The 136242-nt window shown below is 49.4% G+C and overlaps 4 protein-coding genes across 10 annotated transcripts in view; 1 reads left to right on the top strand and 3 right to left on the bottom strand.

Annotated features, from left to right (window-relative positions):
* Positions 1–16298: 16298 nt before the first annotated feature.
* Positions 16299–55931, bottom strand: HOMER3 (homer scaffold protein 3). 2 transcript variants are annotated; one of them, XM_035120914.2, is made up of 11 exons: positions 55805–55931; positions 55235–55387; positions 34787–34946; positions 34016–34172; positions 33307–33438; positions 31785–31892; positions 30618–30739; positions 29803–29959; positions 21454–21561; positions 18509–18589; positions 16299–17292 (listed from the first exon to the last, which is right to left on the bottom strand). In XM_035120914.2, the coding sequence occupies exons 3-11, from the start codon at positions 34798–34800 to the stop codon at positions 17104–17106; spliced, it is 1068 nt and encodes a 355-aa protein (XP_034976805.1). In that variant the 5' UTR covers positions 34801–34946; positions 55235–55387; positions 55805–55931; the 3' UTR covers positions 16299–17103. The 2 variants fall into 2 exon arrangements, with proteins under 2 accessions (XP_034976805.1, XP_034976806.1); XM_035120915.2 differs by lacking the exon at positions 34787–34946.
* A 3095-nt stretch (positions 55932–59026) lies between these two features.
* On the bottom strand, positions 59027–90078 carry LOC118086114 (semaphorin-4D-like). The gene is made up of 15 exons (XM_060275239.1): positions 89783–90078; positions 87360–87531; positions 86036–86181; positions 84937–84996; positions 83619–83717; positions 76333–76432; positions 75416–75526; positions 71122–71267; positions 70695–70870; positions 68580–68736; positions 68225–68450; positions 67371–67486; positions 66366–66532; positions 64661–64809; positions 59027–59811 (listed from the first exon to the last, which is right to left on the bottom strand). The coding sequence occupies exons 2-15, from the start codon at positions 87475–87477 to the stop codon at positions 59027–59029; spliced, it is 2556 nt and encodes an 851-aa protein (XP_060131222.1). The 5' UTR covers positions 87478–87531; positions 89783–90078.
* A 1648-nt stretch (positions 90079–91726) lies between these two features.
* On the bottom strand, positions 91727–110902 carry SUGP2 (SURP and G-patch domain containing 2). 5 transcript variants are annotated; one of them, XM_060275423.1, is made up of 12 exons: positions 110792–110902; positions 110554–110629; positions 108345–108460; positions 104747–106177; positions 103668–103785; positions 102825–103273; positions 100409–100520; positions 98742–99142; positions 98554–98615; positions 96638–96792; positions 94821–94944; positions 91727–94604 (listed from the first exon to the last, which is right to left on the bottom strand). In XM_060275423.1, exons 3-11 carry the CDS (start codon positions 108451–108453, stop codon positions 94821–94823), a joined length of 2961 nt encoding a protein of 986 aa, XP_060131406.1. In that variant the 5' UTR covers positions 108454–108460; positions 110554–110629; positions 110792–110902; the 3' UTR covers positions 91727–94604. The 5 variants fall into 5 exon arrangements, with proteins under 5 accessions (XP_060131406.1, XP_060131407.1, XP_034975274.2 ...); XM_060275424.1 differs by having other exon boundaries at positions 91727–92052; XM_035119383.2 differs by having other exon boundaries at positions 96638–96780.
* A 12970-nt stretch (positions 110903–123872) lies between these two features.
* ARMC6 (armadillo repeat containing 6) overlaps positions 123873–136242 on the top strand; it is a 14250-nt gene continuing 1880 nt past the window's right edge. Inside the window, exons 1-8 of one of the 2 annotated variants that reach the window (XM_035120409.2) lie at positions 123873–124019; positions 126623–126768; positions 126902–126984; positions 127426–127996; positions 129394–129539; positions 130754–130885; positions 135307–135444; positions 136075–136242. The exon at positions 136075–136242 is cut by the window's right edge and continues 1879 nt beyond it. In XM_035120409.2, the coding sequence (XP_034976300.2) occupies positions 126648–126768; positions 126902–126984; positions 127426–127996; positions 129394–129539; positions 130754–130885; positions 135307–135444; positions 136075–136242 (1359 nt within the window). In that variant the 5' untranslated portion in view covers positions 123873–124019; positions 126623–126647. The other variant, XM_035120408.2, reaches the window with a different exon arrangement.

Here is a 136242-nt window from a genome sequence, read left to right as displayed (position 1 = left end):
CTCGTCCCATGACCAAAAAGCTGTCAGGAATAGGCCAAAATGAAAAATTGTGAGATAACAACTCCTCCTGCTGCAGAGTCTTTGCCCTGCGTGGTCGGAGGGCGCAAGGTTGGAAAGGGTGCTCTCTAACCTTAACAACTAAGACCAGTAACCCCCAAACTCTCTGTCAATAAATACAAATTCTGGCGAGTCCAACCTACCCAAAGTGCCTCTCTGTATGAGTCTCCGCTCTTTCTTGGATAGAGAGCAGGTGGTTCTTTGTCTTACACACATTTCTTTTCATGAGGGGAAAGGGTGAAGGAAATCAGGGTACAGTTGAAACATGCCTTCAGTTTTAATCCAGGGGGAGCAGACATGCAGATCATTTAATAAAAGTGAATTTTTAGAACTACAGATGAAACTCGGAAAATTAGAATATCGTCGAAAAGTGCATTTATTTCAGCAACGCAACTTAAAAGGCGAAACCAATATATGAGATATATGCATGACATGCAAAGCAAGATATGTCAAGCCTTTATTTGTTGTAACTGTTAATTATTTGTCGTTAGGCGGGTCAGTTATAAATGGAATGTAATTAATGAAATGTAATGGCGATGTTTATTTTTGTTTATTTTTGTATTGTAACTATTTGTTTTATTACTGTGGAATTTCCAAAAGAAAGCATTTGTAAAAAATTAAAAGAAAAATGAAAAACAATAAGTTGCATTACTGAAATAAATGCACTTTTCGAAGATGTTCTCATTTTCCAAGTTTCACCTGTATGATTTGGCCTTGGATAGTTTGGCATTCACAACAACAAACCAAAGAGCCAAGGTCATAGCCTTCATGCTCGCAATGCAGCCCTGTCTCGAAAGTCTCGAAAGGTGGCAGGGGAAGATGAATTCCTGGGAGTGGCAATTGCAGCTTCTCCCGAAGGCACCTTTCTGCATCCAACCTGGCATCCTCCAGGTGGCTATATGTCATTGTTGAGCACTGGAGCTGACGGAGGTTGTAGTCAAGCAACACCCAAAGGATGCCAGACGGAGGAAGACACGGAGATCCAGCTCTGAGGGTCTTATGATGGTTCCCTCACTGCAGGTAGTGAGGTTACAGGGAACCAGGCAGAGAGCCTTCTCGGTAGTGGCACCCGCCCTGTGGAACGCCCTCCCATCAGATGTCAAGGAGATAGAACTATATGACTTACAGAAAACATCTGAAGGCAGCCCTGTATAGGGGAAAAAAATTATGCTTGGTGTTTGATTGTGTTTTTATATATGTTGGAAGCCACTCAGAGTAGCTGAGGAAACTCGGTCAGATGGGCAGAGTGCTCCTAATACTACTACAGTGGTGCCTCACTAGATGAATGCCCTGCAAGACGAATTTTTCGCTTAACGAAGAGATTTTTCAAGCGGAGGTTGCCTCGCTAGACGAATTCGTTTTGTGAAAAATTCATCTAGGGACTCGCGGTTTCCCATAGGAATGCATTGAAATTCAATTAATGCGTTCCTACGGGCAAATAAAAAATTTCAACGCATTCCTATGGGATTCGCTAGACACATTTTTCTCAAAACGAATTGACTCGCAGAACGAATTTAATTCGTCTTGCGAGGCACCACTGTACTAATAATAATATGGCTGTCTTGCATGAGGAGGAACGCCATCCTAAATCTGGTAGAATCTGCCTTCTTGCTTCAAACTGCAGAGTAGGGCTGGGTGATACAGTATATCTCCCAAAACCGGTTCGAAGTCCATATTATGATATCAGTTTCATAGTTTATGACCTGGCAATATATTGTGAATCTTGATGTGTGCGCGCACTATGCAAAAATCACAATGTGGGGAAAACCATGAAGCCAGCCAGTGCCACTATATAGCTGCATCCCTATTTCAGACATTGTGGTATCTCAGTATAATGTGATGTTTAGCCAGTGATATGTCTCGATGTTGAAAACCGGATATTGTCTGGCCCTACTGCAGACCATGTGAGCTTTTCCTTAGCTCTGACAGAGTACAAGAATTTCCTTCCCCTCCAAAGGATCTGTGCTTTCTCCCTGAGCGTCTTTTTTTTCTTGCGGCAGCTTTAGTATTCAGCGCAGTTCTGAACTTTTCAAATCCGCGTGTGTCGCTCAGCCTCACCCTCACCTAGCAGACTGGTCCAACCCCTCCAGAGTAGCTGCGCAGCACCGACAATGAGAGGGGGGGGAACCCCATTTGCTGAAGAAGCAGGCAGATTGCCAGAGGAATATTGCTGTTCTGGTCTTGCCGTCAGCTGCTCCTCACCTGCCAAAACACCCCTCTGATCTCACATCATGCTTCTGCCTTGGCAGAGATTAAAGAGATGGGATGTTGGCAGGCAGCCTTCGTTTTCCTTATGACCTGCCGCTACCTTTCAAGGTGTTGCTTTTTTTGAAGCAGAGAGCCCCCCCTTCCACTCCCAAACCTCCCCTCTCAGCTATTCAAGAAAAGAGCAGAAGCGCAAAGACTTGTGGGGATTCTAGCATCTCCGATCTGACTTGACGGCTCATAGTGATGCTGTTTGATCGTGGTTTTTGAACAAACTTGCAGCTCCCTGTGTTCCCTGCATATCGCGCTCAAGTTTGAAGAGAGGGAGGCATATTCATGACTTTAATTTTTTTTTTACTCTTCCTAGGGGAGCTGAAACACCAACACCACCCATGCCAGAATAACTGTGAATTTTGAGACACAGGGAACTTCCTTCTCTGTCTAATCCGACCACTTGTCTATCTTCCTCAATACTGGCTACACTGACTGGCAGCAGCTTTCCAGGGTTTCTTTCAGACACGGTCTCACAGCCTGACCTAGATACACCATTGAGAATTGAACCTGGGCCTCTCTCCTCGCAAAGCACTGAGCCACAGCCCTTTCTTGAAATTTAAGGTGCTAGTCCTCATGGTTGTGAGCTGGTTTCAAGCAGGAAGCCTTGGGGAGCTGTTTTCTATCAGATCAGACTGCTGGCCCTTCTAACTCAATATTATCTACACTGACTGGCAGTGGCTCTCCAGGGTTTTGGAATGGGGTTCGTTTCCCCAGCCCTAGATGGAGAAACAGGTGTATTAGGGGAGGGGCAGTACAATGGTACCTCTACTTACAAATAACTCTACTTACGAATTTTTCTACTTACAAATGGAGCTCCGTCTGCCATCTTGGATGCGGTTTAGATTTTTTCTACTTACGATTTTTTAGATAGGGTTGCTTCGACTTACAATTTTTTTCTCCCAATGCATTCCTATGGGATTCGACTTACAATTTTTTTCGACTTACAAATGTGTGTTCGGAATGCATTAAATTTGTAAGTAGAGGTACCACTGTACCTCTGTCAGGGGAGACATTGTGCTCCTTGTGGGGCAGTTTGCCCACCTTTGGTCCCCACCCTGCACCCCGCTCTCACCTACACCTTCTAGAAGCTGTTCGACATGCGACAGCAGCCACAATCCCGAGAAATTGCTTTGGCCGACTAAACCAGGTGAGGGGAGCCTATGGGTCTCAAACCCTCGGCGAGTTAGGGATGTGCCTTGCATGTGAAGAGAGGCTCTGGTGGCTGAAGTGGATGAGACCAAGAGGGGGGTCCAATGGTCAAGAAGGCGGTTTCTACCTGTGCCATAGAGGGAAGTGAGGGGCAAATGGGGCTCGTCCACCTGGGAAGGGAGCCCATCTAGGAGAAGGGAAACTCTGATCCTGAAGCTCTGCTACCTGGCAGTATATCTTTGGGAGAAGAAAAGGCTCAGAAGCAAACTCTCCACAAATCCAGAGTCCCTAAGGCGGTTGGAAGGTGCCTTGCACTCCTCCTTCCAGCAACTCCTGCAGCCAAGCAGGTGCCAAACATCTATCTCTGCTTCCTTTGGACCCCCTCAATGAGGCCGAGAGACACACAGCCCAGGCCTGTATCCCGGAGAGGTCTCTTGGGTCCTGCAGCCATTTGAGTTCACCCCTGGCGGCACACGCTGTTGTCTCTTAAGAGAGACTGATGCCAGCAACCAGCCTGGCGGCTTGAACCCGGGACCTTCTGGGTGAGAAGCAGGTGCTCTGACTACAACGTCCCTTTCCCTAAATTGAGGCTGCGCCTTTGTGCCTCCGCTGCCGCTCACATGTTCTCGCTCTCCTGCTCTCCATCAGCTGAGGTTCTTTCTTGGAGGGCTTCCCTGATTCAGTTGCCATGGACACCGTTCCCAAGGTAGCAACTCCACTCCATCCACGCCTCTCTCAACTCTTCCCCTTCCATTGCCGGGGTGCGCCAGCCACAACCAGGAGAAGAAAAGAAACACACCCATTGCAACAAAAGGATTGCAGCAGCGAACGCTTTCCAAGGACTGACTTCACAGTGGGCAAACACTCAAGGTGCAACTGCTCCCACCCATTAAACCACCAGCCACTGGGGGCCTTGCTTATTACCTTGTTTGCTCATTTACTGCATTTTACCCCAACATTTTCCTCCAAGGAGCTCAAGGTGGCTGGCTTGGCTCTCTTCCTCCCCATTCATCCTCACAGCAACCCTGTGAGGTAGGACTAAGAATCGGAGGCAGCGAAGGGGCTGCAGTAATCTTCAGTAACATGGCTCCCTGAGCAAGGCCAAAATTGTTTGTCAGACGCAGGTCACCAATAAAGGAAGTAGATTATTATTATTATTTGAATTTATATACTGCCCTATACCCAGAGGTCTCAAGAGTGGTTCACCGAACAAAATCAAAATAGAAAACCACAAAAATATATAATCAAAATAAAGACAACAACCCAATAACCTCTCACCCCCGGCGCTCATCACTCACGGTGAAGTTGGAAATGAACATACAACTCAGCCTAGTGGTCTCACCCAACCCTTCCCAGCAGTCCTTGCCCCATGGAGCTATTGCCAGGAGTGAAGGTCCCTGCCCTCCACCCTCTCTAAGACTCCTCCTCTCCCAGATGTTTCCCAAGCAGTCTGTGTCTGTGCACCTCTGGCCCTTGTTCTGCCCTCCTCCTTATTCTGCTTGTTCTTTGAGAGAGCTTGTTGCAGCCAGAGAGGGAGACTCCCTGGTTCTTCTGCAGCCTCTTGACTCCCCTCCTCTGCTTCAGCCTGGAGTCTGAACTGCTCCCTGTCACCGACTCTTCCTGCTCACTAAATCCTGTTGCCCCTTCAGCATCCAACCCCTCCTCCCAACCCTCTCCCTCTTGCCTCTCCTCAGTGTCCCCCCCCCCTCCAACCCCCAGGCTCAGAGCCTTCCTCATTTGGGGGTTCCCCTCCTGGTGCCTCCCACACTCCCCTTTGCCCAGCCAGTCCGCGACAGGCTCACCAAATGGACCACCTCAATAATGGAGCGTCTTGGTTTTGGCATCCCCTCAGCTCGGCACCCCGTGGGGGGGGGGGAACTGCCTGCATTGCCCGAAATCTGACGCTGCCTGTTCTCATGGGGCAACTGAGGAGCTGGGCCGGGGGTGGTGCTTGCCAGCAGTCACACCAAAGCAGGGGGTCCGGAGCCGCCCCAAGGTCACAGTCCGAACAATGGAGGGCAAGGTGGGAGGCAAACCTGGCCACCGCCCCGCCCCCCCAAGGTTTGGTGTAAGACCAGGGCCTCCACTGATGAGGAATCCCCCCCCCCCAGCTGAGGCCTGAGACCCTGGTGCAGCTGGCAAATCCAAGCCCTTTCAAGATCTTGGCTCTGACTCCATTTGGCTTCCATTGCTGATCCTGGGCCAGGCAGTAAATCTCTTCCTCTACCCCCCACCTTCCGACCTCATTTTGCCTGCTTTGCATCGGCCTTCGTTGTCTTGCTCTACAAGCCTGCCAGAAATTTGCTGCAGAGGCCCTTCCCCACCCACTCGCTGCCTTCTCACCTTCCCCCAAACCTCAGGGCTTGGCATGGGCATAGGCAGGGGGGCAGGAGGGGGCAGTTGCCCCCCCTAGAAGCAGGGCCACTGGCCAGCCTGCCCCGCTGCCCGCCGCCGCCCGGTGCCATCTCCCTTCTCCCTTGCTGGCTGTGGGGCGGGCGGAGGGAAAGCCAGCAAAACGCTTTGCGCAGCTCTGGGGCTTTCCCTCCACCTGCCCCACAGCCAGCCGGCTAGAAGGGACGTCTCCCTTCTCCCCTGCTGGCTGTGGGGCGGGTGGAGGGAAAGCCAGCTTTCCCTCCACCCACCCCGGCGATCGCGGAGGGGGAGGAGGGGATCGGAGCAGCCCGATTTCGGGCTGATCCTGGCGCCCCCTCGCCCCTGAACGACCATGGCTTTCCTTGCCCCACTGTGGCCCCTCCCCCATGCCTTGGCCCCCACCCCTTGCCCCTCCCCCTAATTCTGATCCTGGCTACGCCCCTGGGGCTTGGTGATGCTTATTTATCAGCTTAGAAGCATTTTTCAGGTCGAAAAAGCCTCATAGGCAAGCTTGCAAATATCAGTGGGAAAGCTGGTGCTCTCTCTCTAAAAAAAAAGAAGACATGTCACTAAAGGGAAAAGGTACTGGGAGAGAGGAGGAGTGGAAAGAGCAAAAGTGACAGCGCCGCTTCTGCATGGCATAATTCTTCCTGCATGGGTGACAATATTGAGGAGAGGAGGAGTCGGAAGCGGCTGATCTTTTGGCTGAACCCTGCATTGCAGGGGGTTGGACCAAATCATAGAGTTGGAAGAGACCACAAGGTCCATCCAGTCCAACCCCCTGCCAAGCAGGAAACACCATCAAAGCATTCCTCAGATGATCCATGGTGAGAATCCCAGCTATTCCTCTCCTAGAGAATTTGATGGCTGTGTTGGGGGGGGGGCTGCCTAATGCCTGTTCCTTGCCTGTTCAACCACCCTTTCCAAAGCGATCAGTAGTTTTTGCCTGCCTGGTTCTCTTCCTATGTGTTGACCCAGAGAACGAGGGAGCGCCAGAAATGAGCTGAGCTGGCAAGAGATGGGCTGAGAGAGGCTTAGTCCCCAAAGCCGCAAGCTTCGTGCCCCCCCCCCCCAAGTCATATTTATGGCTTCTATGGGAACAGAGGAAAGGCTTTCTAGAATTGGTGTGAGCAATGTCAAGTGCAGGGGCCGAATGCCATCCCCCAAGCCCCTCTATCTGGCTCTCGAAACTGTCCTCAGGCCACCACCACCCCCTCTCCTTAGCCCACCCCCTCCACCAGCCCTCTTGTCACGCTGAACAGTTTTTCCCTGGCTTGAAATGTCTCCTTCAGCTCTGATCCCAACTCTCGCTCACCTCCTAGAAGGAGAACAAAGAGGAGCGCAGAAACGAGCCAAGCCTTTTTAAAAAGTCATAAATAAAATGTATTATTAAAAATTATTTATTTTAATAAATGAAAGACACCTGTTGCTCTTTCCACTTTTGCAGCCTCTGGAAGCGAAGTTCCTCCACCCTTGCTCTCTACATCATCAAATGTTTGGGGGTGTTTGTTCCCCCCCCCCAGGAAGCCAGGGCTGCTCTCCTTCCTAGTGGAATCGACAAGTGCATGTTCTAAATTGCAGGTTTCTTTATTACTGTATTTCTAAGGTTCTTCCTGTGCAGTTAGTGTGTAGGGCTGACAAGGCAGGAGGAAAGAAAATAAACCTGCCAGGCGCTGCCAATCCTCTCCCCAGAGGTGTGTGGGCTGCTCCGTCCTCTCAACCTTGGATGGAGGAGAAAATGCTACTATGCCGTTCAAAGAGGGAAGCAGCCTTTCCTCGCGCGAGGCTTTGCAAAGAGGCAAATGCTCCACTCCAGTGTGACAAACTGGTGGGAAGCCAGACATTTAATCAATTAACTGTTTAAAAAAAAAAAAAGTTGAGCCGTTTTATGTCTCTCATTTTCTGCTTTGGGCTTCATTCCTGCACGCATCTGTGGTTTCCACCGAGGAAATTAACCCCGCACAGATTAAGATTGTGCCCCTTGTTCAGGGCAGGAGCCTGGGGGGGGGGAGAGGTACAGGTATGTGTGATTGAGGCCTGGAACTAGTACACGTTAGCATCTAAAGACAGTGTTGTACAGTGGTTATAGAGTCTAGGACGAGGACCTGGGAGAGACCAGGGTTCAAATCCCGCCCCACTCGAAGCTGCCACTATGTAACCTAGAAGCCGGTCACTGTCTCTCTCTCAGCCTGACCTACACCACAGGGCTGTTGTTGTGGGGGCTGAATGAGGAGGAGGGAGATCCTTTTATCTGATTCCTGCCTCTGGATTACCTGGAAGGAAAGCGGAGAGAGGGGGGAGTAAATTAACATTTGCTGCCCCCTCCCACTCTGCATCTGCCTCCACTGCCCTCTCCCCCCACCCCAAGGCTTGGGGGGGGGTCCCTTCCAACTCTCCTCTCCTACTAAGAGCCTACTCTTCCACCCCCCAATTTAAGGAGAGGCATTCCATGCTGCATGCAAGAGATGGAGGAATGCCTCTCCTTGGAACAGGGAATAGAGAGCAGCTGCGTCCTTCCAGATATGATCAGCCCTCCACTCCCCCAGCAGCCAACAGGAGTCAGGGAGGACTGGAGTTGGGAAGGCCACAGGAATCCCCACCACCCCTGGGCTAGGCGCCACACCTCACCCCACAACCATTCCGCTGGGATGCCCCCTTTTGAAAGCTGCCCCCAGCATCCGCTGGCAGGGAGTCCCACAGGGGAGTGAGGGAGCTTTTCCATGCTTTCTCTTTCCCAATCCCCTCCCCAAGCTGAGCAAAAACTGAAGCCAGCGACAGACATGAGAGCAGGAGGCGAAAGCCTGCGAATTATGAAGATCCATCTGGGCTCCTCTCCTCTTTTTTGCCCTGGGAAAACGATGACCCCGCAGAGCTGGGGCATGGCAGCCTCTCTCTCTGCTCTCAAGGGATACACTCGGCTTTGGGGCTATGCAAGGAAGCCAGAAGCAGCAGCAGCTCTCTCTCTGCTTCTCTGCCCTTCCTACAGAAGCAAGATCCTCTCCCCTGGAGAATGTTTACGCTGCGAGGATGATGAGGGAGGGGCGTCCTCTCCCTGCGGACGTTGGTGTCCGAGGCTGAGGAGGATGAAGGTCACCCCTCTTGACTTCCTGGCAGCAGAGGCCTGAGGGGGGGGTGACTGCTGCTGCGTGCCCCGAGTGGATGAGGGGGGCCAAATGTCCTCTGTCCGTCCGCTTGAGCGAGGTTCCCTGGAGAAGATGTGCAAGAGGCATGACAGGCGCAAGTGACCTTGCTTGCAGGGGGGATGCGGATGCTGAAAAAGAGGCAGGAAAAGGTGTTGCTCTCCTTTTGCGCCAGGGTGCTGCTGCCTGCCACTGGGCTACGGTCCTTCCTCTGAAAATAAAGCCACGACTCTAGTCCTCGTGGAATTCTAGAGTTCGAAGGGGTTCCGATGGCCATCTATTCCAACCCCCTGCAATGCAGGAATCTCAACTGAAGCATCCATGAGACGCCCATTCAGCCTCTGCTTTAAAATCTCCAAGGAAGGAAGGAGAGTCACAGACTCATAGACCCTGCCGCGCTGCCAAGGGAGGCCTGGAGAGAGCCCCGTCGGTTGATAATGCCAAGGTTGCAGGTTCGACCTCCATATGGGACAGCGGCCTATTCCTGCATTGCAGGGGGTTGGACTAGATGACCCTCAGGGTCCCTTCCAATTCTACAATTTTATGAGGACTCAGTTTCAGCCATCTCCCGCCACCTGCCCCAACAACAACAAAAAACCCCATCTGAACTAGAGCTGTGTTGGCACCCGTGAGCGGTGGTGGGGAGGTGGGGGGCGCCCCCTTCCTTTCAATTGACAGCCCTGCTCTCTCAACCTTCTCTCTGGGCTCAGGGACAACTGGCAGGGAACCGTGAGGAAGGGACGCCAGCAGAAGGTAACACCTCCCAGCTGGAGCTCCAGTTGGCTTGCGGAGACTCGAATTCTGGCATTGCCCCCACCCTGACAGCTGCTAGATTGGATTAAATGCCCCGAGCGCCCACTTGGGGAAGAGAAGGCGCAGCTCCCCCCCCCCCGGTCCTCTTGGACGGATTCTTCACACCAAGGCTTCTTATTTAATTTGGGGGTGACCTCTACTGCTGAGACGTCCCCCCCTATCCAGCCACCAAGCTTCCTCCCACCTTGTCTTTGCAGGATCAGGACCCCATAGGCTTAGGCTGGGTGTGGAGGCGAGGCAATCCACGGGGGGTGGGGGGCCCCGGGTGAATCCTCCGGAGGGGCACCACGGAGCCTCTCTCAGCCTGTGTGTGTCTGTGTCTTTGAGCGGGGTGAAGTAAAGCCTAGTTTCGCCCCTGCCTCCTGCAAGGTGAGGAGAAGAACATACAAAGACCCTGCTGGATCAGGCCCATGGCCCATCGTCAGAAGTCCTGTCCTCACAGTGGCGAAGCCCGAAAGCAAGATCCGCGCACAAGAGGCAGGTTCGACGTCCATATGGGACAGCGGCCTATTCCTGCATTGCAGCGGGTTGGACTAGATGACCCGCAGGGTCCCTTCCCCTCCGGTGGTTTCCAGCAGCTGTTACTGCAAAGCAGGGGTCCCCAAACTAAGGCCCGGGGGCCGGATGCGGCCCAATCACCTTCTCAATCTGGCCCACGGACGGTCCAGGAATCAGCATTTTTTTATATGAGTAGAATGTGTCCTTTTATTTAAAATGCATCTCTGGCTTATTTGTGGGACATAGGAATTCGTTCATTTCCCCCCAAAAAATAAAGTCCGGCCCCACACAAGGTTTGAGGGACAGTGGACCGGCCCCCTGCTGAAAAAGTTTGCTGACCCGGACAAGGAGCAATGGATTCAAACTACAAGAAAGAAGATTCCACCTAAACATTAGGAAGAACTTCCTGACAGTAAGAGCTGTTCGGCAGTGGAATTTGCTACCAAGGAGTGTGGTGGAGTCTCCTTCTTTGGAGGTCTTTAAGCAGAGGCTTGACAGGCATATGTCAAGAATGCTTTGATGGTGTTTCCTGCTCGGCAGGGGGTTGGACTGGATGGCCCTTGTGGTCTCTTCTTCCAACTCTATGATTCTATGACCCCTGGTCCAAAGCAATTGCTGCTTCCAGCCCTAGAGGCAGAGTCACCCTGGCTAGTAGCCATCAGTAGAGTGAATCTGAAGCCTTTCAAATAGGTAGGTGGGGGGGGGGGATTCCGTAGTTTCGCAACGTGCTGGATTGGTGTCATGGACTGGTAGGGGGGGAGCAGAGGAGTGGTAGGAGGAACCAGCTGGGGAGCCCCCAAGGGAAGGAGACTCAGAGCCCGGAGGAGGGTGGGATGAAGATGAGTGGTCAGAGGAAGAAGACTGGGAAGAGGAGGGGTTGGAAGCTGAAACGGCGACAGGGTTTAGTGAGCGGGGAGAGCCTGTGGCAGAGAGATGCCCAAATGGGAAACCTGCAAAGAGGACGCGAGCACAAGAGCAACTCTCTCCCCTCCTGCGGTTTCCGGACACTGGGATTCAGAACCATTCGCTGCCTCCAACCGTAGAGGCACCCACTCTGAATTAAGGTGTCAGCCCAGCTGGCGTTTGCATAAGAAGTGCTTCACACACACCCAACTCTATGGGTCTGGCATCTCTATGCAGCAAGCAGCCTTTCTGGGGGGTCGGGGCTTGGGCCAAGGCCACCCGCTTTGGAGACGGCGGGTCTCTCTTTCTTCACTCCCCCCCCCCCAATCTCTAAACAGGAGTTTCGGATCTGACTGGCACCCATCCCCTTGCGGACGTGTCAATCCCTCGGCCTCTGCGGCTGCTGCCTGCCGGCTGCGCCTCTCTGTCAAACATTAAACCATCCGCTTTCTCAGCACATTCCTCCTCTTCCCCTCTTCCTCCGCTTGCTGCAGCTAGCAGGCTTGTCGCCCGACCCCCGAAGCCCCACACCTCATCCTTTGCACACACACCCCACACTTTGTCACTCAGACATGAAGGAGGGACGGGGGGAGGGGCAGCAAAAATGGAGAAATTTCTGGGGGAAGACTCCCATGGCAAAGCAGTGCTAGAGGCAATCGCTGTCATGAGCCCCCCCCCCCCCCCGGTGTGTGTATGTACAGATATATCCCACATTTTTCCTCCAAGGAGGTGAATGATATCCATAGTCCTCCTCTCCCCCCCACATGCCAAGGTTGCAGGTTTGATTCCCGTATGGGACGGCTGCATATTTCTGCATTGCACAGGGTTGGGCTAGATGATCCTCAGGGTCCCTTCCAACTCTACCATTCTATGTTACACTCACAATAACCCTGCGAGGTAGGCTAGGCTGAGAGCCAACTAAACATCAGGAAGAACTTTCTGACAGCGAGAGCTGTTTGGCTGTGGAACAGACTCCCACGAGAGGTGATGAGCTCTCCTTCCCTGGAGGTTTTTTAAGCAGAGGTTGGGTGGCCATCTGTCCTGGATGCTTTAGCTGAGATTCCTGCATTGCAGGGGGTTAGACTAGATGACCCTTGGGGGTCCCTTCCAAGTCTACGATTCTCAGACGTTGATGGACTCTCCTTCATTGGAGGTTTTCAAACGGAAAGTTGGATGGCCATCCATCCATCCGGGTTTATTTAGCTCCTCCGTTTCCCGGCAACTGGGATTCAGAAGCATGGCTGCCTCCAACCGTGGAGGCATAGCCTGGGAGACAGCCCTTCTCCCTCCACAGTAGAGTTGCGGAAAGTGAAAGCATCCAGAAATACCTTGCACCATTTCATGATCGAGCTTTGAAACGGATGCCGGCTGGAACCTGGTCGACGTGTGTGTTGAACAGCCCAGCAGTGGGTGGCTGCAAGATCAAGAGCAGTCTGGCTGATTTGGCTGACGCTGCCAGGCCCCCGTTCACAATTAAATTCCCAATTAAAGAGGAGGGAAAGAGAAAGGCAAGGGCACAGAAACACCCGGGTCGCGGTTCCACCATTGCTTTGTCTTATTAAACACCTCTAGTAAAAACCCGAAAACCATCAGGTCGCGCTTATACACAGCCTACAATCCACAGGTTTGCTTGAATACATTCTTTCTGCGACATGGGGACATTCTGAATTCATCACCAGGCTAAAACTCTTGTCTACTTAGTCTTAGAGAGACACAACAATAATCTGCTTTGGCTAAATACGGAGGGGGTTGTAGCCCCACTCTAAATAATTCCAGCTCAACCCCCAACCACCCACCCTCCCCTCCAGCATCACCTGTTTTCTAGAGCTTTCACTAGGCATTGCCCGAATCTGTCCAAGCTTTCGTCTTCATGCAACAAATAATCAGATTTTCAAAACCGATTAGGGCCATGTTTTCGTTTTGCTTGCGGGGGTGGTGGTGGTTTCAGAACTTCATGAAAAGCGCAGGTTTGTGGGAAATAGCCCTGTCGCTGTACAATAGGTATGGCGAGACAAATGGAGCTTCCAGTCTTAGAGGCAGCGTACCTGGATGCTCAGAGAAAACAAGCAAGCCTCAAGGGCCTGTATCTGAGCCCTCCCAGGAGCATGGTCTCTTTCTTGGGATCTTCAAAGTCAGGAGGACTAGAACCTTAAATGAGAGTGGAGTTTCCAAATCCGCCAAATTTCACATGGGGTGTGTGTGTATCAGTCTGTCTGGTGCAGGCAACTGGGTGGCAAGTTCCCAGGCCATCGTTCCAATCGTTTTCCTCTCCTTTTTTAACCACTAAAATAAAAAAAAGGAGAAGAAAAGCTGGCACTGAGCTTTGACTAAGCCTGGGCACATTAATTTTGTACGTCTTGGGTGCACTAGACCAGTATTAGCCCCCCTTGCCTCCAAATTCCATGTGTGCAACTTGACTGGACACACAGTTGACTCTTTGAGCGCAGGTAATGGGGCAGGCCCCCTAGCTTAGCAGGTGCAAGGCAAGGGCAGCTTGGCACACACCCAGCTGTGCCCACCGCCTGCCCCCCCCCACACCTGCTGCCTGAGGCTGCCACCTCAACTCTGTCCAATGTCAAAGAAAGGGCCCGGCAGAAAGAGAGGGCTTTTGCTCTAGAGAGCTGATTTGTCCCTTCCTTCCAGCCGCAGCTCAAATGCGAGGCAAACTGCTCAAACATTCTTTCTTTTTTGTAGATCCATTTCCCAGTGGATCACACCAGGAACAACCCATCGGCTGACCGGTGCAGAGAGAGCGCATTCAAAAGCGCTTGCCGTAACTGCGGACTGGCAGTTACGGCAATCGCCTCTGAAGTCTGGGTGCAGCGGTTCAAACCTAACGGAGACATGCAAATTGAAAATTGCAATGGAGAGGGCTGGCACTGCCATCGTCAGGTGGGCACAGGTTGGGGAACCACATTGCAGCACTGTGGACCATATGAACCCACCGGACCCTGCAATCATTCTCTCTGAGGCCCCTCTCGGTGTGCCTCCTCAAGAGGTCTGGAGGGTAGCAACACAAGAAGAGGGCCTTTTCTGCAGTGGCTCCCTGTTTGTGGGATGCTCTTTGCAAGGAGGTTCGCCTGGTGCCTTCATTATACACCTTTAGGTGCCAGGTGAAAACGTTCGTCTTCAACCAGGTCTTTGGCTGAAACCAAAAAAATTCCTTCCAGTAGCACCTTAGAGACCAATAAGTTTGTCATTGGTATGAGCTTTCGTGTGCATGCACACTTCTTCAGATACACTGAAACAGAAGTCACCAGACCCTTATGTATAGTCAGAGGGTGGGGAGGGGTATTACTCAGAAGGGTGGTGGGAATGGGTGATTGGCTGATAGGAGTGGTAAACCTGCTGATGACTGTTAACGACTGCAATTGGTCTTGCAGGAAAAAGCAAGGGGTGAGCTTAACATGGACACTGGTACCAGAGCCTGCAATAAACCCAGATGCCAACTTTGCTGCCACATACACCCGGACAACACCATTACTAGCCCCAACAACATCAAACATACCATCTCAGGACGATTTAATTGCTCATCTTCTAGCATTGTGTATGCCATCAAATGCCAACAGTGCCCTTCAGCTCTCTATATTGGACAAACAGGCCAAACCCTACGCCAAAGGATAAATGGACATAAATCTGACATCAGGAATCACAAGACAGAGAAACCAGTAGGAGAACACTTCAATCTCCCAGGACATTCTATACAAGATCTCAAAGCAGTTGTTTTATTACAGAAAAATTTCAGAAACAGACTGGAAAGAGAAGTTCCTGAATTGCGACTCATTACCAAGCTTAAAAGCATGGAGAGACCTGGTCTGAATATGGACATTGGATTCTTATCTCATTATACATGATAAAGCTTTCTTATGCCAGCTCACCCCTTGCTTTTTCCTGCAAGACCAATTGCAGTCGTTAACAGTCGTCAACAGGTTTACCACTCCTATCACGCATTCCCACCACCCTTCTGAGTAATACCCCTCCCCACCCTCTGACTATACAAAAGGGTCTGGTGACTTCTGTTTCAGTGTATCTGAAGAAGTGTGCATGCACACGGAAGCTCATACCTATGACAAACTTAGTTGGTCTCTAAGGTGCTACTGGAAGGAATTTTTTTTGTTTCGACTACGTCAGACCAACACGGCTACTACCTGTAACAGGTCTTTGGCTGATTGACACCCGATGCCCTTTTAAAATATGCTGGGGAGCGGGGATTACTGGGTTTTTAATATGCATTTTGTGTTTTTATCTTGTGATTTTATCTTGTGAACCGCCCTGAAACCTACGGGTATATAGGGCGGCATACAAATGTAACCAATAATCAGTGCTTTTTTCCCCAGGGGGCACTCAAGGGTACGCAGTACTGGCCCTTGGTTCCTTAGAAGAAAAGCCCTGGTTTAAAATGTGGCACTTAGTGTAACAACTTCATAGTGTGTACCGGCACCTTTTTTTTCTAGAATAAAAGGACTGCAAATAATAATTATAATATTTTCGGTTCATGGGCCAGAGGTCCCATCACCTTTGGGCTAGAGCAGGCATGTCCAACAGGTAGATAGTGATATACTGGTAGATCACTGGGTGTCTGTGGTAGATCACTGGCAGATCACTGGCTCCCCCCAAAGAAGCTCAACAACTTTGGGTTGCCAAAAAATCTCAACATTTTTGCCCTGAACCCCCCCCAAAACAGGCCTTCTTCCTCCCTAAAAAGCTCAACAACTTCACCCTGAACCCAAAAAACAGGGCTTTCCTTCCCCCCAAAAGCTCAACAACTTTCACCTGAACCCCCCCCCCCAAAAGGGTAGATCACTGCCAGTTTTTAGCTCTGCAAGTAGTTCGCAGTCTCTTGGGAGTTGGCCACCCCTGGGCTAGAGCAAAGCAGGTGAGGACCTACGTTCCTGCCAATGAGTCACACCCCCTGCCTGACTTCTTGGAATACTCCTTGAACAAACTGCGCTTCCTTCTCAAACCAGGAGAGGGTTAGGTTCTTGGTTCCGCACAATATTTACAGAAATGGGCAACCTGCCAGATTGGCAGCTGGCTTGGCTCGCTGCCCCTCTCCCACCGGCCCCCTGGAAATAGCCTTTCCCCCCTCTGACATTAGCAAACCCCCCTCCCCCCCTGCACACACCCCAATTTGCCCCGCCAGTTTTCCCAAGCTGAATATTCATTCCCACATTCGCATTACCCCACTAAGACAAAGCCATTGCTCGCTTTGAAAAAGAAAACCAAACGTACAATGGAAGGAGGGTGTTGTTGGGAGGAGAGTGGGGGGCGGCGGAGAGAAGAAAATAGCTCCATTTACTTCCAGGAAGAGAGTCAAGGTTCCCTCTGGGGTTTGTTTTTTTTGAAGGGGAGGTCTCTGGTAATCTGTAAAAAGCAAGCTTGTGAAAAAGACTCAGCTAGGAGGATTACAAGAAAGGTTTTTGAATCAGGCGCTGGTTCTGGTAAGGCTGGGGGGGGGGGGAGAGAAGAGTTCTCTATCAAAAACCTACTGGATCAAAGAAAGGGGGGGGGAACCACCATACTAACTTGGCTAGAAAAAGGATAACTGTGTCTGTAGAAATGGAAGCATCCGAAAGGGAACTAAGGCCAGGAAAAAGAAGCCTGAAGGTGTCAGCCAGGATAGCTCAGCTGGTTAGAGCCTGGTGCCGAGAACACCAAGGTTGCAGGTTCGATCCCCTTATGGGACAGGTGCGTATTCCTGCATTGCAGGGGGTTGGACTAGATGATCCTCAGGCTCCCTTCCAATTCTACGATTCTGCGATGTCCAGCATCCTCTTGGAGGAACATTTGTGGAGGACCAAAAATGTGCCCCACCAGCTACCCACTTTAGAGCCACGTCGCCTGTCCGCTTCCGCCAGGCCAACCATTTCGAGGAGAACCATCGGGGCAGCCTCCCCACCTATGGCCAGGCTCAGTTGCTCTCCACCAGCTTGGCCAAGTCCTGCCGCAGCTCGCTCAGCTCGAAGATCTTCATGTCCATGATTTCCGCCACCTTGGCCACTTCGTGGTACATCTTCTCCCGCTCAGAAAGTGTCTCCGACAGAGACTGCTCAGCCAGGCGAAGGCGCTGCTCCAAGTCTGTGTTGCGCCTCTCCAAGTCCTGGCGAGAAAAAGGGGGGAGAGGAGAACGGCCTCAGGGGCCTGGAACTCTCTGTCTCCCTGTGATCATGAGGGATCCCTGCTCCTGGCCACCCCAGGACCATCACCCCCCGGGGAAGAGCACTTGGGTTGCACACAGACCACCTCTCAATTAGTTCCCCAGAAATGTTCAATCCATGTTTCTTTTGCAGGGGGTCTTGTGTGGTGAGTGCCTGGAGGTGGTTGGAGGATGGATGGTTGAAATGGACTGAGGTTGAATCCTGACATGACAGAAGTGCTATTTCAGGGTGACAGGGGGCGGGCGGGCGTGGAGGACTCCCTGGTCCTGAATAGGGTCACTGTGAAGGACCAGGTGCGCAGCCTGGGGGTGATTTTGGACCATGGAGGCGCTGGGCAATTCTGTGTCCAAGGCAGTTGTCTACCAGCTCCACCTGGTACGCAGACTGAGACCCTACCTGCCCGTGGACTGTCTCGCCAGAGTGGTGCATGATCTGGTTATCTCCTGCTTGGACTACTGCATTGCGCTCTCTGTGGGGATGCCTTTGAAGGCGACTCAGAAACTACAACTTATCCAAAATGTGGCAGCTAGACTGGTGACTGGGAGCGGCCACCGGGACCATATAATACCACTTCTGAGAGACCTACATTGGCTCCCAGTACTTTTCTGAGCACAATTCAAAGTGTTGGTGCTGACCTTCAAAGCCCTAAATAGACTTGGCCCTGTATACCCAAAGGAGCGTCTCCATCCCCATCTTCCAGCCCAGAAACGGAGGCCCAGCTCTGAGGGCCTTCTGGCGGTTCCCTCCCTGCGAGAAATGAGGTTACAGGGAACCAGGCAGAGGGCCTTCTCGGTGGTGGCGCCTGCCCTCCCATCAGATGTCAAGGAGATAAAGAACTATACAAGCTTTAGAAGACATCTGAAGGCAGCCCTGTATAGGGGAGTTTTAATGTTTTGATGTTTCATTATGTTTTGATGTGTCTTGGGAGCCACCCAGAGTGGCTGGGGCAACAAGTCAGAAAGGTGGGGTGCAAATAATAAAATAATTGTTGTTACAGGAATTGGCAGGCAGGCCTAAGTCACTTAGGGGGTGGCAAACAAATGTTTTTAAATCAGGAGCAAATGGGGTTGGGGAAAAGTTGGTGCTTCTGTTCAGGGAGATTTGGCTGAGTCACCATTGCAGCTGCCCCTAATCCTCCCCTCCTGCCCCCCCCATTACCTGCACCTTCTGACGGGTGTCTTCACACTCTTCATCCGTATCCCAGCTTCCTCCTTTCTGCCCCTTTAGCTGCCGTAGTTCCTGTGTCGTTTAAAAAAAACATGCAAACAGGAATGGAAGAATGTTCCTTTTGGCCCTTCCTAGTCTGCAATGCTATGATTCTATGAAACAAAAAAGAGAACTATACCTTTAAAGAGCATGGGAACTGTAGTTTACTGTTAACAAAAGCTAAACCCCAAGCACCATTAGCAAACTACAGTTCCCAGGATCCTCTGGGCAAGGGGATTCACAAGCTTTACCTGGGATATGTTTCCAGGCCCTCCCGGTGTCCCTATTTTCCAGGGACAGTCCCAGATTTACAAAAGCTGATCTGATACTGGAGCATCCCACTTTTCCTTAGGACGTCCTTCTTTTCAGTGGAGAAATATTGGACTGCTAGGCAACCCCCCAAGCCAAGGAAATAAGTAACTATACAGCCTTTAGAATACATCCAAAGGCTGGATAGGGAAGTTTTTTAAATGTTTCATGTTTTCTAATTATTATTATTATTATTATTATTATTATTATTATTATTATTATTTATTATTATTTATACCCCGCCCATCTGGCCGGGTCTCCAGATGGGCAGGGTGTTGTTGTTGTTGTTGTTGTTGTTGTTGTTGTTGTTGTTGTTGTTGTTGTTGTTGTTGTTGAATAGGACACCCTTATTTTCATCGGGGAGAAGTTGGAGGGTATGTGTCCACAGCCTTGGTCAGACAGCCCTCCCCCCCCCAAACCCCATTATTTGTTTTGCAAAACGAGGTTTGGTTGCAACTATTAAAATGAAAATGGATACATTCTAACCAACTTTTCTCCCCCTTGCAAAATGCAATGGCTGAGAGGCTAAACGAGCCCAATCGCCAACCTGGCGTCCTCTGGGCGGTTTAGACTACAACTCCCAACAGCCCCAGGCAGCAATGAATCAACTCAGAGGGCCGATGCCAGGAGCACAGAGGCCATTAATGCACCTGCCCCTCTGGATACAGCGGTGTAGCAAGGGGGGCGTAGGGGGCGGGCCGCCCCGGGTACCACCCTGGAGGGGGGTGACACTCAGCCCCCCCCCCCCGTGAGCGAGCAGCCAGCCGCTGCCCGGTAAAAAACCTCGCTCGGCGGCTGGCTGCTCACTCACTTGCTGGGCCGGCACGCTTTTCTTCCTCCTGCTGGGGCAGAGGCGAGGGGCAGGCCAGAGAGGGATGTCAGCGGCGGCCACTGATGCCCCTCCTTGGCCTGCCCCTCGCCTCTGCCCCAGCAGGAAGAAGCAAAGTGTGTGCCAAGCAGGTGAGCGAGCAAGCTGCAGAGTGAGGCTATTTAAGAAACCTCGCTCCATGGCTTGCTCGCGACGCGATCCCGCTGGTGCTGGAGCGCCGGCGCCGGCAACCTGCTCCGTACGGCGCATACGCTGTATGGAGTGGTGCTGCGCATACGCTGTATGGAGCGGGTTGCCGCTCTGGGTGCCCCAGCGGCTAGCTACGCCGCTGTCTGGATAGTCACATTTCTGCATGCAATAGCCTATTTTCCCTAATATAACCCCCATTGTGTGTTATTTTGACCATGCCATTTTAGGAATACTTGACCCCAGTGCTATTTTTTTCTACACACAACCCCAATTTCTCCCTGATGCCTACTCATGAGTTTGATGTATTGGCATAATAAGAATATACACATCTGTATATTAATGTATGGTAATGTAACAGTGTTTTTTCGTTGCCTTTCAATTTTTTTCATTCTTTCCTTCTCACTCTTTTTTATAAATGAAATTCTTCTAATAAAATATTAACCTAGTCTCAAATCCCGGGGCTCAGCACATGCTCAGAGGAACTCGCGCTCCTTCATTTACGCCCCCAGGGCTGAACCACAGCAGTGCCCGGGGGGGGGGGGCGGGACACCTCAGGCACCTAGCAAATTGCAACAAAGCCCCCCACCCCCACCCCACTGCAACAAAGCCCCCCACCCCCACCCCACTGCCATAGATCCTGAGAGGCTGCAGCTTAGCCCACTCCCTGCTTTACAGAAATGCTAATTCTTAGTGCTATGAGTCCGGGGGGGGGGCATGGAGTAGAGAGAAAAGCAACGCAGCACAGAGCCTCTTCTCGCCAGCACACGAGTTTCTGCCTTGCGCAGCATTCCTGGAAAGGCGGATCTGCGTCTAGAGCAGGCGCATGCCCTGTAATTAAAACTCTGCTTTAAACTGTTAATTTAATTGGCGCCCAAGCAAGAGCAGAGGTGGAGTGTGGGCTCCTGGAAGCTGCTGATGCGGAAAGGAGAGCGATGGAGGAGGGCTGGCAGGGCAAGGAGGAATGGGGAAACTACAGCTAATCTGTCGTGGGGTGGGGTGTGTGTGTGAAGGGGGGGGGTGTTGGTCTGTTAGGGCAACAGGGGCAGCCCTGTGCCAAGTCGAGAGGGAATGTGCAAGCGGGATATGAGAGACTGTCTCTATGTCTCAGCATCCAGCAATAAGACCATGAGACGACAGTGGCTCTCAAAGGATGAGGCAAGACTCCACCCTGGTGTGGCAGGAAGATTCCAGGACAGGCATCCCCAAACTGCGGCCCTCCAGATGTTTTTGCCTACAACTCCCATGATCCCTAGCTAACAGGACCAGTGGTCAGGGATGATGGGAATTGTAGTCTCAAAACATCTGGAGGGCCAAAGTTTGGGGATGCCTGTTCCAGGAAAACCAAAGCAGCGTTTAAACATTTCTGTGTAATATAGCATAGTATCAAAATTTATTTACAGAATGTGGGAAGATACCTTTTCAAAATGAGAGCAAGGTACCAAGAACAAATATGATAAGATCAGAATACAGCGAGGCTTCTTTGTGTTGATGAAAATTTATAGGAAAAGCCACAGCAGGAAATCGTAAGCTGAGCCTCTGAGCCACCAGGAGGGTGACACCGGCCCCTTACCTCGTCTCTGGCTTTCACCAACTGCTCCAGTTCTTCCAGGGCAGGACTGGGCTCCTCCTTGGCCTCCCCTGAGGATTCGTGGCCTCTCTGGGCTTCCAGCTCGGCCACCTGAGGAAGATGATGAGACAGGTTTAGGGGCAGAAGAGACAAAGGGAGAGACAGCACCCCAACTCCCCAAGGCCTGACGCCAACAGGGGTAGGGAGCCGGATGCTGCAGAGCCCTCCATCGCACTGGAGGGCAGGAGCCTGGCTTAGGGGGTGCAGGGCAGGGCTGGATGCCACACACCTCATAGAATCACAGAGTTGGAAGAGACCACAAGGGCCATCCAGTCCAACCCCCTGCCAAGCAGGAAACACCATCAAAGCATTCTTGGCATATGGTTGTCAAGCCTCTGATTAAAGACCTCCAAAGAAGGAGACTCCACCACACTCCTTGGCAGCAAATTCCACTGCCGAACAGCTCTTACTGTCAGGAAGTTCTTCCTAATGTTTAGGTGGAATCTTCTTTCTTGCAGTTTGAATTCATTGCTCCGTATCCACTTCTCTGGAGCAGCAGAAAACAACCTTTCGCCCTCCTCTATATGACATCCTTTTATATATTTGAACATGGCTATCATATCACCCCTTAACCTTCTCTTCTCCAGGCTAAACATACCCAGCTCCCTAAGCCGTTCCTCATAAGGCATCGTTTCCAGGCCTTTGACCATTTTGGTTGCCCTCCTCTGGACACGTTCCAGCTTGTCAGTATCCTTCTTGCACTGTGGTGCCCAGAACTGGACACAGTACTCCAGGTGAGTATTTTAACAATGGGTCCATAAGTTACTGTAGAGGCCAATTCTGGATCCACACATCCTTCCACAGTGGACGTAGGTTTCCGGGCAGAAGTTGATCACAGTGTGGATTTGCCAAGCGTGCCTTCCTCTTAGCATGTTTCTCCCTTGCCTCCTGAGATCGAGTTTCTTCAAAGCCCATGACACCTTTGGTAAAGGCTGTTCTCCAACTGGAGCGCTCGCGGGCCAGTGTTTCCCAGTTGTCGGTGTTTATACTACATTTTTAAAGATTTGCCTTGAGACAGTCTTTAAACCTCTTTTGTTGACCACCAGCATTACGCTTTCCATTTTTAAGTTCGGAATAGAGTAGTTGCTTTGGAAGACGATCATCAGGCATCCAAACAACATGACCAGTCCAATGAAGTTGATGTTGAAGAATCATTGCTTCGACACTGGTGATCTTTGCTTCTTCCAGTACACTGATATTAGAATCATAGAATCATAGAGTTGGAAGAGACCACAAGGGCCATCCAGTCCAACCCCCTGCCGAGCAGGAAACACCATCAAAGCATTCTTGACATATGCCTGTCAAGCCTCTGCTTAAAGACCTCCAAAGAAGGAGACTCCACCACACTCCTTGGTAGCAAATTCCACTGCCGAACAGCTCTTACTGTCAGGAAGTTCTTCCTAATTATTAGTTCGCCTGTCTTCCCAAGTGATGTGTGAAATTTTTCGGAGACACTGTTGATGGAATCTTTCGAGAAGTTGGAGATGGCGTTTATAAGTGGTCCATGTTTCACAAGCATACACTAAGGTTGGTAGTACAATAGCTTTGTAAACAAGCACTTTGGTTTCCCTGCAAATGTCCCGATCCTCAAACACTCTGCGCTTCAATCGGGATCAATCGCCTCTGATCAGTTATAGCCAATTTGTGGGGGGGTCTTACGCAACAAAAGCCATCTTCCCAAAGACAAAGTCTTTTGCCAATCAGGAGAGCCAATCAGGACAGCTGCCCATGTTCCTAAGACAGAAGCCATGCTTCGGTGCTCCCTTTCTAGCAGCACAAAGGAGGTGACCTCGTGTGTCCTCTCTCCTCCTCCTCCTCCTCCTCCTGCCCTTCCTTGCAAAGCCAGGCCAGCTGATGCAAAAGCGTAGGAACAAGTCCAACAACAGGGCCGGGTCCTCAGGCCTGGGTCGTTGGAAGCGGTACTGGCAGCCCTAAGCACCGTTGCAAAAAAAACCCCAAAAACCATGACAACAACCCATCAGAGAGGTAGCCAGGCACCCGCCTCTATTCCGAATAACGCTGCGTGCAGAACGGGGTCGGCTCGAGAGAGAGGGAATGTCAATTATTCATCAAGATGGAGGGTTACATTTTTAGAAGTGCATTCTACAAGCCAGCAGCTGCTGCTTTGGAAAGGCAGGGAGCGGCGGGGTGGGGAGTCTGGCAGGACGAGCCTTGGGGAAGGGTGTTGGGGTGGGGTGGAAGAGAGCGAGATCCCAGTGGCAAATTTGGAACCTCAGACGTTTGAGGAAAGGAAGATTCTAGCCCTCATGACGGTGGAGACAAGCTGAAGGAGGCAAGGGCAATCATGACATTTCGGTTCATGAGGTTTTGTTTGTGGGTTCATGTCCTGTTTGGGGGCTTCCCTGTGGGGCAGTTGGCCGGCCACTGTGAGAACAGGATGCTGGCCTTAGCTGGGCCCCTTTGGCCAGATCCAGACCCAGTCGGTCACTGTGTTCTGCATGAAGGTTTCTTTTCCAAGGCCCCAAAATGTTAGACGCGCAAACGCTGCAGTAACTCAGAGCAGGGCTTTTAGTGTGGCCTGTTGTTTTTCGAGGGGTGTTTGGGCTTTCCCGAATTTGTTTCTCACAAATTTGTTTCCGTTCCATATTACGGTTGTGTTTTTAGCCTTGCAAAAGGCTTCAGGGTTTCGAAACACAACGACTCCCAAAACCTCCAGCATGCAAAAAAAAACAAATAACAAACACAATATTCCAGATCCACTGGAAATGTTAACACTCTCCCCCCGCCCAATACCAAAGTGAAATTTAAAAAAAAACACCATATATCAATCAAAGAGTGGCGCCACAATAGACGTTACTGGAATTGATGGGCTCGAGTCATTCAGGCGACTGAGTCTGCTCAGAGTATGACTAACGCAGAAGAGATCACCTTGATATTTCCTGAAAGCCAAGCTGCCTTACAGAGAATTGCCCTCAGAATCCACCAGTTCTCTCCCCACCCCACCAGCAAAGGAATTTCATCTCCAGTGTCTCCATTTAAGTCGATTTATTTAAAACGCTGACAGCTCACCTTTCTCTGTTCGAGGTGCTTGTGGGCGAAATTGGGGTTGTCATATTTCAAAATGTAAAAACCAGGACACCCCCAAAGTTGCTGAGCTGCTTTTTTTTTTTTACGAAAACACCCCCCCCCCAAAAAAAACCACCACGCGATTTTTCGATTGCCGAAGATCCAGGACCAAGCGCAACCTTTTGGAAATTCCCCTCGGATGTCAATTCTGCCTTTGAAATCCCAGTAATGTCTGGGAAAATCCAGACATATGGCAGCCCTAACAAAATTCAGTTTTTTATGGTTACCATTTCGAAAGAGGGAGAAGGAATGTGTGTGTGTTCGTGTGTGTGTATCAGAGGCAAAAAGAGGGGAACTCCCTTCCTCCCCCTCCCCCCAGAAATGAGAAAGGGCTGTAGCTCAGTGGCAGAGCCCATGTTTTCCACAAATAAGATCCTGGGTTCAGTTCTCATCATCACCAGGTAGGGCGGGGAATGTCACTTGCCTAAGACTAAGCAGAGATTCTGCCACTAATGCGGAGCTAGGGAGGGTTCACTGGGTCTGACGGCACAAGGCTCCTAGTTCAATTAACCCCTTAACCAGAAGCTTGAGGGCTAGATCCTTGGTTTATTTCAATGAACCATGCCGAAGTTCTGTGGCAGGCATAGCTGCCAAGTTTTCCCTTTTCTCACGAGGAAGCCGATTCAGCATAAGGGAATTTCCCTTAAAAAAAGGGAGAACTTGGCAGCAATGGTGGCAGGACATCTGCTTTGCCTGCAGAAGGTTCAATGCCCCCATGGCATCTCCAGGTAGGGCTGGAAGAGGCTTCTGAGCCTGGAACCCTGGAGAGCAGCTGCCAGTCAGTGCGGGTAATACTGAGCTAGATGGACAAGTGGCCTGGCTCAGATTCCCCAGTTCCTGTATGATGAGATATTCAAATCACGCGCTCACTGAATCCACTGTAAAGGTTTTCCCAGATAATCACAGAATTGGAAGAAACCTGAGGCTAATCTGGTCCAGCGTTTCCCAAAGTGGGCGATACTGTGGGGTGCTGGAACAATCTGGGGGGGTGGGGCGGTAGCAGCCCCAGGTGCAACTGGGGGGGAGTGAATAAAAATTAATAAAATAGTAAATTGATAGCAGCGCACCAGGTTCCTATTTCTCATTAGGATTATTTTTAATATTATCCTTCACTATCTTAATTTTTCTGTATGTAATGCGAATGTTACTAGGGTTGATTTCAATAAATAATTTTATAATTTCCGAGCTTCAAGGTGTCATATTCACAACAACATCTTTCTTCACTATGCCATAGGGCATAGGCAGAAATACAGGTACATAAAAAAGAACACAAATTTGTTGCTGCATTTTTCTGTTTGTTTGCTTAAAGAAGGTAGCTTTCCCCGGGGGGGGGGGAGGGGGCGCTGAGTTGTTGTTGTTCCTGAAAAGGGGGCAGTAGGCAAAATATGTTTGGGAACCTCTGGTAAAGGTAAAGGTACCCCTGACCATTAGGTCCAGTCGTGACCGACTCTGGGGTTGCGCGATCATCTCGCATTATTGGCCGAGGGAGCCGGCGTATAGCTTCCAGGTCATGTGGCCAGCATGACAAAGCCGCTTCTGGCAAACCAGAGCAGCACATGGAAACGCCGTTTACCTTCCCGCTGTAGCGGTTCCTATTTATCTACTTGCATTTTGACGTGCTTTCGAACTGCTAGGTTGGCAGGAGCTGGGACCAAGCAACAGGAGCTCACCCCGTCACAGGGATTTGAACCGCCGACCTTCTGATCAGCAAGCCCTAGCCTCAGTGGTTTAGCCCACAGCGCCACCTGGGTCTGATTCTTGTCCAACTCCCCCGCAAGGCAGGAATACGTTGCTGTCCCACACGGGAATCGAACCTGTAGCTTTGGCTTTATCAACACCATGCTCTAACCAACTGAGCTATGCATGCACGGATAATGCCCCAAAAGCGAGGTGGGAAGGTGAGAGAATGAGACAGAGGGCATTGTGTATTTCCTAGTTCCGCCCCCCCCCCTCCACCCGCAAAAAAAGACTTGTACCAGTCAGGGTGGGGCAGTGACCTCTCCTTTGTCCGCAAAGACTGAAGTGGGGGGGGGGGCCTTGACAAGAGGCGGCTGCTCTCTCTCTCTCTCTCTCTCTCTCTCTCTCTCTCTCTCTCTCTCTCTCTCTCCTCTCTCTCTCCCCCCTCTCCCTCTCCCTCTTCCCCATCTAACCTGACGAGACCTTGGTTGTGAGCTAATATTAGCAAGCACAGAGCGTCTTTCGCCATGCCAAGGGGCTGCAATGAAACCAGGGACGTGTGCATGGCGACCTCTGGGAGCGGAGCTGGGAGAGAAATTACACGCCTGCCTCTCTCCCTCCTGCCACATGGAAATACTTCCCCAGAGATGAGCAGTGGATCTGGTGCCGATTCCCCCAAGCTCCGAGCGTCTGGGGCGTATCCTGATTAAACTACCCTCTGTGGGGACCTATCCCCAAAGAGTCAGCTTCTGCTGGGAAATGGGGGCGGATTCTGCCAGAGCTCTACGTGCAGATGAGTTGCTCAAAGAGGGAGCTGCACAGACTAAAGTCTCCTGCCGGCTACTAAAAATGTTAAAAGGCGGAAGCCTTTTTGATCTATATGGGGGGAGAGAACCCAGGCGACACCCACTACACATTCCAGTCCAGCCGCCACGGCACAAGGTGAGGCTAGAGAGCATCCCAGTACGTTTCCGAGCACAATTCAAAGTGTTGGTACTGACCTTTAAAGCCCTAAACGGCCTCGGTCCTGTATACCTGAAGGAGCGTCTCCACCCCCATCGTTCAGCCCGGACACTGAGGTCCAGCACCGAGGGCCTTCTGGCGGTTCCCTCATTGCGAGAAGTGAGGTTATAGGGAACCAGAGAGAGGGCCTTCTCGGTAGTGGCACCCGCCCTGTAGAACGCCCTCCCAGCAGATGTCAAGGCAATAAGCAACTATTTTACTTTTAGAAGACAACTGAAGACGGCCCTGTTTAGGGAAGTTTTTAATGTTTGATGCTGTACTGTTTTTAATATTCAGTTGGAAGCCGCCCAGAATGGCTGGGGAAACCCAGCCAGATGGGCGGGGTATAAATAAATTGTTGTTGTTGTTGTTATCCTATGCACCCCAGGCGTGATCCGCTTGGTCAAAACAACACATATCAGCAACATTCAGATCACAGACCATGCACCAGTAGAATCACAGAATGGCAGAATTGGAAGGGACCACGAGGGTCATCTAGTACAACCCCCTGCAATGCAGGAGTATTTTGCCCAACGTGGGGCTCGAACCCACAACCCTGAGATTAAGAGTCCCGTGCTCTGAGAACTGAGTTATCCCACAGAAGTCAACCGCAAACTAGAAGAGGAAATACAAACTGCCCCATCATGATCTTTCAGCCACATATTGGCAACAAACAAAACAACAAGAGAGAGTCTCTTGAAGGCCCTCCAAAACTACTTTGTGTAAGTTACTGATCAGGGCTTGCTCACCTCCCTTCCATCAGCCTCCGCTGGGGAGTGGCCAGTTCTGTCCTGTCCCTGTTCTAGGTGCCATTGCTATTACCCAGAGATGCTGCAGAACCATCTGACCTCAGAGGAGGCTGTCAGTGGGGCCTCTCTTTTTGCGGGGGGGGGGGGGGGGTGAGGGATTAGAGAGGTACTTATCCAACCACTCCTGCGCAGCCAGCATCTCCTGGGCCAAGGAGGCTGCATGCACTGGCGGAGGAAGAGGAGTGCGGGGGGAGCGCACTGCCCCCGGCAGCGCGATCCTGGCAGGGTGCCATCGCGGCTGCCCTCCCGTGCACTGGGCGCCCCGCCCCTGCAGGCGGCGTGCCCCGCCCCCAGGACGCACACCAGCCCCACCCCTGCCTGCTCTCCACTCCCTCCCCCCCCCCCCGTGCCGGAGCATGAAGCTCCACCATTGGCTGCATGGTCAAAGTCCAGAGGCTTCCGCTCTGAAGACCATATAACACCGGTCCTAAAGGATCTTCACCAGCTCCTAGTACGTTTCCGAGCACAATTCAAAGTGTTGGTGCTGCTGACCTTTAAAGCCCTAAACCAGGGGTGCTCAAACTAAGGCCCGGGGGTCGGATGCGGACCAATCACCTTCTAAATCCAGCCCACAGACAGTCCGGGAATCAGCATGTTTTTACATGAGTAGAATGTGTCCTTTTATTTAAAATGCATCTCTGGGTTATTTGTGGGGCATAGGAATTCGTTCATTTCTTTTTCTTTTCAAAATATAGTCTGGCCCCCCACAAGGTCTGAGGGACAGTGGACCGGCCCCCTGCTGAAAACGTTTGCTGACCCCTGCCCTAAACGGCCTCAGCCCAGTATACCGGAAGGAGCGTCTCCACTCCCATTGTTTTGCCTGGACACCAAGGTCCAGCTCTGAGGGCCTTCTGGTGGTTCCCTCCCTGCGAGAAGTGAGGATACAGGGAACCAGGCAGAGGGCCTTCTCGGTGGTGGCGCCGGCCCTCCCATCAGATGTCAAGGAGATTTAAAACTATACAACCTTTAGAAGACATCTGAAAGCAGCTGTGTATCAGGAAGCTTTTTAATGTTTGATGTTATATAATGTTTTTATATCTGTTGGAAGCCACCCAGAGTGGCTGGGGCAACCCAGCCATTTGGGTGGGGTATAAAGAATAAAATTATTATTATTATTATTATTATTATTATTATTATTATTATTAATATTACTATTCACAGCAAAACCACAGCCTCTCTTACTCCCACAGAATTGGTGCCTATTGGTGTCATAGAACTGTAGAGTTGGAAGGGAACCCAAGAGTCATCTAGTCCAACCCCGTGCAATGCAGGAATCCTGCCCAGAGACGTCACTGGGTGGGCTCGAACCACGAACCTTCTGGTTAACAGCCAGGAATGGCTTACGAAATGGATGGGACTCTGCTGAAATGGCAAAACTGACTGCCAAATTAAGAGGACATAATGACAAAGTGTCTAAGGAAGAATGGAGCCCAAAGATGGATTACCTATCAAATTATCCCCCATATATGAAGTCGCCGCAGGCAGGGTTTGAAATACAAGCAGCAGAATGATGAAAGATTAAGCAAAACTCTTGCCTTGAAACTTCCCTTGGAGTTTGCAATCCCTGCACCACCAAGAGCATCACCTGGAGCAGAACATAATGGCCCCCTGAGATCACGACCACGGTGAAGTGCGCTGCAAAGATGGCGGCCGTCTCGGTCAGCCCCTCAACCAGGCTCCCACACCAAAGGCCCCTCCCCAAAGGTCCCCCCCTCACCCGTTGCCGCAGGGTCTCTGTCTCCTCCTGGTAGGCTGCCAGCTGTTTCTTCCATTGCTCCACGTTGGCGTTGGCTTCGTTCAAGGCGGCCACCAGCTTGTTGTTGTTGTCTTGCAGGGTGAAGAACTCTGCCTCCCACTGGACTTCGCAGACAGAGCTGGGAAGGAGACAGAGAGGGTCAGTGGTGGATGCCAACGGCCACTTTGCCAAGAATCCCAGAATCTGCAGAGTTGGGGGCATAGCTGCCAAGTACCCCGTTTTCCCCGGGAAACCCCCCGTTTTTACTTACCTTTTCCCGGTGGTCACCCGTATCACTTCGTCTCCCGTTTTTCTCCGTTATTTTCTCCTGCCGGCAGGCAATTTTTTCCTTTTTGATTTGCCCTTCTATGGGCACAAATCATTTTTGGTGCCCATAGATGGGCGGGGCGACACCGGAAGTTGCGTTGACGCCCTTCCGGTCATGCGTAGAAGCTACTTTTCAAGCCGGCGGCGGCCATTTTTGGTGCCCATAGAAGGGCAAAGCGACACCGGAAGTTACGTCGACGCAACTTCCGGTGTCACACGGCTGCCAATCCCGGATTCTGCAGTCCCGGGACTTGGAAGGTAAGGTTGGGGGGGACCCCGAGGGCCATCTAGTCCAACCCCCTGCAAGGCAGGAATATTTTGCCCAGATGTGGCTCAAGCCCATGAGCCTCAAAGGCTTGCGCTTTACCAGCTGAGCTCTCCCAGCTGCTAGGGAGCAAGATTTGAACAGGAATAAAATAGCCGCAATTCGGGAGCCCCTTTCCCTAACCCCCCTCCGTCGCCCTCCTCACCCTTCGGAGAGCATCTTCTTGATCCGCTCCCTCTCCGTCGTCATCTCCATGTCGGCGCTCTGGCTGCGGAAGAGCTTGTCGTCTCCGGGTCCATTGGAACTGATGATGGGGCTGGGGAGGATCTGTGGGGCAGGAGAGCATGGGGAGGGGGCAGGTGAAGCAGAGTCCAATTTCAGGTGCCCTCAAGAGCCACCTGTAGCATTCCAGGAAGGTGGGATCTCACGCATGGACAAACGCACCCTCCGAGGGGTCGAGTCCCCGTACCACACTGGGAAATCCCAAACCTTCCAAAAACCCCAGGTGGTTCTCTTGCTATCCAAACCTAGAAGAACCTCCTCTCTTCCTCACCGTAACCTTTTTTATGCTCCTCTGGAACTCCATGCCACTGGGTGCTAAAAAATTCAACTAGAACTGTCGCTTAGCGCTTCGGAAGCTTTGCTAAGTATTAAAATGGTGGCTTTATTTTTTTTAAAAAAAAACCTCCCTGCTCAATGCGAAGCTTCCCTTCTCTCTTCCTCTTCCTCCTCCTTCTCCAGGCCAAGGGACTGTTCACACTCCCTCCTCCGCATGTGCTGCTGATCCATCTGTGCCCAGACCTAGGAACATGGCGTCCTCCACCCCCCAGATCCACCTGCCTGTCCCTGTTACCCAGGAGGGAAACAGACCCCTGCCCATCTCTCCCAGGTTCCTGTCACCCACCCCACCCTGCTCCCCTAGTTCGCCAGTGCTGGCACACGGGGGGCCAGACGGGGACTCCAAATCTGTTGCTCGAGCCTGGATACAGAATCCTGTTGTTAAAGCCTAGATGCAGAAGGAGTTTATCTAATCCCACCTCTGCACGGCGGAAGCCAACAAGCCATTGTAGTCGAAGAACGTAAGCAGCCATGTTAGAAACTCAGGTATATAATCTCTAGGGGAAAAATGGGTCCTTAGACCAAGGGTGCAGTTGCCAAAACAAAATGTCCATTTGCCATTTGGGGGCAAGTCAGCTCTAAAGTCTTATTTTTCAAATGAGACATTGGCTGTGATGGTGTCAGGTGGGCAGGGTCGAAACAGATTCATGGGCCAAATTCGGACCCTGCCGGGCCTCATTTTCAGAGGTTCCCCATGCTTGGCCATCCCCCGCTGCAGGGTTTTTTTGGGGAACAGGAAATCTGGCCTGCTTACCTGGTGGGACGTCAAACTGAGGGCTGGGCTGGTCAGCTCCGTCTTATCCTGCGACTTCTCCCTTGCCAGGCGAGCGGCTTCCTTCACCTCCTGAAACTTCTCTGCAAACTAAGCAGGGTAAAAAAACGGAGTGGTTCGGCCGCCAGCTTGGATATTTGTAAAATGGGTCAAAAAAGAGGCCCTACCCTCTTCTACCTTGCTAGCTTTACAGCACCCTTTAACTCGTTTTTTTATAATTTAAAATTTTTATTAGATTTCCCCCCAAAGTTTCCAAAGCTGCTAAGTGGGAGAACAAAAGAGTTGTGTGAGAGCTGAGCTGGAAGCTCTGTGCTGGACCCAAAGCTGTGACTAACCAAGATCATAGAATCATAGAGTTGGAAGAGACCACAAGGGCCATCCAGTCCAACCCCCTGCAAAGCAGGAAACACCATCAAAGCATTCCCGACAGATGGCTGTCAAGCCTCTGCTTAAAGACCTCCAAAGAAGGAAACTCCACCACACTTCTTGGCAGCAAATTCCACTGTCAAACAGCTCTTACTGTCAGGAAGTTCTTCCTAATGTTTAGGTGGAATCTTCTTTCTTGTAGTTTGAATCAATTGTTCCATGTCCGCTTCTCTGGAGCAGCGGAAAACAACCTTTCTCCCTCCTCTATATGACATCCTTTTATATATTTGAACATGGCTATCATATCACCCCTTAACCTTCTCCTCTCCAGGCTAAACATACCCAGCTCCCTAAGCCGTTCCTCATAAGGCATCGTTTCCAGGCCATTGACCATTTCGGTTGCCCTCTTCTGGACACGTTCCAGCTTGTCAGTATCCTTTTTTAACTGTGGTGCCCAGAACTGGACACAGTACTCCAGGTGGTCTGACCAGAGCGGAATACAGTGGTACTATTACTTCCCTTGATCTAGACGCTATATTCCTATTGATGCAGCCCAGAATTGCATTGGCTTTTTTAGCTGCTGCATCACACTGTTGACTCATGTCAAGTTTGTGGTCTACCAGGACTCCTATATCCTTTTCACATGTACTGCTCTCAAGCCAGGTGTCTCCCATCTGGTATTTGTGCCTTTCATTTTTTTTGCCCAAGTGTAGTACTTTACATTTCTCCTTGTTAAAATTCATCTTGTTTGCTTTGGCCCAGTTGTCTAATCTTTTAAGGTCATTCTGAAGTGTGATTCTGTCCTCTGGGGTATTAGCCGCCCCTCCCAATTTGGTGTCATCTGCAAACTTGCTCAGATCTCTTGGGGTGTGAATGCTGTGAGCTCCCCTTACAATGCTCAGGTCATACTCATGTGCAAATAAAACCATATATCCTCAGGACACTGCAGTCTCCACCAACCTTCCTTCCAACGACACAGCCCTGGTCGAGCAATTGGAACCCCCCTGGAGTTTCTCAATTCTCAGAGATTAGGGTAGTGTTATAACAGTAGTATGTCGCTTTGCAGGGTGTGTTAAGTTTAGTAACAAAAAACAAAAAACCGTTCCTTCCTTTCCTTATCCTGCCCCCCAGTTCTTACCTGGGAGAGATGTTGCTCAGAAGCAAATCCCAGGCCATAGACGGTGTTTGCCCTGCTGTCGGCCCACTGGCCAAATTTCTGCGAGGTCTTCGTGAACGTCATGTTGGGGGTGATGGTACTGTTGATGATGGCCTTTGGGGAGCAGAGAAAGGCAAGCCTTTTAAGGGTCTCATTCAGCCTTAGGTCAAGAGACAGTGGCTATTTCAAAGCTTCCCTCCCTCTCTCAGAACACTACAATTTGCAGACACCCAAGGAAGCTGAGGGATGGGAGATTCAGGGCGGGTGAAAGAAAATAATACTTCTTCATGCAACACAGAGTTGAACAGAGGAGCTCCCTGCCACGGTGACGGCCAACAACTTGGCTTTGAAAGAGGATTGCATGGAGGAGAGGGCTATCAAAGGTTACGAGCCACGATGGTTGTGCTCTGTTTCTACAGTTTATTTCTTAAAAACAAAACAAAAAAGGTTTTTTCCCCCCAAAATGCAAGCCTATAATGGGGTTTGTTTTCTCCTGCTCTCACTGCCTCTCTCACCTTCAGGGCTGGCTCTAAGGCAAGGCTGGGTGGCGCAATGCGCCAGGGTGCGGGCCGCCAGCGGGTGCCGCGCTGCTGTGCCCACCAGACAGCCATGCTGGGAAACGGGGCGGGGGAGCGCCAGAGGGATCTTCGCACCACGGGGTGCCAGATGCGCCTAAGACGGCTCTGCTCACCTTGGTGCCTCCCACGCTGATGATCCGGTAGACGTTGCGTGTGGCATCGTAGAAGTAGGAGACGGTCAGCGCATGCTTGCTGGTGGGGATCCAGTTCCTCTTGGTGGCGGGGTCGATCTGGAAGATGTGTGCCCTGGTGCTGAAGATCGGCTGTTCCCTGCGAAGGAGGGAGGGAGAGGAAGGAGGTGCTGAGCAGCGGCTGAGATTGGCAGCCAGCAATTGCTGTCCCCTAAAAGGCCGTCTCCCCACCCACCCACCCAACCCACTTCATGTGCTCTTCTGTTCAGCGCCAGGCTATATCTGAGAGACCATATTCCCTCCAATGAACCTGCCTGGGCTCTGAGATCTCGGGGCAGAGGGTCCTCTCTTGGTACCGCCACCCTCTCAGGACGGTGGCTTCTCGGTCGCTCACAGACAGCTTTGGAACTCTCCACTCCTAGAGAAATTAGACCAGCTCCCTTCTTGTCACTCACCCTTTGGTCCCTTTCCCTAAAAACAAAGCTAAGTTTCTAGTCCTCATTCTTCTGAATCAAAGGCTATAAGGAGATAGGAATCGGAGGGCTGATCTCCCCAGCTCTAACGATTAAGCTATACCCATTCCCTGGGAACTGAAGCCGCCCACCCCCTCCCCACCAAGCAACGATCGATTTATGGCAGCTCAAAGCTGAAAATCAAAAGAGGAATTTCAAAGTCTTGGTCTTTGTTAGTTCGAATGTTAACACACAGACACAGGGGAAGCAGAGCGCGTGGAGATTAAGGCAAGGCTGTTACCTAATTGTTGACATTGGTTAATTCTGACCGAAGCAGGTGGTTAGGTGACAAGTGGGGGCTGGGAGAGGGGTCTTTAAGCGGCCATCAACCATCAGGGTAGTCCTTTCTGTCCCTGGGCGAAATTCCCAGTTTGGCTGGGGTCTGGCGGGCGATTCATTTCCTAGCAATGGAAAATGACGGCTGTTAATTGACACACAAAACACAGGAGAGAAAAGGGACCGAGGCGGAAAGCAATATTGCTGAGCAAGAGCCGGCCAGAGGTTTTCTGAGCTGTTAATCTGTAATGATTTTGGGCCACTTAGGAGGAAGCAGGAAGCGGGGAGAGAGACAGACAGAGAGAGAATCAATCTTTGCAATCCCTATATACTGGGCTCCCATGTCTCAGGGAGCTTTAGATTTCTTGACACCTAGAGAGGCGAATGCATCAAGAGTTAGCGACACAAAGAAATGTTGCGTCTCTGCTTCCTTTGCTGCATGGAAGCATTTTTTTTTAATGGTAGGTTATTATTATTATTGAATATTATTGAATTTGCATGCAGCCCCTTCATACACAGATCTCAAGGCTGTTCACAACATAAAAATACAATAGGAAACAACAGTAGTTGAACATCTGCTGAGAGGCTTGGTGAGGGCAGCAGACCCGGTCCCTTGCAGCCTAACACAGCAAAGCACATTCAGGAATCAGAGGAGCAGAAAACCACAAACCAACCCAAGATGATACAATGGAACCATTGTTTTCAAGACAACCCCAGTCACAAGCCTGGCAAATCTGGAACTAGACTTGATGACGCTGGTATCTTTTAGTGATACCAGGCCTTTGGCTCATTAATATCCTTCTGTGGGAAGGGGGTTATTATTGTCTTGCTGTTTTGGTTTAATTATTTTCTTGTGTTTTATCTTTTATTTTCTTCTGTGAACCACACTGATATCTTTTGATGAAGGGTGGTATTTAGTAGTAGTAGTAGCAGTAATAATAATAATAATAATAATAATGTGAGTCTAATTTGAGACAAACTCATCTCCTCATCAACACAAAGAAGCCTTTCTGTTTTCTGATACTTCATATCTGTTCTCAGTATCACTAGATGCTCTCTTATTTTGAAAAGATTCTGACCCACATTCTGCAAATAAATAAATAAATTATTTTGATACAGTGGTGCCTCGACTTACGAATTTAATCTATTCCGTAGGTCGAAAAATTTGTAAGTCGAAAAGTGCCATTGGAAACGAGATTTCCCATTGGAAACAGAAAAATTTGTAAGTCAAAGCAACCCCATCTAAAAATTCGTACGTCGGAAAAACCCTATCTAAAACCGCCGCGGTTTCCGTTCGGATGTCTAGGAATTCGTTAGTGTGCGGCCATTTGCCCCATTCGTAAGTCGAAAAATTCGGTTGTCGAGTCGTTCGTAAGTCGAGGTACCACTGTACTAGACTATACTACCCTGAAATGTTTAAATCAGGCACCCCCAAACTGCGGCCCTCCAGATGTTTTCACCTACAACTCCCATGATCCCTAGCTAACAGGACCAGTGGTCAGGGATGATGGGAATTGTAGTCCAAAACATCTGGAGGGCCAAAGTTTGGGGATGCCTGGTTTAAATGTTTCTCTGATCGTCTTGGGATCTTCCCACCACACTTGTCACCCTCTCCTGGTGCACCACACCCTTGGAGAACCACTGGCTTAGGGCAAAACCAGAGGCAGGGTTTGGAGGTCCCAAGCGGCAGGGTTCTGCAGACTGTGTGACTCCCACACCGAGACTTTCATGACAGGCGCACATTCCAGCAAGCCATGTCCCTCGCCCACCACCAGTCTGCATGCTGCCCTTTTCTCTCTTTCGTTCTTTGGCATGCTTATGGATGCTTCCAACCAGCCGCTCAGGCTGCAGACAATGGCTCCTGCTCCGATGCCAGAAACGATCTCCCATTGCTGATTTCTTTATGCCAGACTGCTCTTTAAAAAAGGAGGGGAAGGCAAAGAGGAGCAGCCCAGCCTGGTCAGTTGGCAACCCCATCAAAACAAGGCCAAAGGCAGGAAGCCGGGGTGGTTTGGGGTTCGAGATCCCAGGAAGCCCTAATGCACAAAAGGCTTCCTCCATATCCTGCAACATTTCTCTGATGAAAACAGGGACATCCTATTTAGTGGTGCTGGAGGAGACTCTTGAGAATCCCATGGACTGCAAGAAGATCAAACCTATCCATTCTGAAGGAAATCAGCCCTGAGTGCTCACTGGAAGGACAGATCGTGAAGCTGAGGCTCCAATACTTTGGCCACCTCATGAGAAGAGAAGACTCCCTGGAAAAAACCCTGATGTTGTGAAAGATTGAGGGCACTAGGAGAAGGGGACGACAGAGGACTAGATGGTTGGACAGTGTTCTTGAAGCTACGAACATGAGTCTGACCAAACTGCGGGAGGCAGTGCAAGACAGGAGTGCCTGGCGTGCTATGGTGCATGGGGTCACGAAGAGTCGGACACGACTAAACAACTAAACAACAAAAGAAAAGAGTGACATTCCAGGCATCTAGAGGTTTGCCCCGCCCCGGGTGTCGGTTAGCCGTCATTCACCCGATTCAAGGATCAAATCAGAAACCAGGACAGCTTCTGTAAATCCGAGGCTGTCCCTGGAAAATAGGGACACTTGGGGGGGGGAGTCCTGCTTCTTTCCCACAAATGTTCAGACTGGATATGCAAACATTGATGTAGGACAGGCCTGCACCTCCCATCTTGTTAAGCACAGAACCTGTGTGAGATTGAGACCTGGAAAAAGAGTTTTTTTCAGGATCATATCCCCAAATCACAAGAGAGCACGGAGCCCCAAATCGCTGCCATGCTCTCGCAATTAAAAATGGGACACCCCATTTCTTTCCATGACAGTTGGAATGTAAAATATAGGAATATAGGTAGATGCCTTATACAGTGATACCTCAGGTTACAAACACTTTGGGTTACAGACTCTGCTAACCCAGAAGTCTTAACCTCGGGTTAAGAACTTTACCTCAGGATGAGAACAGAAATCAAGTGGCAGCAGCGGGTGGCCCCAGTAGCTAAAGTGGTACCTCAGGTTAAGAATGGTTTCAGGTTAAGAACGGACCTCCGGAACGAATTAAGTTTGTAACCAGAGGTACCACTGTACTTAATGCTTTATTATGTTTTTATGTATGTTGGCAGCTGCCCAAAGTGGCTGGGGCAACCCAGGCATATGGGCTGGGTATAACAGCAACAGCAGCAACAACAACAATCGCAATCGCAATATTATTATTATTATTATTATTATTATTATTATTATTATTATTATTACACCACCTGAATTTGTCAATATTCAATCAACATTACCCTGCAAAAGAGCAACAATCTGAAAGTGACCAGGGGCAGACTTTGGACTTTCAAATTTCGGCAAGTCCAAAATTCACCATGCCCCAACCTCCCGTTCTACATGCCTAGTATGTCATAGTTGCAGTGCCACCCCCCCCACCCCCCGGCTCGGCGGTTGCACTCCCTCTGATCTGCCTGTGAAGCTTCATTAACTATGAACTCCAAAATCTGGGATCCTGTCGAATCTGGTGCCGAAGTCTTGCAGTCATTTTTGCAGCAAAACCCCTGCGTTTTGCGAGACCCTACAAACATGAGGTTTTCGCTGCAAAACAACTGCAAAGCTTTGCCACCCGTTTCGAGGTGATCCCATACTTCGAGGTTTGTAGCTAATGAAGTCTGCCTCCAAAGTGGCCCTTGACAGAGTACAGAGCAAGAGGACCAGTTAGCAGGTGGACGTCACTCGAAGCAGCTGCTGGGATTGCAGCTTTTGCAGTCTCGACATGCTCAGCCCAGGACGTTCTTCGGAGCAAGCCAGCGGCCTCTGCTTGCCTGGAGGCAATGGGAGAGAGCTTCACACACTGGCTGCAGGGGGCTTTGAAGAGGCACTTAGAAACCAGCCGGCCACCAGCAGGGCGTCTCCGCATGTGAGCGGGTGTGCATGTCCTGGGGCAGAGGGGTGTGTGCACGCGTGCGTGCATGCGAGAGAGCATTCTCCTCCGCATGCCGGCTCCTCGGGGCTCTTGAAGCGTGCAAGATTGGTGCTTGATTGTTTGCACAGAGAGAGAGGACAAAGGACAGTGAGGAGATGGGAATGGGAGGGAGGACATGCTGATAAAAAGCAGCCTCGCGGAAAGATGAGGCATCTGCTTCCCCCAGCACAAAGGGGGAACCGGTTGGAGCATGCAAGTTTTTTGCTGCTGGGGGCTGCCTCGCTACAGTGGATGGAGCCAAGAGGCACAGGGCCCCCTTTCTCTGTCTGGCTGCATACACACCACACATTCAAAGCATGTTTTTGTCCCAACCCTAGAATTCCGGGAGCTGTAGCACATGCCCTCATGGGACCTTAACTCCCAGCATCTTTAGAAAACTACAGTTCCCATGATTCCTTTTTGGGAGGATAAATGCATCTTCTTCTTTTTCTTTGGCGATCACTCGTAGCCGAGTAAGATTGTCTTCCATAAACATGGTTTTAACAGTAAGTGACTGTGGAGTCCAGTTCTGGATCCATACGTCCTTCCACAGTGGGGACATTGGTTTCCGGGCGGGAGTTGATCACGGTGTGGATTTGCCAAGCATGCCTTCCTCTTAGCACGTTTCTCCCTTACGTCCTGAGACCGAGTTTCTTCAAAGCCCATGACACCTTTGGTAAAGACTGTTCTCCAACTGGAGCACTCGCAGGCCAGTGTTTCCCAGTTACGCTTTCCATTTTTAAGTTCGGAATAGAGTAGCTGCTTTGGAAGGTGATCATCAGACATCCGCACAACATGACCAGTCCAACGAAGTTGATGTTGAAGAATCATTTGCTTCAACACTGGTGATCTTTGCTTCTTCCAGTACACTGATATTAGTTCGCCTGTCTTCCCAAATGATGTGTAAAATTTTTCGGAGGCACCATTGATGGAATCTTTCGAGGAGTTGGAGATGGTGTTTATAAGTGGTCCATTTTTCACAAGGGTAAAGTAAGGTTGGTAGTACAATAGCTTTGTAAACAAGCACTTTGGTTTCCCTGCGAATGTCCCGGTCCTCAAACACTCTGCACTTCAATTGGGAGAAAGCCGCACTTGCAGAGCTCAGGCGATGCTGGATTTCGGCATCAATGTTGGCCCTTTTGGAAAGGTAACTGCCTAGGGTAGGAAAAGTGATCAACATTTTCCAACGTTACACCACTGAGTTGGATTTGTGGCGCTGCAGAGGGGTTATTTTGTACTTGTTGGTGCAGTACTTTGGTTTTTTGGATGTTGAGTGATAGGCCAAGCTTTTCATTAGCTTCTGCAAAGATATTTAGGATGGTTTGGAGGTCATCCCCTGAGAGTGCTGTGCATTGGTCTCTGGCACACCCTCTTTCTGCTGCCCCTTGCACCTCTCTTCCTTGTCACATACACGAAAGGGATGGCATGTGGTTTTGGGGGTGCAGGTTGCTCACCCCGCAAAAAAGTAAACCCAGAATTGATACTGTTGCACTCAGGTCCTCTTTGCAGGCTTCCCATGGGGGCAACTGGTAGGCCACTTTGACGACAGGATGTTGAGCTAGGTGGACCACTGGCCTGATCCTGCCACAGGGGTCTTCTTCCCGGTGAAGCGCTCCAATGCAAAACTGGGATAGAAGCATAGAATTGTAGAGCTGGAAGGGACACTGAGGGTCATCTAGCCCAACCCCCTGCAATGCAGCTGTTCCATACAGGGATTGAACCTGCAACCTTCGCATTAACATCAGCAACATGCTCTAACCAACGGAGACACCTAATCTCACGGTTGTGGGTTCAAGCCCCACATTAAGCAAAAGATTTCTGCAACACAGCGGGTTGGACTAGATGACCCTCGGGGACCCCTTCCAACGCGACAATTCTATGATTCTATGGCAATGCACTTCCCTTTTCCATGGTAACTTTCAAGCCTGTTTAAAAATAGCCTCCAAACGCTCTCAGGTCAGGCCAGGCGCCTCTCCTTCTCCCCGTTTCCTTCTCTGAGCTCAGAGGCTTCGCAGCAGTAGCTGCTGACAATGCCTGACTTTGCTGTTGCTGCTGAATATCTCTCTCTCTCTCTCTCTCTCTCTCTCTCTCTCTCTCTCTCTCTCTCTCTCTCTCTCTGTGTGTGTGTGTGTGTGTGTGTGTGTGTGTGTGAAATTTCCATCCTACCACATAGAAATAAATGCCATTTGCAGAGAAAAATCCACTGCACAGCTACTCCACAGGCAAATCTTCCCTCGCCCTATTTTAGCGACTATTTTAAAAACAGGAATGGGTAAAAAAAGGAAGAGATGAAAGAGTGGAGGAAGTACAGAAAGGACTACAGCAACCTCTGCCATTGAGCCAGGTGTGTAACTGCATCTCTTCCTGTCCACACTTCCTCCCCCCCCCAAAAAATTCATTAACTCTGCCTCTCTCCTGGCTAAATAAAAAAATTCCTTCAGTAGCACCTTAAAGACCAACTAAGTTTATATTTTGGTATGAGCTTTCGTGTGCATGCACACTTCTTCAGATACACTAGAAACAGAAGTGTCAGACCCTATATATATACAGAGGGTGGTGGGGGTGGGTGGGAATGGGAGATGGGCTGATGGGAGTGGTAAACCTGTAGATGGGTGTTAATGGCTGCTGATGGCTGCAATTAGTCCTGGGCTGAGGTGCTAAAGAAAGCTTGATCATGCATAATGAGATAAGAATCCGATATCTCTATTCATCCCAGGTGCTTCCATGGTTTTAAGCTTGGTAATGATTTCCAATTCAGCAACTTCCCTTTCCAGTCTGTTCCTGAAATTTCTCTGTAATAAAACAGCTGCTTTGAGATCTTGTATAGAATGTCCTGGGAGATTGAAGTGTTCTCCTACTGGTTTTTCAGTCTTATGGTTCCTGATGTCAGATTTATGTCCATTTATCCTTTGGCGTAGGGTTTGGTCTGTTTGTCCAATATAGAGAGCTGAAGGGCACTGTTGGCATTTGATGGCATACACAATGTTAGAAGATGAGCAATTAAATAGTCCTGAGATGGTATGTTGGATGTTGTTGGGGCCAGTAATGGTGTTGTCTGGGTGTATGTGGCAGCAAAGTTGGCGTCTGGGTTTATTGCAGGCTCTGGTACCAGTGTCCATGTTAAGTCTGGTGGTTGTATTATTGTGGGTGAGGAGTTGTTTAAGGTTGTCTCTCCTGGCTGCCTTCCCCCAGACATCAGCAGCTGCCACGCCAAATCCCTTTCCCCACCCGAGCCCTATTTGCATGCCCAGCACCAAAGGCAGAAATGGGCCACTCTGTCCGCCGGGTCTGGAAGCAGAGGGTTGAGCCTTGCTTTTGTATCCTGGCCTTCCTCCGATGGAACTGGATAGCTCAGTTGGCAGAGCAAGAGATTATTAATCTCAGGGTTGGTGGTTTGAGTTCCACCTTGGGCAAAAAGGTTCCTGCATTGCAGGGGGTTGGACTAGATGACCCTTGGGGGTCCCTCCCAACTCTATAGTTCTAGGATTCAAACTGGGGGGGGGAGAGAGAGCCCATTGGGAGTGGGCAGGTCTTTTTGGACCCTGGGGCCACATTCCTGTCCTGACAGCCTTTTGGGGGGTCACACCCTGCAATGGATAAATGCTTTAAATTCTGCTTACTTCTCTGCAAAAGGGATGCAAAGCAATCTCTAGGTGCCTAAGAACACCCTTGCAGGATCAGGCCATCTGGTCCAGTGGTCTTGTTCTCAAAGTAGCTGACCTGCTAGCAGTGCTTTCCCCCCTCCCCTCCTGCGGTTTCCAGCCACTGATATCCAGAACAGAAGCATTCCTTCTGAATAGGCAGAGCCGAGCCATTGTGGCTAGAAGCCGCAGATAGCTTTATCCAACATGAATTTGCCACCTTCTCCAGCAACTTGCATTCCACATTGAGCAAAAGATTCCTGAATCACAGGAGGTTGTGGGACTAGATGACCCTCAGGGTCCCTTCCAACTCTACAATTCTATGAGTCTATGAGTGGCAGACTGACTTCTGCCTATGGAGGACGCATCCAGCTGCCCTGGCTAATAGTCACCAACAGATCTCTCCTCCTCTACGAATTTACCAAATCCGCTTTTAGAGCAATCGAACCGAGTGGCCGCCAGCACATCCTTGTGGCAGCTAGTTCCACAGATTAGCCTGGTCTCGTGGGAAGTGCTTTTTCATTCTATTCTTTTTGACCCCAGTAAATCCCCCTTGGAGAAAGGAAGGAAGGCTTTCTTGCACATCCAGTATGATCTGACCTAGTCTTCCCTGCAAAAAAAAAACTGAAAGGGGGTCGCTGGGCTCTTGTTCCCAACAACCTCTCTCTCTCTCTTTCTCTCTCTCTCTCTCTCCCTCCCCCCCTTCCAACTTTTAAGCAGGTGCCCATCAGCATCCCTGAGCACATGAGTTATTAAAATAGTTCTCCTCCTCTCTCCCCCCCACCCCCGCAATTTCCAAACTACCCCTCCCTGCTGTATCTAAAGGGGGCGTGAGGGGAGGAAGGAGATTCTGATTGGTCTCTGCTGACCACCTCGCCCATCCAATGGGAGGCTTTGCATGGCCGGGGGGGGGGGGGGGGGCTGCTAGGAAGAAGGACAGCAAGAGAAGGTGGAAACCACCAGTAGTGGGCTGAACAGATCTTGTGCATTCATCCCCTTCATCCCTCTCCTGCAACCTCCAGTCTGCAAATCTTCCCTCAGTACCATCTTTTCTGCAACCTCAAAAACCTGCCTCTTTTTCAGGTTTGGTGAATTGCACCTTTGCCTCACCAGGTCCCTGCTAGCACACCCTCCCCACGTCTGTGTGCCTCTGCCCCTTCCTCCGCTCTTCACTGATTTCACCCCTGCCCTTGGCCTGAGAGGGCCTCTCCTTAGATGCCACAGCTTGGGGGGGGGTGGCAGACACATCCCGACATGGGTGAAATTCCAACATGGAGCACAAAATCATAGAATCATACAATTGTAGAGTTGGGAAGGGACCCTGAGGATCATCTAGTCCGACCCCCAGCAATGCAGGAACATGCAACTGTCCCTTCGGGGATCAAACCTGCAACCTTGGCATGATCAGCACCACACTCTCACTATAACTGAGCTATTGCACCATTTATATAAAGAAATAGGGACCCGGGTGGCACTGTGGGTTAAACCACAGAGTCTAGGGCTTGCTGATCAGAAGGTTGGAGGTTTGAATCCCCACAACTGGGTGAGCTCCCGTTGCTTGGTCCCAGCTCCTGCCCACCTAGCAGTTCGAAAGCACATCAAAGTGCAAGTAGATAAATAGGGACCGCTCCGGCGGGAAGGTAAACGGTGTTCCCATGTGCTGCTCTGGTTCGCCAGAAGCAGCTTTGTCATGCTGGCCACATGACCCGGAAGCTGTCTGCGGACAAACGCTGGCTCCCTCAGCCTATAGAGCGAGATGAGCGCTGCAACCCCAGAGTCGGACACGACTGGACCTGATGGTCAGGGGCCCCTTTACCTTTACCTATATAAAGAAATACTTCTGTGGCCCGAGGACCAGGGTTTGGGGAAACCCAGTGTCTGGTCACGGTGCTGCTAGAGGAATAATAATAATAAATAATAATAATAATATGTCGTCCACCCAACTGGGTTGCCTCAGCCACTCTGGTGGCACCCAACCAAATATTAAAAACACAACAAAACTTCAACCATTAAAAACTTCCTGAAACAGGGCTGCCTTCATACATCTTTGGAAAGTTAGACAGTTCTTTATCTCCTTGACATTTGATGGGAGGGCGTTCCCACAGGGCGGGAGCCACTACAGAGAAGGCCCTCTGTCTGGATCCATGTAGCTTCACTTAATCACAGGGAGGGAACCACCAGAAGGCGCTTGGAGATGGACCCCAGTCTCCGGGCTCCAGCTAAACAATGTTTGAAGTAAGCATGGAACCAGCGCTTTTTTTCTAAAAAAATGTTTAGGGGTACTCTTGTTTTCCTACTCATATTGAAAAAATGCCCCTCAATGACGCCAAACTTAGATTCACAAAATGTACCCCTGCGTACCCCCAGAAAAGAAGCACTGCATGGAACTATATAGAGGCATTGGCTGGCTTCACAGTTTTTCCCATATTGTGATTTTTGCATAGCACACACATACACACATCATGATTTGTAATATATTGTCAGGTCAAAAACTATGAAACAGATATCAAGATATGGGCTTTGAAGTGGCTTTGGACAATATATCCATATATTGCCCAGCCCTCCTCCCTTTACCCTTCCCCAAAGGCTCTCCATGATCTGCTGCATCTATTTGCTAGGTCAACCACAGCAAACTATGGCAAGTTCTTAAAGAAATGGGAGTGCTTGATCACCTCATCTGTCTCCTGAGAAATCTCTATGTGGGACAAGAAGCTACAGTTAGAACGGGACAACTGACTGGTTCAAAATTGGTAAAGGAGTACGACAAGGCTGTATATTGTCTCTCTGCTTATTTAACATATATGCAGAATTCATCATGCAAAAGGCTGGACTAGATGAATCCCAAGCCGGAATTAAGATTGCCGGAAGAAATATCAACAATCTCAGATATACTGATGACACAACCTTGATGGCAGAAAGTGAGGAGGAATTAAAGAACCTTTTAATGAGGGTAAAAGAGGAGAGCACAAAATATGGTCTGAAGCTCAACATCAAAAAACCTAAGATCGTGGACACTGGTCCCATCACCTCCTGGCAAATAGAAGGGGAAGAAATGGAGGCAGTGAGAGATTTTACTTTCTTGGGTTCCATGATCACTGCAGATGGTGACAGCAGTCATGAAATTAAAAGACACCTGCTTCTTTGGAGAAAAGCAATGGCAAACCTAGACAGCATCTTAAAAAGCAGAGACATCACCTTGCCGACAAAGGTCCGTATAGTTAAAGCTATGGTTTTCCCAGTAGTGATGTATGGAAGTGAGAGCTGGACCATAAAGAAGGCTGATCGCCGAAGAATTGATGCTTTTGAATTATGGTGCTGGAGGAGACTCTTGAGAGTCCCATGGACTGCAAGAAGATCAAACCTATCCATTCTTAAGGAAATCAGCCCTGAGTGCTCACTGGAAGGACAGATCCTGAAGCTGAGGCTCCAAAACTTTGGCCACTTCATGAGAAGAGAAGACTCCCTAGAAAAGACCCTGATATTGGGAAAGATTGAGGGCCCAAGGAGAAAGGGATGACAGAGGACGAGATGGCTGGGCAGATTCAAGCTACAAGAAAGAAGATTCCACCTAAACATTAGGAAGAACTTCCTGACAGTAAGAGCTGTTCGACAGTGGAATTTGCTGCCAAGGAGTGTGGTGGAGTCTCCTTCTTTGGATGTCTTTAAGCGGAGGCTTGACAGCTTGATGGTGTTCCCTGCTTGGCAGCGGGTTGGACTGGATGGCCATTGTGGTCTCTTCCAACTCTATGATTCTATGAACATGAGTTTGACCAAACTGCGGGAGGCAGTGGAAGACAGGAGTGCCTGGCGTGCTCTGGTCCATGGGGGTCACGAAGAGTTGGACACGACTAAACAACAACAATTTGCTGGGAATGGGCCTTTGGGGACCCTGTAAGCCCTGGAGAGAAAAGGGACCGAGGCGGAAAGCAATATTGCTGAGCAAGAGCGGGCCAGAGGTTTTCTGAGCTGTTAATCTGTAATGATTTTGGGCCACTTAGGAGGAAGCAGGAAGCGGGGAGAGAGACAGACAGAGAGAGAATCAATCTTTGCAATCCCTATATACTGGGCTCCCATGTCTCAGGGAGCTTTAGATTTCTTGACACCTAGAGAGGCGAATGCATCAAGAGTTAGCGACACAAACAAATGTTGCGTCTCTGCCTCCTTTGCTGCATGGAAGCATTTTTTTTAATGGTAGGTTATTATTATTATTAAATATTATTGAATTTGCATGCAGCCCCTTCATACACACATCTCAAGGCTGTTCACAACATAAAAATACAATAGAAAACAACAGTAGTTGAACATCTGCTGAGAGGCTTGGTGTGGGCAGCAGACCCGGTCCCTTGCAGCCTAACACAGCAAAGCACATTCAGGAATCAGAGGAGCAGAAAACCACAAACCAACCCAAGATGATACAATGGAACCATTGTTTTCAAGACAACCCCAGTCACAAGCCTGGCAAATCTGGAACTAGACTTGATGACGCTGGTATCTTTTAGTGATACCAGGCCTTTGGCTCATTAATATCCTTCTGTGGGAAGGGGGTTATTATTGTCTTGCTGTTTTGGTTTAATTATTTTCTTGTGTTTTATCTTTTATTTTCTTCTGTGAACCACACTGATATCTTTTGATGAAGGGTGGTATTTAGTAGTAGTAGTAGCAGCAGCAGTAATAATAATAATAATAATAATAATAATGTGAGTCTAATTTGAGACAAACAAACTCATCTCCTCATCAACACAAAGAAGCCTTTCTGTTTTCTGATATTTCATATCTGTTCTCTTATTTTGAAAAGATTCTGACCCACATTCTGCAAATAAATAAAAACTTACGAATTTTTCCGTTTCCAATGCATTCCTATGGGAAATCTCGTTTCCAGTGGTGCCTCGACTTACGAATTTAATCCGTTCCGAAGGCACCTCCGTAGGTTGAAAAATTCGTGAGTCGAAAAGCGCCACTGGAAACGAGATTTCCCATAGGAATGCATTGGAAACGGAAAAATTCGTAAGTCAAAGCAACCCCATCTAAAAATTCGTAAGTTGAAAAAACCCTATCTAAAACCGCTGCGGTTTCCGTTCGGATGTCAAGAAATTGGTAAGCGTGCGGCCATTTGCCCCATTCGTAAGTCGAAAAATACGGTTGTTGAGTCGTTCGTAAGTCGAGGTACCACTGTACTAGACTATGCTACCCTGAAATGTTTAAATGTTTCTCTGATCGTCTTGGGATCTTCCCACCACACTTGTCACCCTCTCCTGGTGCACCACACCCTTGGAGAACCACTGGCTTAGGGCAAAAACAGAGGCAGGGTTTGGAGGTCCCAAGCGGCAGGGACCGTTCTGCCGACTGTGTGACTCCCACACCGAGACTTTCATGACAGGCGCACATTCCAGCAGCAAGCCATGTCCCCTGCCCACCACCAGTCTGCATGCTGCCTTTTTCTCTCTTTCGTTCTTTGGCATGCTTACAAGATGCTTCCAACCAGCCGCTCAGGCTGCAGACAATGGCTCCTGCTCCGATGCCAGAAACGATCTCCCATTGCTGATTTCTTTATGCCAGGCTGCTCTTTAAAAAAGGATGGGAAGGCAAAGAGGAGTAGCCCAGCCTGGTCAGTTGGCAACCCCATCTGGGAATCAAAACAAGGCCAAAGGCAGGAAGCCGGGGTGGTTTGGGGTTCGAGATCCCGGGAAGCCCTAATGCACAAAAGGCTTCCTCCATATCCTGCAACATTTCTCTGATGAAAACAGGGACATCCTATTTAGAGGTGCTGGAGGAGACTCTTGAGAGTCCCATGGACTGCAAGAAGATCAAACCTATCCATTCTAAAGGAAATCAGCCCTGAGTGCTCACTGGAAGGACAGATCGTGAAGCTGAGGCGCCAAGACTTTGGCCACCTCATGAGAAGAGAAGACTCCCTGGAAAAGAGCCTGATGTTGGGAAAGATGGAGGGCACAAGGAGAGGATGGACAGTGTTCTCGAAGCTACGAACATGAGTTTGACCAAACTGCGGGAGGCAGTGGAAGACAGGAAGGCCTGGCGTGCTCTGGTCCATGGGGGTCACGAAGAGTTGGACACGACTAAACAACAACAATTTGCTGGGAATGGGCCTTTGGGGACCCTGTAAGCCCTGGACCTCTATGGGTTCTCCGAGGAGGAGGCCAGCCTTTTTTGCAAACTCCCTGCCTCCACTTCCCGCGGCTGCCTCACATCCGATGAGGCAGCGGCGGAGATCAGCAGAGAGCTGGCAGCCAGCCCAGTGACATACTGAGTCAGCTCAGCTGAACAGATCAAGGTGAGAGTTTGCTCCTCTCTCTCTTTTTATAGCTCACATGGCTTCATGCACATTGCCCTGAAACGTAGAATGAGAAGGGTATTTCCCCAAACCCCCCATGCAGGCAATATGGTTGGGTCAGAGGTGGTGGCGGCACACATCCTGTCTCAAACGGAACGGCAGGAGCCCCACACTATGTCTACAGAGCTCGCACCTTGCGGAGGAATCTCACTCAACCCTTAGAGAAACATCAGGACAATCTCATGTGGGCTGTTTCATTCTTGAAAATAAAAAGGATTATAGGGGAAAGGTTATATGGGAGAACAGGTGAGCAGAATTCGGAAGAAGATATAAGGCTCAGGCCCTGGCATTCCCAGGTACAGCTAAGGAGGAGTCTGAAAACCTGAGAGAGGCATTCCTGAGAGAGGAAAGCTTTTTCAATAACAGACCTGTTGAAATCCAGGGACTGAAGTTAGTGAGGACTCTCGGCCCAATGCAGGGTCACAGATATTAGAAGCATAGGATCGTAGAATCATAGACTTGGAAAGGATCCAAGGCTCCTCTAGTCCAACCCCCTGCAATGCAGGAATTTCAACTAAAGCATCCTTTTGGCGGTTCCCTCCCTGTGAGAAGCAAAGCTACGGGGAACCAGGCAGAGGGCCTTCTCGGTAGTGGCACCCGCCCTGTGGAACGCCCTCCCAAAGGAGTTCAGAGAGATAAACAACTACCTGACATTAATACCTGTTTAGGGAAGCTTTTAATCTGTGATATTTTAATGTATTTTAATGTGTGTTGGAAGCCGCCCAGAGTGGCGGGGGGGGGGACCCAGCCAGATGGGCGGGGTATAAATAATAAATTATTATTATTGTTGTTGTTGTTGTTGTTGTTGTATAAATAATAAATTATTATTATTATTGTTGTTGTTGTTGTTGTTGTTATTGTTATTATTATTATTATTATTATTACAGATGGCCCCCAAACCTCTGCTCAAAAACCTCCAAGGAAGGAGAGTCCTTCAGCTCTTACTGCCAGAAAGCTTTTTCCTAATGGTGAGTTTCTTGTTACTTGAAGCCATTGTTCTCACCCGTGGCCTAATGCAGTCTTCCTCCACCTCGGCCCTCCAGATGTTTTTGGCCTACAACTCCCATCATCCCTAGCTTGCAGGACCAGTGGTCAGGGATGACGGGAATTGTAGTCTCAAAACATCTGGAGGGCCGAGGTTGAGGAAGCCTGGCCCAATGATTCAAAAAAGGAAGAACGAGAAGCCTTTCCGATTAGTGCCATTAACTACAGTGCTCGAATGAGAGTGACTGGAAAGGGTTTGGGTTTTTAAATAAAAATAAAGTCATTAAAAACACATCATCATCATCATCGTGAGTTAGTTCTATTAGCACCGTTTAAGAGCTCGATGTCAAACCAGGTTGTAAAACAGCATCTGTTTAGGGGTTGCGGTGAACGCTCACTGATGGCTCACCGGTGCCTGTAGGGAACAAGGTCGGGGTGGGTGGGATTCATGCATGCAGGAAAAAGCGCAACGCTTCGGACGTTGTGGAGAGCCAGTGACAATTCCGCTTGGAGCAGCTAGAAGAGGGTGGTGCCAGCGGTGGTCTCAAACTTCAGCAGCGTCCTGCACAATGCCAAACTTTTGCATGCAGCCCACCTCTCGCCTTCCATTCTGCATTATAGTTGTGGCACCCGTAAAGCTCCACGCCCAGTGCAAGCAAAGCAGTTGCGCTCCCTTAATTCAGCCTCTGGCGCCAGAAGTCAGCACACCTGGAAGCATAGCTGCCAAGTTTTCCCTTTTCTCGCGAGGAAGCCTATTCAGCATAAGGGAAAATCCCTTTAAAAAAGGGATAACTTGGCAGCTATGCCTGGAAGCAGTCTGCTTCCTATGGTCGCCATCCATGTGGATCAGGCCAAAGGGGGCCCATCTACTCCTCATAGCAGCAAAATGCCCTCTAGAACTTCAGATAGACTGCCTCTGGGCGTGGAAGTTCCATTCCAACCTAAGAAGAGTCCTGCAGGATCAGGCCAAGGGCCCATCTAGATAAGCATGAGAGCCCCCTCCCCTCATGGGCGTGGCCAGGATTTGTGTTGGCGAGGGCAGCACCAAGCGACCTGCAACACTGTTGGTCAGTTTGTAGAAGCCACCACAACACCATCCAACTGACCTCAGCGAGCATTTCGATTGCAAATATTCTGATGATTTCTACTTTGAGTACAGTATTTTTATTTACCTGATTTGGGAGAGGCAGTTGCCCCCACTGCTCCCTGGCTACACCCATGCCTTTCCTCCTGTGGTTTCCAGCAACCGGCATTCAGAAGCATGGCTGCCTCCGAACATAGAGGCAGGGCAGGGCCATTGTGGCTAGTAGCTGCCGGGAATTTGCCCAATCTTTTAAAGCCCTCCAGGTTGGTGTCCATTGCTGCTTCCTGCAGCAGCGAGTTCCATAGCTCTATGCACTTCCACAGGAAGGACCATGAACCCAAGTTCTAACATCACTATAAATGTAGCATGCAGCCCCAGGTTCCTTTGGGAAGGTGGGCAGGATAAAAATTGAATGAATCAATGAATGAATGGATAATAATAAGAGAGAAAATCTTTTCACTTTCTTAGTCTCTCGCAGAAACGTGGCTGGTCCTTTTTTCTTTTCTTTTTTACATTCCCCACGTTCCCATGAGGTGCAAGCAGAAGCACTGTCCCCATTTATCAAATGATCAGTCTCCTAGAACTGCAGAGTTGGAAGGGACCCCAAGGGCCATCTAGTCCAACCCCCTGCAATGCAGGAATCTCAGCTAAAGCAACCATGACAGAGGGCCATCCAACCTCTGCTTAAAAAGCTCCAAGGAAGGAGAGGCCACCACCTCCCGAGGGAGACCGCTCCACTCTTGAATAGCTCTTACTTTCAGAAAGTTCTTCCAGATGTTGGTCAGAATCTCCTTTTTTGTATCTTGAATCCATGGGTTTGAGTCCTCCCCTCCATAGACAAAACACACTTGTTCCCTCTTCCATGTGGCAGCCCTTGAGATATTTGAAGATGGCTCTCCTATCTCCTCTCAGTCTCCTCTTTCCCAGGCTAAACATACCCAGCTCCTTCAACTGTTCCTCATCAGGCTTGGTTTCCAGTCTCCTCTTTTCATGACCAGGGAGAGAGCGGTCTGCATCTGCGCCCCTGTCTACTACCCTTCAGCTTTGGACGTATTTCATTTTTTCTTTTTTCCAACATGCTGAAACTGATGGGGTCTACAAGGGCCTTGCAGAACTGGGGTGTGGAGTTGATGGAGCCCCACTGAACAACAATGATGTGTGGACAGTTCTGTATAAACCCATTAAAGGTAAAGGTAAAGGGACCCCTGACCATTAGGTCCAGTCGTGACCGACTCTGGAGTTGCACGCTCATCTCGCATTATTGGCCAAGGCAGCCAGCATATAGCTTCCAGGTCATGTGGCCAGCATGACAAAGCCGCTTCTGGCAAACCAGAGCAGCACCTGGTAACGCTGTTTACCTTCCCGCTGTAGCGGTTCCTATTTATCTATTTGCATTTTGACGTGCTTTCGAACTGCTAGGTTGGCAGGAGCTGGGACGGAGCAACGGGAGCTCACCCCGCCGCAGGGATTCGAACCGCCAACCTTCTGATTGGCAAGCCCTAGGTTCTGCGGTTTAACCTACAGCGCCAACTATTCTTGCATTGACGAGCCTCTCTGCTGGTTAGCTTCAATTGTGTTATATTTCTGCAGTTTTTTGTGGGTGTATTAATTACCCACCCTTCACCCAAAGGTCCCAGGCTTGGTTAAAACACAATACAGGCAGCCCCCAGTATATGCGCATTCAATATGTGTGTGACCCTCCAACACTTCTCCGATGAAAATAGGAACGTCTTATTCCATAATAATATTAATAATAATAATTTTACTATTTATATCCTGCCCATCTGACTGGGTTTCCCCAGCCACTCTGGGCAGCTTCCAGGCTATATAAAACAATAATAAAACATTAAACATTTTTAAAAACTTCCCTCTAAAGGGCTGCCTTCAGGTGTCTTCTAAAGGTTGCATAGTTACTTAACTCCTTGGCTTGGGGGTCACATAACTCCAGACCCTCCAACATTTCCCCCATGAAAACAGGGACGTCCTAAAGAAAAGCAGGACACTCCAGGATCAAATCAGAAACTGGGACACCGAACCCACAAGTGACCCAGAAACATCATAAGACACCACTGAGATCCAGCGCCGAGGGCCTTCTGGCGGTTCCCTCACTGCGAGAAGCAAAGCTACAGGGAACCAGGCAGAGGGCCTTCTCGGTAGTGGCACCTGCCCTGTGGAACGCCCTTTCATCGGAGGTCAAGGAGATAAACAACTACCAGACATTTAGAAAATACCTAAAGGCAGCCCTGTTTAGGGACGTTTTTAGTCTGTGATATTTTAATGTATTTTGAGGTGTGTTGGAAGCCGCCCAGAGTGGCGGGGTTGACCCAGCAGATGGGCGGGGTATAAATAATAAATTATTATTATTATTATCACTGAAACGTCACTGAAAGGGCAGAATGGGTGCTTACCAGCTTTTCCAATGGGTTTCAATTATACGCGAGGTGCAAGGTGCCTAGGAACGTAACCACCACATAAACAGGGGGCTGCCTGTACAGTGGTACCTCGGTTTACAAACTTAATCCATTCCGGAAGTCCGTTCTTAAACCAAAACCATTCTTAAACCTTAAACGGTGCCCTTCCACCGTTCAGATTCCATTCTTAGACTGAGGTAAAGTTCACAAACCGGGACACTACTTCCAGTTTTGAGGAGTTCGTAAACCGAATAGTTAGTAAACAGGGCTGTTCTTAAACCGAGGTAGTACCACCTTATTTTAAACAACACAAAAACAATTACCACCATTTAAAACAAGGTGGCTCTTAGATACACACACCTCGAGCATTGAAAGCCAGGATAAAGAGGGAAGTCTTTAACATTCTCCAAAAGCCTGACAATGAAGGTCCTTCTGTGGGGATTTCCACAGCTTAGGGGCCACCACAGAGAAGGCCTGATCTCTCTGGGCCACCCCCCACCTATGAGAGCAAGAGGCTGCCTCTGGTCTCAGGACCTAAGAGGGTCTGTAGGGAAGGAAGCAATTTTTAAGGTAATTTGGGGCCTGAGTCCCCAAATTTCTGCAGTATTATTATTTCCTCACTCAAGGGGCCCAAAACGGCAATGCCATTGGCACAATAATAGGGCCTTTAGCGGTGGTTATCCTTGACACATTGTTCTGCATTATAACTTGCTCCCCCCAGCGTTGCAGTGATATTGCAACAAAGTCGGGAGGAAAATAAACAAGCAAGCAAACCCCGAACTTTGGGGATATGAAAATTTGCAGGATGCCCAACCCAAAAGTCCTCCAGGTGCCAATAGTGTTGAAAGCCAGGTCACACATAACCGCCCCGATGCCATCACGAGCGCAAGCCATCGCGAATGCATGCTAAAGAAGGACGCCTAGAATATACAGCTACCCTGGCGCACTTCCTGAACAGCATCGCTGGGTCGCTCTGCCTGCTCAGACCCCAAATTGATTAGGAGAGTTCAACAGCTGATGTCCCAGGTTCAAATCCTGCCCTGCATTTTGCATCCAATCAGAGGCGCACCTATGTTCCCTCGCGCCCTTGGCAAAGGAGTCATATCGATGCCCCCTTTCCCCTTGCGCCTTTGCCAGAAGAGCCTGCGCACCTTACCTGGCTGCCCAGAGCAGCAGAGGAACAGCCAGGGGAGCGGGCAGGATCCTAGCCACTCCAAGCCACCATGGAGAGGTGGGGTTATGCGGGGGGCCCTGGGCCTACACCCAACCCCTAAGTACACCCCTGCATCCAAGGAAAGAGAGGTTTGAGGAGCAACAGGCCGTTGCACCAGTGGGGGTTGCAAGATGGAATTTGTGGAGGTAATGGTGGGGTGGGAAGGGGGGCGTGGAGGGCGGCTGACCCCACTTTCTCCAAAACTGGTGGTCAGGTGAAACTAGTCATTGAGCAGAGTGAGGTGCCCTACAGAAGAGCTAGAGAGGGTGGCCGTTTTTGACTAAACAGAAAACAGGACCGCTTTTTCCCCGTTGTTGTTGTTGTTATTGCTATTGTTATTATTTAAAATGAAACTTATTGCACCCCGTGATGGCCAGAAGCAGTGGGGGCTGGCTGGGGAGGGGAAAGAGGAAGAAAGCATGTGGCAGGATCAGTTTAAAAGGTCACCCGCAGCAAGCTAGGCAGAAAATAAATCCTCCCCTTTTGCAGCAGGGGCTGCCCTGACCAGAATCCATTTGCTCCAAATTAGAACCTCCTAACAGAGAATTTCAGGGGGAGGGGAGCCTCCTCCCTGGGACCTCGAAACTTTCCAGCGTTTCAGCAGTCTGGCTTTGTTGCAAATCTGTTCATTCATGGGAAGCAAAATCTTTTTTAAAAAACAACAACCGCACACACATAGTTTTTTTGTTTTAGAAAGTGGCAAACTGTCACCATCACCCCAATTCTTTTTGTGCATGCCATGTAAAAGTCAAAAGCTGCTTCTCACCCCATCTTCTTCTTCTTCTCCCGGAGGTCTCTTTTCTTCCAGATCTCCCTTTGATCCTTTTTCCACGTTGCTTTCTCCACCTCTTTTCTTCAGCTCGTTCTCTCCGGATCCGGATCCTCCTCAAATTTCCGGAATTTCACTTTGGGGAATCCACTGTAGTTGGGAAGCAGGAGGAGGGGGGACAGCAGGCAGCGGGGTGGCAGGGCGGATGCGTGCGGACAAAAGGGAGAGAGATTTGAAATATATTAGTATGGAGCCACGCATTGCAAAAGGCAGATTATCCAGATCGGAGCGGCCACCCTCTCTCTCCCCGCAGACCGCAAAAAGGGGTCCCCCACACCCAAGAAGGGATCCCAGTGAGAAGAACTTTGCCTCTCCTGCTGAACAGATGTGTGTGTGTGTGTGTGTGTGTGTGTGTGTGAGGAAGAGGGTGGAAACAGAGGAAGGTTGTCAGCTGGCTTTCTCTCCCCCCCCCCCCCGCCGCCCCGTGTTTGTTGCAAATATTTCTCCTTCTCTAAGCCCGACCGCAAACATTTGCAAATAAATCAGAATCAAAGTCGGTCTCCTTACCCGATTCTATGGCCTTTTGTAGGGTAGCTTGACAACGTCTTTGTTCTCCTTTTTTTATTAAAAAAAAATTCTCTTCCTTCCTCCACCAACTCTCTGCTTCATCTCTCGGTCACATTTCTTCTTTGAGTTATTTCCAAGGGCTGGGGGGGGGGGAGTGTCCTATTTGTTGGCTCCTGGGCGCCACCTGCTGGAAGACTCTGGCGCGCATTTCGCTTGCAGACCCCCTGCGGGGGCGCAGGGTCACTTTCAGGAACCCCTGGGGACATTTGGGGGCGGAGTGGCCGCAAGGACAGGAAAGGAAAGGGCATCCCAGCCGATGCTGGTTTTTTTTTTTTAAGCTGTGTTTTTAATACATATATATAATGGGGAGGGGCGGAACCTTTTCATCCTGAGGGCCGTATCACCTTCCCAGGGAGCCTTCCAGGGGCCACATGCTCTATGTTTCTATCATACTGCTATTTTTGTCATTGCTATTATTACTATTGGGGTGTATGATGTGTTAGGGGAGGGGTGGTACCTCTGGTGGGGGGGCATGTTGTGCTCTGTCTGGGGTCGTTTGACCACCTTTGGTCCCCACCCTGCACTCCAGTGGCTCCTGGAAGCCGTCACCAGGCGACAGAGGCCACAATCCCTGGAACAGCTTCTCAAGCGCCCTCGGGGCGTTAAAGACTTCTCCTGCATGTGAAGACAAGCTCCAGTAGATTGAGCCGATGAGACCAAGAGTTCCTGCACAGGTTGAAGAGGGAAAGGAAACTCTGATCCTAAACCTCTGTTGCCTTGTGTAGGACTAAACCCTACACAAATCTGGAGTGGAGCCCCTAAGACGGCTAGATGGTGTCTTGTATGCAAGGGGTTTGACTAGATGACCCTTGGTGTACCTTTGCAACGCTTCAATCCTACGAGTGTCACCAATAGGAAACCCTCAAGCAGAACTGAAGCACAAGATGACCTCTCTCCCTCCCACGATTTGCATGATCTGTATAGGGAAGTTTTCAATGTTTGATGTTTTATTGCATTCTTCGATCTGTTGGGAACCACCCAGAAAGGCTGGGGCAACCCAGTCAGAAGGGTGGGGTACTCCTAATACTACCACCACCAATAATAATAATAATAATAATAACAACAACAACAACAATGGCTGGCAGCAGCCCTTGGGGATGCGTGCAGGGGGAAGTTTCTTAAGTTAGAACTAGATGGACCTGCCTTGGTATATTTCCAGCAGAGAACATCCATTCATTTACTTAGGTTTATAGAAAGTGCTTGCTTTCTCTTTTTTTGCTATTTTTTCCTCTCCCTTTTAAAAAGACACCTGTCCTCATTTCAGAAGTTAGGGATCCGATAGCCTTTCAGAGGGACTCCTCTTGAGCTGGCTGCAGCACCAGCACCCAGCACCCCTGCCCTGGGCGCAGCCTCCTTCTCCAAGCAGGAGCGTCTCAGGGCTCTGAGTCAGATCCTCATGTGGAAACTTGTGAACGGCTGGGTGATTAATGCTCCAAATAAAAAGCACCCCTTCCTTTCCTGTCGAACGTTTGGGAGAGGCACTTCTGATCCCAGCAAGATGGGACAAGGCGCATAAACAGTGCTCCCAGATCAAGGCCCACAATTTGCCCACGTCCCGTTCCAGCCCCCGCCAACCCAATTAAGACAATCTGCCTCGTGCCCAATAATTAGTTTCTAAAATGAGCCTCAAGGCAGGTTGAGGGTGTCCTACTTGCCCTACTTTCTAAGGTGTCTTTAGCAGCATTTGAATTTTGTCTTATTTGTCCATGGTGGTGGTAAAAGGACAGGAAGGATGGAGCAAAAAAAGAAAACGGGTGATGATGCAACAAAGCATGGCACTGTCCAAGCGCTTGCCAAATCACACCTTCCTTAAAATAACTCACTTTATCCACCAATGTCTATGCTTTGAGAAAAGTTCAACAAACTTCTTGCATGCAGGAGTGTGCATGCTCTCTCTCTCTGCACAAGTCCCTGTTCCAGCTTTGCCTCTTCCCTATCAGCCTCTGCTGAGAAAGGCAGGTGATTTTGCCCTGCTTCTGAATTCTATCACTTTGAGGTCCCCCCCCCCTTACAGGCAAGTGGTATGTAACTTTTACAAAATAAAATGGGTGGCACTGGCTCATTCAGTTATTCCCAATGTAGACACACAGAGGAAGTACTTATCTGAGGAGGCTGCAAATTGCATCCCTGCATGAACCGCCGCCAGCACTCTGGCTTTCTCTTCTTCCAATGAGCCTCCACTGCGGAGGTATGCAGCTCTGACATGTCTCTGCATCTGGGGTAACTGGATCTGTCACTTTTGATACAGAGATGCAGCAGAATCGATGCCTGCCAGGAGGAGGTCCCCAGTTGCACCCCTGCATGAATGTCTGCTCTGGGTTTCTTCTATGAAGGATGGACTTCTCTTCTTCCTACACACTCAGGTGCAAGGAGTGGTTTCTAAATTTAATTTGGTGTGTGAGAGAGGAATAAGCACACTTTGGAAACCGTTTGAGAAGAAATGAATGTGTGATGGTGCAGAACTTTCCTAAAAGGAGGTCGTGTTTGGACGCAAATGGAGACAGCTCACCAAACAAACTACTTGAACAAATGACTGCACTGCATCCACCCTCCAAAAACAAGTGTGCTCCTGCTTGGGCTTTCTGCCATTATCCCCACACTGAGCTAGGCAACTTTCCCAACTCTGGACTACTGGGCATGCTCAGTCCCCATCAGGTTGCAAGGTGATTTTGTTTTTAAGCAGGTACCCACCTTAAATGTTTTGCTTTTAAGAAATGTGTTTTGTTTACTACTGCAAACCTTGTAGTTCCCTCTCTCTGGCATGCTGACACTTGTCTCCCATTTCTCACTTACCCTGTTCTGGGGGCGATCCTGGCAGCACTCAGCTGTGTTCGCTATTAGAATGAGCAACGAGTGCTCCGGGACTCACACGCTCCCCCCCCCCATGTGCCACTAAGTTTCTGACAACTGCGCTGACCAGCAGCAACAAAGAAAGGAATCCTGCCAAAGGAAGGGACAAGCAGTCACAGTTTTGTCCAACGGACGCGGCGACGGCAGCCTGATGAAGTGGGAATCAAGCCGCCGAGTTAACATTAAAGAAAGGCAGCTTGGCATAAACTTTACTTCTTCATTTATTTTCCAAACCCTCTGAAAATGGGGGTCCTGAGCACACAATGGGACAGTTCGTAGTGTTTCCATGGTGCAGACCCTCTGCCAAGGCCGTCATGCTGCAAGGCCTTCTTCGTCAGTGAGCTGGACTTTGCTGACCAGGCACTTTGAAGAACAGCAGGCTGCCCTGCCCACGGCGAAGCTGGTGGTCTGCTTTGCCTTTGCGCTGCATGCCTCTTGGGGTGAGCTTACCAACAGGGCTGATTCGCTGGCCGAGCCGGAGATGGGACAGGCGGCCAAGCTTCCCTGAATCAAGACTGCTTGCTCTGGCTCAGGACTTGCTGCCCCAACGGCATCCACCGCTTCTGACCTCCTGCTCCACACACTTTTCCAGGGGAGAGAGAGGTGGCCCTCGTAAAGGTTCCAGGAGAGCAAGGAAAGGAAAAGCAGGGCAAAGGCTCCCCCCCAAAGCACCAATGTGAACGAGAGCCCTTGGACTCTCTGGGGTCGCTCCAGCCTTGCCAGGTCTTCTGTCTGGAGAGATACCAAGGGCTGCGACTTCGGAGCTGCAGAGACGGCGCACTTCCGATTTGATGGATCGCCCTCGGGAGCCACGGCGAAGCTGCTCTCTTGCTGAAGGTAAAGGAAATAGGTGGACATGGAGATGCGGAATTCTATTCCGTTGGATGTCTCGACAGACTGGCACTCGTAGAGCCCGACGTCAGAAGCCGTCATGTTAAACACGACCAGTCCCCTGGCGTGGAAGAGATATTTGGGCTCTTTGTTCTGCAGGCTGCTCCCATTGAACATCCAGACAGACGTGGCCAGGTTGGACAGAGAGCTGCAGCTGAGATGTGGGCTGCTACCCAGGGTGACAGGGAGCCTCTTGGTGTTCTTAGCTGAGAAAGGAAAGAAGCCAGAGGTGGTTACCCTTCTGCTACGCTCACCTCCTTCCATCATTTCAATAACCTTTCCAACCTCCTCCTACAGCCCTTGCACTGTTTTGCCTCTTATTATGATTATTTTTAGTAGGAGTAGTACCCCACTGCACCTGACAGGGTTGCCCCAGCCACTCTGGTAGGCTTCCAGCGTATATAAAACATTGAACATTAAAAACTTCCCTATACAGGGCTGCCTTCAAATATCTTCAAAAGGTTGTATAGTTACTTGTCTCCTTGACATCTGATGGGAGGGCATTCCACAGGGTGGGCGCCACCACCGAGAAGGCCCTCTGGCTGATTCCCTGTAACCACACTTCTCACAGTGAGGGAACTGCCAGAAGGCCCTCGGAGCTGGACCTCAATGTCTGGCCTGGTATAGAGGGCCACGGCTGTTTAGGACTTTCAAGGTCAGCACCAACACTTTGAATTGTGCTCGGAAACATACTGGGAGTCAATGTAGGTCTTTCAGGACTGGTGTTATATGGTCACGGCAGCCACTCCCAGTCACCAGTCTAGCTGCCACATTCCGGATTAGTTGTAGTTTCCAAGTCACCGTTAGGTATCTTTAAGCTTCTAGTCCTTGTGTTTTTTAAAAAGCCCTCTATGCCCTTGAGCACAGACCCTGTAAACAGTTGCAGGGGCCCCCACCACCATCTGAGGTGCAGAGGGAAGAAAATGTGGGACAGGGTCTTTCTGGCTAACCCCACCCCTTTTGCACATTTAGAATCATGGAATTGTAGAGGTGGAAGGGACCACAAGGGCCATCTAGTCCCACCTCCTGCAATGCAGGAATCTTTCACCCAAAGTGTGGATCGAACCCATAGTCTCATGTGCTACCAACTGAGCTATCCCAGGTCAAAAATGAGCCCGTAAATCACCTGTTAAATAGGTGGGTATTTCATAGAATCATATAGAGTTGGAAGGCACCCTGACCCTGTGGATCATCTGGTTCTAGTCCAAGCCCTTGCAATGCTGGAATATGCAGCTGTCCCATGCGGGGATTGAACCTGCAACCTTGGCATTGTCAGCACCGCGCTCTAACCAACTGAGCTCTCTGGGCTGAGCTGGCTATAAATAAATATTATTTAGGGCCATAATATTTAGAAGCACATTTAATCTATGCTCACGCCTGTTTCATCAGGGTGCTGCTCTTAGACCTGATTTGACTTGGACTGTGCTGCTGGTGTCCTTTTCCTGCCATTTGTGGCTGCTTTGTTAGTTTGCAAGCACTTGAGGGTTTTAGGGTGGTAGCTAGCAGCTCTGAGGTCCCGGTTTGTGAGGGAAGGGTGGGAGACGGATGTTATATAAAGCAATAAATGACGTTCTGGCGATGGCATGCCATGGCGGCTTAGGTGTGTTTGTGATCCTGAGATTGATACAGCCAACGTGAGCATTGTCCCTTTGACCCCTATAGGAAAGAGCTTTCCATTTGCGTAGTGGCTCTCAGAGAAAGAGAAGAGATTCTTGCTGTTTCCCCCTCCTCGCATCTTTGGAAGCGCTGCTTAACATGTGCTGCACGGAGGGTTGGGGCTCCTGAAATTTTAATGCGCTTTCTGCTCTTTAATATTTGCCGTCTTGTACGAGATGCGCTCAGCGGCAAAGGCGCCGACAATCTCTGCTGCAAGTCGCCGTTGCTGATCCCGCTGACATTCACTCCCCAGCACCCAGGAATTCCCTGGGTTCAGCCTGGGGCTGAAAAATTAAAGGCGGCAGCTTTCGAGAGAATGGCTACAAAAGGAAAAAGCCAACATGCCTTCAGTCCCATTCTTTAGAGTCAGGAGGGGGTTCACACTATCAAAAGAAGTGGGGGGGGGGAATCTGTGCCTGTGGGACCAACGGCAAGCTTTTTAAAAACCAAACACAATTCTTTCATGCCTCTGGGAAAAATCAGAAGTCGCCATGCAGCAGATTCAAAAAGGAGATGCACGCAATTAGCCAAAGAGGCAGCAACTGTAATCCTAGGTTCAAATCAGACTCTGGGGGCACAGTAATGATTTGCCCTTAAGTGATAGCTCAGTTGGTTAGAGTGATATGCTGATAATGCCAAGGTTGCAGGTTCGATCCCCATAAGGGACAGCTGCCTATTCCTGTACTGCAGGGGGTAGGAGTAGATGATCCCCAGGGTTCCTCCCAACTCTATGAATCTATGATTCAAGATCATGTAGTTGTTTGCAATGTAGACAGAATACCTCCCAGTTGCATGGAGGGCTGAGAAGTTGCCTGAGAGGGTAGGGGGAACTGGATGGCACAGTGTCCACTAGTGGCAAATCAGGAAAATGCATTCATGGCCTCTGATGCCAAAAGGGCACTTCGGGTCCATGTGAGAAGTGCCTGCAGGCTTGCGAGGGCACTTGTGTCTGTCTCTCTGTCTGTCTGGGTGGAGGACAGCAGCATTACCGTTACCATGGAGAAAGCAACAGCCTCTTTGGAAAGGAGGTGCATGGCTCCTGGCCGCCTGCCCGCCTGCGACATCACTGTTGCCAGGCAAAGTCAAGTTCCGAAGGGCAGTTCCAGATTACCAGAGGCAGAATAAGCACCGACCTATGGGCCCCACACGTTTTAGGGGCCCCAAGACAACGGATCAAAATAATATTGATTTGATCTTGAAAGAAAACTCCAACCAAGCCTTCTTAGTTCACTGTTATCCCGCTTTTGGGGAGGGGGGGCAGAGACGGCCTAGGGGCCTCCACAGGATGGAGCCAAAGGGGTTCTATGGCACTGACATGGCTGGAGCTCTGGACAGGCTGCTGGCGGGAAACAGAGGCTGCAAATGATCCCTTGCAATTAAGCCTGGCAGGCATTCTCAGCTGGGATCTGTAACCGCTGGGTCACACCAAGGTCAGAAAATTCCTGGCCTTACTTGGGGCTTGTGCCTTTTAAGCCACAGCATGCTGCCCAACAGGTTGGAATTTTTCTCTCTTCGATACCCTGAGGATTTCTCTTTCTTTCTTTCTTTCTTTCTTTCTTTCTTTCTTTCTTTCTTTCTTTCTTTCTTTCTTTCTTTCTTTCTTTCTTTCACAAAAACACTAGCTGCAGCCTTGTCCTGAAGAGCAGCCTTTTCACACTGGCTGCTCACATCTGACTTGTCTCTCAAGCTCTGTGACTGACAGGCACCTCTGGTTTTGTGGCTCCCCTGCCCAACTCCCATGACCTTTGAAACCTCAACCCCTGGCAGCCTCCCCACTGCTTGGATGGGTGCCTGAACTCCCTTCCCCATTGGGTGTGCAGATTCGTGTGCAGCCTCCATCTCCCAGCCCTTTTCCTCCAGACCCTGCACAAGCAAAGGAATGTTTTAATTGTATAGTTGACATCTGCATCGCAGAGGGTTGGACTAGATGGCCCTTGGGGTCCCATCCAGCTCTACAATTCTATGAGTCATGGGTGGTGGTGGGGGAAGAGATAAGTGTCATAATAAGACTGAGTGTGAGAGAAGGTGCTCCTCCAGATAACTTGCTTATTGAGCATCCAGAAGTTGCATTGATGTCTGTTCTTCAGACAGCATTTGTCCTTATTTCTTTGCAGGGGAGGTTATATGTCTTTCCATCATTTGATGGCTTATCTCACACTTTTCAGCACATCTCCTAATCACAAAAAGTGGGCAACGTCTGAAAGTGGGTGGGTGTAGCAGTTCCTTATCCTAAGAACGTTGGATCTGTTGGAGCTGGCCAGTGGCCCTTCTTGTCCAGCATTGTGTTCTCATGTGGCCAGACTGCTGCCCCAACGGGAAACCAGCAAGCACCAGAGTCCCCTCTTCCCTCCTGCGGGTTACAGCAAAAACCAGGTTCCCACAAAGGGAAGCCCACAAAGAGGAGGTGACAGCAGTGGCCTTCTCCCACTCTTGTTCACCACTCTTGTAAGGTGGAGTGGCTCTGTCCATGGAGGATCCATTTAGAAATCATAAGAGCCCTTCAGCAGCTGGGTCAAGCCAGCCTTGTCTAGTCCAGCCTCCTGTCTGCATAGCGGACACGTGGATGCCCCAAAGAGAAGCCCACAAGCAAGAGTAGAGCACCTCTCCCCTCCTGTGGTTTCCATCAATGGAGATCTTTTGTTCTCTTTAATGATTCTTTAGCTTGACCATTGAGGTGGAGACACTTCTTCAGGTATACAGGGTCAAGGCCATTTAGGGCTTTAATGAGCAGCACCAATAATATGAATCATGCTCGGAAACACATTGGGAGTCAGTGAAGGTCATTTAGGACTGGACTTACATGGTCCTGGCGGCCGCCCCCAGTCACCACTCTGGCAGCCACATTCTGGATTAGTTGCAGTTTCCGGGTCACCTTTAAAGGTAACCCTATGTAGAGCGCACTGTAGTAGTCCAAGCGGGAGATAACCAGAGCATGCACCACTCTGGCGAGACAGTCCGTGGGCAGGTAGGTCTCAGGCATGGGTAGGGAAACTAAGGCCCAGGGGCCGGATCCAGCCCAATCACCTTCTAAATCCGGCCCATGGACGGTCCAGGAATCAGTGTGTTTTTACATGAGTAGAATGTGTGCTTTTATTTAAAATGCATCTCTGGGTTATTTGTGGGGCATAGGAATTCATTCATTTCCCCCCCCCCAAAAAAAATTATAGTCCAGCCCCCCCCCCAAGGTCTGAGGGACAGTGGACCGGCCCCCTGCTGAAAAAATTTGGTGACCTCAGACTCTCAGCCGGCGCACCAGATAGAGCAGTTGCTCTGGACACAGAATGTATACCTTCTGTAACTTGGCATCCTATGGATCATTAGAAAGGTAAAATTTACATGCATTTCTCTACCCAGTTTAACCTCTGGCCCTGAACACCACTTCTGAACTGGCTAACTAACTCCAGGCAGAGTAGTTGCTTACAGACCCTATTATCTGCAGAAAATAATAACAATAACAAATAAATAAATATATATATACACAAAACATTCCCCTACCCACTTCAGGGCACCTGGAGGCATCACCATTCCTGACACTCTGAATCAGATCCCTGCAGGGAGGAAGAGGCGAATTAACATGAATACTTCATGCAGGCATGAAAAAGCATTTGGCGTTGCGCAACCACTTCTCTCAGAAAGCATCCTCGCCTGGCCTTGAAATTCACAGAATTATGGCTGAGGGGCTCAGAGCGAACAGGGACTCTCCTGTGAAGAGAGAGCAGAGAACAATGCGCTTCGGTGGCGCATGCTGAAGTGTGGCTGAGAGTGTGTGGGTTTCAAAGCCTCACCTTGAGCGTTTATTCTCCGCACAGGCAGGGCTGGAGCCTGGTAGGTGGGAAGCACACTGTGCCAGCTCAGTTCGATCTCTGCTAACAGACAGAGAAGCGTTTCCCTAGCCCTATGTGGAGACGCTGGTGATGGAACGTGAGATCTTCTGGACATAGAATCATAGAATCATAGAGTTGGAAGAGACCACAAGGGCCATCCAGTCCAACCCCCTGCCAAGCAGGAAACACCATCGAAGCATTCTTGACATATGCTTGTCAAGCCTCTGCTTAAAGACCTCCAAAGAAGGAGACTCCACCACACTCCTTGGTAGCAAATTCCACTGCCGAACAGCTCTTACTGTCAGGAAGTTCTTCCTAATGTTTACGTGGAATCTTCTTTCTTGAAGTTTGAATCCATTGCTCCGTGTTCACTATTCTGGAGCAGCAGAAAACAATATTTCTCCCTCCTCCATATGACATCCTTTCATATATTTGAACATGAAGGGCTCTGTCACTGAACTATGATCCTCCCCCTCAAAATAAACTAAGATCCTAGTCCTCATGGTTCTGAGGAAAGGTTCTGATTTACAGGGGTACAGAGGGGAGCTTCTACTGAGTCAGACCACTGTTCCTTCCTTTACAGATAAATTTAAGATCCTAGTCCTCATGGTCTTGAACAAAGAGCTACGTTTTCCACAGAAAACCACAAAAGTGCCTTCGCTGGTTCATCTAGCTCACGGTTATCTCCAGAGTTTCCCAAACTTGGGTCTCCAGCTGTTGTTGGACTACAAATCCCACCATCCCTAACTAGCAGGGCCAGTGGTCAGGGATGATAGGCATTGTAGTTCAAAAACAGCTGGGAGTTTGAGCAATACTGGTCTTGCCTGGAGATGCAGAGGACCTTCTGCATGCTCCATCCCTTAAAGATAAAGTAAGATTCCAGTTCTCCTGGCTTTGGCTTAAGAGCTTGTTGAAACAGAAGCACAGAAAGGTGCCTTACACCAAGAGATCATTGGTCCATCTGCCCCAGAAGTAGCTCTCCAGGGTGCCAGGTGGGTTTTTCCCCCAGCCCTGTGTAGAGACGCTGGGGTGGATCCTTGCTCTGCCACTGAGCTAAGGGAGGTGGAAGCAGTAGTAAGCAGAAGACTAATGTGTGTTCATTTCAGTTACAGGCACGGAGGTCGCCTAGAGGGCTCAGAGTAAAATGAGAGGCGGTGATGTTAAGTGAATGGTAAATAATGCACGGCGGAGCTTTCAAACCCTCTCAGATGCTGCATAAATGCTAATGGCTATTGTTATTACGGTATGTATTCCACAGGGCAGAGGCTTGTGCTACTCACCGCAAACCCCCAGACCAGTTCGCCATGGGGATGCAGGCGCAAAGAGGTAGTGACCAGGCACAGTAAGGATCCCTGGCTAGGACGCAGTCGAGGCAGAACTTGTACCGGCTGCAGGTCGCCACGGGGAGCTGCACGAGCTGGGAGGCAGACCCAGCATACAACAGGCCCTGGAAAGGAAGCACCAAGCAGGCAAGACTGTGGCATAACTCAGCTGGTATGGAGCATGAGAGCCTTAATCGCAGGGCCATGGGTTCCATGTTGGACATGTTGCAGGGGGTTGGGCAAATGACCCTTGTGATCCCTTCCAGCTCTGATTCTAAGACATCTTTCCTGCACTGGACTAAACTGTATATGAAAGAGATATATATGCAAAAGGGCAGGCTAGGACCTGGGGTGCCATGGTTCAAATCCCCACTTGGTCAGGAAGCTCACTGGGCAGCAGTGGGCCAGTCCTTGCCTCTCCGCCTGACCTACCTCACATGGCTGTTGTGGGAGTTAGAGGAGGAGCAGGAGGAGCATGTGCACCTTGGAGGGAAATGTGGGGTGGAAGTGCAATAACTAAATGAATAAAATGATGTGAAAGGAAAAGAAAAGGGGAAACGGTGAGGAAGGTGTGGTGTCATGCTGCACAGCCCGTGTAGACGTTTAAAGGCCAAGCTGAAAGACAGCCACTCTTTCAAATTTCAATTTCTCCGGATTTGGCATTGCAGTTCTCCAGCCAGGCAACACATACAAAATTGATACATGACAGGTTAAACTGTGCATAAAAATGCCTAACATACCAAAATGCATTGTGCTGGGGAAAACTGCTCTGCAAAAGGGAAAACTGCAAAAAAAAAATGTATACGTGGGGAGAAATTTGAACCCAAATGTCACTGGATTTTCAAAACTTGGAAAAAAATAAATTGCAAATTGCTGCAGAATTGTAGAAAGCTGAACTGAAGTTTTGGAAAGATGAGTAACTGAGAGAAACCAGAATGGATGGATTAGGACGGGATGTCCTACCTTTTGTGAAGCCAGCTTGAGTGTCTGCACAGGCTCTGGAGAGGGAAACAGCTGTAACTCTTCCACAATGAAAATCTCCCCCTGGAGGTTGACAGCTTTATGCAAATAGCCCTTATCTGCACAAAATCAAGCAGACTTTTAAACCACATTTAAAGTAAATGGGGTGGGGAGAAGAAGAGAAGGGACCACTGTTTTGAAGGAACCATGGTCTACTCAAAAGCAGGAAAAATGTGAGGTTAAGACTCCTGTCCTCCTAGAAAGGTGCTTTATTCATCTGATAAAGAAGCAAAAAAGACCTTGGTAAAGTCACTGCTTGCCCCAGCCACTCTGGGTGGCTTCCAACATATATAAAAAAACATAATAAAACATTTAACATTAAAAACTACCCTATACAGGGCTGCCTTCAGATGTCTTTTAAAGGTATGTGTAGTTACTTATCTCCTCGGCTCAGGGGTCGCATAACCTCCATATCCTCCCACATTTCTCTGATGAAAATAGGGACACCCCCTGCTTCCCAGTAGCTGCCGTCAACCTTGCAGGGGGGGGGGTGCCTACATCAGCCCCCGGCACTTTCTCTCCAAGAAAGCAGCTCTTTGCCCCCTCCTTTGTTTGGAACAGATGGGAGGATGACCCAGCGAAAGGAAAGCATGTTTAGAGAGGGAGTGTTTGATGTGAGAGAGACTTGAGTCAGCGCAAGAAGTAACTGAGCAGGAAAAGCAAAGAGTCTCTCAAGCATGGCGGATTTTGGAGATGTTCCCAAGACCTTCAGCGGACGCCATGGGAGGTAGCAGAGGGCACATGGGTGCCTGCTTGGGTGCCATGCTGGCGATACCCAATCTAGGAAGTTGGCTTACCTGTCCCTAGGAAAAGGATGTCGTACGTTGCATTATCCATGCCGCTAGTTTGGTCTACCACAAGGTGTGTGTATCGCACGCCTCTTTTGACCAACACCGGCTGGCGGCCGATAGGGTTCACGGTGCCATCCATCAGGGGGTGGTCCCTGGCAAACTGGAGGACTCTGTCCGGCAAGTCAAGGGAAGAGCGGTATCCCTCCTGGTGCGTGGCAGAAATGTTGAGGCACTAGAAAAAGAAAGATGGTTACAGTATTCCTTTTATTCAGACGTTCACCTGTTTGGTACACACAAGTGATATCCACTTACCAGATGGGGGCACAGATGGTCAACCAGGGAAGGGAGGGGGACAACTTACAGCGCCTGGTCGAGGCGTGGGGACCTCTCCCCTGTGCACCACCCATTTTGCATGTGAATTCTCAACGGCAAGGGGGCCTTTGAAGTTTCCTTTCTGGAAGACGTCTTGAACGGCTTCCATCCTGAACGCACAAATGGCAGAGATGTCCAATCTCCCCCTGAAACAAGATGCAAAGGAAATCCGTTCTGCGACAGACCACATCTTTCCAGAATGCCTCCCTGCTTCTGGAACAACCAAAGGATTCGTCTGATGAATAAATATGCCCACAAATAAGATAAAAAACTCCCTCCTACTCTTCAGAAGTGGAAGAAGCAAATCATGCAGAGATGCAAGAGGCAGCCATCTCTGAAGGAGGGGGGTTTTGGGCTCAGCCTATGAAGCTGCCTTATCCTCGGCTGCCCAACGAGCCAAAGATTGTACAGCTAGCATGGTCCAAGTTCTCAGGCAGAGAAAGATCTTTCCCTTTCCTACCTTGTTTTCCCCCAAACAGGAGATGCCAGAGATTGAACTTTCTGTAAGCAAAGCAGGTGGCTCACCACAGTGAACTACATACAGTGCCTCCCGAATAAACAAAGAATTGGTTATTTTACCAATTTACTGTTGACAGAAACAAGCACTTCTCTCCCATTTGCTCCAGCAGAGGTTTGGCAACTATAATTCTACAGACGGGGAAAACAACAGCAGCACAGCTCAGCCACACAGTCTGCACAATGCATTTAATGTTTCTCAGGTGCTAATTGCAATCTTGAGATGCCCACTTTTCCCAATCACCCTTTGGTGACAAAGCTTCTTCGTATGAAAAAGCCAGAAACAGAAAGGGTGGGGCAGTGGGGAGAAAATTATTCACAAAGGAGACTTCTGCCTTGAGTCAAACCAGGGTTCCGAAATGTGGGCCGCCCTTAAGTTGTATCTGTCAATAATTCACAAGACCTCAATAAAAGCTTGGGTTGCTGCCATGTTAGGGGGCCTTTAGTGAGGCTTTTCCTGCCATTCCTATGGGGGATGGGGCTGATGTAGCTCTGTCATCATTGTCATGTGCTCTTATCTCGGCTGTTGCGAGTTGCAGGGAAAACACGCAAAGAAGGTTGGTGTAGCTGCACCGCTTTGGTGGCTGCGGTTTCTACTTTATGCTCACAACAGCACATGTTCCCCACACTTTTTTGAAGGAAAAACTGGAGGCTGGCTTTTGCTGCCCAACTCCTCAACAGGCTCTGAGTCCCCTAAGTCCATGAGAAGAATGGATGGAGGTAGGATCCAGAGAAAGCAAGGCAGATCTTTATTTTTCTGTTGCAACAGAGTACCCCACCCTCCTTGCAAGGATCTGAGAGACCAAGAACAAAGTGTGCAGAAACTTTTAAATATTTAGACATTGCCCAACCCCTTAGCCAGAGACTTAACTAAAAGCATCATACATACATCACAGAAAGAGGGAGTCTACCACAAAAAGTTGAGTGTGCAGTCATCTCTCCTGTCTGCCAGGATACCTGATAATGTTTTACTGACTGCCTTACCTGGGCAGTCTGGCCATTCTTTTGAGATGTTAAATACTTTAGTTCTTCAATCCAGGTTACAGGCCCACCCTATTCATTCACAAATATGCCCTTAAAACAGATTTTGTAGGATTTGTAAGTGAAAAGAACTACTGGGAAAGATTTCTCCAATATATTTCCTTCCGTAGAGGAAATACTTTGGGTTATTAAGAATCAAGATGGAATCAGGATTGGCCCCCAGAACTATTTCAGACATGTGATTTATTTACTGATGTTTGTGTGCTTACCTTGTGCATTTATGAACATTTATTCTATATTTGAGACCTTAGAATTCTTATAACGCAGTCCTTCTTCACACAGCAGAACATTTAAACTACCGGTATGAAACTCCCTGCCACAGTTGACGGCTGCCAACTTTGATGGCTTTAAAAGAAACTCACGGAAGAGAAGGCTATTATTTGGTACTGCCCCTGATGGCCAGGCTCTGCCAAATCCCAGTTGCTGGAAACTAGAGGAGAGGAGGGGACTCTTGTGTGTGAGGGCTTCCCTTTGGGGCGACTGTGAGGACAGGATCCTGGCCTAGCAGCGTTCTTCATATGTTCTTACGGTTGTGAGAAAATCTTACCACTGCTGGGTGAAAATCCCATAAAAGATGCTTTCCCGCCAGTTGGTTGTTTTGATCATGAAGACAGCGTGGAGGACATTGAACTGAAAATTTGATTCAGGAGCTGAGCAGACAAGGGTGGCCTTTAGAAACGAGGTCCACTTTTTCTTAAGGGTGCGCCTCCCACCGAGATCACCCTGTGGAAAATAACCCAACAAGATAGCAGCGAGAACTCTTTCCCCTCCCCTGAATAAGGGCCTCATTCCCTGGGCAGGGCTGGGGGAGCTTCATGCCAATAGTGGGCAAGGCCAGAGCTAAAGTGGATGGGGGCAGTCCTTTTCTCTTTCTCCCACCCCTTCCACACAGAACTGAAGGTGCCAAGTTCTAGCCTAGGGATGGGGGACCTTTTGCCGCACTGGTAAGACAATCAAGGGGTCCAGGTACGCACTGTGCAGATCTGGGCTACCCGCGAGACCAGAAGTTTGTCATAGAAGTCAAACTCAACCGCCGCTTCTGTGAAGAAAACATAAACTCTGTCCGAGTCGGAGCCTGCCCCATTCTCCTGCACGAGATCCATGTGAACAAAGGTGGGCTCTGAAGAAGACAATGACACAGGGTTATTGTTCAATGTCAGGGGCAGGGGCAGAGATCCTAACCAGTTGAGGCACCGTACTCTCGCCACTCAGACTTCCAAACTTCATGATTCTTTTGTTTGTCGGGGACAGGAGGCGGGCAGGTGTGGAGGACTCCCTGGTCCTGAATGGGGTAACTGTGCCCCTGAAGAGGGTCCCAAAGAGGCGGACACGACTAAATGACTAACCAAAAAGAAAAAAAGAAACAAGGCAGGCAGGTGGGGGACAAGTGAGGGTAGACTGAGGTTGGTGGGGCAGCACCCTATTCCTAAATGGATCAGGAATCTTCTTACATTCCCAATATCTTATGGAATCGAACACACTTCATCAGGCACATGAAAGATCCCTCTTCTAGATGTTCTGACACTCAGTGCAAGACCCCCAGGGCAGTGTACGGAAATGCAATAAAGCGCAATAAAATAACAATAAAATAGCACACAGCAGTCATCAAGAAGAAAAAGGGGGAACGTAATCGTCCAATGATATTCAAGATGCCCTGAAACTGAATGAAAGCAGGGAGATGAATTCCCTTATTTTAAAATTTTAAGTGTTTTGTGCATCCTTGCTTGGGTCTCTCTCCCCAAGCCCCTTCTGTGTTGAAACTTGCAAAACAGCAAAAATCAGCATAGATTAACATCAGGTATCCAGCTGTACAAAGAAACCTAGATTAGTCCTTCATAGAAAGGACAGTTTGTTATCACTCAGGCTAAATGAGAACATTCTTGCCCTCATTTAAATAAAGGGGCCGTTTATAGAAATTAATTAAATTGCCTTGCATCTCCTTTCTGTTGCGACAATGCAGAGCGAATAAAGCCTTTCTGATGGCAAGGAAAATGGGTGAAAATAGGCCTGTCAACAGATTTAAGAACTTTATTTATGGATTAATTATCTGATTTGGAAGCGCTTAATCACAGGGAGCACGTTTACAAATTGCAGAAACATCGGTGACAGAGCCCCCTCGGGAGGACCTTGATTGCAAGTTTAAAATTTAATAAGCTGAAAGATGGCGCTTATTGTTGAGACATGAAAGTTCATCTATATTGTAGCATGCTTATTTGCAGCAGGGAAGCCTTCAAAGCCGGCTGAAAGGCTGTGATAACATCCATAGGTGGTTGCATGGCAAGCAAAACTATTTGCAGTATGTATGTATGTCCTCACCTCCTTTGGAGCTTATCGTAGGGCCCTCCGTGAGTCGGCCTCAGCAAAAAGGGAGTCTTATTTATTTATTTATTAAATTTGTATATTTCATCCTTTGTTAAAAGTTCACAGGGTGCTTCATAACATAAAATGCAAAATGAGAACACAAAATCTATATACAGTAGTACTGTATATAAAAATGTAAAAATCATGAAAGTGTGGGCTCCACTTTTCTCCGTAACCGCTTGACCGATTGTCCTGAAATTTTGACACAACGATCCAGGCCACTCCCCGAGTGTTGTTAGGGGAAAAAAACCCTCACATCTCACACCTCCGCAGGTAAAAACCTGTTTTTCCACAAAGTAAAACAGCGCCCTCAATTGGAATTCCTCCCACAGTACACCCCCTCCCTTCCTCTGGAATCTACACCACACCCACAAACCACACCCACCACGAGATCCACCACTCACATATATCCATCCGGCAGAGGTGTCGAAGACCTCAATGGAGACAAACGACACCAGCATCTTTACCTCCTACCAGCCTCCAAAAATCTTCTATAACTATACCTTTCCCTCTCAAACTCCCTCAATCATCCTAATACGTCCAATTCCACAGCAACCAACTGAAAACAGGCCTTTTGCAACAACAAGGCCCAACTAGCCCACAGCAGACTAGGTAGCTTTCCAGACTACGCCAAATGGAGGTAGGGTCCTGCCTGGGGAGGTTTCAGGCCTTTTGCAGCAACAAGGCACAACATTTCCCAGCAGAATGAATAGGCCACAGCAGACTAGTCAGCTTTCCAGACTACGCCAAGTGGAGGTAGGGGCCTGCCTGGGGAGTTTTCAGGCCTTTTGCAGCAACAAGGCCCAACATTTCCCAGCAGAATGAATAGGCCGCAACAGACTAGGCAGCTTTCCACACCAGGCCAAGTGGAGGTAGGGGCCTGCCGGGGGGGGATGGGGGGGGCAAATAGGGGGCAGGGATAAGTAATGGGTCAGTCGTTCATTATTTCCCCTAACACGCACTTGGGGGCATGCCGAGGGGTTTCTGCTTTTTAATTTAGTGGGCATTGTGTCACATGTGAGGTTCCAGTGGCCATTTTAAGTAAGGGCAGTCGTGCAGCTTTTAACCTAGCTTCAATTCCCCCCCCCCCCGATTTACAATCCCCTACCTTCCCCTTGCCACTTCCTGGGTTTTTTATGGAACCAAATAGCTTGGGCGTTTCGGAATATGCCTTCTGCTGCTACGGGGCTGTGGGGCTTCGCTATTTGTGCCCCCCCCCCCGGTCGGGTTTTTTAAAGTAGTTATCTGGGTCCCGGGACGCATCATCACCCCTGATCCTTCTCTTTGCCCAAACGGACCTCTCCCCAACCTTCCTCAACACCAAATACTCCTCAATTATATCCACAATAAAAACCATAAAAAGAAAAAAGTTACAAACAACACAAGGGGACTTGACACCTCATGGGTCGGGACAGAGTAGGGGCAGTCACAGGGATGAGCCGGGGGTGGGGGGAGGAGGCAGCAGGATAAGTCATGTGTCCGGACAGAGTGAGGGGAATCACAGGAAAGAACCACAGCAATGCGTGGCCGGGTCAGCTAGTACACAATAAAACAAAACTCATAATTCCCCCTCCCACAAACACATTGAAAAGACCATAGAATGTTAATCAGCCAAAGACCTGGTTATAGAGAAATGTTAAAGGCAGGCATCCCCAAACTTTGGCCCTCCAGATGTTTTGGACTACAATTCCCATCATCCCTGACCACTGGTCCTGTTAGCTAGGGATCATAGGAGTTGTAGGCCAAAGCATCTGGAGGGCCGCAGTTTGGGGATGCCTCGTTAAAGGTATGTAATGAAGGCACAAAGTGAGCCTCTCTGGGGAGAGCACTCCACAAATGGGGAGCCACTGCCAAAAAGACCCGTTCTCATGTGGCTGCCCTCTGGACCTCTCATGGAGGAGGAACACGAAGAAGGGCCTCAGAGGTTGAACACAGGGCCAGGGTCAGTTCATATGGGGAGAGGTGGTCCTTAAGCATTGTGGGGGTTGGACTAGATGGCCTCAGGGTCCCAAATCCAGGATTCAATGATTCTACGAAGAGAAGATGGAGAATGAGGCCGAAGGGGAATGAAATTAGGAAGGAACCAGGGAGGGTCAAGATAAAATGGAGAGCCTTAGCTTTTATAGAAATGCTTGGTGCATTTACAAGTGCCTGTCCTTGCCAAACTGCTTTGTGAGAGGTGCAGCTGGGAAGAAGCTGGCTAGGTGGGTGGGGAGACGATGGTTGTGGCTTGGGCAACACGCAAAGGAGCCAGCCCAAATTGACTTCTATTTCCTCTAGTGTGCCTTTGTGACCTCATTAGCCATAGCACCAATTGCTGCTGTCACCTCAGCCCTATCTGCAGGGTTAACAGCGTAAGCACCATATGCACAGTAATGGGGCATAAGCAAATGTCAGCCGACTGTGGAGAACAAAGTGACAACATGTTTTTACTCACCCCCAACCCAAATCTTTCCTGAACCAAACCTGTGCATCATTTCCCTGGATCTCTTTCAATCTAAGGACTGGGATACCGTATTTTAAAACATGGACTTATGCTACCTTTAACATCCCCTCCAGCACTAGCATGGTTTGTTTTGTTTTTTAAAGATCTCCCTTTAACAAAATCTGTTTGGTATTTTAATGAAAATCTGCTTTTTAAGCTACCATGTAAAGAAAAGCTGTGCACGTAGCATTTGGCTGCTGCGCCGCTTTCTCACCAGATGACGCCGAGGTGGGGTATGCGTTTTCCAACAATGGCAGATTTAATTGCATGTGCAAAGGGCCCGGTACATGACAAGAGGCAGAGGTGGGCAGATGCCGTCATGAGATCAAAATAAGCACTGCACCTCCAAGCTCCATTAATTGGCGGCATCTGCCTGGCGGAGGGGTTAAAGTGACATACTTTTTTTAAAAAAGGAGACCTACCGTTAAGCCATGACGCTTTAAATTCCGTCCTTAAAGGATTCCTCAAACTCCGTAGTATAATTGGCTCTGAACCCAAGAAGTTGTTTGAAGTGGCGGAATAAAGTGCACCGTCTGGGCAGGAGAATAAAGAGACAGGCTTTTAAAAAATCTCTGGCACAAATTACAGAGAACAGGCAAATATATTGTGTGTGCATGACAGGCTGATGGCTATATTCAGAAGCAGGGCAAGCGAGTACAAGGGCGTAGCCTGAGGGCAGCTGCCCCCCCCATCAAGTAAATAAATAAAAATACTTAACTAAAAGTATAATAATTATAATAATAATTTTATTATTTATACCCCACCCATCTGGCTGGGTTTCCAGCCAAATGTTTTGACAGATTTTTCTGAGTGCTTGGGGTCAAAAGAAGACATTTCATTCCAAATCTGCTAGGCAGAGCCAGACAGAGGATGATGACAGGTGGATGTCCTGCCCCCCTGTCTAACATAAATCCTGGCTACAATCATGACCCAGAATCATTCAAAATCTCAAGCACCCAAGAAGGAAGGATTAAAGGTGGGTGGAGCTGGAAAAATGCTGTTAGCTTAGCATCTCAGAACTGTATCCAGTGTTAGCCCTACTCAGGGCAGTTCCATTGAAATGGATGGATGTGACTAACCTTGGGAAAAGTCCACAGCTTTGGGCGGGGGAGGCTGGCTTTATGCAAGCAGACAGAATGGGCTGCGTGTAACAAAATAAAAATAAATCTGCTTTCTGATTGCCCTTTTTAAGCCAGTTTTTGTTCAAGGCCTGAAAGGACACACCAGATCCAAAATATCCCCAGACACCTAATTGGAACAATTAGCACTCGGCAGCCATGACTAAGTGGGAAAGATCTCAGCTTCCTCCTGGTGGTGTTGTGACAATGAGAAAACTCACCAACCACCAGAGACGCGTATCGTGTCCTCGGCTCAAAGGGGCATCTTCCCCGGCTTTCTACCACCTTGGACAGCAGCTTTAGCTTCCTATTGTCCATGACCTATTTGCAAACCAAGCAAAACCAAATGAGCGGAGCTTTTCTGTTTAGAGACAGCAGCCCGGGTGAGGCCCGCATTCCCTCAGGGGGCCACGTGGCAGGGATGGAAGGGGCAAGAGGTGAGAAGGGGGTGGGCCAATAGATGCAGGCCTCTCTGTTCAACCATCAGGACTTTCCTAGGTTGCCCCAGCCACTCAGGGCAGCTACCAGCAAAATATAAAAACACAATAAAACATCAAGCACTCCTGCTACTGAAAGCTTTGCTCAAAGAACAGGGTTTGAGCTTCCAGAGCTGCCAGCGCACTTTAAGAGTCAAAACCTAAGAGAAGTTACACTGAAGTAGACTTATATATGCTTTAAAGCAACATAAACAAATAAGTAATGCTTTTAAGGGGAACAGAACTCACAGATCATGGAACATAGAATCATAGAATTGTAGAGTTGGAAGGGACCCCAAGGATCATCTAGTCCAAACCCCTGCAAAGCAGGAACCGAAGACCTCTTGACCCATAAGGGGATTGAACCCATGACCTTGGCATCATTAGCACCATGTGCTAACCAACGGAGCTAACACAGGAAGCTGCTTTTTACTGAGGCAAGTGGTCCATCTGGCCTAGTATCGCCCACACAGACTGGTAGCAGCTATCCAGGGTTTCAGACAGGAAACTCTCCCAGCCCCAGCTGCAGGTGCCACTGGCGACTTGAACCTGGGGACCTTCTACATACAAGGCAGTTGTTCCCCCACTGCACTATGGCCCTGCGCCAACTATACACTATATGAGAAAGGGGAGGTGTCAGGGTGCTGCCGACAACTCCTGGCTGATTGCCCAGGAAAGCAGAAAGACAGAGAAAACACAGCCTTTTTTTGTTCCTTTTACTATTATTCCAGATGCCAAGGCAAGGCAACCAAGCACCTTTCAGTATCTAACTTGCTCTGAGTGAAGCTCCACACACCCCTTCGTACTTCCCTATTCATCCGACTCCTCCCCTCTCCTGCAGTTGCTGTTAAGGGCCACCTGCCTTCAAGCCCTCTGTTCTGCTATTCTCGGTGAATGCCTGGTGTCACAGTGGCCGGAGTGGACTACTTCAGAGTAACGACGCTACGCAGCTCTGCATTTTATTCTTTTATTGGTGCTGCGTATTTATAGTGCTAAAGTCATTGCTATTTACACGGAGTGATGTGATCAGTCGGTTTCAGAACCTCCTAATGGCTTTTGGCGCGTCTTTCTCCAACACAAAAGCTTTGGCAGACCCATCCTCTTTCCCCTCCTCTTTCTGCGTAATTCCGGAGTTGGGGGGATGGGTCTCCCCCCCTTATTCGCCCCTTCCTGTCCCACCTGGGACCCTGGCTCCTCTACCTTGCCTGAGCCTCGGCCCCGACTTCCTGCTTCCCCACTGGCATCGGAACTCTCTCTGCTTTCCCCTGTGCTCGGGGATGGGCTTGAACTCAGGAGGGGAGGGACTTCGCGATATCCCCTGTCCCTCACATCCACCCCCCTCCCAAGCTCTCCCTCACCCCTCCCCAGGTCCCCCCCAGGTGTCGGTGACGACTGGAAGCCTAAGAACTCAGTACCTTCCGAGCCCGTTGGTGTGAACACCTCCCCCCAGTCCTGCAAGCCCCCCCCTTCCGCCTGGGAGGATGGGAATCCCAAAAAGTCCGTGGCGTCAGAGCTGGTGGGGGTAAAAATGTTCTGCCAATCTGCTCCTTCCTCTGACTGGGTGGATCTCGGTGACACCCATACCTCATCCTCTGGTTCCTCAAACTCCGCTTCCCAGCGCCATGGTGAACTGCTCTCCCGTGCTTCCTCCCCCTCCCCCTCCCTTTCCATGTGCCAGGGTTTGGGTCTATGGGGAAAGAGGGCGTGAAATTCTTCTATCAGGAATTCCTCCTGTATCTGAGTGGCTGGGACCCATTCATTCTGGGACGGTGGAGCATCCTCCCATGCCATGAGGTACTCCAGTCCCCCCACCCCCCACCTTGAATCCAGGATGGCCGTGGCCTCATTGAGTTGCTCCCTGCCTTCCCTCTCCCCCCCTCCCTCAGGGGTTTGTTCGCTGTCTCGGAGCCTGCTGCTTTCCCTGTACGGCGACAGCAGCGATCTATGAAACACAGGGTGCACCCTCATGTCCTCTGGCAGTGCCAGCCTGTATGCCACCGGGTTGACCTGTTGCGTGACCGTGAAGGGGCCCAACCTTCTGGGCGCCAGCTTTTTGCATCGCCCTCTGATGGGAAGGCCCTCCGAGGACAACCAAACTTTGTCCCCCACCCTAATGACCTCCCCCGGTCGCCTGTGGCGATCTGCCCCCTTCTTGTACGCTTCCTTGGCTCTCTCCAAGTGTTCTCTGAGCTGCTGGTGCACCGTCTCCAGTTCCTCTGCCCAATCCTCAGCCTGTGGGCCCTCCTCCTCCTCCTCCCCCTCCCTCTCTGGGAAAGATCTGAGGTCACGCCCGTAATTGGCTTTAAAGGGCGACACCCCTGTGGAGACGTGCACCGCATTGTTGTAGGCAAATTCTGCCAGTGGCAGGCGATCCACCCAGTCCGTTTGCCGCTGGCTGACGTAGCATCTCAGGTACTGCTGCAGAATGGCGTTGACCCTCTCCGCCTGTCCATTGGTCTGCGGGTGTCTAGCCGTCGACAAGCTGACCTCCACCTGCAGGAGGTTCATGAGCCGCCGCCAGAACCTGGAAACAAATTGGCGGCCACGATCCGAAATAACCCTTAAAGGTAATCCATGCAGTCTGAATACGTGATCCACAAACAGTTTGGCTGTCTCTTCTGCAGAGACCGCCCTGGCACACGGTATAAAGTGGCACATTTTGGACATGAGGTCCACCACCACCAACACTGCGGTCTTGCCCCTGGACGACGGCAGGTCTGTGATGAAGTCCATGGACACTACTTCCCACGGCCTGTGCGGTGTGGCTAAGGGCTCCAGCAAACCTGCTGGTGGCGCTCTGACCACCTTTGCCCGCTGGCAGGTGTCACAGCCCCTTACATAATCCCTCACATCCTCCCGCACCCCTGGCCACCAGAAGTGTCTCATGACTAGGTGAGCGGTTTTGTCCCTCCCAAAATGACCCGCCGTTGGGTTGTCGTGCATCTGCTTGAGGACCGTACGTCTAAGCTGGGTGGTGGGCAGGTACAGTGCACCCTTGTAGAAAAGCAGCCCCCTGCGTTCTGCAAAGTCTTTTGCCTGCTCCCCCCCCCCTTCTCAGTTCTCTGAAGATGCGGTTGGCAAATTCATCCGCTGCCGTCAGTGCTGTGAGTTCCGCCTCACTCACCACTGCTGCTCCGCAGGACCATGCTGACGGGGGGAAAATGTGCCTGGGTGCCGGTGGCGCCTCCTCCTCCATGTACTCTGGCTTGCGGGAGAGGGCATCCGCCCTGACATTCTGCTCTCCCGGGATGTAGTGTATGGAGAAGTTGAAGTTCGAGAAGAACTCTGCCCACCGTATCTGCCGCTGGTTGAGCACCCTGGCAGTTCTCCAGAACTCCAGGTTCTTGTGGTCTGTGCACACCTGGATGGGGTGCTTGGCGCCCACCAGGAAGTGTCTCCAGTGCTGGAACGCAGCGTGGATCGCAAGAAGTTCCCGATCAAACACCGTGTAGTTTCGCTCTGGCTGGGTCAACTTCCTGGAGAAGAAGGCACAGGGTCTCCACTCTCTGTTGGCGTCCAGTTGCAACAAAATGGCGCCCACAGCTTTATCAGAAGCATCTGTCTCCACGCGTAGGGGCGCGTCCTGAACCACGTGGAACAGGTTCTGGTCTGAGGCGAACACCCTCTTGAGGCTTTCAAACGCTGCTTGCGCCTCTGGTGTCCACCTGAACTTCTGCTTGCCTCTCAGGCAGTCAGTGATGGGAGCCGTAACGCGAGAGAAGTTCTTGATGAACTTCCTGTAGAAGTTGGCGAAGCCTAGTAGGCGTTGGGCATCTTTGCGCGTCCTGGGGCTGTGCCAGTCCAGGATGGCCTGCACCTTGTCCTTGTCCATCGCCAGCCCCTTGTCTGACAGCTTGTAGCCCAGGAAGTCCACCTCCTTGGTGTGAAACTTGCACTTCTCCAGCTTCACATACAGGTGGTTCTCCTTCAGGCGCTGCAACACCTCCCTGACATCTTTCACATGCTGCACTGGGTCATCGGAATAGATAAGGATGTCATCCAGGAAGACCAAGCATTTCCTGAAGAGGAGGGACCCCAGGACGTGGTGCATGAAGGCCTGGAAGCATGCTGAGCCCCCTTGCAACCCGAAGGGCATCACCAGATATTCAAAAGAGCCCAGAGGCGTGAACATCGTGGTTTTCCATTCATCGCCTTCCCGGATCCTGATCAAGTTGTACGCCCCCCTCAGGTCTAGCTTGGTGAAAATCTTGCCCCTGCGTGCCGCTGTCAGGAGATCATCCACTCTGGGCATGGGGAAAGCCACTGGCTCTGTTACTGAATTCAGCCGTCTAAAATCCACCACAAGACGGCGCTGTTGCGTGTCTTTCTTGTCCACCCAGAAGACTGGGCTGCCCCCTGCTGCCTTGCTTTCTCTGATGAACCCCCGCTTGAGGTTCTTGTCGATGAAAGCGCGCAGATCCTCCAGTTCCTGGTCTGACATGGCGTACAGCTTGGCTGGGGGTATAGTTGCCCCTGGCACCAGGTTGATCTGGCAGTCAAAAGGCCTGTGTGGGGGTAGGTGGTCGGACTCCGCTTCGCTGAAGACCTCCTGCAGGTCCCAGTACGGCTTGGGTATCGCCTCACCCCCTTTGATGTGCATGGTGGCCACCGTGGCTATCGGAGGCCCCTCCCCTGGTTGGTGCTGCATGCAATGTTCCAGGCAAAAGTCCGATCCAAAAGTGATGCATCTCTGGCGCCAACTGATGGAGGGGTCGTGGCGCGCCAGCCAGCTCATGCCCAAGACGATGGGGGGGTCTGAGATGGTTGTGACGTTGAATGCCAGTGTCTCTGAGTGCCTTCCCACCGTCATTCTCATGGGGGGGGTTTGATGAGTGATGGCCCCTCCCAGCAGCTCTCTGCCGTCAATGGTTGCCACGTGCAGGGGAAAATCCAGCTGCAGAAGCTGGATCTGGTGCTCTTCTGCAAAGTTTCTCGAGAAGAAGTTGGCTGAGGCACCACTGTCAATTAGGGCGAGGACCGTCAGGGGATAGCCATTTGGGAGCGTGAGCGTCACTTCTAGAACCACTCCTGCTCTGGGAGGGGTGGGCTGGCTCTGCTCCTCTCTGTGCGGGTGGGTGGGCTGGGGCTGTTGTCTGCTGACTGTGCCTGGCTGCTGCCCCTTGTCTCCTGCAGCCAGGCTTTCCCGTTTCCCTGCTGTGGTGCTGCGTCAGTGGGGGAGGGCACAACCGTTCCCGCCTTTCCTTGCCACTCCCTGCGATGTGGGCAGTCTCTGACGAGATGCTGGGGGGAGTTGCAGAGAAAGCAATTCCCACCCCTTCCCTCCTTGCGTCTTGGCGCCGCTGGGGTTTGAAAAGCCCGCGCGCGCGTGCGCTATCAATCTGCATGGGTTCCTGGTCCTGACTGGCCCCAGGCGTGGCTTGAAAGGGTTGTTGGGGGAGTGGCTTCTCCTGCGACCGTGGGAACCAAGCCCGCTTTGCGCGCGTTGCTTGCTTGTCGCTCCACCGGGATTCCTGTCTCACCCCCACCGCCAGAGCCGCTTTGCTCAGCTGATCCATATTACTGGGCTTTGGACCTCTCGAGAGCTCATCCTTCACCTCCTCATGCAACCCCAAGTAGAACGCCGCTTGCATTGGGGGTGACTCTAGTTCCCACCCCAATCTGTGCACCAGCATGGTGAATTTCGCCCAATACGCGCGAACTGTCATATTTCCTTGGCGTAAATTATGAAGTTCCTCCTTAGTCTGGTCCATATGACTATCGGACGAATACATCGTTTTCAAACCTTCTAGAAATAGTTTGACATTCTTCATGCAAGGATTCTTTGTTGCGATTAACGGTCTTAGCCACTCCCTGGCTGCCCCGGTAAGGTGCTCCACAATAAACGCTACCCTGTGCTCATCATCAGGGAACTCAGCGTGGTGCAGCTCAAGAGCATACACAATCTCAGTCTCAAAGCCCTGATATTCCCTCGGGTCTCCATTGAACTTGCTTACTAGCGTCCCGGCTCTCCTTCCTGGCAGCACTTGGACTTGGGGTGCCCCTCCCGCCTTGTTTTTCTCTGCATCCAGCTTGTTTTGGAGGTCTACCGCCACCGCCCTTAATTCCTGCTCTCTTTCCTGTAGCGCTCTCACCTGTTCCGCAAGTTGTAGCCGGTCGTCCTGGACCTTCTTAGTCTCTTCTTTAGCTGCCTTCAATTCCCCCTGCGCCTGCAGCGACAGCTGCTGCAGTTCTTGCTGGGCTTGCTCCGCGATCTGCCGCCATCTCTCCGCCTCTGACACGCTCATCCCGGCAACTCCAAAGTAGCCCAAAAAGGATTAGGAGGTTGCTGTCACAGTGGCCGGAGTGGACTACTTCAGAGTAACGACGCTACGCAGCTCTGCATTTTATTCTTTTATTGGTGCTGCGTATTTACAGTGCTAAAGTCATTGCTATTTACACGGAGTGATGTGATCAGTCGGTTTCAGAACCTCCTAATGGCTTTTGGCGCGTCTTTCTCCAACACAAAAGCTTTGGCAGACCCATCCTCTTTCCCCTCCTCTTTCTGCGTAATTCCGGAGTTGGGGGGATGGGTCTCCCCCCTTATTCGCCCCTTCCTGTCCCACCTGGGACCCTGGCTCCTCTACCTTGCCTGAGCCTCGGCCCCGACTTCCTGCTTCCCCACTGGCATCGGAACTCTCTCTGCTTTCCCCTGTGCTCGGGGATGGGCTTGAACTCAGGAGGGGAGGGACTTCGCGATATCCCCTGTCCCTCACACCTGGTTTTGGGGGTGGGAATGGGTTCTGGGAGTCTTTCCAGTGACAGCCTGTCAGTCAGCTGCTGCTCGGGCTCCGCCTGCTCAGTGCTACCTAGATCCTCATCTCCCATTATTTCCCAACTTCTTCCCTCTTGTTCTTCCTCTGGGGTATGCCTTGTGTCGAACCAGTCCTGTAGATCTATACTATCTGCCCCTTCCTCCTCTCTGGAAGGCTCCTGGGGAGGTGGTCTCCACCACTCCTCTACATCTGCCCAGACCCTGACAGTAGGGCACCGATACTTATAAGTGTTCCACGAAACGTATTTTGCAAACTTACCATGTAACGACAAGCAGGATAAAATGCATTGGTTCCGCAAACGTATAAGCTGGTGGCATTTATCTTCTGCAGAATGAGGATGTAATTCTGGCAATCTGCCTTTAAAAAAAAAGCACACAAAATGAAACAGGGGGGGGGGGGCAGATCAAAAGCACACGTAGTTCAGAAAGCTATTCCGCTACTGGAGTTAAGCAGCTAAGTCTAGACTCAAAAGTCACCTGGCTTACAATACTGGAGATAGCAGGGATTTGGTCATTCATTCAATGATTCAGCAACTCGCTGAGAGAGATGCCTTGTATGAAACCCTGGACAGTCGCTTGCCAGTCAGGGTAGATGATGATGATGATGATATTAATAATATTATTATTAATAATAATTCATTACTTGTACCCAGGCCATCTGACTGGACAGCCTCCAACAGAATAGAATCACAGCAAAATATCAAACATTAAAAACTTACTGATATCCCTTCAGATATCTTGGGAAAGACTTATGGTTGTTTATTTAAGATATCTTTATTGTCATTGTCCCCTTGCGGGAACAACGAAATTACTCGGTTGCTACATCCACTCAGATAAAGCATTCTGCATAATCCAAAATTACAAAACCTAATTAAAAACAGTAAATATAATACTGTACAAATAACAAATAAAATGACTTCAAAGTCCAGGCTTTCCATTTAAGGCCAAAATCGCTCTAGAGAAGAAACTGTTCCTGAGACGGCTCGTTCTTGCCTGCATAGTTCTGTATCTCCGTCCCGATGGCAGGAGCTGAAAGAAATGGTGACCAGGGTGCGTTGGATCTCTTGATGTGTCTAGTGCTTTTCTATGGCACCTGGTGGTGTAGATTTGTTATTTCCTTGACATCTGATGGGAGGGCGTCCCATCTCGCCACCCTCTACCCGGCTCCCTGTAACCACACTTTTCGGAGTGAGGGAACCGCCAGAAGGCCCTTGCTCCTTCAGGTCTACAGGCCAAGGCCATTTAGGGCTTTATAGGTCAGCACCAACACTTTGGATTTTGCTAGGAAATGTACCTGAAGCCAGTGTAGTTCCTTTAGAACTGGTGTTATGTGGCCGCTCCCAGTCACCAGTCTGGGTTAGATGGACCAATGGTTTGACTTAGTGTATAAAGCAGCTTCCTAAACCTGGTGAGGGCTTAAGAGATTTGCAGCCAGAGGTCCCAAATCTGCCTCCAGAGAGTTACCGTCTCCAGAGAGGGGGAACAACAAGGCAGTTGGAGTCCGTGGATTGTACCCTGTTCGTGGACAGAGACCCACATTGCTAAAGTGACCCAGAAGCACCACGGCCAAGACCTACTTTACTCTTTCCTCGTCGAAGGCACTCAAGCTTCCTGTCCTCTGGGGCAAACCAGGCCTCCTGGGAACCCAAAAGCAAATGAAACATTAAGATGAGTGAACGGAGATTGCAGATCAATTCCATTTTCTGCTTTATAGTCACCGATGCTTTTAGCTGAACACTTCCTGGGCTGGAAGTGGAAGTACTAGGCTTACCATTTGGGGCAAAGTTCTTGAGCTTTTTTTATATATAGTTTTGCCCAGAGTTGTTAAGCTTTTTTGTTACGGTTTTGGGGCATATTTGCCCACCCGTAGATGCTCTTCCAGCGGCTCACCTCGCAAGGGGGCTCACTTGCATGCCACAAAGGCAGAAGGTTCAGTGTTCAGTCCCCATCATCCCCATAGCTGCCAAGTTATCCCTTTTTTAAAGGGAAATTCCCTTATGCTGAATAGGCTTCCTCGTGAGAAAAGGGAAAACTTGGCAGCTATGATCATCCCCAGGTAAAAGGATATCAGCTTAATAGGAAAGACCTTCTCTCAGTCTGGAGAGCCACTGCCAGTCAGAGTCCAGGGGTTCCCAAACTAAGGCCCGGGGGCCAGACGCGGCCCAATCGCCTTCTAAATCCGGCCCGCGGATGGTCCGGGAATCAGCATGTTTTTACATGAGTAGAATGTGTCCTTTTATTTAAAATGCATCTCTGGGTTATTTGTGGGGCCTGCCTGGTGTTCTTACATGAGTAGAATGTGTCCTTTTATTTAAAACGCATCTCTGGGTTATTTGTGGGGCATAGGAATGTCTTCATTTTTTTTTTCAAAATATAGTCCGGCCCCCCACAAGGTCTGAGGGACAGTGGACTGGCCCCCTGCTAAAAAGGTTTGCTGACCCCTGGAGTAGACAATACTGCACTAAATGGACAAGTCGTCTCACCCGGGGCGAGGCAGGTTCCTATTTTCCACCTCCCAGCCCTGACATAAAAAGCTTTCAAGTTAGGCTTTTTTAAAAAAAACAACAACAAGGGACTAGAAATAATCTGATAATTTGGTTTGTTTGCAAAAAGTCTCCTGAAAGACACGCAAGCGTGAATACTTTAAACACAGAAATAATAATTAATATTACATACCCTGGTTATTTCTTTAGAAATATCACTCAAGTCCAAAGCAAGGATATAGCCTTTGGCTCCCACATACAAAATGTTGGTTTCTTCGCTCAGGAAGAGGGTAGAAAAATGGGACAGTCCTCGTTCCCAAAAAACGTTAAAATTCTCAGCTATAATAATAATAATAATGATAATAATACCTTTATTGTCAATATACCTGTGTACAATGAAATATAAATGGAAGACAGAAGACAAGGCCTAAACATGACTTGAAAACAACTATCTGAGTATTTGCATTCTGCTTTCCCTAAAACGTTGAGCTCAAAATGGCTTATAATAATAGCATTAAAATTAGCGAACATTACTGTCACTATTATCACAATGATCTGATGTAGAATTATATAATTATATATCATATAATAATTCTATCTGCTGCAAAACAGATTTATTTATATAGTTTCTCTTGCATTGCTTTCTTTTGGTGGGTCTACTCTGTGTGGAAGAAAGATCCAACCCTTTTCTTTTCTGTTTTGTTCCCTCCCAGGGGCATTTTAAATTGGTCTATAGGTGATGGGTTGAATCCAGACTAAGTGAGCTGTCCCAAGTTTCTCATAGAAATGCATGGGACTCAGGTTCTGCAATGCCTAAATGTTCACATTGATTTCGGTGGGGTCCAAGTTCAACAAATGCAAGTCTCCGGATTCACCCTGATGTAAATAAGTTAACTTTAGAATACATAAGGGGCAATACCCTATGTGGCCCCCAGCCAATCTCGTGTGCCCTTACAGTGTTCTCAGCTCAGGAGCAGCTTGTCCTTCCTACACTCCACCTCCAGCAAACATTTAGATTTTAAAAAGTACAAATTTTCCTGTTACATCACACCCACCACCACCTTGGCAACCTGCCAATTTTCTGACCACTCCTGGGGGAGCAGGCAATTCTTAGTAGCTCAGTACTTGGTTCCCCATTGTTCCTTAACAGCTAGCCTTAGCTAGCCTGGCCAGGTTGGTTTGCATAAAACTACGGTAACCCATTAATTCCTTGCCTGGCACAATTCTGAAGCTTGTATCTTCCCTTCATATACAAATATTATCTGAATACTACATTTTATTAGTTTCTAATATGCAGTGTTACCCCAGCTATAATGAAAATGATCCCTCTTCTAAGAAAATAAGAAGTTGCCCTGTTGTATCAGATCTCCCTAGCCCTGACTTCATCAGCTGGTGCCTTCCAATTGATGGGAGTTTTAGTTCAAAACCTCTGGAGGGCACCAGGTTGACAAAGGCTGACAGAGTCCAACAGACTGCCTCAGCACCCTTTTCATTAACGATTGTTGTGGGACACCCACAGTCGTACACCACCGTTTTTCTTGGTACACAGTCCAGAAGACCCTGTGTGTTGTTGAGTGACCGGATTGTTCTCCAGAGGACAAGAAGGTGAAAGAAGGCTGTGATGATGCCCGACATTTCGCTGCAGAGCCCTGCAATCTCTCCCGCGTTGGCTCAGTGGCCTTTAACAACCTGAGGTGCAAAAGACGGTTTCAAAGGTTTCATACGGCAATGTTTGCAGTCTCTATAGTGGACTTTACAATAAACCCCAGACAATTTCTTTCTTACTTACACTTGTATGTAAGCTGTGCGTGGTTCTGTCCTGCCCCCCGTTTTATCCTCACAAGAAACCGGTGAGGCAGATTCAGCTGAGAAACAGTGACTGGCTCAAGGGCAGGTAGGGAGCTTCATGGCTGAGTGTGTGGATCCAAAGCCAGGTCTCCCTGGGTCCTAGCCAACCTATTACTGTATTACCTTTAGAACAGAGCCCTTACACACACACAAATACCAGTCACCATTTTTGCTTCTTAAATTGTGGCGTCCAGAAATGGACACAGGACTCCAGGTGTGATCTGACCTGCAGAACAGAGCAGGATTATGACTTCCCTTGATCAGGACATAAGACTTCTGTTGATGCAGCCTAGAATAGCATTCACTTTTTCCCCTGCTGCATCACACTGTTGATTCATGTTCAGCTTGTGGTCTTCTAAGGCCCCTAAATCCTTTTCACATCTACCGGTACTACTGGCAAGCCAGGTGTCCCAGGGCTTATATTTGTGCTGCTGGTTGGATACCATTTTCCAGAAGTGGTATCCAACAAATAATAATAATAATAATAATAATAATAATAATAATAATTTCTTATACCCCGCCCATTCTGGGCGGCTTATACTCAGAACAGACCCATGACATGGTTACAAGTGTCACATAAAACTCCTTCCACAGCTGTAGGAAGACAACAATTTTAGCGTGGCGGCACCTGCACTTTGGAACTCACCGCCTCTTGACCTCAAGCAGGCAACTCCACTGCACTCTTTTTGGAACCTGCTTAAAATATTTTTTTGTTTAAGCAAGCCTCTCCAGACATGTAGGAGTTACATTCATCCTTGTTTTTAGCGCTACTATTGATTTCAATCACCTTTGAAATGTTTTAAGAATACCTGTTTTTAATTGTTTTTATTGATAATCTAACTTTTCTTTTTGTAAACCATTTTGGGGCTCTGTCATAATGAATGTGGAATATATATATGTGTGGAAGTAAATTAATAATAATTAACATTAGGTGTTCTGAGTGGTCCTTATGTTGCCATTAACCTTACAATAGCCCTTTAAGATAAGCTGACAAGAGAATGTAAAATATGTAATGTCAGATAATGCTGACAAAGTGTGTTTTATAATCTCTTGCTGTAGTGTTAATTACCTTTTGAAAGGTTTTAATTAGTTGTTTGGAACCGTGCTTTATTGATCATTTCAATATTTTTTGCAAACCACTTAGAGGTTATTCTTATTATTCTTTATAAGTTTATAAACTTTGTAAGTTTAGCAATACAAAATAAAGAACTGGGCCTAAGTTGTTGAATTTCATCTGAGGAGGTCTGACATGGGAGACAATCCTTGAATCCTACTGTTGCCACAATAGGCGCTGTGGTCTAAAACCGCCGAGCCTCTTGGGCTTGGCGATCAGAAGGTCGGCGGTTCAAATCCCCACAACAGGGTGAGCTGCCGTTGTTTGGTCCCAGCTCCTGCCAACCTAGCAATTTGAAAGCACAGCAGTGCAAGCCCCCCGCCCCCCGAAAAATCACTTTTGAGGTTTTTTCTTTGTCCTGTATTGACCCCCATGTGTGTGTGTGTGTGTCCCTCAGGACATCTCCCCTCACCCCACCAAATATCCCCATATTAACTCTTCATAATTGTCTCTCTAAGCAGGGGCATCTCCCCACAAAAAATAACGCCCTTCCTAGAATAAAAGACGTCCCCAACCCCAAAATATTCCTCTCAGGAAACCCCATCCCTGGTCTTCAGTTGCAGCCTCCCCCTGCCCCCCGTTATTATTATTATTATTATATCCCCATAATTCTCCTCAGGATAGCCCCTCCCCATCAATTTCACCAAGTCAAACACACACCTACCCTCCAAATTCTTCTCAGGATACCCTTATTTTGGATGGGGTTGGATCTCATGCATTGCAAGGGGGCTGGACTAGAGGGCCTTTGGTAGCCCTTCCAGCTCTTCCCACTATTGGCCCCCCTATAACGGCCCCCTCCCCAATTTCGCCCTTATCAACCCCACCTTTTTATTCACCTGCCTCAAACCTTTTTCTAGGTGCCTTCAGGACGCCACGCCACTTTATTTTCAGCTCTCACCCCCCCACCAAATGATTAAACCTGCCAATATTATTATCATTACTATTATTCCCCCTCAGGAGTCTCCTTCCTCAAATTACCTGGCGGGGGAGAGGGAAACGGCCGGGGGGGGGGAGGGCGCTTTTATACGTCCACGTGACCTGCGCACCCACACGTGGCCTCGCCCCCCGGAGCCCCGCCCCCTCTGAGCTCCAGAACGTGCGTCGCGCGTGGGGCAAACAAAGGAGCTTCGGTGGGCTGAAGCTGAAGGCAAGCAAGCGGGAGATAAGCGCGTAGGCTGCAGTTCTGGAGTTCGAAACAATCATCCTATCAAATGGTAATAATTGGGGTCTCTCCACCCTACTCCAGGCTGCAGTTATGTATTTTGTAATAACAATAAGTAAATACAGTAGTCGTCGTCGTCGTAATAATAATAATAATAATAAGCAGCAGCAGCTTCCAGGCTTCAGTTCTGGACTTTGCAAGAAAGCAATCAATCAATCAATCGGCAGGCTTCAGTTCTGAACTTTGAAACAAACAGATTGCCAATTATTATGATCTTCCCTAGGGAAAGACTCCACCATTGTTGTTAACTTTCAGGAGACATTTGAAAACATTCCTGTTTACACCCAGGCATTTGGTGGCAGAAGATTATCACCCCTAGCAACCCCAAGATCACTGAATGGAACAATGTTTTTACCCGAACAGCCTGTAGTTGTTTAAATTGTTTTTAAGATTGAAAAAAAAAACTGCTTTAGATTTTCTTGTTTTGAAATGGCTGGCGTTTCTGCTGCCTGGGCTTTTTTGTAAGAGAGATAAATTGAAGAAATTTCTCCTTTCTCCAAGTTCTGGCTAGCTGCTGGGTAGAAAGATCTTGCACTCTGCTTCTGTTCCACCTGTGCCTTTATTTCCCAGCTTCTCACACCTCCCCTTCCAGTGGTTCAGCTTTGTATGCAGCTAGGTGGGGCGGTGTGTCGGACAGCCAACTGTTGCCACCACAGACACAGCTGGGTTGAGGGAGGAGTGAGCAACCAGCAGCAGTCAAACTTAGCTCAGTGCAGATCCCAGGAGCTCTTGAGCAGACCTTGCAAACGCGCGTTTGCGAAGGCATTTAGCAGGGGAGTTTAAGGGGGAAGCCCAGAGTTTTCTCTCTTGGTGTGCATAGGACCAGAGACATGGAGGGCAAGGCTGCTGCAACACATGTGCCATGTTTGTCATTCTGCCAGAGAACAAGCAAGTCGTCTTCTTCTTTGGCGACCACTTGTAGCCGAGTAAGATTGTCTTCTATAAACACGGTTTTAACAATGAGTCCGTAAGTGACTGTGGAGGCCAATTCTGGATCCACACATCCTTCTACAATGGGGACATTGGTTTCCAGGCGGAAGTTGATCACAGTGTGGATTTGCCAAGCGTGCCTTCCTCTTAGCACGTTTCTCCCTTGCGTCCTGAGTTTGAGTGTCTTCAAAGCCCATGACACCATCGTTCAACCCAGATACTGAGAGGGCCTTCTGGCGGTTCCCTAACTGCGAGAAGCAAAGTGACAGGGAACCAGGCAGAGGGCCTTCTCAGTAGTGGCACCCACCCTATGGAATGCCCTCCCATCAGATGGTAAAGAAATAAACAACTATCTACCGTTTAGAAGACATCTGAAGGCAGCCCTGTTTAGGGAAGTTTTAAATGACTGATGTTCTAATGTATTTTTAATCTTTTGTGGGAAGCCGCCCAGAGTGGCTGGGGAAACCCAGCCAGATGGGCGGGGTATAAATAATAAATTATTATTATATTATTATACCCGACTCCTGTCCTTGCTCATGGCTGGGGTTTCTCTGTGCTTCCTCCTGCTCCTCAGCCTCCTGACTCCCAGCACCCAGTATTTCCCAGCTCTCCTCCTCCTCCTCTGGGGCATCTCCTGTTTCCCACCACCATGAACCTGGGTCCAAACTGTATTCTCCTGCCATTTCCCTGGAAGCCACTCTTCCTCATCTAGCCAGTCCCTGATACCTACGTATGTAGGGCAGCTAAAAGTAACAGCAAGGAACTGAAAATGAGGCTAATAATCAGGTTCATGTTTATTGAAGGCTTTTTTGTTAAAAAATAAAGCAAAAGGATTACATGCCGTCGTTAAACATTTAAAAAAGAAACTATGAATCAGCTAACAAACTTCTCTTTCCACTACAGGTCAATACAGTTCAGATGGCACAGGAAAGGGAGAAAGGGGGGGGGGAAATCCTGATCAAGTGCCACTGAAAAAAAACACCATCACTAAACAGAGGGTTGGGGGAGAGACACAGGATAGAGAATACACATGCTCTAGCGACTGCAGGAAGAGTGTTCATGGATGCTTGTGGTCTTCGTGAGAGAGCCTGGAAAACTAGAATAAGAGGAAAAAACCTAGTGAACCAAATTGGCTACCAAGTGGCCATTTTTGCTCTGCGTTTGAAAATATTTTTACAGACCCATTAAAGAGGTTCCCCGAAAGTTGCCCAGTGAAAAGCAGATTCTTAGAAGATATCACACACAGGAAAGGAGTGGATTTTGAACCAGCTGGAAGAGAGGACCCCACCCCTCCCACAAAATGCAAGAGAAAAGGTTTGGTTATGCAGTCATCTCACTCTCTGCAAGCTCCTGAAGTCAGGAGGAGAAAAGATTCTAGCAACTCGTAAGAAGACACGAGAGCTGGCTGAATATATGGGGTGGGGTGAAAAAACTGTGGCTGAACACAGAAGCTTCACATTCAAACAGCTACAACCCATTTATGGGCCAGGGGAATCAGATCAGCAATCCAACTCACAGAAGGCCAAAAGGCCAGGTTGGGCTGAGAGATAATGTTATTTTTTTAAAAAAATGCAACGCTCAATTATGAAAGAGAAACCAAAACACCCCTAGAAATTGGGTAACAGAGTGGTTTTAACAGGACGGTGGCCAGACCCTGTGGCAGCTTCAGCTTGACAGAACTGGATCCTGCAGGCCGAAGGAAGGGGGTCTCGTGGGGTTCTTCAACACCTTGCTATCAGCAGCAAACTTCTTGGCTCAAACAACAGCAGGAGCCCCACCGAGTCCCATGAATGACTCTTGCATTTCTCAGAAAGGAAGAAGTTCCCCATTGCATGTTCCTGATGATGGCATGAAGCTCAAGCTGACTTCAACACCACACTTTGATTCAGAGTTTCCTGGGGCGGAAAAGCTGGTTCTGAGCAGGAAGGAATGCAGCAAACCAGAGCGGAGTATGATTTCCCACTGAAAAGTCCACTTTGGCCATGAAGGGGGAAGGGGGTGTGAATGATCCTGCACAGCACAAGACCCCCACCACAAATGGGTGGCTGTGAGAAACCAAGGTCCACAATGGACAGAATGTTTCAGAGTTAACAATTGGTTTGTGTCCCGTCACCAAGATGAAGTAGCCTTTTGCGGAAAAGCCAGGAGAGGCTGGGTGGCAAATTGTTATTGGAGAACTCCAGAGGGGAAATGGATTAGAGTGAGACTCATCATTCAGAAAACACTGTCAAATTCGAAATCGGGATGCCGTTGAGACGGCTCGTAAGTAGAGTTTGTGCACAGTCTAGAGGGGTCCAATTCAGCAATGGAGTGAATCCCAAATTTCAGACAACCTTGTACCCCCCACAAAAAAGGGGGGAAAAGCTCTCCAGAGACCTTGCTGCAAGAAAACAGCACTAAGGTTCCTTTGCAGAAGGAAAAGGTAACCAAGACTGTTAAAGAAGACTGAAATGCAGGAATCCTGCGTGCCTGGCAGTGGCACCGATTGCTGATAACACAGACCTCAGAAACAAAAGTGAGGTTCGTATCTGCCCTACATGGCTTCTACATACTGTTTGTATTTTATTTAAAGCAAACAAAGTGATGGTTCCATGAATCAAACAAGTAATGGTTATTCAATAACTGCAGCTCGTCGTGCAGACCCAAAGCAACAGAAAAAGACATCAAATTGTGTAACGATGGAAGTTCTGAATCTTGAGAAAGGCAGGAAGATCACATAGTCCACGTAGAGGGCAGTCCATTTTTTTTGTCCTGTCTGGAATGGATACAGGCACACACACACACCTACGCAGGGGTTATGCTCCAGGGGCCCCACATGCAGAAGTGAAATTGCATAAAGTGGGGAGCATGCTGCTTTAATAGGGATGAGACAGACTCACGTGCGTCGACGGGGCTGCTGCCTTCTCTCCCGGGCAGCAGTCCTGAGAGACTTCCAGGCCACAATTGTTCACTTCCTTTGATTTGCTCCTCCCCTCCCCTTCCCGCTGTGACCCATGGCCCCCCACCATCAGCTCAGCTACCCACATTCTCCCCCTGCCACTCCTTTTCTGCTCTGAGCACTGACCCTGCCTTGTTGGAAGATGGATTTGTGCTTCACCCACTGGTTCAGGGCTGCACGGCTAGTGGGGCACTGGGTAGCCCATTCTCTAGGGTGCCCTCGAGAGGTGCTTGCGGACCCAGCAGTGCAGTGCCCAAGTGCTGATCTCATGTGCTCCAGTCCCCTCCCTCTGCGCACTCATACCTTGAGTTTGTTGCTGCAGCCAGGACCAGGCTGGCGTGTGTGTGTGTGTGGACATGTGCCCCACAGCACTCAAGAGTGGGGATCTGGGCCGCAGGTAGGAGTAGCCAATTGATTTATTTCCCAGCACTGCATGCACATGTGGTTGTACGCAAGTCAGCCTCGCGTAGGTGGGGGGGGGAGCCTTACATCCTAGGCTCTTGTTAAGAGATTTGATCAAAAAGTAGACCCAGCTGTTCCTGCATCCAAAGAACGGCAATGTTTGTTTCGATTTGTTTAGGAGGTTACGGATTCTTAAAAGCAATTTGCTCATCTAATTGCTCCAAATTTAAAAGGGGTGGGGGTTCTCAGAAGATGGCCTCTCCTCTCTCCAGCACAATGATCTTCACTTCTTTGGTTCAAAGCTCATTCTGGTCATTCAAAATGGAAACAAATATGAAAGGGGGGAAAAACCGGTTAAAAACAAATCCAGATAAGCTTTGTGTGCACACAGTAAATATCGCCCTAGTCAAAGAAGAAAAAGAAAAAGCTTGAAAACAGAAGGAAAGAGAAGCAGTTATTTAAATCTTGCAATTAATTCAAAGGGGGGCGGGGGGGACAAAGCTGACTTGCTGCAAACAACCTACCTATTTATTAGAGGCTCTTTTCAGATAGTACATCTGGATCATCCTCTGGCGGAAGGTGGCAAAGGTGTCCTCCTTGTTCTCGTCCCCCGCCACACCCAAGCCCTCCCCCGCTGAGGTGGAGCCCCTGAAAGGGAGGCAAAATCAAAGAGAAAGTTAAGCATGCACATGCCCAGGCACCGGCTCCCTTGACAAAAGCGCAGGGCCAACGGGCGATGATGTCTTGGCCATTGTGTTTCCAAAGAGACGGCCGAGCTCCGGGTCAGTCCTTCCCTACGCCCAGTTCCTTTGGCTCGCGCCAACCCCAAAAGCCATAGGAGTCAATTTTGGACAGTGCTACAAAACGGGCAAACAAAACTGCGCCCTTAAATTTTACACAGTTGTATTCCCCCCGCGAAAAGAAACAAAACGAAACAGAAAGGCATGTTGTGAGAGGTAATAACATCAGAAGCAGGTAGATCAAGGCCAAAGGGTTCAGCATCCTGTTCGCCCAACAGATGCTCCCAATGGGAAATCCACAAGCAGGATTCAAACAGAAGAGCCGCTCTCCCCCTCCTGTGGTTTCCAGCAACTGGCATTCAGAAGCATCGCTGCCTCCAAAGTGTACAGGCAAAGCTGAGCCATCATGGCTAGCAGCCATTTGTCTCATCATCTTTTAAAAAGCCATCCAGGTTGTGGCAGCGAGTTCCACAGCTTAACCACAGACTGTGCAATGAAGGGCTTCCTTACATCTGTCCTGAATCAATGTCCAGCTTCATTGGATGTCCATGTGTTCTGCAGGGTTACGAGGGGGGGGGGACCTATTTCCATCCCGCTTTCCCCATGCCTTGCATAATTTTATAATGCACCTGTAAGAGAGAGGGCTTGCAGAGAGCAGCCCACTCTGCTTACTTCCACCAGCTGGGAGAGCAGCAGCGAGAGCAGCAAGTATGGGAGGGAAAACCAGGAACAGGAAGTGGCAAAGAAGGGTCCAGGGCTCTACAGAGTCCTGGAGGCTCAGCTCCAGGTGGGAAGCAGGGGAGGAGCTAGCTTCAGCAGGGGCTGGAAAGGAGGGAGGAGGTAGAACGGCACCTCAGGAGCCTGGTTTGTGACCACGGAAGACCTGTAGAGCAAGGAGGAGGGGCGCTTGGATGCCCAGTCAGAGCCCACGAGAGACCATTGCAGGCTTCTGCCCCATGCAGAGCAGACATTATTTTTGAGACATCTCACCACTGTATATAACATGTACAATAAAACTCTGAAAATCCAGAGGATGTGTGGAGTGCTTACTCGGGAGTAGCCAACACCCTTCTGTGACAGCACCTTTTCTCTGAGCTACAAATTCCGAAACGCTGCCACCCGAAACCCATACAAGTTGGCGCCCATCCCTGCCTCCTGCAGGAGGGAGCTGCGTGAAGAAGGCCTTTCTTTGGGTGAGAGACCCCAGGGTCACGGCTCGTAAATGAGCCGTTTGCTTCATTCGGCAGCGGGTCTGTGAGGGTGTTGGGCAGGGGGCGTCCTCCCCATCCCTGCTCTGGCAGAAGGCAGACACAGCTTCCCAGCACTTGCAAAACGGGAAATCACTTAGAAGGTACCTGCAAGTTTCTTTCTGGGAGGGCTTTGGGGTTTTTTGTTTTCTGTTTCTAAACGACAGCTCAGAGCTGGGGGGCGCCTGCCCAGGGGCACCACTGGAAGCCTTTGTGGGCAGAATGGTACCCGCTGGGACTGAGTTGGCGACCTCTGCAACAGGGAGTAACTCTGGTGAGATATCAATCCATTCCAAAACCTGTTTGTTTTTTAATAAAAAAAAGGAGTGTGCCACTCGCTCACGTGCTACGTACACTTTGACGGGGTCCTTGATGCCCTTTCCATGGGTACCAAGCCCAAGGCCTTCCTTCCAGCCCATTTTCTGCAGCATCTGGAAGCCAATGTTCTTCTGGTTCAGCCGCTTGTGGGAAAACTCCAAATCCTTTGACTTCTGCCACTGAGAACAAAACTGATCACCATCATCCTTATCATAAACACCTCATTAAAGCAACAGAACGCCATGGCAGGGTGATTGTTATCATTAATAATAATAATAATTTATTATTATTATTTGTATAACGCCCTATACCAGCAGGTCTCATGGTGGTTTGCAAACAAGAAAGAATGCAATAACGTCCCCCTCAGCAACACATTTTAAAAGGGCATCAGATGTCAATCAGCCCAAGGCCTGGTTAAAGGGGAACATTTTTGCCTAGCGCCTAAAGGTATATAAGGAAGGCGCCAGCTGAACCTCCCTGGGGAGAGCATTCTCACAAACGGGAGCCACTGCAGAAAAGGCCCATTCTCGTGTTGCTACCCTCTGGAGAAGGCACACAAAGAAGGGCTTCAGATGACAATCTCAGGGACCAGAGGTCCTTGAGGTATTGTGGTCCTGAGCTGTTTAAGGCTTTATGGCACTTTGAATTGGGCCCAGAAACTAACTGGCAGCCAGTGCAGACGGACCAGGATCGGTGTAATTATGCTCAAACCGTCTTGCTCTGGTGAGCAACCTGGCCACTGAATTCAGGTGCAAAACACTCTGGCTAGACCAGTGCTTCCCAAAGGGGGCAGAAGGATTACCCTGAGGGGGGTGGCCAAGAGAAAAGAGAACAGCGGGGGGGGGGGTTGCTGGAGGCCAAAATGGCCACCGGGCTTTGAGAAGCTGGTATCATTGGAACAAATCCATTTGTTCAACCAATTATTCAACAGCTAGAGCCATTCCTGGACTGCAAGAGCCCGGCTACAGCAGCTGCTGCACTGCTTACTTCAAGACTGGATTACTGCAATGCGCTGCACATGGGGCTTCCCTTGTGCTCAACCCAAAAGGTGCAAGTCTGCACAGGATGCTGCAGCACGATTGCTGACAGGAGCAAGGCCTTGCCAGAATGCGACATCCCTGCTGAGACCTGTACTGGTTGCCATCTTCACATTTTAAAGAAACTGATCTTTTAGTGTGGCCGCACCCAAAATCTGGAACTCCCTGCCTATTGATGCAGGCAGGCACTTTGGCGCCTCCTAAAAACATCCTGGTTTAGACAAGCCTGTCCTTATGCTGAGGTGGATGCGAGTTTTAATTTGTTTCAGTCTATTGCAGTGTTTCCCAAACTCGGGTCTCCAGCTGTTGTTGGACTACAACTCCCATCATCCCTAGCTAGCAGGACCCACGGAGACGATGGGAATTGTAGTCCAAAAACAGTTGGAGACCCAAGTTTGGGAAGCCCTGGTCTATTGTTTTAATTTTTGGATGTTTTTATTAGTGATAACTTTGCTTTTTCATCGGCTTTTTTTTATTATTTAAAAAAAAATACCCGCAAAAAACAACAACTACACAACGCTTTGAGGTTTCTTCTGTAGCCGAGCTGTGGGTAAATTTTATGAAGAAAAATAAATAAATGCACTTTGAATGCATGGGCAATTAATTGATCTTTTCAAAATTTTATTGCCTTCTTCAGAGATTTGTGCGAACCACTCCTCTGAACAATGCATTTTATAGGGTTGGGGACATTGGGAATTAGTTCAGAGAACCGAGGGGGGGCTGAGAAAGTTTGGGAACCACTGGGCTGAGGTTATTGCCAATACCTAACTGGTGAACAGAAGCTCACACGTACATTTTATGGAGGTTTCAAGCTGGCTTTGAAAGCTGCACTGGGAGGCCTCTGCCTGGAAAGCACAGTGCACTGAATCTCTTAAAGAATAAATGCACGTATTTATTATTTTGCCCCCTTCTCACCTTATTTTTGTGGGACTGATAGCCGCGGGGTCGGTCATACGCAATCCGGACAGGGTCGTGGACTGTAATGCAAAAAAAAAGCAAATCCAGAGGTCAAAGGTCAATCCAGACGCAAAAAAAATTTGAGAATTACCTGCCTGGCTTAAAGAGCGCAACACCCCCACCCCCACCCCAGCTGCCTCACTCACCTTTCGGTTCATCAATGAGACAGACCCTCTTGGAGGCTGGGATCAGGCCCACCTTCAAGGACCTGCTGCTGGCCCTCTTGCGCCCAAAGGCACTGCCCCGCAGAGGACCCTGGGCAGATGCTTCTGAGGTGGTGCCCTCAGGCTGCCCTTCTCCAGCTGTACTCGAGGTTCCCACGTTGGCAGAGCCTGCCTGAGCTTCTTCCTCTTCCATTCCAGACTGGGGAGCTTCCTCCTCTTCTTCTTCTTCCTCCTCCTCCTCGTTGTTCTCCCAGTCACCCTCCGAGGCTGCGGGGCTCTCGCTGGCAGGCCCTGGGATAGCGCTGAAGTTGATGGAGGGGCACAGCTCATAGACTTTCATCCGGTAAAACTTGAAGGCCGAGCTCTCACGGTCATGCAGGAACCTAAGAGAGAGCACAGGAGGACTTCACTGCACTGTTGCTCTGTGACATTTCTGCGTCACCTCCTGTGTGTGGACCCTGAAGTGGCCCATACAAGTACAGTGGTACCTCTACTTACGAATAACTCTACTTACGAATGTTTCTACTTACGAATGGAGCTCCGTCCGCCATCTTGGATGCGGTTTAGATAGGATTTTTTCTACTTACGAATTTGTAGATAGGGTTGCTTCTACTTACGAATTTTTTCTCCCAATGCATTCCTATGGGATTCGACTTACAATTTTTTTCAACTTACGAATGTGCGTTTGGAACACATTAAATTCGTAAGTAGAGGTACCACTGTATCTGGCGACAAGCTGCAGCTCTGAGCTTCACACGTAGAAGGAACTAGGCTTGTTCACTGATTTATTTCTAAAAACATTTAGATACCACTGTATCAGAGAAATATATCACAGTGGTTTGCAACAAACTATGCCCACTTGTGCACTGTCTCACTAGAATGGGGTAACTGTGCCCCTAAAGGACCACGTGTGCAGCCTGAGAGTCTGTCCCTGGAGGTGCAAGTCAATTCTATGTCCAGGGCAGCCGTCTGTCAGCTCCATCTGGTATGCCGGTTGAGACCCTACCTGCTTGTGCATTGTCTCGCCAGAGTGGCCCATGCTCTGGTTTTCTCCCGCTTGGACTACTGCCATGCACTCTATCTTTGAAGGTGACTTGGAAACAACAACTAACCCAGAATGTGGCACATAAACTGGTGACTGGGACCATATAACTCCAATTCTAAAGGATCTACACTGCCTCCCAGTACGTTTCCAAGCACAATTCAAAGGCCTGGTGCTGAACTTGAAAGCCCTAAACAGCCTCGGCCCTGTATACCCGAAGCAGCATCTCCCCATCGTTCAGCCCAGCCACTGAGGTCCAGCTCAGAGGGCCTTCCAGCGGTTCCCTCACTGCGAGAAGTGAGGTTACAGGGAACCAGGCAGAGGGCCTTCTCGGTGGTGGCGCCTGCCCTGTGGAACACCCTCCCATCAGATGTCAAGGAAATAAACAACTATCTGACTTTTACAAGACATCTGAAGGCAGCTCTGTTTAAGAATTTTTTTATGTTTGATGTTATATTACACTAATAATAAATATAAAATTAATAAATAAATAATAAGGCACCACATGTTGAGTGTTGTTACTGTAATGCCCGGCTCATGCAATAAGGCTCGGGATGCTCCACAAGCACGCCACATGATTTTGCTGGGGAGGCAGAGGGTAGCTCACCACAGATCCGGGTTATCTGTACTGTTGTCGATGCTGAACTGCTCGATCTCGGGTCCCACCTCCGCCACAAACTTGGCCAGCCTCTCTGCTGTCACCATCGTTTTGGGATCCACTGGAAAGCAGGGGTGGGGTGGGGTGGGGGAAGATAACAAAATTATTCCTGCTCCATTTTGAACAGGGCTTACAGGTGAAACTCGGAAAATTAGAATATCGTCGAAAAGTGCATTTATTTCAGTAATGCAACTTAAAAGGTGAAACCAATATATGAGATAGATGCATGGCATGCAAAGCAAGATATGTCAAGCCTTTATTTGCTGTAATTATAATTATTTTTCGCTAGGCGGGTCAATTATAAATGGAATGTAATTAATGAAATGCAATAGCGATGTTTATTTTTGTATTATTGTAACTATTTGTTTTATTGCTGTGGAATTTCCAAAAGAAAGCATTTGTAAAAATGAAAAGAAAAATAAAAAATAATAAGTTGCATTACTGAAATAAATGCACTTTTCGACGATATTCCGATTTTCCGAGTTTCACCTGTATATTGCTGAAACACTGGTGGGATACAGCCACAAAACACAGGGATTTTGTTGTTGTTGTTTAGTCGTTTAGTCGTGTCCGACTCTTCGTGACCCCAGGGATTCACGAAGGACAGGAAAACACAGGGATACAGGACGCTAGCTAGGGCTGATGGGAGTTGTAGTCCAAAAACAACTGGAGACTAGAGCTGGATGATACCTGGTTTTCAACAGGGTGATATTTCAGCAGCTAAAGACCGCAATATGTACATATATCCCGGTGTCTGGAATGTATCTCGGCTGCAGAAAATAATGCAAAATTGGCACATGCACTGCAAACTAGGCTCAGGTGGCCTCAGTGCCTTCCATCCGGGTTCAAGTGGTGGCCCAGCTATGCCCTTAACTTCATCTATGCTCTAGTAACCTCCAGGTTAGAATACTGCAGCACATTACTGGTATATGTGGGCTGACTCCAAACAGTTCGGAAACGTCAGCTGGTGCAGAATTTTACAGCCAGGCTGCTCACCAGGGCAAGGTGGTTTGAGCATATTGCGTCGATCCTGGCCTCCCAATGAGTTTCTGTGCTGTTCTTTGACCTCTAACCCTTAAATGGCTCAAGGACTACCTCTCCCCATATGAACCGACAAAGACCCTGCCCTCATCCTCTGAGAGATCCGGACGGTGGCAATACGAGAACAGGCCTTTTCTGCAAGATGGTCTGACTCGTGATAAGGCAGCTTCCTATATTCCTGTGTAATAATGTTAAGAAGAGCTTGCCAGAGAGGTCAACCTTCTAAGTGGCCCCATAAGCTACCCCACAGCGAAGATCCCAGAGAGAATTATGGGAGCAAAGGCCAGCTCAGCAAAGGGGCATCTCCTTTGGATTCAAAATGCCCACTCCCAATGAAAATCACCTAAAGGAGGAGCAGAGGAAAGAAAACACCATTGGCTCAAGGCAGCTGTTCAGTGGGCCAAAGGATTTGAGTCAGCAGAAGGCGGCTCAGCAGCTCAAGGGTCACAGGTCCCACCTCCAGCTAAAAAGCAGGGGAAAGATCCTCTCTGTCCAGGACCCAGCAGAGGCATTGGCAGGCAATGCAAAGCGAGACCAGGCTAAGGCTGGACGATATCTGGTTTTCAACATCGCAATATATTACCAGCTAAACAGCATGATATACTGATGAATCATGAAGTCTGAAATAAGGATGCAACTCTGTACAGTAGAGGCATTGGCTGGCTTTGTGGTTTTTCCTGCATTGTGATTTTTGCCGGCGCCTGCTCTTGTGATTCCTTGTAGGGGAGAGCTGAGCCAGCAGTTAACAGGGGCTGCAGGAATTGAGAGCCATGTTGACTGGCTTAAATGATTTTTCCCAAATTGTGATTTTTGCATAGAGCACGCACACGCCACAATTTGTGGTATGTTGCCAGGTCAAAAATTATGATACCGATAACATGATAGGGACTTCAAACACTGGTTTTGGATGATATATCGCCAAGTCCTCATAATAAATAACAATAAGTTTATTATTTGTATTCTGCCCATCTGACTGGGTTGCCCCAGCCACTCTGAACAGCTTTCTATATAAAAACATAACAAAACATTACACATTAAAAAGCTTCCCTATACAGGGCTGCCTTCAGAAGTCTTCTAAAGGCCGTTGTTGTTGTTGTTGTTGTTGTTGTTGTTGTTGTTGTTACTATTATCATTTATTTATTAAATTTGTATACTGCCCTATACTTGCAGATCTCACACATATCGGGAGTCAAAATATATTGCCAGGTCAAAAATGATGGAACTGATACCACAATATGGATTTCAATCCAGTTTTGGGTGATATATTGATATATCGTCCAGCCCTAGACCAGGCCACATCCCGCCTGCCCTGAAATTCACCTACCGTCAGGGAACGGGCATGCTAGCCCAAGCGAGCTTCCAGCACCCAAACCTTCCCCGGGCGCATCTTCTGGGTCAGTGGCTGAGTCGCAGACTCCCGCCTTCTCCAAGGAGGTCTCTGCTGGGTGGGCTTTGGGGCTCTGCGCCAGGCGCTTCTGCTTGAGCATTCTCCTGGCGGGCCGGAGCGTCTGGGTCCCCACGGTGGCCCGCTTCAGCCTCTGGGCTCTCGCCACCCGCCGCTGAAGGATCCTGGGCATCCTCTTCCCGAAGAGCCGCTTCTTGATGTGGAGGACTTTGCGGGCCCGCAGCAAGGCCCCCATGACAGCCAAATCCTGCAGCTCAGGGGTCTTCTCCTCCTTGGGCTTTTCTTTGGCTGCCGACATCAGCCGATACATCTCGGACAGCTTGAGCTTGTAATATTTGTGCTCCAGGCTGTCTTCTTCCTTCAGAAACCTGTTTCGACCCGGGGCGAAAGGAGCAGCTAATCAAAACAGTAGATTTATCACTAGAAACAATTTACAACAATATCTTAAAATGTACAAAAGGTTAAAAAGAATAGACCAAAACCGGTTAAAAGTCACATAAACTTTCCAAACATCTGGGTAGGCTTTTCTGAACAAGAATGTTTTCAGCAGGCACCGGAAATGATACAGTGAAGGGACCTGCCTGACACCAATAGGCAGGGAGTTCCAAAGTTATAGGCACTGTTTTGTGAAACGATTTGAGTTATACAAATAAGGAGCTGGTATTAAAAAGGTAAGCTAGGCTGGCCCAAGAAGCCCTATTCCTGGCAGGCTCAGAGTCAAGGGAGCGGAAAACCCCCACAAAACTACCAGAAGATATTTACCAGTAATCTGGGTTGTCCTTCAACTGATCTCTCTCTTCCCCTTTCAGAGTGCCAGAAATGATGCCATCCACCATCTTCTCGATCGTCTCGGTGACCTTCTTGTCAGCGCGTTGCGGAGCTAGGAGGACAAGAAACGGGTGGGGGTGGGGATAAAATGAAAACCTTCCTCGTGGGAACTTCACAATCACAAACTTACAGTAGGGCCACAACTCATGCGTGATTTCCTTATGCATTTGCAGCTTTGCGTGGGAAGAGGCGGGGGATAATAAATAAATGGAGAGCTGGGGGAGGGTGGTGGGCAGTTGGGAGAGGCGATATAAAATCTTATGAGACCTTTCCAGAGCCCAGCAAAAGATTAACATTATCGGCAATTTGGGGTGTGGGTTTTTCCTTTGGGTATATTTAATTTTGGGGAGTGGGAAGGCAGGGTAGAGCAAGCCCCACCTCATGCCAACAAGCCCCATACCGAAACTATAACCCTGACAATTGAAAATGTTGGTGCTGACCTTTAAAGCCCTAAACGACATTGGCCCAGTACAGTATACCTGAAGGATTCTCTGCACCCCCATCATTCACCCCGGACACTGATGTCCAGTTCTGAGAGTCTTCCGGCGGTTTCCTCCCTGCGAGAAGGGAAGTTACAGGGAAACAGGCAGAGGGCCTTCTCAGTGGTGGCGCCCACCCTGTGGGTATGCCCTCCCATCAGATGTCAAGGAAATAAATAACTATCTGACTTTTAGAAGACACCTGAAGGCAGCCTTGTACAGGGAAGTTTTTAATGGTTGGTGTTTTATTGTGTTTTTAGTATTTTGTTGGGAGCTGCCCAGAGTGGCTGGAGTAACCCAGTCCGATGGGAAGCATATGAATCGTTAACATCATCATCATCATCAACCCGAAGAAATGAAATTAAATGCTCACAGGGGCCCTAACAACAGAAGCAAGGTGGGAGAAGAGGACAAAGACTCAAAACTGAAACAACGTGAACGCTAGAAAGTCTATAGATGGAAATAATTTTTCCCCCAAAGAAAAAGGACCCAGCCGTCACTGACAACAGACAGTCGGAAGTAGGACCCCCTTACTCTTAGGCCTGGTTTCCTGCGGGCTCTTGGTTTCCTCCGCACTTGGCTTCTTCAGCTCCATCTGGTACCCGCTTTTCTCCAGCCAGTCCTGCAGGTGTTCAATGTACTCCTTCCCAAACAAGGCCGAGTCGTCAAAATTGGGGAACGAGATGGGCAGAGGGGCCACCCTCTTCAGCCCGACGGCCTCCAGGATTTTCTCCTGCCGGAAGGAGGAGGCCAGGGCGAAGGTCTGGCCGATGAGCACCAGGGACTTCCGGCAGAGGGAGGCCGTGGTCTTGAAGGCATCCGCCATCCGTCCCGCGTCGCTGAAGAAGTTGCTGGACTTGGAGTTCAGCTCATAGCCATTGCAGGCCATCAGGAGTGGGACGGTGCTCTTCAGGAGGCAAGCCTGGAAATGCATCATGTACCGGTCAAAAGGTTTGATGAGCTGGAAGAAGCCGCTCTTGGTTTCCACCAGCTTCTTTTCCAGGAGCAGGTTCAAGAACTGGCCGTCCACTTTGGGCGTCTGCAGCGCCGGGTGCTGCAGAGTCCGCACAATGGAATAGCAGAAGTCCTGGTGCCCCATCTTCAGTGGGCACTTGAAGGAGGCCAGCATCTTGGCACACGTCTCTGTCTCCACCTTGAAGAGCGTGCGGTACATTTCCGTGTACTCCGGGTCCTTCTTGATCTTGTGGAAGCCGGCCCAATTGATGATCTCCACCCCAAAGGTGGTGAAAACATCCTCCGGCTCTTTGTGCCGGGCATACCTCATGGTGTCCGGGTCGTCGTACTTCAGGGTGCCCCTCAGGGGCAGGGACGGCGGCCGCTGGCCGAGCTGGTGGTGAGCGGGGAAGGCCCTCTTCTTGGCGGGGTCAGAGGGCTCCCCCAGCAGATCTGAGGACAAAGCCTGGACCCCTTTCTTCATGGGGATGACCACATCTGTCTTGCTTTTGACCAGGCCCTGTGGTGCCAGGAGGTGCTTTGCCGTCAGGCCCCTCCCCGCATGTAAAGAGGGAGCAAACTCTCTCCCAGCCTCCAGGCTGGAATCCTGACTCCTCACAGTCCCAAACTCCTCTTCCAATAGCCCTGGAGAACGGAAGCCACTTAACAGCTTTGCTGAACTGTAGTCAGCATCACGGAGCCTGGAGGTCTCTCGGGAGGAGACACGGCCATAGTCCCTTTCCCGAGAGGCCAGGCGACCGTAACCCCGTTCCCTGGTTGATGGGCCGGCGAGCTCCCTTTCCGCAGAAGACAAACGGCCATAGTCCCGGTCACGGGAAGGGGCCTGGGCGTATTTTTGGTTCCGTGAAAATGTTTGTGTGCGGTAATCCTCCTCCTCTGACTGATAGGGAGGCACCGAATAGTCTTCTTTGGGGGCTTCTCGGGCTTCTCCCCTCCAGTCACTGGAGTCTTCATCCTTGTACCGGGTTCGCTGGGCTGGGTGCGAATGAACTGTTGGAGGAAGAAAAAAGAAAGCTATTTCTCATGGCATAAAACCAAGGACACCGGGAGAACTCAACAGGGTGCTTCTTCAACTAATTGGTGCAACATGATGGCACCAGCGTAAAAACTAAGTAAAACAAAATTGGTGCAGACTCTTTTGTAATAGAACAGCATGCCTTTATTACGTCCATCGTTAAAAGATTAAAATAGAGACCTCTCCTCACATGATAAAATCTTCTGGATAACTTTGATAAACAGTTTATTGCCTTCTACACAAATAATAGTTTGATATAAAAACTGGGAGGTTTTGTGTGCAAGGCAAATGCTCCACTACTGAATCATAGCCTTTCTCAAGCAAGCAGGATTTCCAAACAGGAGCCAAAACCCAGAGGTAGAAAACCTGTGATTTGCACGCTCTTAATCTCAGGGTTGTGGGTTCGAACCCCATGTTGGGCAAAAGTTTCCTGAATTGCAAGGTGTTGGAATAGACGACCCTTGTGGTCCCTTCAAACTCTACAGTTCTATGATTCTATGAATGCAAGAGGGTATTTACAGTATTTGCAAATTTACAGAAAACTGAAAGTCTAAAGGTCACCAAAAGGGATCTGGAAAGAGTATCAGTTGAAGGATGGAACTGGACGGAGGAGGAGAAAAAAAGGAACAGCAGGAGAACTTGCTTCCTTGATCCAATAATAATAATAATAATAATAATAATAATAATAATAATAATAATAATAATAACGGGAGACCTTTGGATCACTGGCCTTAACTGATGTGTTGGGACCTACTAGCATAGTGATTCCAATCTTTTGGGGGCCGCTCCCTTGGTTCCATAAACTCATCCCCAGCACCCCCTAACCTACTCTCTAAGAAGCATTTGAATAGCATTACCCACTAAAGAAAATAAAAATGCCATAAAACTCAAAACAGTTAACACTTAATTGTACATTCATTCATAATAATTATAATTATTTATTATTTCTACCCCGCTCACCTGGCTGGGTTTCCCCAGCCACCCTGGGCGGCTTTCAACAGAACATTAGAAACGGAATAAAATTCCAAACATTAAAAACTTCCCCAAACAGGGCTGCCTTCAGATCCAATTAATTAGTTTAATTAATTCAACAACTTTGATGAACTTTTCAGAATCTGTTAGTCAACCCTCAAGTACTCCTGCCTCTTAGTGCACCTTCTAAGTTATCCCCCTGCCCCCCAGTGGACACTAACGCCACCTTTGAGGGCCACTGCACTTGTGTGCCACAGCCTGGTCCAAGGTGGGTTGCAACAGGATAAATTCATGAAAGATTAAGAAATGCATGTTTGGGTTAAAAGCGAGTCCTGGGTTCTGGAAATGTTGAAGACTACTGCTCTAGGTGATGTTGGTTGGACCCCATAAAATACCAGCCCCGGGCATCCCGGCCAAGGGGCAGGGGTGATGGGGATGTGCGCTCCAACAGCATTTGGAAGTGCCCAGACTCAGCATGGGAAAGTTTTTTAATTTCACATCCACATCAGCCTGGATGGCTCACTCAGTTAGAGCATGGTGCTGATAACGCCAAAGTTGCAGTGTTGATCCCCATTTGGGTCAGCTGCATATTCCTTTATTTATTATTAAATTAGTATACTGCTCTATACTAATTTATGGAGAAAGCTAGAGAGTTCTAGAAAAACGTCTACTTCTGCTCCCCAGCCCGTCAGATGTCAAGGAAATAAACATCTATCTGATTTTCAGAAGACATCTGAAGGCAGTCCTGTATAGGGAAGTGTTTAAGGTTTGATGTTTTGTAATGTTTTCATATGTGTTGGGAGCCACTCAGAGTGGCCGGGGGCCCCCCCACTCAGATGGGCGGCCTCTACAAAGCTCAAGGACACATCCCAGCTACACAAAAGCACTCTGTGTGCAAAGCAGGGCTAGCAAGGAGAGTGGCCTGGGGAGAATCTGGAGGGTGGCACCTGTCCTCCGAGGCCTGAGCGTCCCCATCCCTGCTTTAGGGGAAGGTCTCAGAAATGGAAGAGAGCAAGGCATGTGGAATTATTTTCTGGCTCAGGATAAATTTACTGGGGTCATAACGCTAATCTAAAACGACTTGAGTCCCTCAGGCCGGAAGCAGGAACGGGGTCAAAGGCTGTCGAGCAGCAGCAACAAATAGCTCAAGGGCATTTGGACCAACCATACCTCTAAACTGGTGGAGGGCCTCATCGATGGGGTCGCTCCTGTCCAGACGTTTCGCCTTGACTTGCATGAGGGCATCAAAAGACTCCTGCGTCATCCGCCGAGCAGCCATCTGGGCTCTGTAATGAGAAAGGAAGAAGAGCTAGGGGGGAGGGGGGAACAGTTGGCATCCATATCACCTAGCAATCCTTGAGCATGATTCTTAAATCAGGGAGACTCAACACATGTAAAATAAAGCGAATAAGTCCCTTCTACTACATGCCCTGAATCTTCCAACGTTCAGCTTCACTGGATGCCCAAGAGTTCTACTGTTAGGAAAGGAGGAGAAAAACCTTTCCTCTATGCACAGCAGAGGGGGAGAGCTATGAACCTCACATTCTTGTTTCTGGGCTTCCCATCGGCATCTAGGTGGCCAGCATGAGGACAAGGGTGGTGGATGCAGCAGGGCGTTTCTTATGCTCTACCTGCACTCAACCGCATCAGGTGACTTGTGCCAGCTGTCTTCAACTGCTGGGTGGTGACCCACTTACCAGGCCAAAGCCTAATCTATGGTGGGTCACAGCAGCAGCATTGCCTAATGATACTAATAGTAATAATTTTTATTATTTATACCCCACCCATCTGTGTCCCCAAACGCATGTCGAAGACTAACCGACTTACACCTCTGTCACCAGATGCAATATTCAAAGCTGCATCACTCCTGCTTCCAACTTTCTTCCAATGAAAAGAGATAGTAACTTTCAGCTCACTGAGAGACTCCAGAGCAGTAGGCTGGAGGACAGAGGAGTTTTCATTTTTAAGTTTTGCGAGACTGGGCAAACAAGTTTAGAAAGGAGCAGACTACTCTCTCTTTTCCTTGTTTCTGTTGAAAAGCATCCACCCAGCCATGTTGAGAGGTAGAACTGGGTATCATCCGCATACTGGTGAACACCCAGCCCCAACCCCCTGATGAACTCTCCCAGCCATTTCATGTAGATCAGGGGTGGCCAACTCCCAAGAGACTGCGATCTACTCTCAGTGTTAAAAACTGGCAGTGATCAATCCCCTTTTGGAGGCTTCAGGTCAAAGTTATTGAGCTTTTTTTAGGGAAGAGGAAGGTCCATCCATTTCTAGGGGTTCAGGTCTAAATTGTGTAGCTTTTTTGAGGGAGGAGGAAAACCAGTGATCTACCACAGGCGTCCAGTGATCATGATATACCTGTTGGACGTGCCTGATATAGATGTTAAAAAGCATGGGGGAGAGGATGGAGCCCTGAGTAGTCCGAACATTCATCTCCCACCACTACTTTCTGGACACTACCCAGGAGGAAGAAGCAGAACCCCTGCAAGGGTTGAGAAGACAGGTTTTCCTCATCCAAGCTGCTTGTTTGCATTCTTGGGGGGGGTGTTAACATGTTGAAACTGATCCCATAAAACTTGACTAGACAGAGAGCTGGCACTCCCACGAATTTATCTGCAAAAAGCTTTGCAAAATAGCTGCAAAGGGGGATGTTGAGGTCCAGCTGCCGCCTCTCAGCCTAGCCTACCTCACAGGGTTGTTGTGGGGATTGAGGGGAAGGGCATAGCTGCCAAGTTTTCCCTTTTCTCACGAGGAAGCCTATTCAGCATAAGGGAATTTCCCTTTAAAAAAGGGAGAACTTGGCAACTATGGGGGAAGGGGAGTGCCTTGTACACCACCTTGAGCTCCTTGAGGGGGGGAGGGCTATTGATACCATATATACATATATATATGTCCCTTTATTGCACAAATAAAGTACATACAATACAAACATTACACATTACTGTACAAATAATCCAATAAATTACAAACATAGAAAAAAGGGGGGAGAGAAAAGAAATAGAAAATGAGTTTGTTTAAAATAAGAAGAACCTTCCAACTATACCTGTTGTACTATTTTGCAATTTAATTTTTTTTTACAGTTTCCTAGAATTGTTTTTTCTCCTTCTTAATTCTGATTTTCTCCACCGTTGCGTTATTTTACAAGACTCATTCGATATCTGCCAGGAGACTTTTGTCACCGTAATAATTTAAAATACCCTCAAATAATGGGGGGGAGTCCTTTGCCCAGCACCAAAACCAGTTAATAGTGGTGGTAGCAGGAAAGGTTATCCAAGTTAGCCAACGTACAACCAAGAAGTCCTTCTTTTTAAGGCACCTAAAGGGGAGGAACCTCGGGAGCGGAGGGTTCTTTTGACAGAGGTTGCCACCTTACCAGGATCTCCCTTTGCACCGTTGAAAGGAGGCAGGCCCCGACATCAGTTCGCAGGCTGTTGCCAGTGCTTTGGGCCCTGGAAAAAATAAAAGCCGCGTTTACCGATTGCCTGGGCCTGCCCAGCAAATTGGGCTCTAAAAGCAGAAGAGGAGGGTGCCTGAAGGTCAGTTGGCAACCCTCTGCTCTTCCTCCTCCCGCTTTTCTTTCTTTCTCCCCCCCCCTCAGAGCTTTCACTTACCAAAGGCTAATAAGAAAATGGAGGGGGGGCGGAGTTCCCCACTTATTTAAATTAATACAGAAATCCCCAGCAACACACAGTCTCGAAACCAGGCAGGCAGGAGGTGTCTGCCACTACGCATGCGCAGAGATTCCACTGCGCACGCGCGTGGAGATTGTACTGCGCGCACGCGCAGCCGCTTTCTACCCAAGCCCCGCCCTTTTAAAAAAAAGATCTCGCGCCTCCACCCCTTCTTCCCTCACTCTTGTGCGCACGCGCAGAAGAAAAAACACACGCATAGATAAACACACACACCTATTCCGTCGCAAGGGCTCTGTCGTGAGGCGCATGCGCACAATGTGCTTGTCAAATTATTCGGCCTCCGCTGCTTTTGCAGACTGAAGCGCTTCTTTTTCTTTATGCTCCAAGTGAACGAATAATTAGTACAGTAAATCTGATTGTTGTAATTTCATGTTGTAAACCGCCCTGAGCTCTACGGATGAAGGGTGATATGAAAATTTAATTAATAATAATAAGTATTGAATCCCTTGAATCCTTAGTCTGTTTAATTCTTTGTGTCTCCACATGTTGCTGAACAGCAACTCCAGTCATCCCTGGCAGGTGTGCTTAATGGACGGGAGATATAGTTCAGCAGCACCAGGGGAACCAAAGGTACCCAACACCTGATTTAAAGGGTGGCAATTCCTTCCTAAATTTGTACCTATATATAATAAAACAACTTTGTCTTAATTCTATGCGTCTATTGCTTTTCTCCTCCATTTTCTCTGGGGGAGTGTGGTAAGCTGTCACTCGTAAGGCAGGCATCCCCAAACTTCGGCCCTCCAGATGTTTTGGACTACAATTCCCATCTTCCCCGACCATTGGTCCTGTTACCTAGGGATCATGGGAGTTGTAGGCCAAAACATCTGGAGGGCCGCAGTCTGGGCATAGCTGCCAAGTTTTCCCTTTTCTCACGAGGAAGCCTATTCAGCATAAAGGAATTTCCCTTAAAAAAGGGAGAACTTGGCAGCTATGAGTCTGGGGGTGCCTGCTCTAAGGGGAAACCGGTCCACCCTCAGAGGAGATGGACAGACCTGGGACCCGTTTGTGAGGTCAGCTCAAAACCCCAACCTCACTTTGCAGTTGAGGGCCACCACCCCAGCCTTCGGTCAGCAGCCTGTGGATGGCTTGGCTTGGCTGGGACAGAATCAGAAAAGCTAGGGGTTAATTTTAAAAAAAATCACCACATATTAGAAAGTGAGAAAGACGGTGTGACCATCAGCAAAGCCTGAGGATTAATGGCTGGGAAACTGGTGAGGGGACCAATCTCCATTGCTAACGGGAAATTGCTAAAGGTGTTTTTTTGAGTCCTTATTCAATTATGGGTGCCTTCAGGGTTTTTTTGTTTTTTAATTGCTGGTCTTTTTGCATTTTAATGTTCATGTTATTGCTTTTTGTATTTTGGAAAGAGCTGCATATGGCACACTGTTACAGGGAAATCCTTGGGCTCATTTGGATTGCCAAACAAAGACACCAGCCAAACGTATTGGAGCAAAACAGCAGCCTGTAGGCCTGGTCTTAATAATAATAATAATAATTTATTATTTATACCTCGCCCATCTGACCGGGTTCCCCCAGCCACTCTGGGCGGCTTCCAACAAAATATTAAAATACAGAAATCCATCAAACATTAAAAGCTTCCTTAAACAGGGCTGCCTTGAGATGCCTTCTAAAGGTCTGGTAATTATTGTTCTCTTTGACATCTGGTGGGAGGGCATTCCACAGGGTGGGTGCCACTACCAAGAAGGCCCTCTGCCTGGTTCCCTGTAACTTGGGTTATTCAATAGGACTTGCACCACCCCATAGAAGAAGCAGGAAGAAGCCCAGAATAAAGGATGGCTCCCTTTATATATATATGTTTCCCTTTTTACCCACAACACCTTAGTGAAGCATCACACATACATCATATATTGTTGTTGTTTAGTCGTTTAGTCGTGTCCGACTCTTCGTGACCCCATGGACCATAGCACGCCAGGCACTCCTGTCTTGCACTGCCTCCCGCAGTTTGGTCAAACTCATGTTCGTAGCTTCGAGAACAGTGTCCAACCATCTTGTCCTCTGTCGTCCCCTTCTCCTAGTGCCCTCAATCTTTCCCAACATCAGGGTCTTTTCCAAGGATTCTTCTCTTCTCATGAGGTGGCCAAAGTATTGGAGCCTCAGCTTCACGATCTGTCCTTCCAGGGAGCACTCAGGGCTGATTTCCTTAAGAATGGATAGGTTTGATCTTCTAGCAGTCCATGGGACTCTCAAGAGTCTCCTCCAGCACCATAATTCAAAAGCATCAATTCTTCGGCGATCAGCCTTCTTTATGGTCCAGCTCTCACTTCCATACATCACTACTGGGAAAACCATAGCTTTAACTATACGGACCTTTGTCGGCAAGGTGATGTCTCTGCTTTTTAAGATGCTGTCTAGGTTTGTCATTGCTTTTCTCCCAAGAAGCAGGCGTCTTTTAATTTCGTGACTGCTGTCACCATCTGCAGTGATCAAGGAGCCAAAGAAAGTAAAATCTCTCACTGCCTCCATTTCTTCCCCTTCTATTTGCCAGGAGGTGATGGGACCGGTGGCCATGATCTTGGTTTTTTTGATGTTGAGCTTCAGACCATATTTTGCGCTCTCCTCTTACATATATACATCACACCTATGTCATAATCTGGGAGGGGTCTTCTGGCAGAAACCTGTTCATCAGGTTTTTCCCCATCCCAAAACAGCTGGAGGGCCGAGTTTGCCTATGCCTGGGTTAATCATGCCCCTTTTCTCTTGACCAAGACCTTATGCACTGAAGTTGGGTTTACTATTATCCCTGGAATGGCTACTTGTCTGGTACCCAGGTGTCCAGAGATCATCACCCAGGCAGAGGGGCTGCCGGGCTCATGCTTTAGGGAGCTTGGCGGCCTTCACTCATCTCCCAAGATTCCCCCTTGGTAGCCATTTCCTTCCTGAGCAGAACAACATAGGAATGGCGTAAATCCAACACTGGAGTGATATTTTCTGAAGGTTTTCTGCTACAAGAAAAGGTGAATACTATGTAACCTTGAACAAGATACAACACAGTAAAACTCTGGTGGATTTTATGGGGATACAAGTGGTACCTCGACTTACGAAGACGATCCATTCCACGGCCGTCTTCGTAAGTCAAGGTTTTCGGTTCTCGAAGCACCGAAAATTGAATGTGGTGTGTTTGAGGCATGATCTGGGGTACAGTGTCCCGTTTAACTGGAAACAACCCCCCACACACACACACCTTCTCAGAAATCCCAGTAACAACACGAATCAGTAAATGTATAATAATCATTCTCTTTCTCCCTCTGCTACAATCATTCTTTCTTGAATGGCTTAGATCCCATTAGGTCCACCCAGCGTAGACTCATTCAGAGTCATGGGCCGGAGTTATTGCTTCTCATTCATTCATTTCAACGGGTCTACTCGGAGCATGGCTGATGTCAGATACAATCCAGAGCCCCAAGATTACATTCCTGGACAGCCTTTTGCCTCTCTGAATCACCCCTGCCTCTTCCTCATGCTGACACCCTCCCTCTTGTCAGCCTCCTATTGTAGCTTCCTTGAGGCAGAGACCTGCTTGTGCGGCAGATGCCACACATTCTCTCCCCTCACCCTTCTCCCTCTTCCCCCACAGTTCCCCGAAACAGATATTGGTGATTCCAAGGATGCGTGCAGGAGGAGCCCCCTGAGCTTAGAAACAATGGGGGGCTCTGAAGACATCGAAGAGGTACGTGGCAGAGAGAGGAGGGAAGCCCAGGCAGGGAAGATGGCCGGCCGGGCCACCTTCTGGACCGGTCGCAAGCAAGGAGGCAGACAGGCAGGGAGCTTGCTGCCCCACTAGTCCTGATGGACCAGCCCCCAGTGGCACAAAGGCTTTAGGGCTTCCCTGGCAAGCCAATCAATGTGGGCCTCTGGGTTTGGCTTCTGGGTTCCTGCCTGACTCATTTTGGGCTTCTGTCTTTTTCTTCGCTTTCCCCCACCCCACCCACCACCTCTGGGGTCCTGACTCTGCCAGCAGTCAGCATCTGAGGGCCAAGAACCTCGTGACAAACTGGCTGGTCAGGGGGACAAGCCAAAGGAAGAGCTGGGCAGCCCCCCGGAAGGAGAAGGAGAAGGCAAGAAGGAGCCCCCGAGACCACAGTGTGCAGATTTGCTTGATTTTCGATGGGTAAGTGACAGCGGCCTACGGGGCGATTGGCAGAAGGGGAGGGGGGCATATCAACTGCAGAATGAAAGGCAGCTGGAGGCCTTTAGAGGGCCCCATCATATTAATTTATTAATTAATGCTACCAGAATAATCACTTCTAACCCCCTCTTCAGTAAAAAGGCTCCCAGAGCAGCTTGCAGCTCAGTAAAATGCAAGGCACTTCCTCTGCCCTCAGCCTGGGAAATACAACACAACACATCCTGAAAGACGCAACACAAAAGGAAAGAGGGATGAGGAGGGAAGAGGGAAACAAGCAAGCTCAGGCTCCAACTCTTCAACTTGTAGTTTCTACAGTCTCCGGATGTAATATCTGGTTACACAATGTGAGAAACATGAGGCTGGGCTAGGCAGATCTTTCCTATGAGTTATTTAGGAAATAGAGACCCTCTCAGGACATCTTTGCATGCTCTTGTTATAAGAAAAAAGCTGCGCCTTTTCCCTTATGGGGTATCCAAGAGCCCGTATAGAGTCCTTAAGTGGGTTCCCTATCAGTAGGAGAAAATAACAGAGGCCCACCAGAGAATATTGAGAAGCAAATCAGCTAGTAAGCCCGATCTTTATTAAACTTTTGCAACAGGCTCCTCACTCACCACCTACAGGAAGCAGGAGGAACCCAGAACAATGGTGTGCAAGCCCTTATACTTGCATAGACTTTTGAAATTGCCCACCCTGTAGCTCAAGACTACCCGCACGGACATCATACATCCATCACAGAAGGAGGTGGTCTCCAGCTGACATACATCACAGGAGGCGGTCTATAGCAGAAATCCTGTCTGTCAGGATACCTGTTAATGGTCACTGATTGCATTGCCTGGGCAGCCTGGCCATACTTTTGTAATGGTAAATACCGCTACAGTACTTTAGTTCCTGAATCCAGGTCACAGGCTCACCCTATTCATGCACAAATATGCCCTTAAGACAGGATTTGTGAGCAAAAAGACAATGGGGAGGCTTTCCCAATTCCTTCCTCACTGCAGAGGAATATTTGAGGTCACTGAGAGAGTCAAAATGGTTTCAGGATTGCTCTACTATTTCAGGCATGTGGTTTATATACTTATGTTTGTGTTAGGGAATTTTATAGGGGGGGGGCACCCAAACGAGGCTTCATTTGGGAATCAAGATTGGCACTAATGCCCTCAAGGGGACCCCATTTGATCCTACAACACCACTCTAGTATCGCACCAACACGAACCCCTCAAGATCAAGCCCTGAGTAATAAAGGCTCCCTTTCCTACCCTTTCTCTGTTGCCTGAGACTCTATGTAACCATATTTCTTTATGAATGAATACAGTGTATCTTTATTTCTAAATGAAACCTCCTTTTTGCGACTCTGGCCAAGGGCTCTCAGGGATGCAGGGAACAGCCATAATCCCTTAAGCAAGAGGTCAGGTAGCCAGGGTGGTGCTCCTCTGCATATCCATAATCCATTCAGGTACCATCTCCTGCCATTCCCAACCCTCCGAAGCCAGAGGCAATACACACAACTGGACCCATTGTTTCCCCCCCCCCCCCCGCCAGGTACTCAAGGATCCCCTCCCAGATACTTACTGGTACTTGCTTAACAATGTCCTGGGACATCCTTATGCTAATCATCCTTACCTCCTGTTTACCTGTATGCTAATGCCCCTTGCACCTTCCCCTTTTCTGACGTTTTACCCTGTCGCAAGTGATGTATGTATGATGCTTTCGATGTGCATTATGGGATGGTGGTGGGAAGTTTTAAAAGTTCTTGCAGCCCTGTTCACGGTGTTCAGTCTGGCATTGAACCTGCTGCGCAGTAATAAACCTTGCTGTTTGCTCCGGATCATGGCTGGACTCCTTCCTTTTATATTCCGCAACGACCACAGGCCCTTGCCTGATGAGCTGGGTGGCTGAGCATTCTCGCACCCAGAATTTTGCCCTAACATTTGTGTTTGCCTTGTACATTTATGAACAGGTATTTTATATTTGAGACCTTAGAATTCTTTTAACACTGTTCTTCAAACTTCTTCATATTGCTTTTTTTTTGTTTTGAATTTGTCCCCCAGCTGCAGGAAAAGGAAGAAGAAGAGGGGTCTTTACAGGAGCAGCCTGGAATCACCCCAGAAAACAACAGCAGCCAAGGGCCGCCCTGCATAAATTCACCTACGGATGCTGTGGAGGGGCTGTGGCCCCCGTCTGGCGACAACAAAGAACAACAACTGGAGCCAAGAGTGAATGAGGTCAGAAACACGTAGTAACTGAGTCCTAGGAACTGCCTGCCACCAGAGCTGGTGAGATGGCAGGACTGGGTGGCCCTAAAAGGGACACTTAAGTTGGAGTGGGTGGCCCTTTAACACAACTCCAAAGAAAAGAGTGTGCAAATTTCTATGGAACTGGACTGGGCTTGCGTCTAAGCCAGGCATGGGGAAGATGTGACCCTCCAGATGTTGCTGAACTGAACTGCAACTCCCGTAGTCACTGCATGCTCGCTGGGAGTTGTAGTTTTGCAACATCTGGATGGCCAAAGGGATAGATTTAGGAATAAGGGCTGGAATTTAAATACGTAGAAACACAACCCATCACTCCACAGTAGAGGGCGCTGAGAACTAGGACAGTACAGAGTTACTGTATTACTTCTAAGGTCAAACAAGCATTATTTCACTTCTTGCTTGGCAATGATGGTTTCTATCCATCCACACATTAATGCAGAGACACGGGTGTGCATGTCCCAATCTCCAGGGGTTCCAGGCAGGGATGGGAAACATATGCTTTTCAACATCAGGATATATCACCAGCTAGAAAATGCGATATAGCAATATATCTCGATGTCTGAAATAAAGTGTAGGGCCCTTGGCCGGTTTTGCATAGCACACAAACACGCACCTCATGATTTGCAATATATTGCCAGGTAAAAAATCATGAAACCTCAGGAAAAGCGGGGCATTCCATTCTGAGAACAAATCAGGAACAGGGACGGCTTCTGGAAATCCGGGACTGTCCTGGGAAAATAGGGACACTTGGAGGGTCTCAATTCACCCAAACCAACCCTGCAATCCTACAGATCTAACACTCCAGTGTGATTCAGTTTCATTTCATTAGATTGCAGCCTTGTTTTCTTTCTTCTTTGAAAAATTAAAGGTCCTCCCTTCTGACCCGACTAAGCCAGACCGACCGGAAAGTGCTGTAGTGGATCACGAGGCTTACTACCTGGCCGATGACGAGGAGACGCTCCTGAGCGACTCGTGCGCCTCCACGGGCTACTTCCCCTGCTACCGGACCTATGAGGAGTTCCCCCGCTACCAGCCCCCCGGGTGCCCTGAGGACAGAGAGAGTGGCGCCCCCCGACCAGCCAGGAAGAAGATCCCACACACAAAGGGACCCCACCACAGCCCTCCATCGCCTCTGCCAGCGGCCAGTGTGAGCAGGAAGTGCCCCCAAAAGAGGAAGAACCGAGGGGGCCCAGAGAAGGAGCAGGCCACAGAAGGGGGGCTGAAGCCACGCCTGCAAGACCAGCGCTCTCTGCCCCCCAACCCAGAGGAGGAGGGGAAGCAGGTAGGGTGCGATGTGAGTTCAAATTCTGGGAGTTGCCCAGCAAGCATACCCTCCAACTTTTATCCAATGAAAATAGGGATGTATTATTCAATAATATTATTAATAATTTTATTATTTATACTCTGTACATCTAACTGGGTTGCCCCAGCCACTCTAGACACCTTCCAGCATATATAAAGAGCACTGAAAATCTTCCCTGTACAGGGCTGCCTTCAGATGTCCTCAAAAGGTTGTAAAGTTACTTATCTCCTTTGCTTGGGGCTCATATAACTCCATGCCCTATAGCAGGGGTTTCCAAACTAAGGCCCAGGGGCCGGATGCGGCCCAATCGCCTTCTAAATCCGGCCCGCGGATGGTCTAGGAATCAGCATGTTTTTACATGAGTAGAATGTGTTCTTTTATTTAAAATGCATCTCTGGGTTATTTGTGGGGCGGCCTGCCTGGTGTTTTTACATGAGTAGAATGTGTTCTTTTATTTAAAATGCATCTCTGGGTTATTTGTGGGGCATAGGAATTCATTATTATTTTTTTCAAAATATAGTCTGGCCCCCCACAAGGTCTGAGGGCCGGTGGACTGGCCCCCTGCTGAAAAGGTTTGCTGACCCCTACCCTACAGCATTTCCCCAATGAAAACAGGACATCCTAAGGAAAAGCGGGACATTCTGGGATCAAATAGAAAACCGGGGCAGCTTCTGTAAATCTGGGTCTGTCCCTGGGAAAAAGGGACACCAGGAGAGTCTGCAGCAGGGCTTGTGGCGCAGCGGTCGAGTGCCGTGGCTTTGCAGGGTATGAGGTCCCAAGTTCGACCCCCAGGTGTGCAGGTGCCTTGTGGGAGCAGCTGTTAGTTCGCCATACCTAAGCTGTGTGGATCCTCACAGATCTCCTGCTCCCTGCAGAGCAGCTCCTTCCAGAGTCCCAAGTGTCAGACGCAGGCGAGCAAGGCTCTGTTGTCCGTGAAGTTGACTTCATTCAGGGAAATGAACAGACAACTTGGCCTAGTGGTCTTAGCAAGCCTTAACAGCAGGTCTTGCCCCTATGGAGCCTTTGCCAGGACTGAAGGTCCCTGCCTTCCAAGGCTTCTCCTCTCCCAGATGTTTCCCAAGCAATCTCCAACTATGTCTGCACACAATAAATCTCTTTCCATTTCTCTGTGCACCCTCGGAGAATGAGGGGAGGGGAGCTTATGGCTGCCGGAAAGGGAGACTCTTCTGAATTGCTCCCTGTCGCAGGCTCTCCCTGCTCACTAAACCCTGCTGCCCCTTCGGCATCCGGCACCTCCTCTCATTCCTCTGACCTCTCCTCGCTGTCCCACCACCAGACCCCTGGCTCTGGGCCTTCCTCCTTGGGGAGGGGCTCCCCAGCTGGTTCCTCCCACCAGCCCTCTTGGCTCTCTCAAAATCGGAAGTGTGCCCACTGCTCTGTACTGGTTGGCGAGGTCGCAGCTGGCACAGGGAGTGGGAAGCCCCTGCCACCTTCCACAATAAAGAGGCCTCGGCAGTTCTTCAGTATCCAACCCCGCCTGTGCGCAGCCCAGCCATAGGCCCTCCTGACCTCAACCCAGGAATAGTAATAATTTATTATGTAGAGGCCGCCCATCTGAGTGGCTCCCAACCCATATGAAAACATTACAAAACGTCAAACCTTAAACACTTCCCTCTACACGGACTGCCTTCAGATGTCTTCTGAAAGTCAGATAGATGTTTATTTCCTTGACATCTGACGGGCTGGGTGCCACTACCGAGAAGGCTCTGTGCCTGGTTCCCTGTAACCTCACTTCTCGCAGTGAGGGAACCAGCAGAAGACCCTCAGAGCTGGACCTCAGTGGCTGGGCTGGACGATGGGGAGGTGCTGCTTCGGGTATACTGGGCTGTTTAGGGCTTTCAAGGTCAGCACCAGGCCTTTGAATTGTGCTTGGAAACGTACTGGGAGCCAATGTAGGTCTTTCAGGACCAGTGTTATGTGGTCTCAGTCACTAGTGTAGTTGCTGCATTCAAGGTTAGTTGTTTCCAAGTCACCTCCTAAAGTAGCCCCACGGAGAGCGCATGGCAGTAGTCCAAGTGGGAAATAACCAGGGCATGGACCACTCTGGCAGGACAGGGATCAGGCAGGGAGGGTCTCAGATGGAGCTGGCAGACAGCTGCCCTGGACACAGAACTGACCTGCGCCTCCATGGGCAGCGGAGAGTCCAAAATGACCCCCAGGCTGCGCACCTGCTCCTTTAGGGGAACAGTTATCCCATTTGGGACCATCTGAATAGTAACCAGAGTTTCCCAGAATCCCTTGGGCTGGAGGTAACTTGTTTGCTTTTATCGCAGGTCAGGCTAGAGACAGAAAGAGGGAAAAGGAGTCCCCAGGAGGAGCCTTCTGTTAGGCGTTGCACCTCAGCCAAGGAGACTCACAACACCCCGTCAGAGCCCCGCACGACCCCCTCACGCCTCAGCCTCCGGTCCCTCATATCCTGGGTCCGGAAGGTCTTCAGGAAAGCGCCGCAGCCTCCACCACAACCCAGCACCAGTAGTGGGGCGCAAGTGGGGAGACCGCTGGCCGGGCGGCTGGGGCGGTGGATTGCCCAGTACCGCGGTCGCATCCACCCCCAGTCGATGTGACTCTGGCGCACCCTGCTTTGGAGAGGATTCAGACCTTGGGGGCCCGGTTGGGGTGTGCTGCAGGGTATTTTGCAGAAACCAATCATTTCTATTAAAATTCCCACTTTCTTCTTGGCTCACAACACAGAACTAAAACCTGAGAGTCATTTCACATCGCCACATGGGCACCACTGGGGGTTGGAGCATTGGCTGGGATGACCCTGCGATTGCAACCCTTTTTATACTACGCCTCTTCCAGTGTACACACTTGGCCTCCGCCCCTTTGGGGAGGTGCTATGGGGAACGATTTAGGATTTTCACGGCATGGAAGGAGGGGGGTGCGCTCAAGGAGCCAGCCAGCAATAAACCACACGGAGTAAGTGAACTGTTTATTAGAAGAAACAGGGCTTCCTCAAGGCTGCCAGGCCCATTGAGCACAGCAATTCTTCTCTGCTGATCTTACCCCAAGGAGGCAGTTGTGGAGACTAAAGGTGGCCACTTCCCACATCTGCCTGTCTCCTTCTCCCATGGGGCTTTCCCAAGCAACCGGAGACTTTGCCTAGGGTGGACTCAGACAGGAGGATGTTGATCCAGCCAGTTGACCTTCCTGTTACACCTGTCTGGAGCATCCTCCGCCTGCATGTGATCAGGTAGACAGGCGTGACCCTAACAGACTTAACCAAAGGTCCAGTCATGCAGCCATCTGTCTCTCTGAAGACGTTAGTGGGATTAATATGACACTTGTAGAGTATGAATTTGATGGGGCCACACCTCAATCACGGCACCCCATCAGAGCCCCACATGACCGCCTCGGCCTCCGTTCCTTCGTCTCCTGAGTCCGGGAGGTCTTTAGGAAAGTGCTGCCGCCAGTGCCACCGGCGTAATCCAGCTGGGGCAGTTGCGTCCACACACAGCCAATATGACTTCCAGGAGGAGCTGGGAGGCCTGTTTCAGAACCAGATGGTTTACGTTCCAACCTCCCCTTTCCTCTTTATATCAAAAAAGAAGATATAAGCAGCAGCATCAACACCACCCAGGAATTTCCAGAAAGTGGATGTGATGCACAATCAGTCACACATATATTAAATTTTCATTAATATATGCAATTTTCATTAATATATTTCATTAATGATGCACGATCGGTCACACATATATTAAATTTTCATAATTTAATATAGAAATTACTATATTGTAACAACCACCTTTTAAAAAACACAGAAAGTGCTGCTTCCTTCGAAGACGGTGCCTGGAAGGAGAGGCCTGTTAGGCCAGTTGTGATTTCCTTGAACATCAGTGGGAATATGCCCAGTTGAGGGTCCCACACTTTAAAGGAGGATAGGGACAAACTGGAATGGGTGGGAAACAGTCCGATGAGGAAAGGTTGGAAGGGAGTGGACATGTTTAGCCTGGCCAGGTAAAAGATGCCCCATTTGCAGGCAGAAGTCCTCCACTCACGCCACCCTGCATCTACAAGGTTAGCACAAGGCTGCCAGGGTGCCCGGTTGGTGGTGACCCAAGACATGGCAGTGGCTTCCCATTTGTGAGATGCCCTCACTCGTGAGGTGCATCCGCCTCCCTCTCTATTAGCTTCTATGAGAATTTTAAAGGTATCCCTGTTGAAATAAGGTATTTAAGAGTTGAAAGTCCTGTCCCTGGCAAGTAAGAAGGGAACTTCCTAGGCAAACCCTAGGCAAACAAGGAATGTTGTACTTGACTGCTACAAGGATTACATCCCACATATTTTACCCTGTGCAGTCCTTAAACCTCTTTTCTTTTCCTAGGTTCTTAAAGAATAGCAGTTATTGCTCACTGAACGAAACCTGTTGGCAATCTGTGTGTCTCCATGAATTGACAAACTCTGACTCCCATCACCTTTGAGCATTGTATATGCCAGGGTCTCCCAGACTTGGGTCTCCAGCAGTTTTGGGACTACAATTCTCATCATCCCTGACCACTGGTCCTGGTAGCTAGGGATTATGGGAGTTGTAGTCCAACAACAGCTGGAGACCCAAGTCTGGGAAACTGGTATATGTTGTCGAGAGCTGGTGGGAGCTAGAGCCCAAGAACATCTGGAGGGGTACAGATGGTCCACATCCCTGCACTAGAAGAATTCAGCAAGTGTTGTTGGCTTTTCATGCAGAGGCCAGAGCAGAGTCGTGCAGGGAGGCAACAGATAATCTCTCTTTGCTGATACCTTGGGATCCCAGGAATTTGTTTTTTATTGGAATTATTGGTCCAAGTCATTAAGCCTGCAGAGTATTCTCCCCCATACCTGTCAGAAGCGAGCTGGCAATAAATCCCACCATGCAAGTCTAAGTGAACCCTTTTACGGCGTCCTCCTTGCACTTTTGGAAGCATTCAATCGGGGCGCTCTCCACTTGGCGCCTGCGCAAAAGGCGCACGCGCCGAACTTCCCTGCCCTTTCTTCACGGCAAAAGGTGCCGCGAAGGCCGGGGGGCCCTTTCCGAACACGCGCAGTTACGTGCGTAGTAAAGCCTTTGCGGGGGATTAGAGGCTAATGAGTCCATTCTTGACGGAAGGTTTAGCGAATTCGACGCCATCCGTTGTTCGGGTTTCCTCACGGCAAGCGGGTGGGGTCTTGGGCATGCGCAGTACACTAATGCGTCCTCCTTCAGAGACCGGAGGTCGCGCACGCGCAGCGCCGTTTACCAAGCGGCGCGCTCGACAAAGGGGAGGGTTTGGGCCTGTTGCGCTCTGCGCACGCGCTTTGTCTGTCTCGGGCTGCGCTGCGGTGGGTGGATTCGCCCTTTCGCGTACGGCAGCCGCGTGGAGACAAAATTACCCGGCAGTCGTCGCGGTAACGACCCTCGCTGTCATGCGGATTCTTTGACGAGACGGCGAGCGCCGAGGGACATACCAGGTGAAGTGATGCAATAATAGAATCTTGCGGCGGTTGGGGGTGGGGAGGTTGCGCTCTGCACATGCTCAGAGCCCCGGTGTCCCCCACCCCAGTCAGGGGCGGAAACCGTTGATGGTGGTTGTAAGGAGGTAGGATGTGCTCGCCTGCCCTCTGTGTATGCTCAGAGGCACAGCTTCCTCTCAGGCTGCGTCTTAGGGGCTTTCAGACCGTTCCAGTTGGAGGAGGAGGAGGTCGTTATGACTTGAGACCCGCCTCAGTTTGGAAACTTTGAGCTGTTTTAAACTGCTTTTAATACTGTGTTTTGATATTAATGTTGTGTTTTGGGGGTTGTAACCAAATAACGATAATAATGATAACAACGACGACAACAACAATAATAATATTTGAGTCCTTGGAGGCAGCTCAGCTCCAGGGGTTTTGGGAAGCAGCTGGTTATCTCACCACATTTTAGCCCAGCTTTCAGCCCAGTTTCTAAGACTGGGTGCCTGCTGCCAATCACTGTAGACTGAAGTTTATAATAAACTAAAAATAATAATAAACTAAAAAGAGGCATTCTGATCAATCCTTCTGTATATTATCCCCCCTCTCCTCTCCTGCACCAGTGTTAAGCCCTGACCTTGACTTTTTAAAAATCATTTATTTAATCGTTTTCATATTTTTTATACTGCTGTTCATTGCAAATCTTCCAGAGCATGACAGATGTTTAAATATAAAATTAATGCAAAATAATCCAAATATCAAACAATGAACAAAAGTCAACATGACCTTTTGTTGTTGTTTAGTCGTTTAGTTGTGTCCGACTCTTCGTGACCCCATGGACCATAGCACGCCAGGCACTCCTGTCTTCCACTGCCTCCCGCAGTTTGGTCAAACTCATGTTCGTAGCTTCGAGAACACTGTCCAGCCATCTCGTCCTCTGTCGTCCCCTTCTCCTTGTGCCCTCCATCTTTCCCAGCATCAGGGTCTTTTCCAGGGAGTCTTCTCTTCTCATGAGGTGGCCAAAGTTTTAAAATGTCATTCAAAAGCTATGGGAGCACATACAATCAAACCTTCAATTAAGAGCAAGGGGAAAACAGATCAGCTTTTCAAAATGTCTGAAAAACCTCAGGCTGCAGATCTTCTGAAAAGGGAATATTCAGGCAGGATGCAGCATTTGGAAAGGGAGCATTTTATTTTTCAAATCTGTGGTGCTGATTATCCTTCCTGTCTTCTGCATGAAAGAATGTCTTCTTGTTCATGCACAATCTGAAACTGATTACTCAGCAGAAAAGACCACCCTGCGTCTTCCAGGCAGTGTTAGAAATTCAGATATATAAGCTAACCACCAAATGGGACCTTAAACCAAGGTTACAGGCACCAGAACCAGAACCAGAAAGACCAGGTTTGAAATCTCCACTTGGCCATCAAGCTCACGGAATTACCTTGGGCCAGTCATTCTCTCAGCCTAACCTATCCGGTAGGGTAGTTGTGATGATAAAAATGGAAGGGGCGGGAGATGTTTGTATGCCACAGTGAGCTCTTTGGGTTAAAAATTGGGATATAAATCTATTTTAAAAATAAACAGAATGTCTAGTTGCCATTTTGGGGCAACACAGCTCTAAAGTCTTACTTTATGCATTGACCGTGATTCTCAGTTAAACATCTGGCTAGTTCAGAGGACAACCTTGAGCTTGGTTAAGAGCTTGGAGAACTTAAAGAAGAAAAGCCCCTTGATCCAGGGACAGTCCACATACTGAATATATTGGCCTATTCCGACCTCTGTAGACTCTTTAGCGACTGTAGCCTTGGTTTAAGGACCCATTTGGCACCTAGCTTATATATCTGAGTTTCTAGCATAAGGGACCATCTTGTTCTGCAGCAGACCATTGGTCAGTCTAGCTCAGTATTGTATATTCCGACCAGCGGTGGCTCTCCAGAGTTTCCAGCCAATATCTCTCATGGCCCTAGCCGGAGTGGTCATTGGGGATTGAACCTGAGCTTGTCTGCAGGCAAATTGGGTGCTCTAAGGCCTCAGCTAAGGGACCCAGGTGGCCTGTGGTTAAACCACTGAGCCTAGGGCTTGCTGATCAGAAGGTCGGCGGTTCGAATCCCTGTGACGGGGTGAGCTCCCGTTGCTTGGTCCCAGCTCCTGCCAACCTAGCAATTCGAAAGCACGTCAAAATGCAAGTAGATAAATAGGAACCGCTACAGCAGGAAGGCAAACGGCGTTTCTATGTGCTGCTCTGGTTTGCCAGAAGCGGCTTTGTCATGCTGGCCACATGACCTGGAAGCTGTACGCTGGCTCCCTCGGCCAATAATGCGAGATGAGTGCCCAACCCCAGAGTCGGTCACGACTAGACCTAATGGTCAGGGGTCCCTTTACCTTTAAGGCCTCAGCTATGCTCCTTCCCTTTCTTTGGGGATCCTATATCTTTCTTTTTTTAAAAGAACACACACCACCATATGTAAACCTTTCTTTTGTGGACTCTCCTTCCTTGGAGGTTTTGAAGCAGAGTTTGGGTGGCCGTCTGTCATGGATGCTTTAGGTGAGATTCCTGCCTTGCAGGGGGTTGGACTAGATGTCCCTTGGGGCACCTTCCAACTGTAGAATTCTTGTCCCGCAGACCGAGAAGACAGGTGCAGGTCGAAATGGCGGCCAAGCGGATCACCCAGGAGACGTTTGACGATATTGTGCAGGAGAACATCAGCGACCTCGGCATGGATCCGGAAGAGGCCGTGATCGAAGCCGTCCAGCAGTTTGAGTCTCAAGGTGTGGTTTTTGTGGAAGAGATGTTCTTAACTTGCTGGGTAGACCTGAGATGGCACAGCCTTCTCTGCTGTTCTAAGAATCCCTACTAAGGACCCCAACTCATTGCCCCCTCCGCCCCATGTCCCTTCTCCAGGTGTTGACTTAAGCAACATTGTGAAGACAGCCCCCAATTCCACCTCTGAGGATGGGCAAGAGCCACAACATGCTGTTTTGCAGGTGAGAAGGGTGCTTGGGGCCACCCAAGGAAGTATGAAAGCCCCAGGGGTTGTTTTGGGAAGGGGCCATGGCCCAGTGGCAGAACATTGTGCTTTGCACTACAGGGATCTCAGGCTGAATCCCAGGCTCCCTGAAGTTGGGCTAGGAATGTTCCCTCTATTCCTATTTAAACCAGGGTTTAATCAAAACCACGAGCACTAGAATCTTGGTTCCCAAGGACCCCCAGGCAGGCACCTCCAGGTGGTGGTAACGTCAGGCGCCTTCCTGGCACCCAGGCATCTTCACCAGCCAGGTGCAAAATGGTATCGCGATGTTAAATCCAGCCCCGTCCTTATATCAGCCATTGTGATCTACTGGTGTGTCGCAATGTGTAGCTGGCGATTTCCCGCAATGTTGAAAACCAGATATCGCCCCGCCCTACTCACTCCTTTCCTTCCGCAGACGCTGGACTCCTTGCAGAAGGCAGTTGCTGATGCCGACTCAGGCGCGGTGGACGAGCTGCTGGTGAGCTTTGCGGAGCAGTGCAGGCAGGAGATGGCTGTCCGCTACTTGGCGGGGCAGAAGGGCGCTTATCCTGCCGTGCTGGCCGCCTGCCGCCTGGCTTCTGAGGACGGCTGCTCCCTCCTCAAAGCCCTCCGCGCCCTCTCCGCCCTCCTGGAGGGCCAGCCCGACTTCCTCGATGCCCCCGGGCAGGAGCTGCTTCTGCGCGTCTTGCGGGAGCGGCAGGATGATGGCGACCTGACCCTGGCCACGATCCGCTGCGTCCGGCAAGCGTCCCTCAAGCACGAGCGGAACCGGCAGGACCTGGTGAAAGGCGGCGTCCTCTCCCTGCTGGTCGGGGCCATAGTCCACCATGGGGACCGGGCCGATGTGGTTCGGGAGGCCTGCGCGGGGCTGCGGTTCATGACCTTCGACGACGATATCCGGGTGCCCTTTGGCAATGCCCACGAGCACGCCAAGATGATCGTGACGGAGCACGGCGGACTGAGGGTCCTCATCGAAGCTGCCAAAGGTAGAAGCATTCCCCCTTCCTACCTACCCCTGGGAATGCAAGGAGAGCCCTTCTGGATCAGGCCAAAGGGAGTGTGGGAATTCGATTCTAGTGTTCCCGGAGGCAAGACCTCCCTCTCTGTCTTTCCAACGCCAGTCAAAGACAACCAAGAAATGGTTTTGAGTGTTGTTGGGTTTTTTGCCAAATTGTTTTTATTGTTTTTTCCAAATTCAACACAATTTTCCCCCAAAATTGGCTTCCCACACTCCGCTCAAGGTTTCCTCTTGTTGCTTCCCCCCCCCCCCCGGGTTGTTTCAAATGCTTATTCCATTAAACATACTTATTCTGAACCATCAGCTCTCCGCTTGCCAATTCCTGCACATACGATATTTTAACATTTGCAGTATTGAGGATTGTGGTTGAAGTACTGTTCTTGGGAGACAGGGGGCGGGCGGGTATGGGGAACTCCCTAGTCCTGAATGGGGCAACTGTGCCCCTAAAGGGCCAGGTGCGCAGCTTGTGAGTCATTTTGGACTCACAGCTGTCCATGGAGGTGCAGGTCAATTCTGTGTCCAGGGCAGCTGTCTACCAGCTCCATCTGGTACGCAGGCTGAGTTTCGCCAGAGTGGTGCATACTCTAGTTATCACCCACTTGGACTACTGCAACGCGCTCTATGTGGAGCTACCTTTCAAGGTGACCTGGAAACTGCAATTAATCCAGAATGCGGCAGCCAGAGTGGTGACTGACAGCAGCCGCCGAGACCACAGAACACCAGTCTTGAAAGACCTACATTGGCTCTCAGTATGTTTCTGAGCACAATTCAAAGTTTTGGTGCTGACCTTTAAAGCCCTAAACGGCCTCAGCCCATTATACCGGACGGAGCATCTCCACCCCCGTCGCTCTGCCCAGACACTCAGATCTAGCGCTGAGGGCCTTCTGGCAGTTCCCTCACTGTGAGAAGCTGAGGGCCTTCTGGCAGTTCCCTTACTGTGAGAAGTGAGGTTACAGGGAACCAGGCAGAGGGCCTTTTCGGTAGTGCCGCCCACCCTGTGGAACACCCTCCCATCAGATGGCGAAGAGATAAGCAACTATCAGACTTTTAGATGACATCTGAAGGCAGCCCTGTTTAGGGAAGTTTTTAATGACTGGTGTTTATTGTATTTTTAATCTTTGTTGGAAGCTGCCCAGAGTGGCGGGGTATAAATAATAAATTATTATTATTATTATTATTATTATTATTATTATTATTATTATTACCTACAAGTGAGGTTACTCCAGAAATTATCAAATCCACAATGAATCATTAATTGTCTTTTCTCAAATTCCTTTTCTTTCTTTCTGCATGCATGAAGCCCAAAAGCTCACTTTTACTTTTCACAAACTATCCCGCTTTCTCTTCCTCCTCCTCTCTGCTCAGCCTTCCCCGACGACTGCAGCGTCCTGAGGGAGATCTGTGCGACTCTGGGGCGCCTCTCTGTCCGGAACGAGTTCTGCCAGGAGATTGTGGACCTGGGCGGTTTAAACTTCATGGTGGCGCTGCTGGCCGACTGCATTGACCACCAGGTACTACAGATGTAGGTAGCTGCCATGTCAGATCCAACCCAGTATTCTGTCCAACCCAGTAGTACCTACTCTGCCTGGCAGCAGCACTCCAGGCAGGGCTGGCCTGATCCGTGGATACGCCGTGCATCAAAATAAATCAAAATTTCGCTCCTCATTATTCTGAAGGATGGACTGATGGACTAGAAATCTAGGCAGCATCTTCATATTGTACTGCCCCAGTAATCCATCTACCTCAGTATTACCGACACTGGCTGACAGCCGTTATCCAGGGTTCTAGGAGTTCCAGGGGACATTCCAGACATGCCAGGGATTAAACTCATATTCACTCATTTTTTTGTAGTTTTTGTTGATGTGTGTTTTGTTTGAAAGGAAGTCTGAGACCAAACTCCTCCTGGAAAAGTTGGTTTCAGAATAATGAATCCAACAGGATCAGGGACTTTTGAGAGTTTTCTCACCAATGCCCCAAAACTCCCCCCTCCCTTTTGGGTAAAAACAGCTAAAATCAAAGGGGAGGCTGTCCTAACTGCAGCACAGACTTGACCATTTTCATTTCAGTGGGCTTGCGCTGGGTAATATTAATAATGAAAAGAACAATCTATGGCCTTTTAAACTTTGCATGGGGGAGTTTTTGTTTGTTATTATAGTATTTCTTGAGTTCTTATATTGCAAACTGCCCTGTGATCATCAGATGGAGGGCAGTATAGAAATCTTCATCATCATCTTGGAAAGGAGTCAAAATTAAAAATTTAAAAAATGTCCAGTAGCACCTTAGAGATCAAGTAAGTTTGTTCTGGATATAAGCTTTTGTGTGCATGCACACTTCTTCAGATACACCTGAGTTGGTTTCTCAGGTACTACTGGACAATTTTTTTATTTTTAATTTCAACTGCATCAGACCACCTATCTGAATCTAGAATCTTGGAAAGCAGATGGTCTGCCTTGGAGCTACAGCCGTTCCCCTAAAAAAAAGAATAGTAAGATATTTGTTTTTCCAGTATTTTAGTGTTTGTTTCTCCACCCCAGATCTAAACTTTAGCTGATTTGGTTGGGTGGCCGTGTGTCATGGATGCCTGAGCTGAGATTCCTGCATTGCAACGGGTGGGACTAGAGGACCCCCAGGGTCTCTTCCAACTCTACGACTGTGTGGCTTTCTTTTCCAAGCGGGCAGCCTGTTCTCACGCCTTGGGTCTTTGCCCTTCTGTTGCGGATTGTAGGACCTGGTGAAGCAGGTGATGAGCGCCATCCAGGCGATCGCGGGCAACGACGACGTGAAGGACGCCATCGTCAATGCCGGAGGGACAGACCTCATCGTGCTGGCCATGACTCAGCACCTCGGCAGCCCTTTGGTGAGTGGGTGTCGGTAGAGGAAGCTTCCATTTATTGGTTGCTTTGCGGCATTTATCCCGCCTCTTCCTCCAAGCAGCTTAAAGCGGCGTTAGGTCGTTCACCTCTACACGTGTAACCCTCAAAGCATCGATGTGAGGGGGGCTAGACTGAGAGTCCCCAACCAGCCCATCACCTTGTCATCCAGGGTTGACCCTTGAGTGTGGCCATCGGGAGTCTCGTACTCCCAGCAGGGTCACTCAAAGGGGTAAGGTCAAAGGGGAGGAGGTAGACAAAGAATGATTCAAGAAGTCCTCAACGGCAGAACAGGCGGAAGACAACAAGCAGTGTGTTACAACAGCTGTGAAGGCGGATGAAGAATCTACCGGTCGTCGTGATCCTCATGCCATTGGAATACAGTGGTACCTCACAAGACGAAATTAATTTGCTCCACGAGTCGTTTCGTGTTGCGATAATTTCGTCTTGCGAAGCGCGGTTTCCCATAGGAATGCATAGGGGGAAGCAGGAGGAGGGCCAGGGGTCTGGAAGGAGTCCGGAAGCCATTTACAGAGATGGGGGAAAGCAAAGCCGGAGCTGTGGGGTCTCCTCCCGCCGCAGCCTCCGTTCCTTCAGGCGCTGCCACTGTTCCCGCCAAGGGCCGCCTTGCGAGCCCCGCTGCTGCTCATGCCGGAGCTGCGAAGCCCACCATGGAGGGCAAGGCTGGAGCCGCGGAGGAGGCAAGGCCGGAGCCACAGAGGCCGGCATGAGCGCCACGCTGTCGCAGGAGGCAGAAGTGGCGGCTATGGACATCACTGGCAGAGTCTTAAAGGTAAGCAGCAGCGGTGGCTTCCCTTCTCCTCGCAAGGAGCACGGCCATAGACGGCTTCGTTTTGCGATTTTTTCATTGCGAGGGGCGTTCGTCTTGCAGGGTACCACTGTACAGCCTTACTGCGAAGACTGCGTTGGTCAGGGTGCCCTGTTCTACACACCAAACAAATTCACACACAGGCATCTTCCAAAAACCCAGGACTGGCAGGACCTTGAAATCTGGAAGCCCCTAGCCATGAACCGGCACATGGGCTGTGGATACAGAATCAGTCCCTCTGACTCAAGGAATGAGGCAGTTGGGCAGCTCCGCAGCTGTATCCATGACTGAGCAGCCCTATTTAGGTACCACTCTGCTCACCCCGAGAAGGGGGAGGGGCCAGAAAAGGTGCCTTAAATATAGTCTGAACTCCCTTTTTCCCTGACTGGATTACCGCGGCCTTTGAGGTCACCACCCAGCGGTCGTAAGAGACAGTTGAACTTTGGAACATGGACTATGCGGACTTTGTTGGATAGCCCAGACAATCAGTGTCCCAAACACAGAACTGCCATCATTGCAAGAGAGCTGTCGTGTTTTAACATCGATATTGCAGCACTTCAAGAAACTCGAAGAGCAGGTGAGGGACAACTGTAGGAAGAAAAGGGAGGCTACACTTTCTTCTGAACAAGAACGTTGAATACACGGAGTAGGCTTTGCTATCATAAAGGATCTTGTGAAGCTCTTGTCAGAAGTCCCTAATGGCATTAATGAGCGACTTTCAACTAAATCTCACCCCAAACCAACAGGCTACTATTCTAAGTGCTTATGCACCAACACTGGATGCCGATGAAGACATTAAATAATTTTTTTACTCTCAGCTGTATATCCTCCTGGGTACTTTTAATGCAAGAGTTGGGCAAGATTTTGATCTGTGGCCTGGGACTATTGGGAAAGAAGGAATTGGCAACAGCAACCAGATCAGAATATTCCTTTGACGATATGTGCAGTGCACAACCTTGTTATTACCAACACACTCTTGACAAAAAAAAACCTAAAAAAAACCTTGGAGGTACCCTCAGTCAAACCACTGACACCGCTTAAACTATGTAATTGTCCAAGCTGAAGATCGCCATGATGTGCACCTTACTAGAGCTATGGCGAGTGCTGACGACTGCTGGAAAAATCACCGATTAATATGCTCCACGGTGGCTATCAAGATTATACCTCAACGCAGGCTTCAAGGAAGGAAACCAAGGAGCAAAATGAATACTCAAGCCCTTCAAGATCCCATTAAGCAGGATTACTTCCAAATGACACTTAGGGACCATCTGATTTCAGAATTCCCTGATAATATTGAGGAATACCAGACCAAGCTAAAAACATCTATTACTGCAGCCTGTGAACAAACTATTGGATACCAAACCAAGAAACACCAGGACTGGTTTGACAGTGAGATTGAACGCATGATTGACAAGAAAAGGAAGGCCTTTCAGATCTGGCAAAGAAATAGAAACTGCGCCACTAAGAATAAAAAACTTATGCCAATACTAAGACTGAGGTTCAAAGAAGAACCAGAGAACTAAAAAACACCTGGTGGGTAAAAAAGCTCAAGAGATCCAGCACTTAGCCGACACTCATGATGCACAGAGTTTCTTTAAAGCCACAAAGACCATCTATGGGCCAATAAATCATGGCATATACCCCTACGCTCAACAGACTTCTAAAAGATAAAGAAGCTATTGCATTGCACTGGAAGGAACATTATGAGCATCTCCTTAACCGCAATATCCCCGTTAGAGATGAGCTTGCAGTATCTCCATATCTGGGAGAGTTGTGTACAGCTATTAACCAAACGAAAAACAACGAAGCCAGTGGATCTGACAGAATACCTGCCAAAGTCTTCACAGTTGCGGAATTGGACTTGCACAACAACTTCACAAACTCATCGAAAAAATATGGCAGAGAGAAGAGATTGCAGCAGACTTTAGGTATGCCTAAATTATCAATCTCTTTAAACAAGGTGACAGAACTGATTGCGAAAACTATCAAGGCATCTCTCTATTACCTGCAGCCGGCAAAATTCTTGTAAGGATCTTAGCAAACGGTCTCTTAACAATATCCAAGGCGACCCTTCCTGAATCCCAAAATGGTTTTAGACCCTCTAGGGTAGGCATCCCCAAACTCGGCCCTCCAGCTGTTGTTGGACTACAACTCCCATCATCCCTAGCTGATAGGACCAGTGGTCCGGGATGATGGGAATTGTAGTCCCCCCAAAAAACTGGAGGGCCGAGTTTGGGGATGCCTGTTCTAGGGGGACAGTGGACATGATTTTCACCGCTCAACAGCTTCAATAAAAATGCAGAGAGCAAAACCAACCCCTGTATATGGCGTTTACTGACCTGGCCTTTGACACTGTAAATCGTAATGCTCTGTAGACTGTCCTTCTGACAACTGGCTGCCCAGATGAATTTGTGAACATCATTTGGCTCCTCCATGATAATATGACAGCAGCAATTGCAGATAACAATGGCGCTCAAAGTGAACCATTCACAGTGGGATCAAGTGTTAAATAGGGTTGTGTTATCTATTCATTATTTTCATTGCCATGATCCTACACTTTGTTCCCTCAGCCTCCTCTCCTCTCCCCTCTTCTTGGCAGTCCTCTAGGCAGCTACTACTGACACCCCTGGTCTCTGAGCTGCACCCCCCCCTGCCCCAAAGAGATGCCTCCCAGAGGCACCTTTTGCCTGGGAAGCTTATAGCCGGGCTGCTGCAACAAACAGCTGGGCAAGCCTTTGGGAGGCAGAGGTGCAAGTGGGCACCAGAGGGAGGGAGGGAGGGACAGAGGCCAGTGTTCCCACTGTATCCCTGATCATCATTCAAGATACCCCAGGGTGCCACTGCTTTAACCACTACAGCACATTGGCTCTCCTTGGTTGCTCCCAGTTCCTTTGCTGTTCTTGAACCCCCTCCCTCATCTTTTGCCCCCCCTCCCCTGGATGAGCCCCCTCCAGAAAAAAGAGGGTGCATGCACGCTCTTCTTCCCTGTTCCAAGGGATCATAGAATTGTAGAGTTGAAAGGGGCGGCATGCAAATTTAATAAAGAAATAAATGTTACACTATATTAAAAAGCAGGGGACCCAGGTGGCGCTGTGGTTAAACCACTGAGCCTAGGGGCTTGCTGATCAGAAGGTCGGCGGTTCGAATCCCTGTGACGGGGTGAGCTCCCGTTGCTCGGTCCCAGCTCCTGCCAACCTAGCAGTTCGAAAGCACGTCAAAATGCAAGTAGATAAATAGGAACCACTACAGCGGGAAGGTAAATGGCGTTTCCATGTGCTGCTCTGGTTTGCCAGAAGCGGCTTTGTCATGCTGGCCACATGACCTGGAAGCTGTACGCCGGCTCCCTCGGCCAATAATGCGAGATGAGCGCGCAACCCCAGAGTCGGTCACGACTGGACCTAATGGTCAAGGTCCCTTTACCTTACCCTTTATATTAAAAGCAGTTGAAAAGAACTTAAAGTTGCAGAAATAATATTACTGTACAATACAATACAATAGTGGCGTCAAGCTTGCTATATAATAAAAATGCAAGTGTGTTGTCAGAAGGTTGAACATGGCTGCCTGCGTTTCCGCCCTCAGGTGTGTGAGCAGAGTTGCGCGGCCTTGTGCATGCTGGCGCTGCGGAAGCCCGAGAACTGCCGGGTCATCATGGAAGGGGGTGGGGCCTTGGCAGCGCTGCAGGCCATGAAGATGCACCCCAAGGAAGCTGGCGTGCAGGTAACAATTTTGAGGTGTAAGAAACAGGAGTCGCTCTTTCACCCACCCTCTGCCCTGGCATAATCACAATCACCTCTGAAGGTATCAAGCCTGCTTTCCCACAAGGGTATAAAATGGGCTGCATCTGGCGTTGAAACTACTGCTTCTGGGGGACAGGGGGCAGGCAGGTGTGGGGGACTCCCTGGTCCTGTTTCTCTCCTCGCCCTTTACATTACATTATGATACCTCTCAAGGCAATTTTTGCATGATGGTTTCTGAGATCAGTTTTTTGCCTGCGTAGGGGTACAGTTTTGACTCAAGCATAGCTGCCAAGTTTTCCCTTTTCTCGCGAGGAAGCCTATTCAGCATAAGGGAAAATCCCTTTAAAAAAGGGATAACTTGGCAGCTATGCTCAAGATGGCGAGCAGAACCTTTCAAAATGGTGCTGATTTTATTCAAAAATTGCGTAGTGGTCCTTGAGATCAAGGCGCAGGTTTCGGCCTATATTTGGATACGACATTTTGAATCATTTTGAATCGAAACGGCACTGGGTTTTTTTTTTTGTTGCTTCTCAGAGTTCCCAAGTGACGCTGGGCACTTTCTTCTGCTAATGAAGTAAGTAGTTTGCCATTTTTCTCTTTCTCCGTCCAGAAACAAGCCTGCATGCTGATCCGCAACCTCGTCTCCCACACTCAGGATTTCTCCCAGCTCATTCTGGAAATGGGTGCAGAGGACTTGATCACCGAGGCCCGGGCCGCCCACCAGACGTGCGAGGACGTGGCCAAGGCCGCCTTGAGGGACCTGGGCTGCCAGGTGGAG

Source organism: Zootoca vivipara, chromosome 6, assembly GCF_963506605.1.
Source record: "Zootoca vivipara chromosome 6, rZooViv1.1, whole genome shotgun sequence".
NCBI classification, from domain to species: domain Eukaryota; kingdom Metazoa; phylum Chordata; class Lepidosauria; order Squamata; family Lacertidae; genus Zootoca; species Zootoca vivipara.
The sequence above is the reverse complement of the archived record's forward strand: the minus strand, read 5'-3'. Positions and strand labels throughout refer to the sequence as shown.

Coding starts and splice junctions, on each gene's coding strand:
- HOMER3 (XM_035120914.2), bottom strand. Junction 31,893..33,306: donor CTGAGCAACATCTCTCCCAG/GTAAGAACTGGG, acceptor TACCCTGCTTAG/TTTGCAGAGAAGTTTCAGGA. Junction 21,562..29,802: donor CAGAGACCCTGCGGCAACGG/GTGAGGGGGGGA, acceptor CATCTTCCTCAG/GTGGCCGAGCTGGAAGCCCA.
- LOC118086114 (XM_060275239.1), bottom strand. CDS start 87,477: ATGTCGGGCATCATCACAGCCTTCTTTCACCTTCTTGTCCTCTGGAGA. Junction 86,182..87,359: donor AAAAACGGTGGTGTACGACT/GTGGGTGTCCCA, acceptor TTATTATTATAG/CTGAGAATTTTAACGTTTTT. Junction 75,527..76,332: donor ATACGCGTCTCTGGTGGTTG/GTGAGTTTTCTC, acceptor TCTCCTGCCCAG/ACGGTGCACTTTATTCCGCC.
- SUGP2 (XM_060275423.1), bottom strand. CDS start 108,453: ATGGCTGCTCGGCGGATGACGCAGGAGTCTTTTGATGCCCTCATGCAA. Junction 106,178..108,344: donor GGCCCTCCACCAGTTTAGAG/GTATGGTTGGTC, acceptor TTCCTCCAACAG/TTCATTCGCACCCAGCCCAG. Junction 103,274..103,667: donor AAGGACAACCCAGATTACTG/GTAAATATCTTC, acceptor GGGTCGAAACAG/GTTTCTGAAGGAAGAAGACA.